We start from the raw sequence: 144,179 nt of genomic DNA, 5'->3' as shown, positions 1-144,179 counted from the left end.
AGGGAGAGGGTATCTGAGTAATGTGCAATGCTGGAATGGTGGGGAGTGGGGACATATCAGCCCTCACTATGATATGCCAACTAGAGCAGGAGGAGATGCCTATCCTATGTAGTAGAGAACAAATGATAGTGATTATAGTATGGAAGTAAAAGATCCGAATCAGCTCTGTACCAGTGAATTCAAGTGGGAAGATAAAGGAAAAGGGAAGGCAATTAGCCTGATCAGAATGGAGACCATACTAGAGATTATGTCTGTACCCACGCAGTGCAATATGAGTCGTAGGTTGGAATCGGAAGAGAAACCTGAGGACATAGTCACAGATGAGGAGATAGATTTTTGAGTGAGACAGAGGAAGAGAGTCAGTTGTCTTCACTATCGAAGGAACTGGATGCATATAGAGTTGATGATGTAGGGGAGCTGAAAATCATTACACTTATGAATGGAGGCTTGTCAGTTGCTATGGAGGAGGGTGTTGCTCAACCAGTTCTGTGTGAGGTGGCAGAGGAGAGCCCAAGAGAAGGGGTTGCTGCCATAGATGGCAGAAATGTTGAGAGCCCATTAAAGGCAGCTAAGGATAAGTCTATGTGTGTAGATGATGATCATGCTCCAGTGTTGTGTGGTGATGATGTGCATATGATGGTTGAATGCAATCAGTTCATGGTTGACACTATGATTGTGCATACCGATGAGGCTGAGATTTCAAGTTCAACAAGTGAGGAAGAGAGAGGTGAAATTAGCAGTGAAGATGAGAGCTCAATCATGTTTGACAGAGATGAAGCTGATGTGGCTATTACTACTAAAGTAAAAGACCTACAGTCAGCAAGTGTTGATTGTGTGCATGTGGACTATGATGTGTATGATGAGGTTAAGATTCAGTGTTTAAAAGATGATGATGATTCAGAAGATGAGCTGGATTGCTTGGGTGGTTGCCATAGGTTGGAGCTACTCGTTGGAGGAGAGGCAGCCGCTCGTGTTGAGAAGTTGGAAAGGTCATTGTAGATGGCTTTGTAGAGACGACTTCTCATGCATCACCCACACGGTTGGAGTTGCAGGAGCTTTGGCACTAGAGCATCTCGGCTGAGAGCTTGTAGAAGAGGAGCCGGAGATGGAGTCGTGCTTGTTAAGCATGGAGTCGTTGTTGGATGGTTTACCAAAGGTCTGAGATGAGAGCAGTCGTAGGAGGAGCGCTGGAGCTGTAGTTGGGCTAAGTTGTGGCTATGTGGAAGCATCTGGAGGCAGCTCGAAGATGCAGTTCGATGGAGTGTTGATAGTCGATGCCTTGTCGAAGCATGTTGAAGGTCACGTGAAGAGCTTGCCCAAACGGTTGGAGTTGCCTCATGAATGAAGAGGATCTGACTCGTTTTGGCAAGCTTGGTCGGTGAAGATGAAGCTTGTCGATGGAGTGCTAAAGTTTGTAGAGGCTTTCTCTTCTTCTCAAAGCCAAAGGAGCATAGTCTCCCTTAAGGAGACCCTCTCATCGCTAAGAGAGTTTCTACTATCTCTCTTCTTGCAGATCTCTTGAACTCATGAACCTCTCAAGTTCACTAAAGAAGAAAAAACTCTCTATCTCTTTGGGATTAAGAACACTCATAGACTCTCTTTCTCACAAGCTCTTTCTCTCACCATGAAAACATAAGCTCTCAATCAGAATTCTCTCAAGAAATGAAGGAGCATATATCTCTCTCTCACATTGGAAGTCTCACAAAATGAATTGAAATCCTCACAAGGAAATCTCAAGAAATGAACGGAAATCTCTTAAGGAATGACGGAAATTTTCTCTCAAATGGACGGATGAAGATCTCTCACCGGAAGTGGACTCTCACGGAGAACACTCAAGAGAACTCTCAATCTCACAATCTCTCTCACACTCTCAGGAATCGCAATGTCTCAGCGGAAGACAAGGGAGCTCTGATACCATGACAAAATATGAAGAGGGGAGAGGAGAAGAGTGGAGATGAGAAGAGAGGGCACAGCTAGAGAGCACACCACAAATGATTAACTGTACACTAGATTTAGTTGAAAAAATAGAATATATACAAACCCTTTAAGGGTTAGGGTTAGGGAATCTAACCCTTTCCTTTATAGCACTCTATAAGGTTAGTGCTATGCACATATGATCACGTGATGGTGCTATGCACACATGATCACATGATGTTGAGCGTGAACTCTCAACACTCCATGGCATCTGTGCACACGAACCTATCCAGGTGCAGTGGTGCCTCCCTCGACTCTCGTGAGTCCTCCCCCAACTCTTGTGAGGTCTCCCAGGACTCTTGTGAGCCCTCCCCCAACTCTCGTGAGCCCTCCTCCAAGTCCCGTGATCCCACTCCCCAGTCTCGTGAGCCTTCTCCTCCTCCCAAGTCCTGCGAGCCCACTCCCCAATCTCGTGAGCCCCCTCCCAAGCCACAAGAGCATGAGCCTTCCCCTCAACCTTCTCCCTGGCCTTCCCCTCATCCTCAGCCTCAGACCCTCAGCCTTCCCCTCAGCCTCAATCTCAGCCTACCCTCAATCTTACCCTTAGCCTTCCCCTTAGACTTCCCCTCCCCATGAGAGCCCTCCCCCGATCAAACAAAATGTGTTCAATAACCTCTCAGACATAGAGAAGCTTCCTGAGAGCCAACAAACTACTAGGAAGAGCACAATCTTCCCTCTCTCGGTGATACAGCCCATTGTAGAGATGATCCCTGTGTCCATGAAGAGGGTAAAGCAGACGCCGAGGAAGCCCCATCCCAAAGAAGGACAAAGCTCAAGACATCCGCGAGAGGAGGATTCGGAGGAGGATCAATGCAGACAAGAGCAGCCGAAGAAATTCAAGGTAGACAAGAGGCCATGGGATCGTGTTTGGGTACCTGTAAAGCCTCCACCAAGAGTCACAGGCTATCTTTCTTCTTGGCTAGTTCGAGTACATCAAGAATAGGGGTCTTTGAATCCCCTAGTGGATTCTTAGATATAAATCTAGCCGCAACAGCACTAACATCCTCCTCTCCTGCTGCCAAAGACATAGCCATTGTCGTCAATGCCCTGCCATGAATGTTCGATCCAAAGGCATTGATAGCAGCCAAGCGGTGTACCAAAATGACTTTGTCAGCATTCCAAGTGATGTGAGTATCCGATAGCATGCAATAATGCCTTGCACTTCAGCAGCTCCCAAGGACCTCGAGGAGAAAATTTGCTGTGAAAGACCACGATATGATCTGCGCCTTTGCCAAGGTAATGGGCCAAAGAATGATCTTGCCCAAATGTGCTATAAACATTACCCCGTCGAGATGAGAATTCATCAAGCTCAAATGCGTCCTGCAACAATTCACAACAAACATTAGAAGACCGACAAAACAAATTATACTGAAAGAACATCAATATAAAAAATATTGTTCGAACTTACCACTACAGTGTCATCGGCTTCTATCCCTTCCTCATTTGCAATGTTGATGGAACTAGGTGCTGTGTGATGTTCCACTTGGGAGGTGGACGCTTTCTCCTGACCTATGTTGGAGGTGGAAGCTTCTGCATGAGAGGGTTGTGCATCGTATACGAACGTTTGCATCCCTCATTGAAACCAACGTCATCAAGAGAAAGTCTTCCATTGTCTGGTCTTCGGTACCTAAAACCTCAGGATCTTTGACACTTGTGTCAACATCGATCCCGATAGGACTCCGAGTGCCTCATCCTCTCATAGTCCAAAAAGAATCTCTGTGTCATGGAGGAATACATACTCTTCTCCATCCATGATGAGGGGGGACAAGGACCATAATTATGAGTCTGGGTCAGTGGTCTCCAATGCAGATTCTTACTCTACTGGGGGCTCTTGAAGTAGGCTCAATGCTTGAGCTGCTTCCATCTCCTCTGTTGGATCATCAAGACTCTCTTCCATGTAGATGTTCGAGTCTAGTCTAGGGGCAACCAGATGAGCAGTTCTACTAGAGGGGGTGCTAGACGATGAGGCTTCTTCCTCTAAATTTCCTTCTTGGAGAAGGAAGATGAATGTCATCTCGTATGAAAGGAATTTGGTGCCTGTATTTCCTGTGATCCCCGCGTCTAGGATGTCTTGAACTTCGATTGTCCTAAACCCTTCGTCTGTAAGGTTGTCACAAAAGTGGGCCAAGCACTTTACAAACTTGGGTTCCTCTACGAATAGATACTTTATGTAATCTATGGGAACCCATCTCTTTGAAGAGTGGTCAAGTGTATAAGCAAAATTTGAGAAATTATCTTGCATGTAAAGGATGAGATCTGAGAATTCATCCTTGGCTCGCATATATGTGCTTAGGACATCTAAAGTCCTATCAGACACTAAAAATAGCTCTTCCTCACGATCTGCAAATGCAGTTTGTGAGATGAAGTCATGGAACGCAGTTCTAGCTGAATCCATGGCAAATAGCAGTTGATGGAGCGAGTAACTTGTAAGGATGGGAGTTTCTATGGCTCTCTAAATGTTAAAGTGAGAATGTGATGTAAAAAGGGCTCTTACCCCTTAATATATATCAAAATCCTAAAAATTAAAATTAATCATAAAATCCCCAAATATTTTGAAAAACATTTACCATGAACAGAAAGGAGAAAACATTAAAAGAAATAACATTTTAATTTAATTGTCCATCATCTTTTGAAGCACTAACTAGGATTTGACAGACAAAAAATTAAATGCTGCACTAGTCAAACACATTGTTAGCAATCTTCAAAGTTGCAGGAGGAATGAAATTGGCACTATGCATGCACTTCTCCACATGGCAGCTGATCTTACCACCATTTAAGGTAAAGTAGAAGGACTCTGACATGCCATCCTCCATGACCAATAGGTGTTCTCGCACATCCCTTAGAGTCCATTGCGATGTGACATTCACATTCTTGACATCTCCCTCTTCAACATCAATAGACAAACTTACCCCCATATGTCTTCATTATTAGAGTCTAGGGGAAGCCACCGGCCATTTGTTTTCTTCCAGCGCTTGTACTGAAAAGCTAAATACAACATTTGGCATGACAAATGGTATCTAATAACCACATTGTCTTTACATGTGTGACATTGAAACACATCACCCTTTTGGTCGCCCAACCCGGTTCCCCAATTCATCCCAAGTAAATCTTCAAGAGCATTGTCATCTACATGCTTGCAGGACCACATAGTTTTTGTTCTATGCATATGTATATTCTGAAATAAAGAAGCAAAAATGTGCAGAGGCATAAACTAACATAACCTTGCCCATTTGGATCCAAATGTAAACTTCATGGCCACGCACACATCCTTTGCAATCTTGTCCTTGTACGATTGCAATGTCCTCGAGTCCACATTGTTGCAATCCATGTCTTGAAGTTGTGGTGGTGCAATGATTTGCAGACGGCCATAGCTTGATGATGTCGTTGGAGTGATGTATGTTGCATTATACCAACACACATTCTTCATTCATCGCAAGGAGGCCAACTTCTCCTCGACATGCATTTGCTTACCTAAATTCTCATGAATTGCAGTGAACTTGCCTATCAATGATTCAACTAGTTCCCACTCCTCGAAGTCCGAAGGGAAAACATTTGCCACCATAAATAAGAGCTCTTAGAAACCAAACACAAAATTTCCAATGGACTCATTACACTTACAGGTGAAAAAGGTACATAGATAGAAAGGCTCATAGTGTGATGGTATCCTAGATTGATTAAATGATGGAGGAAGCCGCATATCTTTTTCCATGTAAACATGTTGCACTTTTGCGATCCATCCTTTCTTCCCAAACTTAAACTTCAAGGTGCGCCCCTTTCACTCATGGAAAATGTCACCTCTCTTGCTCTTGGGAAGCTTATGTGGACCTTTGGCCGATCCTTTCATCACTATCTAGTCATTTAAGCTGTAGGTGCAAGGGATCCAGTCATCCAATGCATCCAAGGCACAAAATAGGGAGAAGGAGAGGGACAAAGCAACAACAACAGAGGCACATGAGAGGGAGAAAGAGAGGGACAGAGTAGCTCCAACAGAGGCATAGGAGAGGGAGAGGGAAGAGAGAGAGAGAGAGAGAGAGAGAGAGAGAGGAGTTGTAGCAAGCAAGCCAGAGCAGGAGGGAGCAAAGAAAGAGGGGGAAGAGGAAAAATGCATGGGATTTGGTCCAAATGGAGTGATTTGGTAGGCTAGAATAGAACAGTGGGGGGCAGAGATCCTAGAAAGAGGGAGGAGAGAAGAAAAATTTGCCAAAAGGGCCCTACCATCCCATTGAAGGTAGTTTTGGGCTCATGTGGGGGAGGTGCACCTGGTAGGAGGGTCAAACATGGATTAAGAGGAGGAGGGATGGTTTGGGTGGTCCCTAGTGTAAGGGGAGCAACCAATAGGAGCTCTCTGTAGGCCTGTCCACCCTCCACCTCAACATACCATTGCCCCACACCTTCTAGCACTCTCATTGGTATACCTCAAATCACTCTCTAATCCCTTGAAATTAGGAAACACTAATTGGAGGCCCTTTTGAGACCCTAATTCTCCTCTAATGGGTGATTGTAGATTACATGTTGTTTTGATACATAGGCAAGTGAGCATAAGAATATATAAAACTAATATTATTTGCTTTTAAAAAAAAACATGCACATAAACACGATATTGTTCTTACCATGTAATGAGTGATATTACATGTTGTCAAAGCCTCTTTCATTGCCTTTCCAAAACTCTTTACCGCTTCTTCAAATGCTTGTTGATCATTTTTGCTAAAGGTAGCTTGGTCACAAAAAATGAAAAGCTTATCTAAGCATTTTCACACTTCTACCTTGACATCTCTTGCCAATCCGTCTGCTTGATGATTTTTTACAACATTGTGTACTTTTCTCCACAAGTTATACTTTATCCTTGATATGTATGCTGTTTTACTGCCATTTATTTTTATTTTCTCTGGATGAGACAAAAATCTTCTAATCTTTACTCCACCAATAGACGGCTTGATAGGAACATCTTTTCCATTTGTAGATTTTTAAAGATCCTTTGTAATATGTACACCTCCTCCATGGAAACAAATTTCTGATAGCACTGCTTCTAATGATTATAGTGCCTCTTTTCTTCTGCTCTTGGGGCGAAGTTTCCATGCAAATCCAATATATAGAAAAACTAGTTTCTCAATGATCCTACATAAAGCATGCAATGTACAAATGTGAACATTGCATAATGGGATCTCAAGAATTGCTTTGAAATCTTTAGCTACTTTATCTCTATTAGGTGCTCTTTTCCACCATTTAGAATCTAAGGCATGCGCTGATTCGTTGTAGTACAAGCAAGGAGACTTTGAGTTATTCCCTTTGCTTATATTGAGCATACACTTTAGTGTCTTCAGGTCACCTACCATATGCCATTCAATTTAAAAATCACCCTTCCTTGGAACATGAAGATGGCGTCCTTGGACTTGACTCTTTATAATTGATGGTATATCTGTTTGATGAAATACCCAATAAAGTATTGCATAGTCCTTAGTCTTCACCTGTAATTTAAAACCATTGGTTTGTAAGATATATGATATAAATTTATAACATTTCGAGCAAAGACTAATTTAGAAGGCGATACTTTACATACCTCAAATGAGCCCAACCACCATACATGCTTTTCCGACTAGACACTGAAGTACTTTGAGCTAGACTTTGTGATCGATTAATCAAGTGCTCGATTCATCAATGTGATAGAAACTCTCTCTAACTTTTTTTCCTTGACAATTTCACACTCATCGAGCTTCACAACAACCTTTAAAACTCCTTTACATTCTTCAAATGTGATACTATAGAACTCAACCGTTAGTCTCTGCAATTGTTCAAGATCTACAAAAATATTATTCCAAGCATTATATGTAGTGCTTTCCTTTTCACTTTCATATGCACTTTCGATATGAAAGTATGGTCTAATGAACTTATCAATTTCTCGGTTGAGATGACCTCATTCCTTTCACACTTGTGCTGGTGTTGGTAACAACACGTTTTATCGGTTGATCTTTTAATGTTGATGACACAACTCTAAATATTGAAGCATATCCCTTTCTACTCACTCCACTCACATCAAGAGCCTCTTGAATTTTTGTGACATCAGCTTTACTTTTCGATATGAAGTCTTCAAGAACTTCACGTTTTACCTTCTTAAACTTCTTTTCCTCCATCATGTTCTATACAACAACAGTGGAGACTAAACCCTTCATTTGTTTGATGGGAATTAAATTAGGATCAATGTTTTCATTCTGAGGTCTCAAAATTTCCCTGTAACAAGTACACTTTACAATATCACAAATTTTCTTGCAAGACAGACACACATATACAAATACAATGGCTAAACAAGATGTACTCTTACCTGATATGATGGCGCAACAAGCAAACAGATATGCTGCTGAAGACAGACACACATATCACAAATCATGCTGCGCTTCCTCCAGGGCCAGCTTTCAACTCCGCAATGTTTCGAATTCTCTTGCTTCATTGTATGTCTCCAAGAACCGTACTCTTCATTCTTGCTCTTCGTAGCTCATTCTTTATCGTTGAATGCTCTTTGATTTCCCTTTGCAGCTGCTCTTTCAAGTCTAAATTTATCAACATTTCTTACGTCTTCTCCATTCTTTCTCGGATATACAATGTCTTGCAATTAAATGTTGAGTCGAAATGTATACATACATTCTATTGTTCCCATCACCCACAAACCTCAATAGCGTTGTCGAATTAAAAAATGGAGGACTCGAATTTCTCAATGGACATTTTGGGTAAATCTTGTCCGTCGTACCATAGTCGATATGTTGGTGGGAGCCTACTCTTCTCATGTTTTCCTTTCGCTCAGCATTTACAAGCGAAACCTTTCCTCTATTCTATAGTGGTGCATATTGTTCTTCTAAATCAATTTGCAAATGGTGTAATCACTTTTTTGGAGGTTCTTCTTCAACAACATGATTACACACAACCATTTCGTGAGGGTTGGTTCTTCATCTTGTCTGCTTTTTATAAAACTCATCTAATCTTTCGCGGTAACCATTCAAATATTTTTTTAAAAAATAGATTAGTGATGGCATGATGGGTTCTTTATGAGAGGTCGCCGAAACGCTATCGAAAAAGATGCGGAATCTATATGGAGAGAGAATCTATATGGAGAGTTTAATGCAACGTCTTCTCAATTATTTGAAATGACTTTTTTATTCCTCCCTGGACTGACACACTTGTAGTCCTAAACTGACAGATATCCGTATTTTATTGCTTTCTCCACATTTTAGAAGAGAGATAAAAGAGAATAGTGAATTTCTTACAGGGCCCCAAAATGAGCTCCCTTTTATCCTAATGGGAGGTGCCCTCCTTTTTATATACCACTCGGATTGGCAGGAGGCTGCAGATGGACTCTTCGACTTAGATCCCTTTGAGGGAGAGGCATTGGGTAGCCCAGAGGGTGCCCCAAGAGTTCCAATTCCAATGGGCACGTCTATGGTCCAGAAGAAAGATCTCCTATTTCTTTTGGCTGGCCGCCCAAGGAGGGTTGCCCATAAGCCCGTTGGATGGGAAACCTCAGGATTATGACCCGCATGCAAAGCCTTCAGAGAGACTACACCTGGAGGGTGATGGCCTGGTTGACTGAGGGAGGTCACGCGTTCCAGATTAATGAGGTCTCTCCAACTTACCAAATACAGTGTCAGAGCATTCAAAGGATAGAGCTCCATGAGGCAATCCCTACCGATAGCCCGAATCCTCACTCTCCTCCTGAGGATAGTGTGTGGGAGGTAGTAGCCAATATCACGGTGTGGAACATTTGTGTTGCTCGTTGTAGTCTGGTGATGGGTGAGCATCTGGTTCCACCCTCAACTACCTTGGTCGCCATCTAGTACGCTCCACTTGGAAGCGTGGGACCTCGAGCTCTAGGACGACTATCGCAGGGTGCGCACATTTCTACAAGGCTTGGCCTGCAAAAGTTTTCTACATATTCACTCCGCAAGGGATTCATTGGTTGTCAATTAAACAGCCCACAGCTTGCTGATATAACCTCTGATCAAACGCATCACCAGTGTCCTCAAGGGTGAACCTCATTCCAGGCACCACAGGAGCAGCAATTGGCTTACAATCCTGAAAAGAGAACCTCTGAAGTGGCTTTTGAATGTACTTGGTTTGCATCAAGACAATACCATCTGACTGCTGCAAAAAATTGAATACCAAGATAGAAGTGCAATGGTCCCATATCACTCATCTCAAAATCTGTATGTAATTCAGCCTTAAAGGCTGCACTACTCTGCTCATGCAGTCCGCTAAGTAGCATGTCATCAACTTATAAAACAATGACCAGAAAATCATTTGTAGTCCTAATATAGAGAATACACTAAGTTGGGCTATTGCAAAAGCCCTGTGCAATAAGATAAGTGTGAATCTTTATCATACCAAGCACGAGGTGCCTACTTCAGGCCATATAGAGCATTCCTGATCCTACACACCTTATCTTCAAGACCGGCCTGAACAAAACCACGAGGTTGTGACACATAAACCTCTTCCTGCAAATCTCCATGTAGAAAGGCAGTCTTGATATCCAATCGATGAACAATCCAACCATGATGGACAGTCATAGCAATCATGCATCTGATAGTGGTCATGCGTGATGTGGGAGCAGAGGTCTTTTCAAAATCTATGCCTTTCTGAAGAGCATAGCCCTTTGCGCTTTGTAACAGTCTACTATACCATCAGCTTTCCGTTTAGGTTTATAGACCCGCTTTGGGCCTATGGCCCACTTACCTTTAGGCAAATCAGCCAAATAACAAGTATTGTTCTGCATGATGGAATCATATTCACTTTGCATTGCTGCCTGCCAACATGGAGCCTCCTCTGCATCCTCAAAGGAAGGAGACCTCACTGCATGTGCTTTCAAAAGCATAATCAATGAGCAAACCAAAGGCATTACAAGGATTTGCACAAGTCCGTGTAGGTAAAGGATTTTCTAGCTTGTTGTCCCATAGTGTATCTACCAGCCATTTAGGCATCCGTTTGGATGACTGCATCATGGATGGCTGTCATTTCCTCGTCCACTGCCTGATCAACACCTGCCTCATCCATGGGCATATGTGCTGGCAGTAAATCAGTCATAATAGGCTGATTACGAGCTGTACCAGACTGCATAACAGCAGGAGTAACATTATCGTAGTTATCGGGGAGTAAGGGGACTGCACTTTTCTGGGGTAGCATCATTTCAAAGACATTTCATGGGTAAACCTCAGGACAGGACAGCAAGGGCTGAGTCGAGTCCTCAACAAAGATAACATCCCTACTCATATTTATCCTCCTGCTGGAACGGGTGATACAACCTGTAGCTTTTGCTTTCAGCACTGTAACCCACAAAGATGCATTAAAAGCTTTGTCATCAAGGTTAGTACGATGTTGCTCGGGCACGAAGGCATATGCCAAGCAACCAGATAAGACACAGAGGGCTTCTTGGCGTACCAAGCTTCATACGGAGTGAGTACTTGGTGGGGCATCTATTAAGCACATGTGCTGCACACACGACTGCCTCCATCCAAAACCTATTTGGCAAACCTTTTCCCTTCAGCATGCATCTGCCCGTTTCCATGAGGGACCTATTCTTCTTCTCAGCCACACCATTTTGCTGAAGGTACTGTGCACTAATGCGTAATGCCCCTCTCTGCCAAAAAATTGTGAAACTCCATAGACATATACTTCCCCCCTCGATCTGTACGGGGAGTGTCCGCCTTCTCCAATGTATGATTCTCAGCTTGAGAAATGTAATATCTGAATTTTGTAAATACCTCCGACTTCTCTCTCCAGTGCATAAACCCACGTGAAACGAGAGTGGTCATCAATGAAGGTAAGAAAATAAAAAAATACTCCGAGGGATAAGGTCTTCATGGGACCGCACACATCACTGTGTATGAGCTGTAATTTGCCAGTAGCTCTAATTGATCCATCCTTGGGGAATGTGGCCCGTTGCATCTTACCCAAAATACACCCCCCGCAACCATGACAAGTAAGAGCACGTATTTGTGGCAACTTTGTGGTCATATCATGATTATGCAAACGCAGCAAACTTCTGAAATTCAAGTGGCCAAAGCAGGCATGCCATAGTTCCGCATCTGCCATGTCTGAAGTTGTGGTTATTGCCAATGCATCATGCACAACACTTGCATAATTATCCAGCCTGTAGAGCCCATGGTATAAGGTGCCTAAGGCAATAATATCATCCCCAACAGTGCATCTGTCATCAATAACCTTAGCTATGAGGCCTCCTTTGGCAATGGCTGAAAAACAAAGAGCAAGTTCTTAATGCCAGGCACCTACAATTCATCAGAAAGAATAAATGCTCACCATTTACACCAGTGAGCACAACCTTGCCAGGGATATGAGGAGTTGTTGGCACAAGTAACTGTACTTCCATGAGAACCCTCACTGAAGTAGCTAAACAAGTGTCTCTGCGAAGTAATATGCTTACTTGCACCACTATCAAAGTACCACACATTGGTCTCTTCCACAGAAAGGCATGCATCATAGATAGAAGGATTGTAACTACACATTGCTGTAAATACCCATTCCTCATCATAGGCATCAGGAGCATGTGTAAGGTTGGCTGACTCCTTGCTGCCCTAAACACAGCAGTGTCATTTACTGCCACAGCTGCATTTTTCTTCTTGTCCTTCTCAATCTACTTGCAGCATTCATTGATATAATGGCCTGGCTTCCTACAATAGATGCATTTTCCTTTTCTTTTGGGCTTGTTACCCTCCTGTGTATCTTTGCCAGATTGATGGCCTGCATCTTTTTAAGGCTTGTTTCCCCCTTGATATGCAGCCTTACCTTCGCCTTTCTGGCTTGCAATAAATGCCTTATCACCTACACCCATCACAGACCTGTTATGCCTTGACTGCTCCTCCTGCAGGAGGACAGATACAAGCTCATCAAAGGTAAAGGCATTCAGATTGCCTTTCATCAAGAGCCTGATAGTTGTGGCAACATTCTGATACGTGTCAGGTATGGCGTACCAATTGCTCCCTGAGACCCTTCACTTACATGAGATATTCATCCATGGGGTCACCCTCATGCATGGGTAAAGACTCCAGTTGCCTCTTCAAGTATGCCACAAGCACTTCATTCCGCACTTGATATAAACTTGCCAAGCTGTCCCAAGCATCTTTTGCTGTCTTGCATGACCTGATATGGGGCAGTATACCCCTCTTCACCGACAATGCAATCAAAGCATGAGCATTTGCATCCTGGCCATTCCAACGGGCCTGTTTTGCAGTGGGAACCCTAGAAACCTGAGTAACTTGTGAGGAATCCCCCTCTAAACCAGCAATAGGTGAAGTGGATGGTGAATCTGGACACAACTCTGTGCCATCCACAATACCCCACAGGCCCTTGGTCACCAGCACATGGCGCATCATATAGGACCAAAGAGGATAGTTGGTGCCATCCAACTTATCCTCAGCAGAAAGCATCCCAAAAACATCGTTATCTGCCATTGCTTCTGAATTTCTGCCCCAAATACAGCCTCAAAGCTATGCCTGCAAATAGTCACGACTCACTCCACAATGTGACCAAATCTGCCTCAAATCTTGGCTGTGTACCTGAAATAAAGATACCCTGAGGCACGAGGGCCCAATCCACCAGCAAATAGAGCAAAATCTTTTTGGTTAGCCTGTCTTCAAGACAAGAAAGCAGCATATGTTTAAGCGAAACAACAACTGCAAATTACTGTCTAAGCGAGAGGATTAGAATCCCCTTATATATAGCGGCGATTTGTATGTAGACGGGCAAAAGTCATCCTGTGCAGGAGTCAGGACTATTGCATTCCTGCAAGAATGGCGACTGTACACAGCAACAAACAGTGGCACATTCGAGGCAGATCTTCCAAGAAATGGCAGTGGCAAACAAGTAAGAACTCTTGATTTTAGGCATGACTGGCTGGCAGAAGAGAGATGGGCTTCTCCAAGATGGGCTGTTGAAGAAATCAGCGTAGCCAGAGAATGGCAACGATTCAACACACCAGCTCTCCCCGAATCAAAAATGGCATTGGGCAGAAAGAAGTCGATGGGCTGTTTGTGGTGGCTCTTGCGACGCAAATGTGAGATTCAAGGCAGTTTGAGCCCCTTGGATGTGAGACATAGCTTCCGTCGCTCGTCAGAATGCACACCTTGAATTGCGACGTAGGCACCAGAAATGGTGATTCTCCTTCCTGGGAGATTGCGACACCCAAAAAATGGACGAACCCTCCAAAAAAATGATATGACTCTACACAGCGACAAAGAGACAGTGGCCTGGAATCCCTCCAAGGATGTCTTCAGCAATCAATGTCAAAGAACTGAGCACACAAGCAAACTTCCTAAGAAGATGGCACGTGGATTCGAGCTAACTCAAGCATGGGCAGGGTGGAATCGAGTAAGCTCTGATACGACTTGTTGGAGCAGGAAGAGGAGACAAAAGTGCAGAACACACTAAGGAGAAGGAATACGAAGAGGATAGTGTGATGTGACAGAAAGTGTCAACATCAATAGATATGCAAGTACAAAGAGATAGAGCTGTGCTCACTAAGCACACCCTGTTGCCTGGGGGGGAAAACATCCACTAGCAGGAGTAAAAAGTGCCCCGGCCCTACACCTAGTCTATCACCCGAAACTCCCATAGCATATATGCTAACAGAGCTCTCGAAAATTGTGGGCACAACTGATCATTTAGTTACTAATAAATGATAGTTTTGATCAATTGATCACAGTGCACCCAAAATGATCCACAGGAATCTAGTCAATTGATCACAGTGCATCCAAAATGATGGAAAAAAGATTAATAATTTCTGTAAACTTTATCAAGTTCCCTATTTCACACTTATGAATTCCTTCAAAACCACTTTATTACCGTCAAAACTCTCCCAAAATCGCTGAAGCAATCAGCCAACATACATAACACTGCTATGTATTCACTAATCCTCTGCTGTAATCTATTTGGATTTTCATGACCCTAGATGACATGACAATGCCATATGGCAAGCCAAAAAAATATAGTGGGGCCACTGTACACATCAGCTGCTCTAGCTGAGCTTCATTTCTGTTAGAATGTAGAACTACCACTAGTTGTTCCAGAGATGGAAACAGTACTATGGAAAACTAAGCATTTACTTCTAGCAGGAATCAAGTACTCAGCACCTTTGGGGCTACTGTTTTGTATTAAGTCTTTCAAGCATTATATTAGAGATGCCTCTTTGACCTTTGTAAAGAGTGGTACAAAGCAATTATCTCAACTTTGTGATAACGCTAGCAACTGAAGCCTTCCCCTCTATTGCAATAGAGCCTTTTGCTTCATGATTGACCTCTTCCACTTCTAACAAATCCAGTAAAACAGTATTTGCTTATATTATTGCTAGAGTTCGTGCCATGCTTCCTCTCCTTAGACCCATAATGCCTTTAACTAATTAGCAGCAGCTAGGAAACTGCAGTTCAGTAAAAACATTTCCTGAAAACAATAACAAAAGCTACAGCTGTAAAACCCATTTATCTAAGTAAAGGCAGAGGCAGCAGAGGATCGTGTGAAAAGTAAAACTAGAGGTCAAGCGTACAAAACTGCATGCAGCATCCTAAGTGAGGACTTGTGATGCTGCCTGGCCGTGCACCTATAGAAATGACGACTTGAACATTTGTTCAGTATCACAAGTGACAGGCTTGTGATGCTGCCTGGGCATGCACCTACAGAAATGACAATTTGCACCCTTTTTTCAGCAAGTCACTCTCCCTCCATATTGATAGACTTTAACAAGCCTAGATATAAGTGATATGCAGGCTGGTGAGAAGTTCATATCAAAACCCTTCAAGTTAGCTCAACCATTCTTAAGTTCAACAAGTTCTTTAATACAAGTACAGCTGCATAGGCCCAAATGCGACATAAAATGGTTATAAATAATCAGCTTCAATCTGTTAAATCCTCGGAAAAAGATGCTCTTCAAAAATGAGGGCAGCTGCCCAAAATTGCACAGCAAAAAGTGCCTGCATAGATGAAAGAGCGAAGTGATGAAGCCCACCTGGTAAACAGGATAATTACATGTTCAAGCTAAAGCAACATTTCTTTTTTTCTCGTTCAAAAAAATTAACTCCCTTTGGGCAACCTTTTCAAAAGCCTGTCGCACTTCTTGTGCAGTCTACCACCAGTCCTCAGCTCCTAATAAAGATGCTTTCTACACTATCAAAAACAGGCCATGATTGCTCATAACCCAAATGGAATCCATGAGCTCTCAAACCTTTACGTGTGACATGAACCTTCTTGTTGACAGACGGGTCAAGGATTTGTCCTGATGCTCAAGAGCACAACTCAAGTTCTCACGTCCATAATCCTCCCAATGAGCAGCAAATCCTGTAAAAAATGCAGTCCTCTCTTTTGCCATCCCCTAAACTCTCAATACTTACGTCTGCTAATCTATTCAGGTAGGTTACCTGAGCTTGCCAGAGATGTCAAGGAAAACCTACACTGCTGTCTTCTTGCCCCAGAAATAGCCTTATCTGGACTCTGATTCCGCCGATGCGCTAGAATATGCAGACTTTCTCTTTCTGCTTTTCGTTGTCCTGTCGAGCTTTGCAATTTCAAGCTGCATGTTCGTGTAAATTTCAATTTTCGCGAGTTCAATCCTGGCATAGACATCTGAAAAGCCTATTATTGCCTCAGCCAAAGCTTGCATGGGCTGCGAACTCATTTGCCGTTTCTTCTTTGCAAGCCACTTGACCATTCTCTCAGACAGTTGCTCCACCTTTTTTGCACAACTGCCATCATCCATAGATTCCTGTGTATCTGGGACTCTCTTCTGACTAGTGCTTGGCGTGTCCGAGTCATCCTCAGAGGTTTCATCAGAATCCTTGAGTGATGTCTTGCCTTTTCTTTCAGAAGAACCCCCTTGTCCGCATTCTCTAGTTTCACTATCTGTCGGAGAGTCACCAGTGGAAGGCGACTCTTCTCCCTTCTCATTGTAACTATCAGGACGGTCCTGCTCACCTGGAGATACACTGCGCCCAACATCAAAACTGCCTACTACCCTTGCTTGCTTCTGTGGATAAGCTAATGCCTTGCATGTTTTTGGTACAGATGTCATGATCTCATCAAGTTTTGCAAAGAAAGGCCATGAGTTAGACGTTATCCCAACACTTACAATCCTCCTCTTCTCCACTTTGTAACGCTTCTTCAGACTGTCTACTTTATCCCTGCATTGCTTCATTGTTTTGGGGCGCCTCTGCCCCTCACGATGGGAATTCACAGTTCCGACCACCTCTTCCCAGTCTCTGTTTCTCAGATATCCCCTGCCTAGTGCATATTTCTCTCCGTACCGATTTAACAGACAGAAAACAGCACCCGGAGTCCATTCGCACGTGCTGGAAAATTTTCCCTTTCGGCCGCCGTCATTATCACTTCCCATGATGACGGAGGGGCAAAATTACAGATAGAACCTGCTATCTAAAGCAAATGCTTCAAATCTCTGTAATGCGGTCTAGAGGAATGATGTCATGCATTAGCTGTAGGTTAATAACGATATAACACAACGAAAATGCCCGGTGTTCTTATCCTTTAGGGACTCCATTAACCATAAGCTGAGGATCAATCTGACCGGTGACGACCAAGCTCCTTTCTCACACCACAAATCTCCATTGTAATGACACCCAAGCACTTATCAACGTGCATCCAGACGGAAATCGATTCATCGTTTTTATCTAAAGATCAGAAAACAAACCCGATAAGACGGAGGACGCCGATATCGCCGAACCTGATTGCTTATACCCAGCAAAAGAAGGACCAAGTTGCTTAAATATTCTTACCTAAATATGAAGACAGGCGACGCCATATAATTTTACGGCCTTTCCAAATTCCAAGGGTAGTGTTGTGATGATACAAAATGGGTTCTGGATGTGAATACATCTGAAAGAAGACAGAGAAGGCTAGATTTCAGTGAGACGATGCAGGGCCTTTGAAGACCGAACTAATTTCTTGCCCAGATGACCAACAAATCTGCTGCTCGACAGTGAAATTCAAACTGTTGATATCAGATTTCCATATGGGTGCTTCCATAAACTAAAGTTGATCATTGCCTGACTTTGGAGGGGCAAGTTCCACAGCCACAGCCACAGCCATAGCCATAGCCTTGAGCCACAATGAAGAATCGTTTGATGCCCCCCTCATGTCTTGCTTGTAGCTGCAAATTCTGTGCCTCTAACCTCGCAGTTATCGGCCCCTTTGACCTTCCTTACCTTTGCAAATTTCTAGCCCACAACATCACACAATTTGACCAGCTCTCAAAACAAAACAAAACAAGACAATTTGACCATCGGCTTGTTTCCACACCCGGTGCCCATTTCGCCTACGTGGCTCGCCATTCACGCGTCTCCCATTCAGTACGAGTGCTGATGAACCAGTGCTTTGCACTAGCACAGATACATGGCCATCCTCCACCAGAAATACATGGGCAGCATACGTGGCCTCTCCTCATCTCAAGGTGGATGTTCCCTTAGCTAGCAAGTAGAAATACATGGGCAGAGATACATGGCCACTCCTCAACCACTCCCTATCTCAAGGGGGATGTTCCCTCAGCTAGCCACTAGAAAGCATTTGCCTCAAGGAGTCACACTCCCATCGTTCGATCGGTTTCTTATGTGAATCGTCTCATAACTGGCTGTGGCTTAAGAGTAATGCAAGATTTGGCTTAGGAGTAATGCAAGATTCTGCAAGGGATCCACTTTGTGCATTTGAAGAGGACCATCATGTCAACATCAGGGGGAGCGCATTTCTATGCAAAAGCACGCATATGAACACTCCCCTCAGCTCCTTCTATAGTGCAACTCTATTCTTCTACATATTATACTATTAGTTTAGTGGGAAAGTTTCCAGTAATCTAGCAATGGTGGTTTATAAATTAAATGCCACAAGGTAGGCCTCATCCTCTCTTAGACCTTGAATGACTTTGTGCGAGCTTCTTTCGTCAACGCTAGATTCAAGAATCCAATTTGCTTCCTTTGTTTAGATCCAATGGAGCTCTCATTTGTCTGCTTTGCTAGAATCAAGGAAATGGATCAAGCAAAAATTAATTCAAAAATGATCAACACCGAAACAAATGCATATTTTAAACACTCAAGACTCCTTTTGGCACATGCATTGATCGGTATCCTCTTCAAGATTTTATTTCATCGTGATGCGTGCTGTCGATCGTCAGAAACTTGGATTGGCTTTTGAAATTCTGGCTAAGTCTTAACCTAAGGCTGTGAGACCTTCCATCTCCTCCCTTCATTCCCTCAACCTTCCATATCCTGCTTCCTCCCAAAGTTGCCGCTTGTCTTTCCACCTCCTCACCACTTAAAGCCTACCTTCTGCCTTTCCATCTCCTTACAACTCTCAAAGCCTCCATCTAGAAGCTCCTTCTTTGTGACACGTGGCAAGCTCTTGTTCTCTAAGTTGCCACGTGTCCCTTTTTTTTCCCCTCCTGCCTGTGGTTAATAGGTTAAAGATGGGTGCGAGTGCTTGTTTGACCTCTAGTGGTAGTTCGAATCCACGATTTTTGGTTACATTTGGGGTGCAAGATAATGGGATAGAGTAGCCATGGTCATAGCAGATACAACCAGGTGCCACTGGTTGAGGAAGATCAATAAACAATATCCTCTATAACTACATGTGGAGCTTAAGAGTCTCGAATGATGCCTTTTGGGTTATGGAAGAGAGACCCTTGACATTTTTGGGGAAAATTCTAGCCATCTTCTTTTATAATTTTTTTAGTTTATAAGACCAAAACATGTGTGCTCCAACAAGTCTTGTTGAATTGCAACAAATGTCAACTTGCAAGACCAAGGCATGTTAGCTTGTGTGCCCTTACAAGTCTAATTGAAAAAGAATTGACTTGTGCCTTGGTTATATTGAGTTGTTAAAAGAACCAAAACAAAAAAAATCAATGTTGTATAATTTTATCAAAAATGCCACGTTTGTTTCTGTCAAGTTTTGTTGACAGAAGATGAAATTTTGTCACTTAATCTTTTTGCCTCTTAAAAGGAATGAATCTAATTGTGTATGTTGCAGCAGGTCTGTAAGAGTGGGCTACAAGCAGCGTCCTAGCACTGTTTGAATCGTGATCAACCAAAGCCAATCAAAATCATCTATTGGAGCATGGACGCGGCCCACAATGACAGCGGCTGTTGGAGTGTAAATCAACAAAAGGGTGACTAAATCCAATCGAAACGAGGGTGTTGGAGCACAAACGACCAACAATGGAGGGGTATTGCAACCTAGAGCCAACTATTGGAGCATACACTAGCAATGCTTCATGTTGTAATGATCTAGTAGCTTCAACTATGCACCTTCGAGCTAAGCAACATACTTTTAGCTAGCAACATGTTGTTCGCTTCCTACATGCACCTTCGAGCTAATGCGTTGTTGTGGGGTTCTAGAATGAGTTACCATTGTGCACGATAGCTATGGTTCCTTCGAGCTAGGAGTTCCAGAGCAAGTTGCTATTGTGCGCAACGCTAGGGTTCAAGGTCAGCTAGGGTGTGTGACTCAGCTAGGAGCTCAACTCAGATCAAATAAGAGAGAGAGAGAGAGAGAGAGAGAGAGAGAGAGAGAGAGAAAGGGGGGGAGGGAGGGAGGGTATTGGTCTTGGAAGACCCTCACCAGGTGTTGCAAGAGGGCACTTTTGATCTGAGTTAATACCTTCCAAGTAAAACCGTATGCCCCTACACCCAAGTCAGGCATGGAAGGATCTCTAAAGATGGGGCCCGACTTCATGGATTGATTCAAGGGAGTCATCTAAGCAACTCAAATAAGTATCTCATTGTTACAATTGATCATGCCATGAAATGTGCCAACGCCAAAGCACTCCAAGACAATTTAGCTGGGACTACAAGTTAATTTTTGTTTGAGAATAGTACCTATCTCATCATGTTTATGAGTGACCAAAGTACTCCAAGGCAATGTAGCTCAACAGACTACAGCTTTGTTCTTGTTCTATCAATTTAAATGCCCCATCATGTTTGTGATTAGCCAAGGCACTCATTCATGAACACCTTGTAAGCTTTTGGATCATGCATACAATAGCTACTACGTGCTATACTTGATGCAATGGAAAGGGCAAGTCAATAAATAAGATCTTGAGCATTCAACACTTGGGATTTTAAACTTCATACCACATTGTGGGCCCACTGAATGCCTTCTAATCTAGAAATTACCTCACACCAATTTTGTTCTTGCAAGCAGTGGTGCGAATAGAATTCATGACATCAAGTTTAAGTGTGGCTACAAACTACAAACTTGGTGAAATAGAGGCAGTCTCTACAACTCAACTAACTCCAATGAGAGAAGCTACCCACTAAGCTAGTCAATCTAGCATATTCAAATATTGTATTCAAGTTGTGGCCACATTAATGCTCATTTCCAATTACACAACAATTATAGTTGATGATACAATTACAATGTGCATCCTCATACCTAGATAGCCCACAAAAGTGAGCACATAAAGTGCCCTTGTACTCTCAAGTCACTTGATGATTTATCATGAGGCAATAAATACTACCTATGCATGCAAGGCCCTTGATATGCATGTCATTAACCTTGTAAATACCCAATGCCTCTTTCATGTTAATATCCCACTTACTACTTCAGCAATAGTTTTGCTTTCGAAGAAGATAAGGCAAAGGTATGGCACCTAAGCATCATTTTGAAGCCCAAGCATAGCATGGAAAGCCATCACCAATCCCCATGCAAAGTGAAGCGTGCAAATAAGAGCAAAAGCATGAAACAGCTATTATGTCAAATGAGCATCAAGACAAATGTATTATATGACAAGATGTCTAAACCTCACAGCTTGTCGAAAAGAATTGACCTTAGCCTTGGTTATATTGAGTTGTTAAAAGAACCAAAACAAAAAAAATCAATGCTGTATAATTTCATAAAAAATGCCACGTTTGTTTCTATCAAGTTTTGTTGACAGCAGATGAAATTTTGTGACTTAATCTTTTTGCCTATTAAAAGGAATGAATCCAATTGTGTATGATGCAGCAGGTCCCTAAGAGTGGGCTGCAAGTAGTCTCCTAGCACTATTTGAATCGTGATCAACTAGAGCCAATCAAAATGAGCTATTGGAGCATGAACGGCCAACAATGGCGGTGGTTGTTGGAGTGTAAATCAACAAAAGGGTGACTAAATCCAATCAAAACGAGGCGGTTGCAGCACAAACGACCAACAATGGAGGGGTATTGCAACCTAGAGCCAGCTATTGGAGCATACACTAGCAATGCTTCATGTTGTAATGATCTAGTAGCTTCAACTATGCACCTTCGAGCTAAGCAACATACTTTTAGCGAGCAACCTGTTGTTCGCTTCCTACATGCACTTTCGAGCTAATGCGTTGTTGTGGGGTTCTAGAATGAGTTGCCATTGTGCACAATAGCTATGGTTCCTTCGAGCTAGGAGTTCCAGAGCAAGTTGCTATTGTGCGCAATGCTAGGGTTCAAGGTTAGCTAGGGTGTGTGGCTCAGCTAGGAGCTCCTCAGATCAGATGAGAGAGAGAGAGAGAGAGAGAGAGAGAGAGAGAGAGAGAGAGAGAGAGAGAGAGAGAGAGAGAGAGAGAGAGAGAGAGGGGGGGGGGGGGGGGAGGGAGGGAGGGTGTTGGTCTTGGAAGACCCTCACCAAGTCTGGCAAGAGGGCACTTTTGATTTGAGTTGATACCTTCCAAGTGAAAATGTATGCCCCTACACCCAAGTCAAGCATGGAAGGATCTCTAAAGATGGGGATTGATTCAAGGGAGTTATCTAAGCAACTCAAATAAGTATCTCATTGTTACAATTGATCATGCCATGAAATGTGCCAACTCCAAAGCACTCCAAGACAATTTAGCTTGGACTATAAGTTAATTTTTATTTGAGAATAGTACCTATCTCATCATGTTTATGAGTGACCAAAGTACTCCAAGGCAATGTAGCTCAACAGACTACATCTTTGTTCTTGTTCTATCAATTTAAATGCCCCATCATGTTTGTGATTAGCCAAGGCACTCATTCATGAACACCTTGTAAGCTTTTTGATCATGCATACAATAGCTACTACGTGCTATACTTGATGCAATGGAAAGGGCAAGTCAATAAATAAGATCTTGAGCATTCAACACTTGGGATTTTAAACTTCATACCACATTGTGGGCCCACTGAATGCCTTCTAATCTAGAAATTACCTCACACCAATTTTGTTCTTGCAAGCAGTGGTGCGAATAGAATTCATGACATCAAGTTTAAGTGTGGCTACAAACTACAAACTTGGTGAAATAGAGGCAGTCTCTACAACTCAACTAACTCCAATGAGAGAAGCTACCCACTAAGCTAGTCAATCTAGCATATTCAAATATTGTATTCAAGTTATGGCCACATTAATGCTCATTTCCAATCACACACCAATTATAGTTGATGATACAATTACAATGTGCATCCTCATACCTAGATAGCCCACAAAAGTGAGCACATAAAGTGCCCTTGTACTCTCAAGTCACTTGATGATTTATCATGAGGCAATAAATACTACCTATGCATGCAAGGCCCTTGATATGCATGTCATTAACCTTGTAAATACCCAATGCCTCTTTCATGTTAATATCCCACTTACTACTTCACCAATAGTTTTGCTTTCGAAGAAGATAAGGCAAAGGTATGGCACCGAAGCATCATTTTGAAGCCCAAGCATAGCATGGAAAGCCATTACCAATCCCCATGCAAAGTGAAGCGGACAAATAAGAGCAAAAGCATGAAAACAGCTATTGTGACAAATGAGCATCAAGACTTTCAAAGATATTTATTGGAATATTTTTTAAAAATGGGAGATTGAAGACCTACTTGGCCCCTAAGCTACAAGCTGAAATAGTATGGCATCAAAGGGAGAGAATTTGTGATTTACCCCTTAGTGGATTGGGAAAATTTTGAGATTCTGAGGGAATATAATAAGTCCACAGGAAACGCCTAGATGTATGCCACCATTTTCATCTATCTCATCTGTCATACAATTGTGACCTATTTTAGTTGCATTTGCTACAGCATTTGCTAGCAAACACAATCAAAACTTTCGATACCTACTAGAAAACTGCCCATACAGATCATGTTACTACCTGGAACTTGTATATAAATATTTGCACTCTTGTTTGTACACATGTACGGCGATTTATATAGTATATGTACGATTGTACAGACATAGTTTTCCAACATTTGTCACTTTGTATCGTTCAGCACCTACTCCAGTTCGTACACAGTTGGTCGTCCATATAGTTTTCAGACAAGTAATCTATACGTCATATATTTTGATAGCAGATTGCACACTCAATCCTATTGCAATTCTAGTTCAACTCCCATTTGCAATCTACATCTTACAAAATTTGGTGACTCAAAATTTGTAGGTTGAGTCCTATTGCAATTCTAGTTCACTTGCAGTTCAACTCCCATTTGCAATTTGCAACTTGCATTGGCATGTTTTAGACAACTCTAATAAATTTGGGACTGCTATATCTATCAACATTTGAGGATTTTAGGATATTTGCACATTCATGCATTATCCGTGACTCAAAATTTGGCACTTGTCTTGTCATTTGTTGCCCTAACTTCCCCTAAATTTTTTGGGACACATCAGAGGCTTGTGCTATTGTTGTTGTGCATTAGCCCTCTTGGATTAGGGACTTCATTTTTAAATACATTTGATCATGTATTTGCCCTTGAATTAGTAGTTGGATAGAGTTTTGAATGAGAGAGTTCTGTAGGACAAACCTTTACCGCTAGCCTTTTGTAGGCCAATCTTTTGCAAGTAGGCTTTATGGGCAAATTTGTGCATTTGGCTACATTAGGGGAAGTCACATTTGCAGACATTGCAATCATATTATTTAGGGAAGCATGCTCATTTTTATTGGTAGCCTTGAGGCTTTTGCAAACATTGCAGTCATATTTGCGTGGGTAGCACACTCATTTGTATCGATAGCCTTAGGCTTGCAGTTTTATTTGTGCAGAGCACATTTATTTATTTGGGGATATTGCAATGGCAAGAAATGATTTGGTTGCAATTATTTCAACTTAGAATAAGCTTTATATCGATAATTATCCCATGTGGTCATTCATTCTATGGAATCTTTTGGTTGCCACTGCCACTACACCTACTACCTTGAGTGGTGGTACCATTGCTACATTGATCATCTACCATGCTACCACAGTGCCTCCTACTCAGGTCAGATCCAATGGGATGGGAGATATGCATACACCGCATGCCTTGATTGCCTTGTCAATAAGAAGTTTACTATCCCCCATATTCATTCTTGCAAGATAGCAAAAGCTACATGGGATCCCTTTATTGGATCAAGAATGTGGGCAAAGTCACCTTTTTACACAAGAAGTTAGATGGTGTTAAGTTGAAATGGATGCCTACTTGACCAAAATCAAGGACTATAAAGAGCACCTCATAAACATTGATGACATTGTGCTAGATCCTGAGGTTGTTTCCACTACGTTGAGTGGCATTCTGATTCTTATCAGGGCTTCAATATGACATTGAGTGGCATTATAATTCTTATCAGGGCTTCACTATGACATTGAGGTTAATGGCCATGGGAAACCCCAACCACTACACCTTTGATCACCTTGTCACTTTGCTTTTGCAAGAGGAGAAGAGTTGTGCAAACAGGGCTACCTCCATCAATGTTGATCAAGCCTTTTCCCCCCGCAGATCACAAAGGCAAAGGAAAGCAGGGAAACTATTTCAGCACGCATAAGCCTAGTGCTAGTGCCTCATCTTCATCTAGCCAGGGTGATGGCAAAAAGAAAAAGAGATGCAACTCTTGCAGGGAGTTAAGATGTGAAATTTCAAAATGTCTAAAGGGAATTACTTTGGAGAAAAAGAAGCAATAGCAAGGAATTGTGGTTACAAATGCTCCTACCTACAAGTGAGCACAGCCATGAGGTAGCAAATATTGTTAATGAGGAGTGGGGATTTGTTGTCACATGCCACTACAATCATTCTAAGGTTGATGCATCTTTATGTGTGGCTGATTCAATGTTTGATTGGTACTTTGATAGTCGTGCTTCTAAGCAAACCACCTCCGCAAGAAGCTTTTTCAATCCTTTCATGATGCACCAAAGGTGGGTATAGTGATTGGTCAAGTGGAGGACACTTTCATTCTTGGGATATGCAGCCAAGATTTTGGAAGTTTGTATGTTCTACATATAAAGAAAAATATGCTTTCTATTTCAACTATATCTAGACATGGCTATTGAGTCGTTTTAATGGTTAGTGTTGTTCCATGTATGGCTTTTGATATGATAAAATCATATTACTTACTAGAACACTCACCAGAGGGCTGTATCATCTTTATTCCTATGCCCAAGGGGTTGTTATTGAGGCAATTATAGTAGCTAAATCTATTATCTCTAATACACACCTATGGTTGAGAAAGTTAGACATCTCAACTACGGAAGTACAAGACATGGTCGTAGACCTTCCAGAAATTCACTATCAAAGTACATCTATAAGGGCTTAATGCTGGGGAAGATGCATAGGTTTTCCTTGCCAAGGGTGGGACTATTGGTGCATCTTGGATGTTGCACTTGGTTCGTAGTGATGTATGTGCATTGATGTGAACCACAATTCTTGGAGGATGTTCTTACTTTCATTTTTGTGGATGACTTTACTAGGCACACTTGGGTTTTACACTTTGAAATCCAAGTCCAATGTCTTTGCTTGTTTCGAGAATTTTCTTACCACTAACAAGGGGGGGTGAGTACATGTCTAGTGAAGTTTTTTATTTTATTTATTTTTGGAAATGGAAAGGATATTATATTAACTTCAAAACATATGTACAATCAAAATCTTGTCATTCACAAACAAAATTCCCTCCAAGGAGGTGTATTAGGTTGAGAACAAAAGAAACCCCTAATAGGAGGTAGGGCTGAAAAGTTGCTATAGATGCCTGCTTGTGGCAGAAAACTCCACAGGTTCATTCTTGATAGAGCAAAGAGGATCTCATCACTCCATAGGTTCCTCTTTGATAGGGAAGAGAGAAGGCAGCACTTGTTTTATAGGTCCTGATGAGTGGCTTCACAGTGGACAAAAGTTGGTGGTGCTCTGAACATCAAAGTTGAGTTGACATATTTCTTCATTATAATTATGTATGTTTCGATCAAGTAATAAATTAGCCTGATGCAAAAGAAGTAGTAGCTAGACAACATAACTATAACACCAATGAGAGAAAAGCAGAGTTGCATTAGTGACTTCTTTGTTAAATTGATAAGCATTCCTAGAAATCCAAATGTGCCAGAGTGCATGTGCTCTAATCTAGGTCCAAGTGGCATAAGGAGTCTTCAAAGCATCACAAAAAAGAATGGCCTTCCAATTGATGGGTTCTCCTCGTTGCATTTGCACAAACTTCTAGACTCTTGTTGCAACAAGGCATGAGATGAACACATAAAAAATATCCTCTTGTTTGTCTGGGCACTTCTTGCAGGTACCATCACCCTTTCCTATCCTAGAACTTCTGCAGTTTGTCCACACACCTTTATGCATAATGATCCATAGGAGGGTGGACATCTTTTTAGGGATCTTCTTATCCCTCAGCAAACCAAATCTAGTGCCCCATTTGAAAGGGTTGTCAGACAACTTCCATCTATTTTTTAAGATTGGATAAAGCTTGTCTATGTTATCTGATGGTGTAGGGATAGGTAGGAGGTATGAGGCCCCTATCCAACTGAATTCTCTATCAAAGATTAAAACTCTGCCCCCTTTCTATACAATGTCACCCTCCTAGATTTCAAGTCTGTCCAAGATCAAAGATTATTCTTGGTTTGAAAGTCTGAACTCTCTTTTGATTGATTTCCAATCTTTCCTTCTAACATTTTTCTTGTCCCACAATTGGTCCCATGCGTGAAGTCCTTTCTTAAAGAGGTGCCAAGCCTTTTAGCTCATCATCATTTAAGGGACTATTTTGAAGATGGTAGAGACCCAAATAGACTCTAATCCCATGAAGGAGCCTTTCCCAGAAAATAAGAGACATCCTTTGATCTATTCAAAGGTAGCCCATAGCAATCTCCAGAGTTGAGTCCCTTTACTTGAGCAAGGTTCAAGGTTAAAGATGGCTAATAGCATTGGGTGATTCCTCCATTTGGGAGCTCTGACGGGTCTGACAAATTCAAAATTCTTGAGTAAGAGGTTGGCCTAGCCTCTATTAGGATTAATAACTACTTTAAGAATCCAAGAAGCTACCAAATTGTAGGAGGCTTGCTGGATGTTAATAACCCCTAGTCACTCTTAGGTCTTGTGCAAAATGCACATTTGACTTTGGAGATTCTTCTCTTGGTGTCATTGCCCCCCCACAAGAAGGATCTACAGAGTCTAATAAATTTCTCAAGTCCTAGGAGACAAGGGCACTAGTAGGAGATGTAAAAAATAGAGATAGGATAAATAAAGTGGTTCAAGACCACCCTTCTCCGAGCTCAATTAGCCTAAAAATTCCTCCATTTGTCAAGTTTCTCCTTGAATCTTTTCAAGAACTAGTCCCACCTAGCTTTCATAGTGACTTTAAAGCCCATGGGGATACCCAATAGTCTAAAAATTTGTCCCTGAGGAATTTGTTTACATCCTTTTTCAGAAGATGTCTACACATTTTAAAGCATTATCTATGAATTGAGGGGTCCCAGGTAGTCGGCAGCAATAGCATACAAATAGATGATCCAAAGGCATCCTTGTTTGTTAGGGCGCTTTAAAGGAAAAGGTTGAGACATTTCCCTATTAATGCAAAGCTTATCTAATGCATTAGTGAGAAGAAGCTTTGCATAAGAGGTAAATTTCGGACCAATACCCAAATCTTGAATAGTTTGTATTAGGAAGTCCCAGTTGAGTCTATCGTATGCTTTATCAAAATCAAGTTTAATGAAGCAAACATCTTGACCTGTTTCGTTAGTGTGTGTACAACCCTTCCATAAGCTTATGATAGCCTCCAATAAATGTGTGAGCCCTTAATGAAACCCTTTTGCTCTGGGAGACTCCATTTGTCCATCTTATGTTTGAGTCTGAGAGCCAAGGCTTTTGCAAAGATCTTATAGCTGCAATTCAACATAGTGAGTGGTCTCCAATTCTTTAGCTCTGATTTTTGTCCTTCCTTTGGAATAAGCTTTATCACGCCTCCATTTAAGTGGTCTAGTAGACTACCTAGTTTAATGCATTCTTGCCAAAGCTTAAGAAGACATGGTCCAATAGTGTCCCAAAAAAATTTATAGAATTCAACAGAGAGTCCCTCTTCACCTGGTGTCTTATCTTTTGCCATGGCAAAGACAGCTTCTTTTAGTTCTTGAAGAGAGGTCAATTTATAGCTGGGCTTGATCTAGTCTGGAAACCATTTTTTTCCTTGTGACTCTGCATAGTTGTCGTGCCTCTAGCACATCTACATCTACACTGTGTGTAGTGCTTAGCAATTCAGCAAATGTGGAAAATTTTTCACCATGTGGGAAGAAAGACTGTGGGGGTTAAAGGTCACTGTGCCTTAACCCCAGTTATGTACAATACTCAAACACATATATAAATGAATGAAAAAGAAGATTAGGGTGGTTCTGCACCCACCAAACTTGTGTGGCTCTCTGTCTCTCTCTCTCCTTCTTCCGTTCTTGCTTCCGTTGAGAGCACTCTCAACTGGTATCAGAGCTCGGGTGATCTAGCTGAGCGTGCGTGAATGCTTGGAAGCTCAGCAGCTCTGTGGGAGGAAGGAGAAGCTTTGTGGGAAGCTTTGTGGGTGACTTTACTTGCATCCGAGTGTGCAGAGACCTTGTAGGAACCTTTGGAAAAGTCACTTTGGCTTTACGAAGTGGTTTTGAGAGCCTATTAAGAGCTTTCAAAGAAAAAGTCGTTTTTTGAGCTTTTCCCTGTTCCGTTCGATGACAGAGACTCCGTATTGACTTGTGGAGGCAACTATTGCTTGCTTTTGGTGTCCACATTACTTCAAGAGCTTGGAAACACCTTCATTCTTGAATCTGAGATCATTTCAGTGGATTTCTGACTCACTGTGTCAATTCCTGCGTTTTTTGCCCGGGTGTTGGAACTCAAGTTTGGAGCAACCATTTGCAGATCTGTCAGTTCCGGTGGACTCAGGAGGTCCTAAAACTTCTATGTTGCTCATCATTCGCACTCCGGTGGCGTTTACAGATAGCTCTGTTTCCAAAAACGTTTTTCAGTCCGTGTGTTGGACCCAGTGATTGAGGCCACGGTTTCCAAAACCGTCTGTCCCATTGCGTTCCGGATGCCCAAAAACCCCTACCTATCAGTTCTTGCGTGATTCGGTGGAGGATTTTCAGAGTTATAAATCTCTGTGTATTCGATTTCGTCTCTCTGTTATGCATTTTTCATGCTAAGGTTTTGAAACCTTAGATTTATGCCACATGGCAGTGGATAAGTGTTGACTCCCATTTCTCATTCATCGGTTGGGATTTTGGAGTTCTGGCAGAAGAGAGATATTTGCAGATTTTCTTGCTGAGTCCGATTATGCAATGGCGCCCATGTTTTGAAGCATCTCAGGTTCTATTTTCAGTAGCGCTCATTACCGTGGGACTATGATTTCTTGAGCATACCTTATGCAGATCACTCTGGTTGCAGTTTGAGCAGTGTGCGCTCATTCGTGGTATGCATTGGGTTGCAGTGGATGATTTATAGGCCATTTGGATGCATTGCGGTCCTTGTTGGATGCACTGATAGGCCCAAATTGCCTTGTGGGATGCTATTTTTTATGGACGCTTTGCACATGGATGCTATTTTATGCTGAGAGACAGCTTTGACACATTGCAGGTGATGCACTGATAGTGCTATGCTCTCTTGGATGAGACATTATTGATGCATATGCCAGTGGACAGTGTTTATGCTTGAGTCATTTGGCACTTATTGGCATTTTCTTTTGGGCCAGATTTGCTCATATGGATGCATAGTATATGCACATGAGTCAGATGCAGCTTTTGATGCTTTTAGCTTTGAATTTTGGTGATATTTCACTCTATTGTGGCATACACATTTGGGTGCACCTGGTATTTGGTGTGATTCTCTCTTGCAGGCACTAGCATTTGGGATTTTGCTTTATTTGCATCATGGCATCCTCTTCCATGCCTGAAAAGGAGTTTTTCAGCATTAAAAAGTTTGATGGGACAAACTTTTCTTTGTGGAAAGAACAGATAAGGGATGTGCTTATTCAAAAGAAGCAGATTAAACCCTTGGCAGGGATTGAAGCTAAGCCTGCAAATATGTCTGAGGATGATTGGAATGAGTTGGATGCATTAGCAAAGTCTACTATTAGACTTCATCTTGCAGAGTCAGTTTATTTCACAGTAGTAAATGAGCAGACTACGGAAGATTTGTGGAAGAAACTGTGTGCCACTTATGAGAAGGAAACTACCTCTAATAAAGTTTACCTCATGAAGAGGTTGTTTGAGCTGCAGATGAAGGAAGGGGTCTCCATTGCTTCTCATTTGAATGAATTCAATATTATTTTCAGCCAGCTTCAGGCTCAGAAAATGAATTTTGATGCGGAGACTAAGGCAATATTTCTCTTATGTTCATTGCCATCCTCATGGGATACCTTTCGTACAGCTGTTAGTAACTCTGCACCTAGTGGAGTACTGAAATTTGATGATGTTGTGGGTAGCTTGTTGGCCGAGGAGATTAGACGGAAGTCTATGGATGGCAACAAGCAGGATGCAGCCTTAAATGTGCAAAGGGGCAGATCACAGTTCAGGGGGAAGTCCCAAGAAAGAGGGAAGTCTTGTAGCAAATCGAGGGCACGGAACATTGAGTGTTACCATTGTGGCAAGAAGGGCCATATGAAAAAGGATTGCTACAAGGCTGAAAAGAGAGCAAAAGAATAAGAAAAAGAATGCAAATTGGGGTGCAAATCAAAAGGAAGAGAGTCCAAGGGAGGACACAGAGTTGCTTACCACTTCAGATGATGCATATTCCCAGGATTGGATTTTGGATTCTGGTGCTTCATTCCATGTTACTCCCCATAGGGAATGGTTCTCCACTTATGATAGTGGAAAGACAGGTTGTGTGCATCTTGGAAATGACTATGCATGTGACATAGTGGGAGCAGGTGACATAAAGTTTTCTTTTGCAAATGGGTCTGCATTTGTTTTGAAACATGTGAGACATGTGCCTAAGCTGACCAAGAGTCTTATTTCAGTGGGTCAGCTAGATGATGCTGGTTTTCACACCACTTTTGGCTTTCAGAGTTGGAAAATTCAGAAGGGCTCTATGCTTTTGGCCAGGGGTGCCAAGTGTGGGACTTTGTATCCCTTACATGTATCAGGGGTATTTGATCATGTTGTTGCAATAACCGAGCAGCCAAGCACTTCTTTGTGGCATTGCAGGTTGGGGCACATGAGCCAGAATGGAATGAAACTCTTATGCCGTTTGGGTTATGTACCGCATTTGAGTTTCTCTGATTTTGAATTTTGTGAGCACTGTCTCTATGGGAAGCAGACTAAATCAGCCCATAAAAGAAGGGGAAAGAAAGAGTTTGAAATGCTTGATTTGGTGCATTCAGACGTATGTGGTCCCATGCCTACACGGTCATTAGGCGGGGCTGAATACTATGTGACATTCATTGATGATGCAACTAGGAAAGTGTGGGCTTATGCTATAGCTCGGAAGAGTGATGTGTTCCAGGTATTTCAGAAATGGCTGGCCTTGGTTGAGAATCAGTCAGGTAGAATGCTTAAATGCCTACGGACTGACAATGGTGGAGAGTATCTCTCTCATGACTTTCAGCATTTCTGTGATACACGTGGGATTAAGAGGGAGCTCACATCCCCTCGTACTCCAGAGCAAAATCCAGTTGCAGAAAAGATGAATTGTACCATTCAAGAAAGGTTGCAATGCATGCTTTCCAATGCAAGTCTTTCTAGTGGTTTTTGGGCTGAGGCAATGAAGACTGCACAGTGCATGTGATCAATAGATCACCTAGTAAGAGTTTGGATGGTGGTATTCCTGAAGAGGCATGGAGTGGCAAGAAGCCCTCTTACTCTCATTTGCGTATATTTGGGTGTGAGGCATATGCACATGTGCCAAAAGAGCTTCGAAAGAAGCTAGATCCTAAGTCTAGGAAATGCATTTTTCTGGGTTATGGTGAAAGTGGAGAGATGGGCTATCGTCTCTGGGATCCAGAAGCAAAGAAGATCATACGCAGCCATGATGTGGTCTTCAATGAGAAGAAGATGCATAAGGCACCCATGAGGGATGTGGAAATGAGGAGAATTACTTTCCAGGATGTGAATCCACCTGCATATGTTGATAGGCAGCAAGCTGTCCATGCACCAAATGTGCAAGAAATGGTACAACCAAGTACTCCCACAGGTATACAATCAAGGGTAGATGATGGATCATCTATTGGTGGAAATGATGAGCCAAATGTGGCTGATATGCAAGTGGGACAGCAAGCTAAAATGCCATTGAGAAGATCATCTAGAGTGTCTAGACCGCCTGATAGGTTTGTTCCAGGGGTAGACTATGTGATGCTTACTGATTGCGGGGAGCCTTCTTGCTACAGAGAGGCTATGATGCGTGAGAATCAACGCAAGTGGGAGTATGCTATGCAATCAGAGATGAGTTCACTTATGAAGAATAAGACTTGGGACTTGGTTTCTTTGCCACATGGAAAGAAAGCATTGCCATGTAAATGGGTCTACAAAATGAAGGTCACAGGTGATGATGTGCCTAGGTACAAGGCCCGTTTGGTTGCTAAAGGGTTCAAGCAAGAGAAGGGTGTGGACTTTGATGAGATATTCTCTCTGGTTGTGAAGATGACCACACTTAGATGCATGCTTGGACTAGTGGCATCAGAGGATATGGAGCTTATGCAAATGGATGTCAAGACAGCTTTCTTGCATGGGGATTTGCATGAGGACATCTACATGGTGCAGCCGGAAGGCTTTGAAGAAAAGGGCAAAGAGCATTTAGTTTGCAAGCTGAAGAAGAGTCTCTATGGTCTTAAGCAAGCACCTAGAGAATGGTATCAGAAGTTTGATGCTTTCATTCGGTCCCAGGGTTTTAGAAGGAGTGAAATTGATAACTGCCTCTACACTAAAAGGGCTAAGGATAGTAGCCTGATAATCCTGGCACTATATGTGGATGATATGCTATTGGCTAGCAAGAATACTTATGAGCTAGATGCATTAAAGGCCAAGTTGCATGAGGCCTTTGATATGAAGGATTTGGGATTTGCAGGTCATATTCTTGGTATGCGCATCACGCGTGATCGGAGTAGGAAACTCCTTTGGCTTTCACAAAAAGAGTATGTTACAAAAGTATTGCAGCGTTTCAATATGGAGGGGGGGAAGGCAGTGAGTACTCCATTGCCTCCATATGTGAAACTGAGTCATACAGATAGTCCCAAATCAGATGAGGAAAGGGCCATGATGGCCAAGGTTCCTTATGCATCAGCAATTGGGAGTCTTATGTATGCTATGATAGCTACTAGACCAGACATTGCATTTGCAGTGGGAGTTGTTAGCCGGTATATGTCTAATCCAGGAAAGAGGCATTGGGAGGCAGTTAAGTGCATCATGAGGTACATGAAGGGTACCAAGGAGATGTGCATTTGCTTTGGTAAAGGAGACATGCGTGTACTTGGGTACACAGATTCAGACTATGCAGGGCATGTGGATAGTAGGAGATCCACTTCTGGTTATGTGTTCACCTTTGCAGGTGGTGCAGTGTCGTGGATGTCTCGTGCACAGAAGTGCGTTGCTTTGTCTACCACAGAGGCTGAGTATGTTGCAGCCACAGAGGGTTTCAAGGAGGCTATATGGCTTGATCGGCTAGTGGGAGATTTGAGGATTCATACAGGTGTACCGACATTGCATAGTGATTCCATGAGTGCTATTCAGCTAGCACGGAATCCGGTCTTTCATGCAAAGACCAAACACATTGAGGTCAGGTACCATTTCATCAGGGAGGTACTTGAGGACAAGCGCATAGAGCTTGTCAAGGTTCATACAGATGATAACCCTGCAGATATGCTGACGAAGAGTCTACCTAGTCAGCGGTTTGAGTATTGTCGTGTATTGATGGGCATTGGATAGTATGCTCACTGGTTGTTCTCCCTTAAAGGCACATTGTCCTTTAAGTGGGAGGTTGTGGGGGTTAAAGGTCACTGTGCCTTAACCCCAGTTATGTACAATACTCAAACACATATATAAATGAATGAAAAAGAAGATTAGGGTGGTTCTGCACCCACCAAACTTGTGTGGCTCTCTGTCTCTCTCTCTCCTTCTTCCGTTCTTGCTTCCGTTGAGAGCACTCTCAAAGACCACATAGATACTTTAGTCATTGTCATTAGAAATTGGCTCTTCCCCTAAAATACCCCCATTTCTAGTGACAATGACTAAAATATCAAGAAAATCTTCATCCACATCCGGTTTCAAACACACCTACGGATGACCCCTGGGGTTTATGACCTGCTCCTTTTCTATCCCAATGACTTAACTCAGGCTTCAGGTTGGCAACTTGATTTACCAAAGAAAAGGGAAGACTAGGGAGCTCTACCTAGACTGGGATGAACTTGTATTAGGATTGAAATCCTGAGACCAATTCAAGATATAAGGGTTGATTTCTAATGGTCCATAAACTATGGTGTAGGGCATTAAAAGCCATTTCTTCTTTCTCAAATAAAAAGAAATAGAAACCTTTCCTCAATAATCTCACACTAGTTACTACCAGTCCTCTTCTTATCCAATCGGTTCTGAACCAATTTTCTAAGAAGGTTGCAGGTGGTCTAGGGCCCAAAAGAAAACTAATAAGTGCATGCATGGACAACCTATGGATGGACTAATTTAGCCTATCCTTATCTAGAAAAGCACCTACCTTACCTTTTGCAAATGAGCCTTCTTCATCCTTAGAGTCTTCGCTTGGCTGTTGAAATGTTCATGCATTAGCTAGTGTGGTTGAGGGCGACCTAGTACATAGGAGGATCCTCTTGGGTTGGTTCTGTTGATGGAGTCACCTGCTCTATGGTCATTTGATGCTCTAGAGAACTGTTCCTTGTTTTTTGAAGATTTACTTCCTGCTTCAGGAGGGGTTTCTTCCGTTCTTGGCAGAGGAGCCATTGGCTTGCTCCACTTTCTCTTCCGTCGAGATGTTAACCTTTGTTCGGGTTTGATCACTCTTCTCAACACTTCTCTTGTATGCTCCTCCTTCTAAGAGCTTTGACTTGTCATTTCCTAGGCTTCGCTCTGAGGGTCCTTGGAGAAATGAAAGACTTTGCATCCTGGGATATCTCTTTCACCCCTTTGGCTTCCACCGATAAAGCTAGAATGACTTCATTTGAAAGGTGGGGTAAATAGGCCCCCTTTAAATCCCTGCACCACACCTGAGTACAAGGGCAGGAGTCTGGACTATGGCTTTTACACCTTCTTCTCATCTATTTACGCTCCTTGTCCACTATGCTCAAAGAGTTGCTCTTCTCCATCGTCAAAATTTTGTTGTTCAGGGGGAGGTACAGCGTTCAAATGAGAGAAGAGTTCTCTATTCTTGGTAAATCTAGGAAAACAAAACTTGCTTTCTTTAGCTAGCGACTTAGGAACAAAGATGATGTGACTATGGCTTGCATCATGAAGATCCCCATGCAAGCAACTAGTCCCATCAGTATTTGGTGTCTAAGGCTAGGTTGGAGGGGAGCTCAGTCCCTCCCACTATCCACCTCCATCCCCTCCTCATATCATTTTTTATTTTTTGGTAGCCCAAGGCATAATACATAACCGCACAATGCCATATACTCGCAACAAAATGGAGTTGCAAGAAGAAGAATCAAATCTTAAATGGAAATGGCCAAGTGTATGCCTACAAAGAAGTCCTTTCCCAACATGTTTTTCTTGGATGCAATCATGTGTTCTAACTATGTGCTGAATAGAGCACCCACCCAGGCATTGATGGCAACTACTCCCTATGAAGCATGGACAAGCTGCAAGCCTATAATTTCACACATGTGGGGATTTGGATGTTCGGCATATGTGCATGTTCCCTCTCAGTTGAAGCACAAATTGGAGGACAATGCAATAAAGTGCATATTCATTGGCTATAGCTCATAAACTAAATTTAGGCCACAAATTGTACCAACCTAGCATGAGGAAAGTTATTATCAACAAAGATGTTTTTGCTGAAGATGCAACTTTGCCTTGGCTAGGCTGTCAAAATTGCCTTCTATGAATGCCTTTGATGTATTGATGCCCCTTTTTCACTCTGGTATAGATTAGATCAATAATTATACGGTTCAAATCACTCAATTGCAAGTTCAATTCCTCTTGATGCCCAGGTTTAGCCTAATTGACCTTCTCTTGATGATCATGCTATTGAACAGGAAGTTTGTTGTCTCGGTGCCAACATGGACTTAGGTAGTACAGAATGTGTGTAGAGTAGTGGTAAAGCTCCGCTTGTACTTATATAAGGTTAGGAATAATCTCCCTTAGGAATCCTCAACATGCAAGTTCTACTTGCAACTCCTACAAGCATGTTCTACATGCAAGTCCTACATGTGATTCCTACATGCATGTTCTATATACGAGTTCTACATGCAACATGCAACTCCTACATGCAACATGTGAGCTCTACATGCAACTCCTACATGTAACATGCAACTCCTACATGCAACTTGCAACTCCTACAAGCAACTTCTATATGCAAGTTCTACATGTAGAGAGAGAATGTCTTAAAATTCCTACATGCAGAGAGAGAAGCTCTCCAACTTGTATAAATGCCCCATAATGGAATGAAGCCCACACTCTTTGGGACATTGTGTTGAGTTCTACTTTGGTATTCTAAGCAATTATCTCAAGTGTCCATGATTCCTTGCACTCCACGTCCAAAAGCATGTCCTAACCTTGCAACTCCTCCTCCTCTATCCTCCAACCTTGCAACCCATCCTCTCCCTCTCCTCCTCCCCCTTCCTCCTCCTCCTCCTCCTCCTCCCTTCTCCTCCTCCTCCTCCTCCCTCCTCCTCCCTTCACCTCTCTCCTTTCCCCCCATGGACTTACATCTTCTTCCTCTCCCACTCCTATGTTCCCCCTAAACCCTTAGTTCCTCAACCCTTAACCTCCATGACCTACGAGGGAGACAAGTTTACCATGTACTCTACCCTAAACCTTGGATCCTCCTAACCCTTGCACCTCTTCTAAACTCTAGAACCTCTCTCTGGACCTTGGAACCTCTCTCTGAACCTTGGAACCTCTTTCTAAACCCTAAACCTCCCTCTAACCCTCAAACTCCTCCTAAACGCTTCAATCCCCAATGAAGGAAAAAGCTTTCATTATCCCAACCATGATGATGCACATTCTTTTCACACATGCATGCACTATGTTAGCTTACCACACGTAAGGCTTGTCTTTCACCAAAACGTTCAGTGTTGCTCATGCAGCAGCCATTGACATCGAGGATGGCATGACCAACTTTGACACCAACAGTGATGATGGAAGATCTAGTACATGAGATAAATGCTCTAAAAAGGGAAAATCCAAGTCCACTGCCAAAACATCTAATGAAGATCGCTTAGAGGCCATGACCATGAAGCTAAAAGAAGAAATGATGCAGGCCATGGAACAAAAGCTTCACATCTCAGCCGCCACCTCAGACTTAGAGAAAATGTATGGTGCCCACACTGCATGGCCAATCATACAACAAATGAATGCCTGGTCTTAAGAGCCGGGATCACTACACAAGCAAATCCACTGCCAAGGTTGTGGTGCCATATCTGCATAGTCAATGGCCATGATGAAAAGTCGCATCTTCAACATGCGCAACAACCCGCCTCGACCTCAACAATACCAATTGGCACCCATACCAGTGTACAAGCAACTGGCACTTGCACAAGCACCCCCAACTATGAGGGTGAATCCTATTCCCGTTCGGACACAAGTCTTGAAATTACTCAAGAATCCAAATCCATGACCATATCCAAGAGCACCAAATCCAACTCCTCAGGCAGTTCCAATACAACAACTGCAAGCCAAGGAAGTGGACTCGCCATTCAAGTATGAAGCCAAGTACCAACACATATCGAGCACCAATCAAGTGCAAGAAGGCATAGAAGGTTTAATACCAATCTATGCAAATCAAGTTCGACCCAACACATATCATATAGTTGTGGAGAAAATCACTGGATCGCAAAGTGCCCTCATCGTGGTAGCCCCGCTACTTTCCAACCACTCTGCAGAGATTGTGGCATAGTCCATGTCTATATGGATTGTCCCATGAAAAATAAGGTCCCACAACAAATTGAGGCTAAGCCTAACGTCCCAATTGGCATTATTGGGATGGACCATCAAAGTCTAGGGCCGGCAAGCGTAATATCACAATGTGTGAATGTAATTACATGCGAGCAAAAAGAGGCCACCAAGGACCCTAATATTCCAATCCAACCAAGATGACTTCTTCACAAGAAAGAACAAGTGCCTCTATCGCCACCAAGCAATGAGCATCCAAGCTCATCCACATTAGCTCCCGAGTCTGAAATAAAAGAAGCTCCATACCCAAATGCAGAAGTGGAGAAGGCTCGATTTCAGGCACTTCAACAATGGGTACAAAAGTAACAAGCTCAATTTGAGGCTGAGAAGCAAGCGCAAGATCCAATCCATGACTTGGCCCAACAAAGTATTGATACTGTACTCGTGCCTCTGTTCCAACAACACAATCTGCAACATAATGTACCACCACGCCAACTTGAAGGAGCCACACTCTCTAGCATTCTAAGTTGCCCTGTGTCAATTCCCATTGGAATCCTATTATGGAATTGTCCCAATCTCTGGGAGAGTTTCAAAGGCTGATTGAACTCGCAAATCCCCCTCCACCTATCGAAGACATAGAAGATATCCTTGTGCGGATGGGTGAGAGAGATGACATATGCAACATCATTGTGCCTTTGATCCACAAGGCATATAATGAAGTCCAAGCCATAGTGGATGGTGGAGCAAGTATAAATGTCCTATCCAAGGAGCTCTATGATAAATGGGGTCTCCCACCAATGCAAAAATCTAATTTCAACATATGCCTTGCCGATGATTCACGAGAAAAATCATTGGGAATAGTGAATGGCATGTCAACAAAAGTCATAGGAGTACGCTTTTCCCTTCAATTCACAATTTTGGATCTCCCTAAGAAATCCTATAATATCTTTCTGGGACATCCTTGGTTACACGAAGCATCAGTCCTCCATGATTGGGAACAGATAGACTGACAAAATCCAAAATCGTGACACCATGCAATCAGGGTGAATATGGGGATAGGAGCAATAAAACCAATTGTGCCCAGAGCATTGGATGAAACCTCTTCAACAATGATGTCAAGAAAATCAACTCCCCTACAACAACATGGGATAGCGGGTGATACACAAAGCAATGTCAATAATTGGATATAAACATTGAAAACCATTGACAACTGCCATTCGTTAGACCCCATCTTCTCGCAGATAGATGCTAGGGTCATGTGGGTAGATCCTCCACTCACACATGAAGAACCAATCGATCTAGAGATGCCATTCTTTATGGCTGACCTCGAGTGGAATAATGAACCTGAAGAAGGTGCCCATACCAATAATGACTCAGATTTTCGTTAGGACCTCGAAACTAAGGCTAAGAATGCTCAAATTGAAGATCAAATCTTTGACAATGACACAGCCATTCTACATGCCCTAATGGCTTTCAAGCTTCCAAAAGTTGAATAACAGCAGAAGATCCCGCAAGAAAGCTGGAGGAAATCGCCGTCGAAAAGCCAAGGGCAAACACTTCAATGAATTTGAACAAGTCCAAACAAGGATCGTTGAATTGTATCTTTCCAAGCCAACTCCCTCAACATCTGAGCCACCTCCTCTTGAATGGTCCCCTGATGGATTGGAAGGAGTATGCACAGCAAATGAACCCTTACTTGGGAACACCTTACCAGTGGAAAAGATACCCCACAGTTCCCAATGTAAGAAGTTTTGAAAGTATAAGCCACATGTGCGGATGAAAAGCAATCAAGAGACTTCTAAAAAAGAAAGTCACCAAGAGCCTAACAAATTGGTTAATGATACTATGCCACCCAGTACCCGTAGCCCATTTTAGGCTAGTTCAGCACCATCAGAGAATGATCTTCGAGAAGTGCCAGAGTACTTTAAGAATCACACAAGTGGCACTGTCTGCACAGCAATGCCAAGACAACTAAGAGAATATGAAGTTCAAGAAACCGATAGCGTTAGAGAAACTCCAATCTATGAGTGACCGGAAAAAACTCGAACAACAAACCTTGCCCTTGAAGGGGAGGAAGAAAATTTGGTTTTCATTGGGAAACAGCTTCAACAAGAAGATGAAACCAAGCTCAAAGCACTCCTAATGGAATATGATGATTGCCTAGCATGATCATACAAGAAGATGAAAGGAATTCCACCAAATGTGGCAGTACACACGATACCTATAAGGGAAGGTGCCCACTCTAAGGCATGTGGACCTTATCAAACAAATCCTATGTATGGCACCATGGTTTATGATGACGAGCTAGAAAAACTCTTAGATGCCGGATTCATCTATGAGATAGAGAACACTGATTGGGATAAAATGCAACAAGAAGCTAAGAATATGTGTAAGCTTAAAGAATGTGAATGCCGCCACAATTAGGAATCACTATCCCCTACCCTTAACAGAAACAATATTGGAAAAGGTGGCAGGTTCCGAGATATATAGCTTCCTGGATGGCTTCAGTGGCTATAATGAAGTGCAAATTACTCCTAAAGACCAATTAAAAATAACATTTGCTACAGAATGGGGTATTTTTGCCTATAGAGTCATGCCATTTGGCCTTTGTAATGCCCCGGCCACATTCCCGTGAATCGTCATGTTGACAACCTTCAAGTCATTTCAAAATAAGTTTTTACAGGTGTTCTTGGATGATTTGTGCATCCTCTCGAGAAAAAAGACCACTTCAAATGTCTTGAAGCAGTTTTAATCAAATGCAGGGAGTATGGCATCTCCCTAAATCCAACAAAATGCCAGTTCATGGTCACCCATGGAGTTGTTTTGGAACACATTGTTTCTCAACATGGAATTGCAAACTAACATGGAAAAAATTAAAATCATCATGGAATTGCCTCCTCCTACAAATTCCAAAGGTGTACAAGTCTTTATGGTACATGCCAGGTATTATCAAAGATTTATCTTGCAGTATGCCATAATAGCTAGACGACTTGACAAATTATTAGGGAAATTTTTATGGACAGAAGAGTGCAACCAAGCCTTTGAGCTTTTAAAGTGGCGCGCCTAATCACAACACCCATCCTTATATCTCCCAATTGGGATATTGATTTTCATGTTCATACTGATGGGTCCAAGTATGCAATTGGGAGTGTGCTTTGTCAACCTGGTGAACAGAAGAAAGACTACCCATTCTACTTCGCCAGTCGACAACTCAATGATACAGAGATCAACTATACCACCACCAAAAGAGAAGCCCTAGCAATGGTGTATAGTATAAAGAAATTTCGGCACTATCTATTGGCAAATGATTTTGTCTTCTATACCGACCATCAAGCATTGCTTTACTTGTGAACCGTTCGTGTACAACAAGAAGAATAAATAGATGGCTCCTCTTGCTTCAAGAATTCAACTTCAAAATAGTGGCCCGCAAAGGTTCCCAACACTGCATTGCTAATCACATGTCTCATGTCAAGTCAAGAGAAGAAGCAATTGGAGTAGAAGATGACTTGCCAGATGCCACACTATTTTAGATAGATGCTGTTTCAGATTGGTGTGCAGATATCATTGGGTACTTAATGGCAGGACAACCACCCGCTGAAATGAAAGTTGTAGATGCCGGAAAACTAATTTTAAAAGTTGCACTCTATTAACTCATTGCCGAACAAATATACAAGATGGGCAAGGACTATGTTTTAAGAAGATGTGTAATGCCTCATGAGATCATGCCAATCCTGAGTGAAGTTCATGAGGGCATTGTAGGAGGACACTTCCAAGGGGAAGCCACAGGAAGAAAAGTCCTCCTCGTAGGCTATTGTGGCCAACACTTTGGGCAGATGCCTATGAATATGTCAAAGGTTCTGATGTATGCCAACAGACCACTAAACCCCAACACAAAGACTTCAATCCCCTAACAACAGTTGTTGCACAAAAACCATTTGAAAAATGGGGAATTGACTATGTGGGTCCCATCCTTCCAGCAGCAAAGGGAACACAAACACGCTACATCATTGTGGCCATTGATTACTTTACCAAATGGGCTAAAGCTAAAGCACTCAGAAAGGCAGATGCTAGAAGCATAACAAGATTCTTATATGAGAATGTAATCACCCGTTTTGGATGCCACATTGAAATTGTGTCGGATAGAGAAACACATTTTGTCAATGAGGTAATCCAAGAACTCTTGTCGGGCTTTATGGTAATCCATAGAAAACGTACACCCTACTACCCCCAAGGGAATGGACAGGCCGAATCCACCAACAAAATATTATGCATTATCCTCACCAAGTTAGTAGAACCACAGCATTTTGATTGGGCAGAGAAACTAAATGCAGCCTTGTATGCATACCAAACCACACTCAAGGTCAGTAAAGGGAATACACCTTTTCAATTGGTGTACGACCTTAAAGCTGTGGTCCCACTAGAATTTGTAATACCAAGCCTACGCATAGAAGTATAGGAATGTATGGGAGATCATGCATCCTTGAAAGAAAGATTCTATCAATTGGAGAAGCATACAGAGACCAGATTAGTTGCCTACCATGCCATGACAACAGAAAAACGCGGAAGAAAGGCATGGTTTGATAGAAATTTTAAAGCCAAAGACATCAAGGAAGGTGACCAAGTCTTGGTATACAATGCCAAAGTATACATGGGAAAACTCAAGTATCTAGGTTAAGGACCCTATCGAGTCAGAAAGATGAATCCCATCGGAGCTGTGCTACTAGAAACATTGGATGGAGTCCAATTCAACACAACCATGAACGAGAGCCGACTGAAGCGCTATTACTTCAACACGCAAGCCATCCCCGACAAAATTAAAGATTTGGGAAACCCAATTCTTCCTTAGTTAGGATTAGATTGTATTGCGAGCACTCACTTGCATGTGTACATCTTCGCACATATAGGTAGCATCAACCAATTTCAACCTAGGGCTTAGAAGTGATTTCTGAGTCCTAGCTACCCTATGAAATCCCAACAACAACAAAAAAAGCATATAGCTAGTCCCTACTTAGTTACTAGGTCACGTGCACTCACACACTTTTGCTTAGACACATAGTCGATTGCATAAATAATTGTGCCACATACTGTCATTCCACACTCTCAAAGCATGTATGAAATTAAGATCTCTCATAAACACACACAAATGTCATACATGCACGCCAACTAATCTAATAATCAATGGTACACCATATAAACGTGGATGCAGGTTCAGAAACAATGCCGCCACTAAAGAGGATGCGCAGAAAGAGCCCATTGCTTCAACTACAAGACCCCCTCCAAAGTTCACAGCCATCTACCTCCTCTCAACCACGGTGACCACAGGCATTTGTGGTTCAAAGAAATAGCTCTGAGGAGGATTCTGTGCATGACATGGAAACACAAGAAGAACGAATGCCACCCCAGTCACCACCGGCCTACACAACCATTGACAGGGCCCAGTCATTAGAACTTGTGTGGCCACCTACATCGACTTATGCTCTCTCCAACTCAACATCTTTCTTAGAGCAAAGGGGTTTGGGCAGTTTGTATGAGAGCCTAAAATCCTTGGAGGACAGTCCTACAATGACTGCATACATTAGGGACTTTCTCCATTCTTACCACTCCAGCAATGCACAGCTTAGCAACTACGGCACCATCACTGTACATCAGAGCCCACTCAACATTATCCTCGATAGTACAGTCATTTAAAGGGCCTTCTCACTCCTAACACAAGGTGCAAAATACCCTACAAGGCCTGCCGATGCTAAATTTCTCGAAGTACAACCTCTCCTCACCAAGGGCGCAATGTTCCATAGGGTTGGCATATTACTTCACACCATCATTAATCTCAAGGAAGCAGCACAATTCCTATCCACAATCCTGGGGGTTAAGTGCGGCAAGAATTGATCCCTTCCACTCTGTACATTTATTTTGCTGAGTAGGAAACTAAAGCAAGACTGGATCCGGTACTTAGTCATCTTCTTCACAAAAAAACTAGATGGTTCATCAAGCCAAAAATGTAAAATTCCACACTTATTGGCTGTAATCATCAATAAAGAGCTACATGAGTGAGAAATGACTCTACCCCAGTTATCGAAACCTATTGAGTTGGCCATTCCCTTCTCACCAGCATGGGAGCCGCCACCAACTTCTCCTACTATCACATTAGCAAATGCGGATACCTCAGAAGAAATGCCTATTCTGGAAGTCAGAATTGAGGAATTGCCCCACGAGATGCTACAGCTCAATGCACAACTTCAACCAATATATCTCCAACAACAACAACAGCCAGAGCTTGAGGCAAGATCGACACCAAAGCCTAAGGCTACATTGCTACTAGCACCACCCATCGACACCATGCCAGTCCATGAGCCATAAGGGGAGCTAGTGCCAGATCAACAATATGACTACTGTACCTAAGGGACTAAAATACGATTGGAACAACACCCAACAAGTACTATAGAATCATCAGGATGGCTACATGGGCACCAATTGTATCAGCAGTATCGCCAGTCCTCATCAATGTCTGTCATTCTCCATCATTAAGCTAGCCATATGCTCCAAATGTCAAAACTATTCACTAGCTTGGCCAAGGAGGAACATGCACGAGAATTGGAAAGACAGACTGCAGCAACAATCGAAGACCGATTCCAGGGAATCGCCAAAGAGGTTAGGGCACTTCGGGTGCATATAGATGAAAAGGAGGTTGAAGAAGTGCGCATGAACCAAGATTTTAAATCTCAAGAGAAGGCAGTGAGGGATGTCACCTCCAACCTCCACCAAAGCCAAATACAGCTGACAGCAGCAGTACAAGCTATGGCAATCCTACAAACCTCTTATAACTCCTTAACCTCCGCACATGCTCGACTCCCTCTAATCCACAAAGAAGAAGAGCTCCAGGATTGCCAAGACAAGCTTAAAGACATGCAACAGGCTTTGACAATATGCACATTCAGCATTGAAGAGCTTATAAGGGACTGCAGAATCTTAAAGGACCAACTTGCTACCGCTAAAGAGGCCAACACTTCACAAGCACAAGTCTTGGACCAATGGTCCAATACCACTGAAGTCATTCCTCAACAAGCGCAAGTCATGTAAATGAGAAAGCTTAAGAAGGCCTATACATCCATCTACCATAAATGTAAAGAGAAAATGGATGAGACACGATCAAGATAATCATCTCCAAGCTTGAACTCCAATTGCTACTGCACAACAATGAGGCAATGGAAGACAACACCAATGAAGTTCCACTACAATGCACAATGTTGGTGTACCAAGAGCTTGTGGTTTCTCCCTCTCATTTTATTGTATCTCAAATGAGTCCTAAGCAACATTGAGTTCTATAGTTACTTTCACCGAAGTAGCAGCCTGTGTTGACTCATATAGGTTTAAGGGAATAAAGGTTAGGGAACTCCACCAGCAGCCATCATTGATTGAGACAAACGTCTCTTAGTGAGACGTCGTTGGCTAGCACTCCACATCCCATGGAGAGGACGAGAGGATGACTAGGATCCTAAGAGAGGGCACTTGTTACATAAGGACCATTGAGTTTGTTAAGCTCATATGTGTCAATCACCTCAACATACAGGATGAAAGAGAATCTTGCGTCATTTGCGAGCATTGTGTTGACAAGGACATACCAACCTCTTTATCATAGACACACTCCATGAGAGCTCCCTATGCCATAGCACTTGGAATTTGATGGAAACTAGATGCTAGATCACATGTGAGCAAAGATGAACCATCCAAACTTGAGATCCCACACGCAATGAGATTAGGATTAGGATTAGCCCAAGAAAAGGATGACCACAAAAAATACTAAGAAATGGAGCTAGCAGTGACGAACAACATAGGCTTGACAACAACAAATTGGACTTTCTCACCAACTTCACAACTACTTTTCCGATCGACAATTCTTATTGTTGCAAATTGTTGTGGTTGGCCCTGTGCCAACCAAGGACGAGTATTAACTAGGCTTATCAACTGCCACAAAGCAAACGGGTCAAACACACACAAGAAAACATAAGCGATTTACAAACAACTGCCACAAAGCAAAGGGGTCAAATACACACAAGAAAACATAAGCAATTTACAAATATAGTTATAAAATATTTTTTGAAGGAAAAAAATAGTGTGTGTGTGTGTGTGTGTGTGTGCATGTGTGTGTCCATATGCCAACCAAGGACGAGTATTAACTAGGCTTATCAACTACCACAAAGCAAATGGGTCAAATACACACAAGAAAACATAAATAATTTACTAATATAGTTATGAAATATTTTTTAAAGAAAAAGAATTGTGTGTGTGTGTGTGTGTGTGTGTGTGAGAGAGAGAGAGAGAGAGAGAGTGAGAGAGAGAGAATTCCATTGCGATAATTGAATCAATGAATTTACTTTTTGCATGTGTGCATGCGTGTATGTGTTCACTATAAAAAAAATTTGTTAGCAGGCACGTGTGTGTGTGTGTGTGTGTGTGTGTGTGTGTGTGTGTGTGTGTGTGTGTGTGTGTGAGAGAGAGAGAGAGAGAGAGAGAGATCATTGCACCAAATGCGAGAGTAGTATATCCATTATGTAGATGAAATACATATCTCAAGTCTCACTTCTCCTACCAGGGCAAATCCACATTGTCTCTCACCAATTTAGGAACATAGAGAAAGTCATATAGAACGCACAATGAGACACAAGATTACAACAATTTTTATACTTTATTCCTATAAGAGCATCTACATTACATTAACAATGATAGGGAATGCAAAATACAAGACCAAAAAGAAAATGTGCACATTGAATAGACCTTCAAGTATATGGCATTGCAACATTCATATTAAAAGCCAAGGCAATACACAAAAACATGCTTCCAATATATATGGAAGCATAGGTAACCCCTAGAGTATATGGAAGGCAAATTCCAAAGTGATAAAACATCTATGCATGCTCGAAGCTATGCTTTGTAAATTTAACATACTTGCACGCATTGACATCATTCAACTTAACTAATGCATGCTACCATACTAAATGTGCTCCCATGGTAATCATAAGCACATTTATTGGCTTACTTTACATCTAAGTAATTCTGATTTACTATTTGACCTTACACACCTTCATGTTCTAAATGGGCTCTATAATTACCACATTAAATAGCAATTCAAATCCAAGAAACAAATTAATTCCCTTATACAAATTGTGTACAGGAAGGGTTCCCAAGTCGCCCTAACTTAAAAACAGAGAGTAAAGCTATTAGGCTCTCACAATCACCCTGCATGAGATTGCGTGACACACAAAGAGGGAAGGTAATATACAGAAAAACCTATCTGCAATGTTTTTCCGAGTTTACAATTCAAAGATAGAACTTAGGCTTGCGTACATGGAGAGGCAGCACATTCTCTGCAATTTAGAATTCCCCCCCCCTCCCCTTTCTTTTTTTTAATGGGGGGACAAAAAGAGAAAGGTGCCTTTGAAACTTATCAAGTAAAGAACATGTGTAAGACCTGACAATCTGCAAGTAAAACGTGACAGTTTCATGATAAACAGTGCATTCTCAGTGCTAATAAGATAGCCAATCTATTACAATCTTCTCAAAAATCCAGTCTGTATTTATGTCTTTCAGTTACAATTCAAGAAAGGTTGCCCATTAAAACAAGGAACACACAGAGCTCAGCAATGCTGAGGCTCCTAAAGTCATCCTAAGACAAGCAAATCTCTGCATGGCCCCGAACAGTGCAGAGAGTGTCACCAAAGATGACAGTACTTTAAAAGAGTGCTCATCCAAAATACAAATCATCTCTACTATGCCATCCAAAACCTGAGCCACTCAAGCGCAAATATCACCTGCTAGAAACCAAAATGTATGAAGCGCTTGGGACTCCAGAAATTGTAACACATCTTCAAAACTACTTTTTCCCAAGAGGAAAAGGTAATGCTTCATAAGAGACTGCTTCATAAGAGACTAGCTGGCAGTATACTTTGCCAATGCCCATCACATCTCAGACGGTACCTGTGAAGGCATCATATCATTACACTGAGTATAAGCCACAGGGATATCATGAGTGAGGGGGGAAAAAAACCAATTAAAAAATGCATACATATCTAGACGAATCCAACATGCACAACCTCATCCTGTGAGAACACAACTACTACTACTGTTATAAAATGCATCACCAAAATAAGAAGAGTGTCAGAATAGGCCTCCAAAACTAGCTACAAACATAAGCAGACTTCTGCACTCCGAAAAGTCAATCCAACAGGATACTGCTCTAACACAATATCTTTGTCTGTTTTGCCTAAAGGGCAGCTGTCTCTTTTTCTGTTACACTGTACACTTCGATATTTTTCACCTTACAAGTTATCAAAGCTGTACACTTCGATATTTTTCACCTTACAAGTTATCAAGCCATTGGTGCCAGTATTTTGTGGTGAAAGATTCCTTTAGCAGTCTACTCTGAAATCAGATCACTTCCGCATTGCTAAGAAGGTGAAAAATGTTCTTGCAGAAATGTCATGGGAGCATTTTTTGGTGATTGTTGGAAAGCACATAGCTAGTGTGCAAAAAAATCCAAAGGTCCTTTTGTGATGTGTAGCAAGTAGACACCCCCCCCTGCAATTTATAACTAAAAATACCAAACATGAGCTCCAATACAGTGTGACTGAAAAGGTGTTTCAGAGAAATGTCTCTAGACGAAAAGTTTCTATGAAGCTCCAAAAACACAGACCTATGCATGCAACGGCACAATTCTGTCCTGAAGTCTGAAACTGCTAAAAATTGGAGAGAGAGAGAGAGAGAGAGAGAGAGAGAGAGAGAGAGAGAGAAGAAGAAGAAGAAGAAGAAGAAGAAGAATATATTATCGTCCTCTGAAGACCAAAAATCGGCCTATTGGAGAGAGAGAGAGAGAGAGAGAGAGAGAGAGAGAGAGAGAGAGAGTCTATAAAGTCTTTGAAAAACCAAAAAGAGTCTATGAAACTAAAAAAGCTGATACAATGGACTGATGGGTGGAGCCACTAAACGGCATCAACACCCAAGATGCATACAAAATCAAAAATCCATAATCCTGCCCATAACAGCGTTGGTACATAAAAGGAAAAAACTCTCCTAGTGGAAGCCAGTGAGAGTGTCAACCCTAGCAGGGGCGTCGGTGTGTGAGGATGCTACAGGGGCGAAAATCATATGATAGGGCGCTGGCAAGCTGTCGGCATGTACAGCCCGCTGAAGTCTCTTGGCTGTAGCCCTGCAGCGGCGAACAAGTGCCATAGTCACTCCTGTGGGTAGGTCCTCTAGCGTGACCGGTGCCTCAGTGTGCTGGCGAGTCTGGATCCCCATGGCCGCCGCCACTGCCTTTGTGAGTCCTGCTGATCAGTACTGTCTGGCCAGAAAGACTCGATGATGATGCTCTGAGTGGTGTCTAGATGTGTGTCATGATCTCCCCTACGTGCTTTGAGCAACCACTCTATGTGCTGTACGGTCTCATGAATGAAAGCTGTCAAGCATCTATGGTTTGGGTAGGATAGGAAGCTAGGTAGGGAGCCGAAGCCATCTCTAAAAAGGCTGTTGTACCGACCTCTGATCTCATAGTACAATGAGCACCTGCAAGTGAAATGCTCCTCTAACTCGATCTCCCGAGAATCGTACAGGGTACAGATGCGGCCCTCTAGGTATGCCCTCCGCTCGACCACTCATGATGAGACTCAAAACTGCCCAATTGAGATCCTCATCTTGTGGGGGATGTGGATACGCATGTATCCTAGTGGGTCGATGAAGCCCTCTTCCGAAATCCATAGGCAATGGTCTCTATAGAAGCTGAGCTTCATAGGGAGCTCACGGCGTGCCAACCAAGTCCTGAATGTGTGTAATTGTAGGAGATTCTCTCGGATAACCTGGTTCACCTCGTGATATCTGAGTAGGATAGAGGGGGCCTCAACGCCATACTAGAAAGGGGTAGCCTGTCTATATTGAGCCCAAGGCTATCAAACCATCTGCAAGTATATGCATACCAACACCTCTTATTACCCTCCATTGCCAGTGTCATGGAGGAGCATAAAGCCAGTCAAGGGAGCCTACGTCGCCCTTTGGTGAAAGATCCATACTGTCGCATGCGGAAGAGATACGCGATGACATGGAATGCTACATCGCGTTGTAGTGGGGATGCCCGAAGTCTCAGCCAAAACTATCTGATGTGGGACAAAAGGATTATTGCGGATCATTCGTGAAAGCATAAGAACCGAAAGTCTCTCAACTCGAGCCCACTCCGACTCTGATAGATCACGCCTCCAACAAGGGCTGCCATACATACCTTCCGATCGAACCAGAGAGTCCAACAGGAGAGACTTGGTCTGAGGGTCCTTGAAGTGAGAAAGCACTATCGCTCGAGTCTGGCCGGTGCAGTGTAGCCTCTACTCGATCGAGCCTGTAGTATTGGTCGCATCGTAAACATTGGTCGGAGAACGGCAACCCAAGTAGGTATAGGATTCAACTACCTTCACTGGCAACCCGTCCAAAGTAAAACACACTCTGTGCATGGCTGCCCAAGACGTGTTCAAGATCATGACCTTGGTTTTACCAAGGTTGACCTTCAAGTCATGTGTCTCAAAGAAGTACTACGTCTAGATGTCGTTGAAGCCTCTCTGCGAAGGAGGATAGTAGGACAACATCATATGCATATAGAAGTATCTGAAGAAATAGAGAGCAACTAGTGCCTCTTAGGGTCTTGATAAAGGTCTCAAGCTCACTATGTAGAGACCGAACAAGATCGATGATAACGAACAACCTTGTTTGACCCCAATAGTGCTCATGATCTCCTCTATCCACCCTACACCAGTTCGAATCCTACTCGAGACTCTCTCATAAAGTGCCATGACTGCCCAGATGATCTCTTGATCGTATTCCAACTCCCATAGGCATCTGATGAGTCGAGATCTCGACATCATGTTAAAAGCCTTGTGGAAATTCACAAGGCAACAATACACCCTCTATCTCCGTGCCCTGGTCTCCTCGATGATCCCCCCGAGTGTGAGTACATGGTCCATGGTTCCGTGGTCTACCCAAAGCCTGCCTACCACATGACTCTGAAACCCCGAAGCTCTGTGACCAAGCTAAACTCTACGGCAAGTATTGATGCATAGATCTTGGACATGACATGTCCAATCATATTGGTCTTGTAGTTTTCACGCATGGAATCTCCTGCCTTGTGTATGGATGTGATGGTGTTAAGGATCTAGAAGCCTGTGAAACGGCTTCATTAAAGAGCTTTCCTAGGATCGGGGCTAGGGTATCTATCCCATATGCAATGAACTCAATGGGTAGGCCCTCATGATCTTTTGCTCGACCATTGTGAAGCTTTCGAGCTACGTGTTTGACAACACCGGCTGTGAAAAGTGGGAATGAAATGGCACAAGGTACATGTGAGAGATCGAGTGTTGGTTGATTAGGGATATCGTACAACGTGTGTGCCTAGGAGAGCCAAGTTTTGGTGTCTGTGAGAGAGGATGGGGCTCTCTATTCGAGGAGCCTCCGTTATAAGTCTTTGGAATTGTTATTGAATAAAATGTTTAGTAACTCCTCTTCGTTCCGACAAACAAAGGCATGCTTCTTCCGGCAAACCAAGTGACAATACTCACATATCATCTATACACACGTGGATATGATATGATGTGATATGATAACACATCATACCATATCGTATCTATGTAAGTGTGCGCACGTGCATGCGCGTGCGCGCGCGCGCGCGTGTGTGTGTGTGTGTGTGTGTGTGTGAGAGAGAGAGAGAGAGAGAGAGAGAGAGAGAAAGAAAGAGAGAAAGTGTATTAACGTCCACTAGAGACCAAAAGGTCTATGGGACAGCAAGAAACCTCTAGGCCCTATTAGAATGTGAAGTCGAGCCTTTACTTCTGCCAGTTCCAATCCTAGCTCTCTCACTGCCTGCTGCAAATAAAAAACCTGATCTTGTTACCCAAGGATGGGTCATTTTGAGCCTTCTTGTTGCTAATTCCATGCATATGGAGAGGGTGTCATGGCTGCAACTGTAGAGTACCGAGTCCTAATGGAGGTTGAAGAAGTTGAGGGGAACTTGGAGGAGAGGGTAGGCCAATCCAGAATTGGCTGTCTATTGAACCCCCTAGCTTAACCTATGTTGGGGTAAAGGCACATTGCCACCCTTTTATTAAAGATATGACACCTATGACTATCTTAAGACAGTCATACGGTGAAAAACCTAATCCTAATAAAACCTATGAGTTTGTGGTGTGGCTCAACACTTCACACCCACATCTTTTGTGTCTCCCCTCTCTCTCGCTCTCTCCCCGTTGTTCCACTCCCTCACTCTTTCCCTCTCAACTGGTATCAGAGCCTTCACCTCTCCCTCTCCCTCTCCACTCCCCTCTACCTCTCCCTATCCCCTCGGGCCTTGTGCCCTCAGCAGCGGCAGCAGCGAGCTCAACAGCGGGGCAGCGCGCAGGCAGCGCGCGGGTAGAGCTGGGCATCGCGCAGGCAGCGCGGACAGAGCAAGGCGGCGCGCAGGCAACGCGGGGCAGCCTTAGCCGCAGCAGCAGCTAGCTGCTGCTAGCTGCGTGTGCGCAGCAAATTCGCGCACCGTACAGCCGTCGTACGGTCAGGTATGGATGTCCGTACCGCCGTACGGACACCGTACAGGCGGCCGTACTGTACGGACGCCGCCGTACGGTCGTTGCGTCAGAGAGGGGACAAAGGTACAGTTCGGATTCTTTGCTGGTATTTGTACCCTGCAGCAGGTACACCAGGTACAGCAGCCATTTTTTTTTGGGGGAAGAAGAAAAAGAGAGAGCACTCTGCTCTTCACATTCCCGGTTGTTCAGTTCTCAAAACTGTGTGTTGAAGGTACAGCAAGTTCCCTCGTGTCCCTCGTGCTTGAGGTGACTAGTACCACAGTGTGTGGTGGTTGCACAGTTATCTTGTTTCGGGAAGGTCAAATGCCTTGATTTTGCAGAGGGCTTTTATGCTTTTGCTGAGTGCAAATCTCAGCTTTTGGGTGACATTTTCAAAGGGCTTTTGCCTGGAAGTTTATGCAGTGTATGCCTTGAGGCAGTGTGGAGCCAGGGTGCCCACATTGGCCTTGTTTCCGCAGTGTATTCAGTGACATTTCTGCAGGTCACATTCTGTGTACGACACCTTGAAAAATCTCAGTTGAGCCACGCTTGGCCAGGGCGCATCGAGTTTACTCGGTCCCTAACTGTCCATCGTTGACAGTGCTCAAAAGATTTCCTCTTCAGTGTTTGTACGTTGGGATCTGTGTTGTTATTGTGTACACAGGGCCGTGTATGCATCACATTGTCAGGTGAAAGTACCAGGAGAGCGCTGTATTTTGTATGCTACCTCAGTGTTGAGGTGTTTTTCACTTGGTACAGGTGTCAAATCAAGGGGCTTTTGCCCAGATTTTGCTTGTGAGCACTTGAGTTACTGTTTGAGACCTTCAGATGCCTTTTATCCCCTTGGCAGAAGGGTGATTGCTTGGGATTTGTCCCATTCTCTGTTGCAGGTTTGTGACTGGCTGAAGTGTCTAGAGCCTCTTTTCAGTGAACAAAACTGTGTATGACAAGTGGTTTATGCTTATAAAATCAGTGCAATACCTCATCTGAGGTGGGAGAAGTGTCCAGGACAGCAGTGTTTTGTGCTTCGTCAGCTGATGATGCACTGATAAAGCACTTGTGGAACAGCTGCAGCATTCTGAAGTTACTGTTTTATGCCTATTTGAGCACGGTACAGTGTATCAGAAGGTACAGTAACTGGAGGGAAAATTTTATGTTTTGCTGCAGATTTTTTGACAGTAAAAACAGCACTATTGTGAGTGCTCCTGGCTCTTGATAGAGCAGGTTTTTCTGAGAAATCAGAATTTTATTTAGTCCTTTTTTGACTTACAGGGAGTCATGTACTTTCCTTATCTGATATGGCATCAGGGGGAAGTGAATCATCAATTCTGAACATAAAGAAATTGGAAGGGGCACACAATTATGCATTATGGGCAGAACAGTGTTTGAATGTACTTCTGCTAAAGAAGATTTCTAAGCCCATAAGGGTAAAGGGTGTCAAGCCATCTGAGATGTCAGATGATGAGTGGGAGGAGCTAGATTTGTCCGCTAGGGCTGCGATCATGCTTACTCTCAGTGATTCTCTTGTGTTCAATGTTCAGGCTGAAAAGACCTCTTATGGCCTATGGCAGAGGCTAGAAGAGTTGTATGCCCAAAAGAGTTCAGCCAGTAAGGTTTATTGGTTGAAAAAGCTTGTAGACCTTCGCATGAAGGAAGGTACAGCTATGACCTCACACTTGAGTGAGTTCAATACCATCTTTACACAGCTGATTGCACAAGGGTTGAACCTTGATGAGGAGTTCAAGGCTACTTTCTTGTTGTGTACCCTCCCTGAGAGTTGGGACACTTTCAAGACCACCCTGTCTAATTCAAATGTCACTCTTATGTATGCTGATGTGGAGAGCTCTCTCCTTATGGAGGAGATGAGCAGGAAGAATAATGCGGGCAGCAAGTCTTCAAATGCTTTGCAGGTACAGGAAAGAGGCAGGACTCAGCAGAAGGGGAGATCTGCTGGCAAGTCCAAATCCCGCAGTCAGTCCCGTGGCAAAAAGGATATTGAATGCTTTTACTGTGGCAAGAAGGGACATGTGAAGTCTAAGTGCTTCAAGTTTATACGGGATCAGAAAGCCAAGAAGGCTGAGACAAAGGATGCAGGCAGTGGAAGCAAAGGCAAAGGCAAGGCCAAGGCAGATGACTTGGATGCAGTGAATATTGCAGCAGAAAACAGTGAAAGTGACAGGCATGATGTTTTATGCTCTTCTGCTGTAATTGCACATACATTGGTTATTGATGGCCATGACATGCACACCTGGCTCTTGGATTCAGGTGCTTCTTTTCATGTTACTCCTCATAGGGAGTGGTTTACTTCCTGCACAGGTACTCATGGAGTTGTTCACCTTGGGAACAACTATGCATGTCAGATTGCAGGGATTGGCAGTATACAGATAGTATTCCCTGATGGACGCACATTTATGCTTGATGGTGTTCGCCATGTGCCGCAAATCAAGAAGAATCTGATTAGCACTGGCTTGTTGGATGACAGTGGTTACCACACCACATTTAGGGATTCCAAATGGGTGATTACTGATGGCCCGGTTGTAGTGGCTGAGGGTTATAAGAGTGATACCTTGTACCCTCTTTATGTTTCCAGTGTAGGTAATCATGTTGTTGCCATAACCGAGCTGCCAAAGGTTTCATTGTGGCATAGCCGGCTGGGACACATGTCCGTTAAAGGAATGCAAGAACTGTCACGTTTGGGTTATCTGCCGTCTCTTTCATTTTTCAGATTTGCCTACTTGTGATCATTGCATATTTGGCAAGCATTCTATGACTCCTCATAAGAGGAGAACTCCCCAAAATAGAGCACCGCTTGATCTAGTGCACACTGATTTGTGTGAGATGCCACAGCTATCACTAGGGGGTGCAAAGTATTTCATTACTTTTATTGATGATGCCACACGCAAAGTGTGGGTCTATTTCTTGAAGCATAAAAGCGATGCCTTAGATGCTTTCAAGAAGTTTGTCGCTCAGGTTGAGAATCGGACAGGTCGCAGGCTGAAATGCCTCAGATCCGATAATGGGGGTGAGTATGTGTCACATGCCTTTGTACAGTTTTGCGAAGCTAAGGGCATTAAACAGGAACTCACAGCCCCTCATAATGCATCTCAAAATGGTGTGAGTGAGCGGATGAATCGAACTATTCAGGAGAAGGTTCGATGTATGTTGTCTTATGCTGCATTGCCCCATGGCTTTTGGGCAGAAGCCGTGCAAACAGCAGTTCACATAATTAACAGGTCGCCGAACAAGGCTTTGGAGTTGAAAGTGCCAGAGGAGGTGTGGTCTGGCAAGCCACCTTCATATAAGCACTTACGTGTGTTTGGCTGTGAGTGCTTTGCTCATATACGCAAAGAACTGCGCACCAAACTGGAGCCAAAGTCTTCCAGATGCATCTTTATGGGTTATGGTGACGAAGGTGAAATGGGGTACAGGTTATGGGATCCCGTCAAACGGAAGATTATACGCAGCAATGATGTCATCTTTAAAGAGGATAGTGTACACAAAGAACCCGTGCAACCTGTGGAATACAAGAGGGTTGTTTATGATGATGTCGGACAGCAAAGAATGCCCATTAATATGCAGCAGCAGGCTGCTGTAGATAACCCTGTTCAGGAGGGTATACAGGCTGAAAATCAGCCAGACAATTTTGCCAATAATGCACCATTGGATATGCCAGCAAATGGGGCTGTAGAACAGCCAAATATGGTGGTACAGCCACCCGTCATGCATGACGAACAGGCTAGACAGCAGCCTAATCCAGAACATTTTGTTAGGAGGAGCACCCGTGTACAACGGCCTCCTGACAGGTTTGTTCCAGGAGCCAATAATGTGGCTGATTTTATCATGCTGATAGATTGTGGTGAGCCTTCCAGCTTCAAGGAAGCTATGAAAAGAACAGAGAAAAGGAAGTGGGAGAAAGCCATGCAGTCAGAAATGGACTCCCTACTTCAAAATGATACATGGGACTTGGTGCACCTACCTGCAGGCAGAAAGGTTTTGCCATGCAAGTGGGTTTACAAAGTCAGAGTGGATTCAAATGCTTTACCGAGGTATAAGGCCAGATTGGTTGCCAAGGGATTTAAGCAGGAGAAGGGCATTGACTTTGATGAGATCTTTAACCCTGTAGTCAAGATGACTACTTTGAGAGCAGTGTTAGCTCTTGTTGCTCATGAGGACATGGATTTATGTCAGATGGATGTGAAGACTGCTTTTCTTCACGGAGATCTCCATGATGAGATCTATATGAGTCAGCCAGAGGGATATGCTGTTAAAGGGAAAGAGCAGCTTGTGTGTAAGCTCAAGAGGAGCTTGTATGGACTCAAACAGGCGCCAAGAGAATGGTACAAGAAGTTTGATGCCTTCATGCAGTCCCAAGGGTATCATAGGTGTGAGACGGATGACATGCTGATTGCCAGCAAATCTCAGCAGGAGATTAGTGCTTTGAAGAAGCAACTGCATAAGTCTTTTGACATGAAAGACTTGGGTGATGCAAACCATATTCTTGGCATGCGGATTACTCGTGACAGATCCAAGGGACTTTTGTTTCTGTCACAGAAGGAGTACATTGACAAAGTACTGCAGAGGTTTAAAATGGAGGGGTGGAAGTCTATTAGTACCCCGTTGCCTCCACATTTAAAACTCAGCAGTAAGGACAGTCCCAGATCAGATGATGATAAGGCTGAAATGGCCAAGGTTCCGTATGCATCTGCAGTTGGTTCTTTGATGTATGCCATGGTTGCCACTCGTCCGGATATTGCTTTTGCGGTGGGAGTCATCAGCAGGTATATGGCAAATCCAGGCAAGCGGCACTGGGAAGCAGTGAAAGGTGTCTTGAGGTATCTCAAGGGTACCAAAGACTTGTGCATATGCTATGGTAGGCAGGATGCATTGGTGCATGGTTTTACAGATTCAGACTATGCAGGGAATGCAGATAACCGGAAATCTACTACCGGTTATATTTTCACATTTGCAGGAGGTGCTATCTCATGGGTGTCTCGGTTGCAGAAATGCGTTGCACTGTCAACCACTGAAGCTGAATATGTTGCAGCCACTGAGGCTTGCAAGGAAGCAATATGGCTTACTCGGCTGGTGGGAGATTTGGGCATTACAGGAGATATGCCAGTTTTGCATTGTGATAGTCAGAGTGCTATCATGTTGGCAAAGAATCCGGTCTTTCATCAAAAGACCAAGCACATAGATGTGAAATATCATTTCATCAGGGAGGTACTGGAAGACAAGCGACTTGAGCTTGTGAAGATGCATACTGATGATAATCCTGCAGATTTGCTCACTAAGAGCTTGCCTACAGAGCGGTTTGCACATTGCCGCCACATCATGGGATTAGGATGAGACCATTCTTATTTTATGGTCTTGTATACAGTAACTGTATATTGCTGTAATTTTTATTCTTTTCTTCCCTTTAGGCACATTGGCCTTTAGGTGGGAGGTTGTTGGGGTAAAGGCACATTGCCACCCTTTTATTAAAGATATGACACCTATGACTGTCTTTAGACAGTCATAGGGTGAAAAACCTAATCCTAATAAAACCTATGAGTTTGTGGTGTGGCTCAACACTTCACACCCACATCTTTTGTGTCTCCCCTCTCTCTCACTCTCTCCCCGTTGTTCCACTCCCTCACTCTTTCCCTCTCAACCTAACCCTTGGGTTGGGTTGGGGGTTTAGCCCAACTCGGGGTTAGGGTTAGTGTGTTTGTTGCTAGCCAAGGTAATTGCTGGCTGAGGCAAAGGTCTAACAAATGGAGGGCTGCTAACGGGCTGCTGCTGACTGGCTGTACGGAATGGTACGGACGGAGAGGTACGGGCAACTGAAGGAGAGGTACAGACAGCTGACGGAGAGGCACTTTCAGGCCCATCGACGAAGAGCTGGCTTTTTGACACATTAGTGAGACCGATTGCTATGTACGCAGTTCCTTTATGAGAGATCGGCAATAGAGTAGAAGAGATTTGAGCGGCTGTACGTCATTATGGTTCCAAGATGATTCGGAGTAAGCCCTCACCCCACATCAGATAGTACAAGTAGAGTTCGCCATGACACCTCTCCAAGTCGACGACATCTTTCAAACGCAACTTTCCTCCACACAGTATGGGCCTTACCTCACGGGAGACCCTACCGAGGCGGGCACTAGAGTCTTCCATACGACTAGCAGAGAGCGAGGCTGAGACATGGTATGCACGCATATCCACATAGTTTTATCAGTCATGGTATCTAGATAGATTGATTGTTCCCCTTCCAATACTGCATGGACGCATAACTCGAGTCGATCTCTCAACATGAGATTAACTGTATCATACATGATACGGTTAGACCTCCTCCAGCTCTACACATCTCGGACTTGATTCTATCACGATCATTTTTTTAGAGTATTGGAGGATGGACTCATCATCAGATCCCAATACCTTGAGGATAGAGGAGTTAGGACTGCCCCCTCGCTCCCTTCCTCTTCTTGTTTGTGGAGGAGGCTTTGGGCTATCACTTGAACGGACTGGTGTTCCCTTGAGGAGGAGAATGCAGCGAGGCAGCACACAGCTCGGTTTTTTCCGTGTAGGACTTGGAGGCTGAAACATTACGAACTGATTTCTGCCTTCCTTTCGTGGAATCACCGGCACCGGCACTTGGTTTCTCCTCCCAGCCAACCTCGTTGGTAGCAAGCTCACGGATAGATCTAATTACGTAAAAGCTCATGCTTGCTTTTTTTTCAACGAGCCCCAAAACTCCCTAGATGAATCTCGTATGCCACATATCATAATTGTAGGGTCCTTTCTTAATGCATTATTTACCTCTCTTGGGATATCTTTAAAACATTTGCCCCTAGGCACATTTAATGCATTAAAGTCCCTTAGCCTTAGATTCACCTAGTCTAGTGCCATGCCACCCTCACCAAGGACCTTGACCTTTATTCCTTTTTTATCATTTACATGAAACCCAAACAATTATAATACAAACATTGATCCTTTAAAGGAAAATGCCAACTGACCCTTCCGAGGTCATGTTACCTCGACTTGAGCGTAACATTCCTTCCCTCTTCAGCATCAGCGTCCTCGATGATAAAGTCTAGGAACACTCTCCGTAGCTGGTATACGGATTCCCATGTAGCTTCTGATAGAGGTGGACCATGCCATGCAACCAATACCGTGGGTATCTTCCGATTGCGCACTTGCATTGTTTCTCGGTCTAGGATTCCTGCTGGTTTGCGTCTTGCATTATCCTCTATCTCCAGAAACAAAACAACACCCTCGATTAGTGAGTCACCTGTATGCAAAAATTTCTTTAAACGAGAAACATGAAACACTGGGTACACCTTACAACCCTGTGGCAATTCTAATTTATAGGCTACCTTGCCTATTCTTTTTAGAATTAACCATGGCCCACAATATCGAGGTGATAACTTAGCACACTCTCCTACAGTCAAAGACTTAGAGTGCAAAGGAACTCTAAGGAAAACTTTTTCTCTTTCCTTAAATTCTCTAGCGGATCGATTTTCATCCGCATACGCCTTAGCTCTATCCATAGCTTGGCGGATGTTAGCTCTCGCAAGTGCTAGCATCTCCCGCATCTGAACCACAAAGTTAGCGGCACTAGGCACTTTTTGAGGTATTCTAACTAAAGTTAGATTCGCTGGTCTATAACCATAGTTCAGCTCAAACGGATTGAACCCTGTAGAGAAATGTTTTCTATCATTGTAGGCAAACTCTAACAATGGCAACCACTTGTCCCATGTATGTTGCCTCAATGACACCTCTGACCATCCGTTTCTAGATGATCCCCACTACTCATTCCCAACTCAGTCCTTAGTGTCTCAAATACCGCAGTCCAAAAATGACCGGTAAATTTGACATCCTGTCTGACACTATGGATTTAGGTAATCCATGCAAACGAGATATATGTCTAATAAACAAATCCGCCACTTGCAGGACACTAACAGACTCTCTAGTTGGAATGAAGTGAGCCATCTTGGTAAGACGATCAACCACCACAAGGATAGAATCATATCCACCTTGTGTCGTAGGCAAACCTACAATAAAGTCCATGGAAATGCTCTCCCACTTACTTAGTGGTATCTCCAGGGGCTGTAAAAGTCCGGGTGGCTCCACTCGTTCTGCCTTACTTACCTGACACGAAAAACAACGTGTCACATATTCATGAATATGCTTTTTCATCTTTGGCCAAAAGAAATCTTGCTTCACAAGATCATATGTCTTCTCGACTCCTGGATGTCCCGCACATGGGCTATCATGGCATTGTCGAATGACTCTCTACCTGAGATCATTCTGATTAGGTACTACTACCTTGCCATTTCTTTTCAGCATACCATCCCTTATGGCATATCTTGCGTAAGTTTGGCCTTTTCTGGATGTCAGGTCATCATCTTTCTCGGGTTTTAATACATGAGCCTTCAGCCAAAGGCTCTAGACGAACTCGTCCACCTTTTGAGTTTCTCTAATCTCCGTTATTAGAGCACTCTCTAACACCGTGAAACTCATGTTATGCATAATGCGTGACAACACATCAGCAACTTTATTATCCTTCCCTCTACGGTACCGGATCGTCAAATTAAACTCCTGCATGAGTTCTGCTCACCTAGCTTGGCGGCCTCTCAAGTCAGGTTGTTTACAAAAATGTTTCAGAGTATCATGATCAACATCCACATAAAACTCTGATCCATACAAATAATGTCTCCATGTTTTCAAAGCATGGACAACAGCATACAACTCTAATTCATGAGTTGGCCAATTTCGTTGAGAGGGAGAAAGCTTCTTGCTTTCAAAGGCTACTGGCCTTCCCTCTTGGAAAAGAACTGCTCCTACTGCAATGCCACTTGCATCGGTTTCAAGAAAAACCGGTTTTTGGGGATCAACTATTTTTAACACCGGTCCAGAGACCACAGCTTGTTTTATGGTGTTAAAACTTTCCTGTTGATTCTGTCCCCATATAAAAGATACTTTATCTGAGGTCAGATGGGTCAATGGCGATACTATTTCGGAATATCCTTTGATATGCCTTCGATAGAATTGAACAAATCCCAAGAATGATCGCAAAGCGGTCAAACTCTGAGGGATTGGCCAAGTCAGTATCGCAGCCACTTTCTTTGGATCCATTTCTACCCCCTCAAGAGTAATTATGAATCCTAAATATTCAAGTCTTACCATACACAGTATCGTTTTCTTTTTTATTTACATAAAGACTGGCTTTCCTCAAAGTACTGAACACTATTCTTAAGTGTTCGTGATGCTCAGTAATACTTTTACTAAATACCAGAATATCGTCAATAAAATGTACTACAAACTTTCCGATATACGGACGTAGTAAATCATTCATAAGCATGACGAATGTAGCTGGAGCATTGGTAAGTCCAAAGGGCATTACCAGAAACTCATAATGTCTAAACCTGCTTCTAAAAGCGGTTTTATGCACATCCTCGGCTCTAATACGGATCTGATGGTAGCCACACTTAAGATCTATCTTATTGAAAATTACGGCCCTATGTAATGCATCTAGCAAATCATTGATCCGAGCCATCAGATACATGTGCTTAATAGTGATATTATTCAATGCTCTGTAATCTATACAGAGGCGAAAAGTATCATCTTTCTTCTTCTTTAATATCACTGGGGAAGCAAAAGGTGAGAAACTTAGTTAAATCTGCCCCAACTTGAGGTATTCTTCCAGTTGTCTTCGCACCTCTGCCTCTTCAGTAAAACTCAACCTATAGGGAGATCTATTTACAAGTTCTGCCCCCGGGATTAGTTCAATCTTATGCTGAACATTTTGCTCTAGAGGTAACCCATAAGCTCGCTCATCCCTAAAACAATCAGAGAACTCCTCTGTTATTTGATCAACCAGCTTGGCCATCTCCCCATTTTGAGCAACATCAGTGCTAGCCGAAGAATCATCAACCGGCTCTACCGATGCTGTACAAAGAAACAAAAACTCTTCTTGAGCTTTTCGAATTTCCATCACGGAACCAACGGTCCTTAAGGTATATCCCTTTCACCTCGTAAGACATACAGTACATCATTCATCTTGAATTGATAAATGTGCTTTTTCCAATCTATGGCTGGATTCTTCCTAGAATGCCAAGCCTTACCCAGGGCTATGTCTGCATGAGCAAGCTTAGTCATTTCAAAATCAAGCTTCTCAGCATAGTCCTGAATTCGAAGCTCCAATTGGGTAACTCTTTGGTCCCATACTTCAGTTGAACTTCCATCTGCCATCCTAACTGTATATGCATAGTCAGATGGGCTAGTCTTTAGTTTCAACCTCTTTACGAGCTTGGAGTTAATTACATTGTGCATTGATGCTGAGTCAAACAACACAATGACTTGATGATTAGCTACTTGCCCTTTCATCTTAATTAACTCCGTATCATTAAAGGTTGTATACCCCAATGCTGCGAGCTTTGACAGGATATTATCAGGTGCACTAGTTACTAACTTAGCAACAGACACACATAACAAAAAAGACACTGACCTTTGAGAAGATCCCGCTAGCTGAATCTGCATCTGCATCTGCTCTGCTCTAGGACTTTCCTCCATTTCCACGTCGCATTCTGAGACCATCATCTCAGCCATCCGACGATCTTTGTTCCGTGGACAATCTTTCCACTGATGAGACTGAAGGCAACCAAAACATAAGCCGTCTCTCCTCGCTTTTTCCCTTTGCTCTGGGTTTAAAGAGAACTTTGACCAAGCCCGGGCTACCATTGGTATTACTTTTCTTTTCATTCCAATGGTGGTACTTGATTTAGGAGTCTCAACTGGTTTCGCCTGCTTGGCTTGACCACTAGACTATGAGGCACCCCCTTTGCTAATCCACTTCTTAAACCCAGTTTTCTTCGAGTACCCATACTGAGTCCCAACCTGCACAAACCCACTTGGTCTGTTCCCTTTTGCATCCTCATAGTTCAGGGCTATGGCAATTGCTTCATCTAGCGTGTTCGCATACTTAGCCCGAACTTCCATCTTTATCCGATCATTCAATCCAAAGATAAAATCTTTTACTTGGATTAACTGAGGTAAGGGTTCATCAACCTTCATTACACTTTCTCTAAACTTATCAGTGTATTCTACCACTGATAAATTTCTCTGACGAAAGTTTCGATACTGATCCCAAGCTCGGGATGCTTCGTCAGGAGGTAGGAAGTGTTTTCTAAATTCCTTTTTAAGCCCCTCCCAAGTAGTGGATGCTACTCCATCTTTCTGCTGTTTTATCCACCACATGTCCGCTGCCTCATTAAACATATGGGTGGCCTCGCGGATTTTCTTCATATCATTCTTAATTTCACAAATGGCGAATGCCTCGTCCCATTTGTGTGATCAGGTTCGACCGTACGAACACTGGACTCCGGTTCCATCGGAGATTTACCTTTCTCCTCACGAGATGGTCTGGCAGACATACTATGCACCATTTTTCTGAGTTCAAACTGCCCCACATTTGTTTGTAACTGCTGCGCTAAAATCTGTTGCAAGGCATCCTCTAACATTGCAATTCTGCCAGACAGTGTATGGCCTGCTGGGCGTGACACCTGCGAGGTCGGCCGGACTCCCAACTCTACAAGATCCATCCTGGAAGCTTCTTCTTCTACTTCCATTCAGGTCAAGGGGTGTTTTTTTTAATAAATAAATAATAAATAAAACACTACTTAAAACTGTAATTACACTGAAACCAAACCCGCTTTTGCCTATACTAGGGAAACTCCTGCAATTCTAAGTTGACTCAAACCCTTGAATCCCAAAGCATAATTTCACCCCCAATCCAATTCACACACCTCGAAGCCTTAGAAATTTAACCAAATTAAAATAGAGGGAATAAAGAAAATCGAAAACCCCCTGGTCATTCACGCAAACGGAAGATGCGCTTAACTGCCTGCCAATGCATAGTTTTTGGGCTGTGCATGTACCTGCTCACCTGAGATACTGCAAACTGAATATCAGGTCTAGTGTTGCAGAGATATATGAGGCGTCCAACAGCCTAACTGTAAAGTGTGGCATCAACTAATTCTCCTGCATCATGCATTGTGAGTTTCAGCCCCGGCTCCATGGGAGTGGCTATGGGCTTACACTCATGCATGTTAAATCTGTCCAAGAGTTTCTGAAATACTTGGACTGAGACATAACAGTGCCACGTCTCTCATGAGAGAACTGGATCCCCAAATAAAAGTGAAGCAGCCCCAAATCTGACCTGTCAAAGTTGGTCTGCAAATCAGCTTTGAAATCTGCAATTTTGTCTTCATTGGACCTTGTGAGCAGTAAGTCATCGACATAAAGAAGGATGACTAAAATTTCCCCCCCATCCATCTTGATGTAGAGGGTGCTCTCAGTAGGACTATTGTGCAGCCCCTTGCTGGTCAAAAAGGCATGGATCTTGGCATACCATGCACGAGGGGCCTGTTTCAGCCCATATAAAGCTTTGTTGAGCTTGCATACTTGAAGTGCATTTGCTGTAATTTCAAAGCCCGGAGGTTGTTTGACATACACCTCTTCCAACAAGTCCCCATTTAAGAAGGCTGTTTTGATGTCCAACTGATGAACATTCCACTCAAAATGTGCAGCCATTGCAATAACTGATCGGATGGTGGTCATCCGGGATGTAGGAGCGAATGTCTCCTCATAATCTATGCCCTTTTTCTGAGCATAGCCTTTAGCAACCAGCCTTGCCTTAAATCTGTCAATGGAGCCATCTGGCTTCCGTTTGACCTTGAAAACCCATCGTGTGCCAATGGCATGTTTACCCTGTGGCAAGTCTACAACATCCCAAGTCTGATTTTTTGCAATGGACTGCAATTCATCATGCATGGCATTCATCCAATGCACATTATCCTTTGCCTCTTCAAATGTGGCAAGCTCCTCCTCATCAAGAAGAGTACCTGCATATGCTGATTCCACTGAATTAGCACCTTCCATGTGCCTTGCTGCACTGCGAGTCCTACCAGGTAACAGAGCATCAATTTTACTCTCCCTGAGAGTCTGTAACAGCCAGTTTGGGACTGTTTTTGCTGCATGTATGTCTGCAATTTCTTGTTGCACCACCTGTTCCGCTGCCTGTGGAGGAGGCAAGACATCCTGTGACGGAACTAAAGCATTTGGAGGTTGCTGTAAATTCTGATTTGCATTAGAAAAATCAGCAGGGGAACCCAAGGCAATGGGTAGCAACCCCTCAAAGACATCCTCTGAAGAAGAAGGCATTTGAAATTCAGCCTGAGTGTAAGCTGAATTTTCAGAAAATATCACATCTCTACTTACTATGATCTTGTGTGTAGCAGGATTGTAGAGACGGTACCCCTTGCTTTCTGCACTGTACCCAACAAATATGCACTTAATGGCTTTATCAGACAATTTGTGCCTAAATTCAACTGGCACATGAGCATAAGCAAGGCATCCAAAGACTCGGAAGTGATCCACTGAAGGCTTCCTGTCATTCCAGACCTCATAAGGAGTTTTTGTTTTTTAAAGCCTTAGTGGGAGCCCGATTCAAAATGTAATTGGCACACATCAAACCCTCAAGCCAGAATTTGTGAGGCATGTGTTTGCTTTTCAGCATACATCTGTCCATCTCCATGACGGTTCTATTTTTCCTCTCAGCTTTGCCATTTTGCTGAGGGGTCAGCCTGACTGTGAGCTGATGCACAATACCCTTGCCTTTCAGAAAAGCATCAAATTCTGCAGACAAGTATTCCCCACCTCTATCTATGCGCAATGTCTGTATCTTGAGTCCGGTTTCATTTTCAACCATGGCTGAAAAGTGTTCAAACACCGTGAACACTTCATATTTGTGTTTCAGCCCATAAACCCAAGTAAAATTGGAGTAATCATCAATAAATGTAACGAAGTAGAGATGACCACCCAACGATGGAGTCCTCATGGGACCACAGACATCACTGTGTATAAGCTGTAATTTGCGGACAGCTTTAACTGAACCATCCTTCTTGAAGGGGAATCTATGCATCTTGCCTAAAATGCACCCTTCACAGGCATGTGGAGGAGGTATCTCAAGAGGTGGCAATGCATCAACCATGGAATACTTCTGAAGTGTCATCAAGCTGTTGTAATGCATGTGGCCATATCGGGCATGCCATAATTCTGCATTCTGCATTGCAGCTGTAGGGGTAGAAACTGCAAGAGCATGGGCTGCTCTTTTCTCAAAAATATCGAGCTGAAAAAGCCCACACAGCAGAGTACCAGATAACCTTTAGGCATAGTCATCTTCCTTGTCTCGGACAGCACATTTGTCATCCTCAAAGATGACCTGAAATCAACCTCTCTTAAGAGTGGACACTAAAAGAAGATTTTTGGTTATGCCAGGCACATATAAGACATCTGAAAGTCTGAAAATTGAGCCATCAATGGTAGTGAGCTCAACATCTCCTGTGCCACGTACTGAATATGATGAGTTGTTGGCACAAGTGACTTTCTTACCAACGGGAGGTGGATGCAAGGAAGTAAAAAGACACTTCCTAGAAGTGATGTGCTTGGATGCACCGCTGTCAAAATACCAAGTGTTCAGTGTTTCATTGACACTGAAAGCAGATGCATTCGTAGAAGAGTCATAACTGCAAGTCAAAAATGCATATGTATCATCACTGCAAGTGGCTGTACTATCCCGAGCATCTGGAACAGCCAGCCTAGAATCTGAAATGCAAGATAAAAAGGCATAATCCTGTTCAACAAAGTTGACTGCAGCATCCCCACTGTCAGATGCATGAGGAGCTGAATCTGAAACAGCCATACCGGAGCTGTTTTTCTTCTCTTTTGCAAGCCTTTTCCTGCATTCTGCTATGTGATGACCTGGCTTTTTGCAGTAGTGACAAAAACCCTTCTTCTTGGGCTTACTTGCATCATTTTTAGCCTTTTGTGAGGCTGTCCTGACCCACTAGAAGGCTGATTTATTGATGTCTTTGCCTGTCCCATTGTTTTTTATTTAAACTTTGAGAGCATGGCTTGTTCACCTGCACGTGAAGCTAAATTTTTCCTGGTCTGCTCTTCCTGAAGCAGAAGTCCTATCAACTCATGAAAAGTGAGAGGATTTGCGCCCCCCCTCAATGATAAGTTCAGCGAGGTATGAAAGCTGAGATAAGACTCAGGAAGAGAATTCAGAGTGGTTGTAATCATCTCTGAATCAGGAATAATTTCATCTATATTTAACAATTGCTCTCTGAGATCCTATAGCTTTGTGAGGTAGACTGACATGGAGTCACCCTCTTCCATATGTGTATGACTTAACTCTCTTTTCAAGAAAGATACCCTTGCATCATTCCGAGCTGCATACATACTTTCTAAAATATCCCACGCTGCCTTGGAGGTCTTACACGACCGGATATGCGGAATGATAAATCTTTTCATTGAAAGAGAGATGCATGACAAAGCTAAGGCATCCTCCTGTGAATCCCATCTCTTCTGCTCTGGAGTAGTGACTGTAGCTGCACCACCAACTTGTCCTACAGCTGCACCTTGTGCACGACCTCTTCCACCTCCTTGCTGGGGAGGGGTAGCAGGTGCAATATCTGCTGGTCGGATCTCATCCCCATTGACATAATCCCATAAATTGCGAGAAATCAGAATATTGCGTACCATGAAACTCCAGAGGGAGTAGTTGGTACCATCCAACTTGTCTTCCTGTGAAAGACCACCGAACTGGAAGTCATTCTGATTTTGATGGGCCATATCTCAGAAAGAGATTGAAGCAGATACAAAACTGAATTCCCTTACTCGGAATGAAATGCACAACTCCCAAAAAACACAGCCAAGCACCGGCTGTAAATGCAACTTAGATTTCTGTACTTGCACTCTTAGAAATCTGTCCAGGCATCAAAAACTCTCCAGAATCTGCCAAAAATGCTGCAAAACACTCCAAGAAAGGCAGTATGAACTGAAAACTCCGGAAATTGCTCTCCCAACACAAAAGCCCCAAAATAGGGCTGAAATTGCAACCGGAAAGGGGCAAATTGATCAAAAGCCCCAAATGTTGCAAGAATTGCACTCTGTCTGCAAAAGCCCCAAATTTTATTGCAAAATTGCAGTGTAATCACAAAATCCCCAAATTTCTTCAAGAAATTGTACTGCAAAACTGAAAGCCCCAAATTTCGAGCTTGAAATTGCAATCAGAAAGGGGCAAATTCACCAAAAGCCCCAAATTTGCAATTTCTGAACAAAAGCCCAAATTTTAGACCAAATTTGCAGATCTATCTGCAATATTTGCTTTGCAAGTAACTGTGAACCTGAAAATACCCCAAATTTGTGAAGTAGATCCTGCAATTTGATTGCAATGTCTACAACAAACAAAATGCCCCAAATGTACTCCCAAAAACTGAGCCAAACTATGGCATTCTGCAAGATGTGCCTGCCAAAGATCACCTGCAAATTCCTCCTGTATGGAATCAGAGATTGTACGGAGGACTACCTGCTGTACGGAAGCAGGACAGTACGGAAGTACTGTACGGCTGTCTCAGATTTATGGTGACGAGACTGCAAGTACAGTGCTGGTACAGTGGGTGCAGGTACGTACGGCCAAAGTACGGGAGCAGCAGGTCTGGTACGAACGGAGCGCCACACGTGCAGTACGGTGACAACGATTTATACGATGACAAACTGCAACGGCACAGGTAAGGCTGCAGGTGTGTGCGTGCAGTACTTGCTGTACGGTCAGGTGCAAGTACAAACAGCGATGGCGCAACGGAATGATGCAGGGTACGACAGGTACGGGCGAACTGCCATCAAAGGGTACAATGTCGAAGCGATGGTACATGCAGGTACAGATTCCGTACAATCGTACAGACTGTACAGACAGTCTTGGCTGTACTTCGAGTTGTACGTACGTTGATGCAGGTGAGCGGAAGCTACAGCAGGGACAAGAGCTGATGGGTTGGGTATGAGAGCTGAACTTGACTCTGATACCAAATGTGAGAGAATGGTGAGTGAGAGAGAGCAAGAGAGAGTGAGAGCTGGAAGCTTGGAAGCTGAAAGCTGAGTTGCAATAGAAGAGAGTGAAGAGTACAACTCAATGAGTGAGAGATAAGGTTTTGTCCTAGTGACAAAACCTTAGTAGTCACTAACCATAGTTAGTGAACTAACTGCGGTTAGGGGGGAAAACCTCTTAAAGAAGGAAAAGTGCCCCTAACTAGCTTATTATATTACATTGGTCACTGCTGAATTATATCTATAATTCTAACATCTCTTGGGATATCTTTAAAACATTTGCCCCTAGGCACATTTAATGCATTAAAGTCCCTTAGCCTTAGATTCACCTAGTCTAGTGCCATGTCACCCTCACCAAGGACCTTGACCTTTATTCCTTTTTTATCATTTACATGAAACCCAAACAATTATAATACAAACATTGATCCTTTAAAGGAAGATGCCGACTGACCCTTCCGAGGTCATGTTACCTCGACTTGAGCGTAACAAAGGCCTACTCCAGGCACTCACTGAGAGAGACCCGGAGATGGATGGGAGTCTAGATGGGATTCACTGGCAGATGATCAAAGTGGTCGGACATTTGGGGAAGGAGTGGCACATTGACCCTCCCAGTATCTAAGAGTAGGATGCCCCAAGATGACACCTCTGGCTTTGGGAGGGTAGGCCCTTGAGGGAGGTCCAGTGGGATCCGAGAGAGTGGTTTTGGCCCTCCAGGGGTGGCCTTGCCGAGCAAGTGGATGAGGTGCCCTTCTTTTCCTACACCACACAGATTGGCAAGAGGCTTTAAAAGGACTCTTCGATGTGGACCCCTTCAAGGGAGAGGCATTAGGTGGCCCAAAGAGTGCCCAGGGATGTCCGTTCCAGGTTTTGGAAAGGTTGTAGCCGAGGAAGATCTCCTACTACTTCTAGCTGGCTGTCCACGGAGGCTTGTCCATCGGCCTGTGGTTGGAGCAGATGCAGGTGGAGGGGCAGTGTCATCGATGCTCGCTGGTTTTCTAGAGACGATCCCGCATTGCCTTTGGAGCTGTCGTAGCGTAGCGAGGATTTGGATGGGAGCCCTCATAATTATGACCCGTATGCAGAGTCTTCAGAGGGACTACACTTGGGGGATGGTGGCCTAGTTGACTGAGGGAGGACACGCGTTCCAGATCAATGAGATCTCCCCAGCTTACCGAATACAGGGTCAGAGCATTCAGAGGATAGAGCTCCATGAGGCGGTCCCCCCTCATAGCCTCTCCCCCTCTCCTCCGGAGGAGAGAACGTATGGGAGGTAGTAGCCAGTATCACTGCGTGGAACATTTGGGTTGCTCACTGCAGTCTAGTGATGGGTGAGCATCCGGTTCCACTCTCTGCTACCTTGGTCGCCATCTGGCAAGATATCATCTACACCCTCCGCTCCATCTGGGAGCGTGGGACCCCAGACTCTAGGGCGACTATCGCGAGGTGTACTTAATTCTGCAAGGCTTGGCCTGTAGGAGTTTTGTACATTTTCACTCCACGAGGGATTCGCTGGTTGTATAGTCCCCCCACCTGGCTATTAGTCCCAGTACCAGAAATTCCCTAGGTAGTGAGCTGGGTTTCTCTTGAACAAACCGGTTGTTTTTTTCTTTCAGTCTTTTCTTGATTTTTTCCATACTCAGCAACTTCAGGGCTGCTGTTTTGTATGAATTCTTTCAAGCATTAATAGAAGGTTCTTTTCTTTGAGGGAAAAAAAAAACTTCTTTGATAAGTTATCCAGCGCACCGGTTGGCAATCAATTTCTTGTGCCAACGATTCTTCTTATCCTGTTTCTTCTTTCTGTCAAAGAGGTTACCAAGTCATCTTTGAGGATGACCAATGTATGGTCCGTGACAGGGAGAGAGACTATGCTTGGTTTTCCCAAGTACATTATGTCAAGGGTTACGTGAGCTTGATGCATATGAGAAAAGGGCATGTTCAGCTTTTGAAGCTTCTACCTCTACCATGTAGGATGAAGAGTTATAGCATGCCAAGTTTGGGCATGCAAATTAGACAGCCTTATATTATTGCAAAAGCGCTCTCCCCTCCGTCCATCCTTATGTCCACCCTCCCTTAGCCCCTCCGTCCATCCTTCCCGTAACCCCGTCCATCCTCCCGTAGAGCTCCTCCCTGCTCATCTCCCTCCAACAAATCATCACCCAGCTCCAGTAGCTTCGCTCCACCTCTCCTCCAACAGTCCCCGCTAATCTCCTCTCCAACAAGTCATCCCCCAGCTAAGCTCCAACAGGTTGTGCCTTGTACTGCAACACAACTGCTGCACCGTGGGCAGCTCCAGATTCGCCACGAGCTTGTCCACTAACAAAACCAAAAGCACACCAAATCTACGGACGCTTCACACGACGTAAGAGGCAGGTTTTTCTATCACACAAGATGGATCACGTAATCCGATCCTTTCAAGGAGGTGACTCCACCTTTGCTTGGGGGTTCATGTCACAGGGGTAGCCACCTATCCCCATCACGGATCCTGATGTTTGGCACACTTATGCGACATCCCTCTATGATGTCCCATCTCAGATACCACCACATGTCTTCCCAGCTTATACGAGTCAGTGAGAGGGAGAGTACGTGCTCTTGGAGTCTTGTTAGACTAGATTGAGAGCACCATCGGGGTGAAGCAGGGATGCCCTCTCTCATCGACATTATTTGGAGTTTACATTGATGAGATCACGACCTTCATTGACAACCTAGGAGGCGAGGGATCATTGCTGGCTGACATGATGATACAAATATTGCTTTATGCAAATGACATAGTCCTCACGTCTTCCTCAGCATTGGGCCTACAAAGACAAGTAGAGGTCCTCAGGGTGTTTTGCAAAGAAAGAGATCTGGCAGTCAACGTTGGGAAAACCGGGATTATGGTTTGCAACACCTCACGTGCAGTTCTTCACCAACGCACCTTCACTAGCCAAGGGGAGCCAGTAGAGATTGTACAGTCATACACTTACCTAGTAGTAGTCTTTGCAGGTCCAGTCTTCATGATGACTCACGCAGTTACTGTTAGAAATGACCCAACAGAGGGTACACACAGAGAAGACTGATATAATAGCCCACGAGCTCACACAGTGTGGTGTGGGGTGTGGAATCACAAACTTCTTAACTTATGTGCATAACATAAATGTGTAGACTCATCAATAGACAATGAACCAACTAGATAGAGAAACCACCAAAATAATATATTTCCGTCCAAAGCTATGGACACAATACAAAAGAGAGAGATCCAGAGTCCCACCAATGGTGTGGTCCTCTGATCTTACCACAAGGCTATCTCTAGACTCGAGCCCGCGTGCTCCACCTTGAGCGTAAGTAGACTTTCCGTCTAGATCCCTTCCACCTTGCTGTCTTTGCACCAGCCTAGGTGGGCAGCACTCTGAGCTAGGTCTGTAGCTCTACAGCCCACTTGTCTCCTTCTAGATAGAGGCCCACATGTGGCTGATCTGCTGCTCCTGCTGCTCCCTGAACTGCTTCTCCAAGTGATGATTAAATGAGGGCTGGAGGCCCTCCTTTTATAGGCCCCAAGTGGGCTGACAAAAACCAACCAGCCTGCAGCAAACTGGCCGACCAGTCTGTGGCTGGTCCAGCCCTATAAGGGCTCATAACCCAGGGCCTTTTAGGCCCACTCTTCTAGGACCTGTCCCTCCAATCAAGGCAAGGGCCCAGCCTATATAAAGGCAGGTCCCTGCCTCATGGCAGCCTCTTTTGCTGCTCCACTAGGCCTCATCCAGCCCCCGTACTTCTCCGTACAGCTGCGTGCCACTTGTCCCGGGTCTGCACACCCTCCATACTGCTCCATACAGTTGCGCCACCTGTCCCGGGTCTTCTCTAGGTGTGCTGCCTTCATGACAGCCATGATGCTGTCCATGTGGCAGCCCCTTCCTCTCTTTTTCTGTGGGGTACTGCCCTAGGTCTCCCTCCCCCATGCTCTCCTCATATGGGGGCTTACAAATGGGAAGGTGACCATTCCAACAGTTCCGCGAGGGTAGGGGGCTCTAGCTCAACTAGAGAGATTATGCTTTCAGGCACATTTTCAAAACCCCCGACGAAGGGATAGCTTTTCGACACACTGGTGAGACCGACGGCCATGTATGCAACACCCTTTTAGAGGGGTGACTTATCAACGACTAAGTGGCGACGTTTTGAGAGGTTGCAGGTGATGATGGGCTCCACGATGATTCGAAGCAAACCCTATGTCCCCCACCCAATCATACAGGCAGAGTTCGGCATGACACCGCTCCAGGTCAATTCCATCTTCCTGGCAATCACCTATCTCCACATGGTCTAGGCTCTAACTAGAGGAGACTATCTAGATTGGCTCTAGAGTCGTCTATACGCCTAGCTAAGGGGGAAATTAGCATTGCTTGGTACACACGCATATCCAAATGGTTTCGCAGTCAAGGCATCCAAATGGATCGTCTCCCCCCCTTTCAATATAGCTTAGATGCTCCGGACCACCTGATTCCACGAGATGAGATCCACCGCATCATACGGTGGACCTACTCTAGCTCCACACATCGGGGACTTGGGGGGGGAGGGGGGGACCAAGAGTTTCCCACCAAGATCCAATTCTACCGCGACCATTTCCTCAAAATATCAGTAAATGGAGTGAGTATCAAACCCCAGTACTTGGAGGATAGATGAGTCTAACATGCCTTGAGGATCACCATCAGACAGATGCTGATTTTTTAGGATTGAGACAAGGAGAGCCAAGAGAGCAATGGATCTGTAAACTATGCACCCAGGAGGAAGTGGAGACAGAGGAACACTTCCTGTGTACTTGCCCTGCATATTACGAGATCCGAGGACAATACCATTGCCTATTCCGGGAGCGACAATGGTTTGGGCCTCTCTCCTGGCTGATCCATTTCCAGGACTTGGTCTACATCGATCACTATTTGATGGAGATGCGATGACATATAGAGACCCTGATGAGCCGCATTAGAGAGCAAGATGAGACAACAGCCCTTGCAACCGAGCTGGATAGAGCCCAGAGATAGGTTACAAAATTTTACCCTTTTCCTAGACATAGCAAAGTTGAAAAGGAGATAGATGACATGAGGACTCAGTGAGCTTGTGGGACGAGACGGCAGCATGGAGAGGTGCAGCCGGAGGTGCTCTAATCCTGGGCCTAGGCTATATGTGTTGTATAGGCTCTACGGAGGGGCTACACGACTTGTAGGCGATAGGCTATGTGGGCTACACAGCTATACCGAGAGAGGCTACATAGTTTTTTTTTGGGGGGGGGGGGGGGGGAGAGAGAGAGAGAGAGAAAGAGAGATGTATTTATGTCTTCTGGAGGCTATGAGACATTACAATCACAAGACGTAACCCATACAAGCCACTGTGGGCTGAAACAAAGGGCTTGCTGGATAGATTTTGTCAACCGAAAGGAGGCACAAGCAAGAGGGCAAGACAACAAGGAACAAAGTCCTCAAACAAACCAACAAGCTGAGAGGTACTAGAATATGGATTTTAAAGGAGCTCACCCCAACAAAGCTCAAGGCAAGAAATGCGGAATTGACAAAAGTAAAACAAGCTCGAAAGGAAGGAAAATGGACTGTTTATCAAGATGGTATAGCACTAATCAAAGACTTTAAACCTAGACCCAAAGACTCTCAGTCTAAAAATGATGTAATGAAGGCCAGTTCACAATAGTATCAGACTTTAGTTGTGTGCTAAATAATTCAAGCCGAGATGCCTTGTGCACTCCTCGCCTCAAATGACACTCAGAGATGTAAGGGCTTCCCTTTTTTGGATGTGTACTTTTGAGACCCCTTTTTTGGATTTGTACTTTTGTCTCATAGCCCCATGAGGGCTTCTACATCTCTCTCTCTCTCTCTCTCTCTCTCTCTCTCTCTCACACACACACCATACACACACACACACAAATGCACAAAATAACAGCCATACCAGTTTGATGATGGTCATGTATAGAGCTTTATCACAGCGCAGCGGATTCTCTTGGAGCTTGGCAGCGAAAGCACTCCATGCGACTTGCAAAGTTATGTTCATTGCACCCAGACCTGCATTTGCAAAGGCCACAAACTTTCTAGTTAACAAGACAAATAAGACATGAATACTTACAAAAGGAAAAATATTACCAGCAACTCTCATCAGACCAAGACCGCACTCTATTCTCTAACTGTAATTTGCAGGAATCGCATGAGTTTCAAGGACATCTGTCTTTGTCACGATCTGTGACGTATTCCTTTCTCTATATCTTATTATGGATGGTTTGATGAATGGACACTTGTGGAAGGGTATGCCCTTTTGACGGGACACTTCCTATAAGGCACAACCCTTCACAAGAGACATTCTATGGAAGAGACACTCCTATTGTAATGTACCCTCTCATCAAGGGTCACACCTTTCACAAGGGGTACACACCTCTTCATGCACATACACTTTGGAGTACACACCTTTTCATGTGTGACTCTTCAGTCTCCTTTCTATTCCTTAGCACATTTCTAAATATAGTAAATCTAGGATTTCTTACAGTGGTATCAGAGCAAATTTCGCTCCTGCCTGTAGGAAATGCCCCCCACCTTCTAGCGCCTATCTGATACATCTCTTTCCAGCTAGAAGGATATCCGCGCACATTCTCCATGGAAGAGATGGAGAGAATGAGCGTAAAAATTTTTAGCGCCAACCCCACCTAAAGTCATCAATGGCCTCTCCATCTCCCCCACATCACGAGTTCATGTGAATGGGCACGACAAAAATCGTGTCTTTTCATGTGCTTGGGCTGTCCCAAAACCAAGGGACGCACCTTTTCCACCATCAGACACACCTTTTGACGAAGAGTTTTGACTCCTCACCCAAGGGACACACCCCATCGTGGAAAAAAGAACACCTCTTTTCGTGTGGGGACACCCCTTTTTAAAACAAGGTCACACCCCTTCATGAAAAGGTACACCTATTCCAAGGGTCACACCCCTTAGAATAGGCACACCTTTTGGCACCAAGCACCCTACAAAAGGGTATCTAAAAGGGCTAAAAAGGAAAACCAGCCCTATACCCTAGACTAGCCAAGGTTTCTCCAAACCCACGTTTTAATTTTTGGTAACCACCACCCAGCAATAGGCACACAAATCAAAACGTGAATTCCTGCAATACGTTTCGTTTTTTCTGCAATACGTGTTTGCGCCATATCCATGCAGCAAGTTGTGCCCCTCGTCAGGCCTCCATCTTGCATCATTCTCGATGGCCTGCATCAGCCGACTCTTTTACAAACCTGCCTACAAGACATAGTGATCGAACAGATCCCCTTTGCAGCCTCTATCGTCATCTTGCTGCCACGATTTTTGCAAACAACGTAGGTGCCAGAAATTCGCCATCTTCTACCCCAAATCAGCCCTGGAAGCAAGCAACCAGCAGCGCCAGATGCAAGCAGGCTGCGCCTTTTATCAGGTTTCCATCCTACAATCTACTGAATCGTTTTGGCAGCCGGCCCTTGCTAGAGCATCACCACCATCACTACCTGTGACCAGCAGCCCTTGCTGCCCCTCTATCGCGATTCAGACCAGCCTGGTTCTTGCTGGCTCATCTCGCCACTTTAGCCTGTGAAAAGCGGCCTTTTGCTGCCTTCAATTCCGACCAGCCAGGCCCAATCCTGCTCCTCGCACCCGACAGGTACTTGTGACCTCCGGACAGTGATCTGCAGGCCTTTTCTACGCAACCAATTGGCAGATCAAACCTATGCCAGGTGGATTCTTTCCATTCTATTTCGAAGGATTCTCTTTCATATTGTTATTTGATGCTCATTATCAAATTACAGCAAATGAAAGCCTCCTCCTTAAAGCATGGAAACCCCTGGTAATTCCCTAGTCCCTTCAAGGACACCTCAGGCATCATCTACCACACAATATCGTGTTCAAATTGCACAACCAGCCCATTTCGGAGCTTTTGCATCGTGGGTCTTCTGTGTCACGTGCCCTTCCAGTGACTTGGACCACATCCTATACCTTCTGCGTGAGGCACCTCAATTACATTACTTCCTCAGCACACTCCAGGTTGTGTTCCACGAGACACGTAGATACCCAGAACCCGATATTCCTCACGAGTTTGCTGTCCATCTTTGGAGAGACTTTTACCCCTCAGCTTTAGCATCTCTAGGGTACTCTCCACCTCCTTCAACTCCCAAATATCCTCCCATACAAGTTGTACCTTCCCCAAGACAATATTTACACTCTGAAGGCACTCCTCCTGGATATCCTCCACTCCCGACAGCAGCTCCTTATCCCTTCTCAGATCCGTGGACTCTGCAACCTACCCCTGTACTCTCACGAGCAGTAACACCTATTTCAGCATCACCAGTGTTACCTCAGACAGGACCTCCTTTACCAGATTTCCATGGCTGGTTCCATCCTGCCCCCTCCAACATGAGCAACCTCAGGGAGCAGCCCAGATCTTCTTCCAAGAATGGTACAAACTAGAGCGCAAGTTCGTGCTCTTCTCACAAGGACCTCAGATATGTCGCAACGCTCGCGTGCAGCCTCTTCGGAGATAAGCGACTCAAGTCCAAAAAAAGACCCCTGAAGTCAACTTACAAGGCGAAGTACTTCAACTTCAAATTTCTCAGCTTCAAGACAGCATCTCCGACTTGGTCCAGAAAGTCCAACTACTCCAAGATTCTCGCAATACCACATATGCAGAGGATGGCGTGACGCCACCGGACGACTATGTGAACTCGTTCCCACCTGAGGTAGAAAACACTGAACTCCGTGCCCTCTTCCACTTACTCCAAGCTTCCAAAACTAAAAGACTTGACATTAAACTTCCGGAGGCCTACACTAGTCAACGAAACCGCCGAACAGTTGACCAATGGCTCGCAAAACTGCGCATGTACTTTGATACTGTTGACCTCACTGAAGGCAAAATGATTGCCTTGGCAGCGTCCCTCCTCAAGGATACAGCTTTCCTATGGTGGCAACGACGCTTAAAGGACGACAAAAGTGTGTTAACTTGGGAACGTTTAGAACACGTGCTCCGTAAGCACTTCATACCTACCAATGCGAACTTCCAAGCACGTTCAAAACTCAGACAGTTGGAGCAAACAGGCTCCCTGTCTTCCTACATCTCTCAATTCACCACATTGGTGCTGGAGATTGATGGCTTAACTAATGATGATTGCCTTCATGCTTTCATCTCAGGCCTAAACCCCTCGTTACGCATTGATGTCCTCAAAGCAAACATCACCACCACAGCTAGCGCTATTGCTTACACAGAGCGCATTACAGATTTCCAAAACACAAGGAAGCAGACTGCTAATAGAACACAGAACTCTACTATTGCCAAAGGTGCTCGCCCTCAAGATACCCCCAAGTTTAGAAAAAACTCGAGTAATCAAGGTCAGCGACAGTCTCAAGATCCCCACAAGTCTCAGAGATCGTATGCTGGATTCCAACAGAAGCACTCCTCCAAGATCGCGCCTCTTCTTCTTCACAAAGTCATCACCGTCATCCCCAACAGAAAGGTGCGGCCAATGATAAGAAGAACAACTCCAGCACAAAAGGGCTTTGTATCATCTGTACTGACGACCATAGATGGTTCAATTGTCCCAAGCGACCAAAAAATTCAATATGGAACCTAGCACTTCCCAAACAGAAGATGCTACCCCAGCACAAGACAAGAAAGGCAAAGCTGTTCGAATGGCAAATACCATCCACATGAGCCTTGCCAGCAACCCCGAACCTTCCCTGGCCACTCAAGTAATTTGTGTTTAAGGATCGATTCGTGGAACAACGGTCACTATCCTCATCGACAGTGGCTGCTCTCATAACTTCCTAGCTAGTTCTATGGTCGACAAACTTCGATTGACCACCAGTCCTAGTCCCATGGACTATCAAATTAAACTCGCAAATGGAACTACCTTCTTGTGCAACACCAGGATAAAAAACTTGTCTTTTCGCATCCAACATTATACGAACAAGTTGAACTTCGACATCATGCCTCTTTCTCGGTACGATGTCATACTTCGACAACAGTGGCTCTACGGCTATGATCCCTCAATCAGTTTTCGCAGCCATACTATCCAGTTTGTCCACCAGGGAAAACTTATTGAGCTAACTAGTTCTAGGGACTCCTTCAACCCCAGTTGCAGTAGAGGAGACACCAACAAAGGATCCTCCTGAATACCTCAACCAACCTTTTTTCCAGCCCTACCTGGATATTTTTCCACAGGAATTGCCAAAGCAATTACCACCTCGACGACCAGTGGATCACCCAATCGAACTTATTCCCGGCAGTAATCCACCGTCGAAACCTCCTTATCGGGTTTCTTACACTCAAAATGAAGAAATCCAAAGACAGGTGACCGAACTACTCGACAAAGGTCACATTCGGCCCAGTCGCAGCCCTTTCAGATCTCCCGTACTACTTGTGGAAAAAGTTTCCCATGAGGGACAGCCATCAAAAATGACTCAGAAAGTGACTTCCAAGAGAGAGGAATCACCCAAAAGAGCACTGAGAAAGAGGTACAAAAAGTACAGCCAGTGCAACAATATGAGCAGCCAGCACAAGGCCTTGGTTTGGGTACTTCTACTCCTCAAAATAATAATGTGCAGTCCATAAATGTGGCTCAACCACCTCAGCCATATTTAAGGCAGCAACCTGAATATTTTGGTACAGATTCTATCTTTGATGCTATGTTGATTCCACCGCCAATTGGGCATAGAAAGCAAGCCATTTATGACAATGTGGGAATGCAGCCAGGCATGCAAGCCATAGCATATGTTCCCATGCCTAATGTTCAGCCAAGCATGGCTCTCCCTAGTAAAGGGAATGCTGCAAATATACAACCATCTTTGGGACAGCCAATATCAAATGTATAAGGATGGTGGTTCTCATGTCAAGTTTGAGACATATAATGGAGTACAGGACGGGTACAAAGCCCTCACATTCCTTCAACAGTTTGATGCTGCATTTCTTGGGGGTTTGTTTACAGAAGCATCCAAGATGAGGAAGGTCGCCACATTTTTGAAAGGCAATGCACTTACGTGGTACACCAACCTTATGCTTCATGGAGATGCACTTGCTACTTGGCTCAAATTTAAGCAAGTGTTCTCTTCTACTTGGCTTACTCCAACTTTTGAAGTTGAAGTACTTTCACACTGGCATGACTTGTCATACAAACTTTGCAAGAATCTTGATGATTACACCAAGAGGTTTTGGGATGTTTTGCTGCCATTGAGCTCTTACAAGCATGTTTCTTTGAAAGAGCAAATAGAGAGGTACTTCTGTGGATTGCCTAGTGAGCTACGTGATTATTGCATCAAAACCAAGGTGGGTTCTATGACTCAATTAATTGAGAATGCAAGGACAGCATATGCATGGATGCAAGAGAAGAATTTGGGCTTTATGGACAGCAAGAAAGAAGACAACAAACGGGCTGCCAAACACGAGGATAAGGACATCAAATCTGAAAATAAAAAGTATGGCAAACAACCGTTTCAAAAGGGAGGAAAAGCCCAATTCAAAGCTGGTCAAAGGCGTGGACAGCCTAATAAACAGCCCCGTACCAAGTTATCTGATGAAGAGAAAAAGTCACTCATGGAGCAAAACAAATGTTTTATATGCAAAGGAGAGGGACACCGCTCTTATGATTGCCCATCCAAGAAAAGAGACAGGTCAGATGATGATAAGAATGATGATAAACAAGCTGATCGGAAGGGCAAAAGGCCTAAACCTTCCGCAAGACTTCTTCCAGATGTGATTGGGAGTTTGCCACGTGCACATGATGAAGAGGAAACGAAAAAGACTGAGATGTTCAGAGCATGAGGAAAAATCAAAAATCAGAATTGTTTGTTTTTCTTTGATTCTGGGGCAAAGGCGAATTTCATAACTCTTGATATGGCAGGAAGGCTTGGCATCAAGCCTGAGGAAATGGGGCCATGCCAACCCTGAACTCAACACACCTATCACTCCTATCATTGGCAAGTTGAGGATGCATATCCAGGGATATAAGGATGCAGAGGACTTCTACATTATGCCTTTGCCAGAGTGTGATGCTTTGCTTGGGATGCCTTGGATGTACAGGGTGGGGGCTGATGTGCAGATGAGAAACAAGAAGATTTCTTTAACTCGTAGAGGCAAAAATCATGTACTTGATGTAAAGTTGAAAGGGAGTCCATCCCTGTGGTTTCAGCTTCTTGTATTTCCAATGTAATAAAGCGTCATATTTTAGCGTACTTAATTTTTGTCAAAGAGGACAGCCAACCAGTTCAGGAAGGCTCTACTCTTTCTGCTTTAGATCATAGTTAGGGGAAACGGGGAACGAAAACGGAAACGGAAACGTTTCGGGATTTTTGGGAGGGCTGAAACGGGGAAACGCCACGTCAGCAAGGGAGGGGAGTAGATGATGATGGAGGGCTGAAGCAGGCTGCAGGAGAGAAAGGAGAGGAAAGGAGTGAATGGGGCTGAAGGAGGGCTGGAAAACCTTGAGGATGGAGAGAGTATGAGGCTGAAGGAGTGGAAGGAGCCTGGAGACCAAAATCAAAAGCAAAAAGACAAAAAATGTGATTTTGGAGACCTAGCAGCCTGTGTTGTCTGAAACGGCACGTTTCAGGGTTCTGAAACGCGTTTCAGACTGGCTGAAACGTTTCAGACTGGCTGAAATGTTTCAGCCAGCCGTTTCAGGGTCCTGAAACGTTTCAGACCCTGAAACGCGTTTCAGGAAACGGGGCTTCTCTGAAACGGCGTTTCAGGCCTGGCTGGGCTCTGAAACGCGTTTCAGCGTAACTGTGCTTTAGATAGAGAAAGGGCTGCTTTTATTTCAGATTTTCAAAATTGTTTCTCAGATGCACTTCCTCAAGAATTACCTCCCAAGAGGCCCGAGGATCATCAAATTGATATCATTCCAAGACGCTGCCTAATATACCTCCCTATCGTGTTAATAAGACACAACAGGAAGAGATAATGTCACAGTGAAGGAACTCTTGGAAAAGGAATTAATACAGCCAAGTAATTCTCCCTACTGTTCCCCTGTGTTGCTTGTGCAAAAGAAGGATGGCAGTTGGAGAATGTATATTGATTATAGAGCTTTGAATAAAGTCACAATTAAGAACCATTTTCCAATTCCAAGCATAGTTGCACGAAACGTGCGTTTCGTGACAGGAAACGGAAACGGCGAAACGGAAACGCCGTTTCGTCAAGAAACGGCGTTTCGTTTCTGCCGTTTTTTCAGAAACCCTAAAAACGGGTTTTCTCTCTTTTCTTTCGGATTTCGCCGCGGCCTGCTCCGTTTTTCGCCGCCTCCTTCCAGAATCCAGCCTCCTTCCAGCATCCTTCAAGCTCTCTCCATCCCGATTCCCATCCTTTGCTCTTGGACCTGCCCTCACCTCCATCCGTCTCTGAGCTCTCTCCATCCTCTTCATCCTTTGCTCCATCTTCTCCATCCTTGGCAGCCTGCTCTCCTGACTCCATCCCTCCATCCTTCTTCTCTCCATCCTCTCTTTAATCTTACCTTCTACCTCTCCATCCTCCTCCTCTCCATTCTCCTTCACTTCTACCTCTCCATCCTCTCCATTTTCTTTTACCTCTATCTCTCCATCCTCCTTCTACAATCTACCTCCCATCCTTTCTCACGACTCACGAGTCACTTGTGACCTCTCCATCCTCCTTCTCACCTCTCCATCCTCCTCAATGCCGAGAGATGCTTATTGGGTCCATGTCTCCCTCCTGGATAGTTATAAAGGAGGCGGTGGCTCCAAGAAGTGGAGATGCAACTATTGCGGCGTAAGCAAGACGGGGTCTGTCACACGGGTGAAAGACCATCTAGCAGGTGTTCCCTGCAAGGATGTAGGACCTTGTGAGTTCGTGCCTACTGCAGTGAAAGGTGGCCTAGCAGAATGGAAGCGTGCGCGTATGGCAGCCTTGGCTGCAAAAAGTGGAGGACAAGGGCTGCAAGATGAAGAAGAGGCTGCTGACACTGAGCCATTGGATGATGCCAGCACATTGGGTTCTGCAAAGAGAAGTAGAGGGGCATCAACTACATCGAGCGCAGGTCCTAGTGCCACAAGAACACCCTTGCCACATGGATCAATTAGTGTGGATGCTAGTGCGGGGAAAAGAGGATCACTGCAAAGGTCTAGCATTCAAGCACGCTTGCAAAAGCAAGCAGTGAAGGAGGCCACTAGTGAGCTCACAAAGCTCTTCATACAATGTGCAATACCCTTTCATGTGGCGAAGACTACACGATGGAGGAAGGCCATGAGAGCCGTAAGCCGCATTGGGTATGAATGGGAAGGGCCTACATATGAGGCCTTGCGGACAAGAGAGCTAAAAAGAGAGAGGGAATGTGTGGAAGACCAAATGAAGCCCTTGAAAGAGACTTGGAAAAAATATGGATGCACACTCTTATGCGATGGATGGTCAGATGCACGCAAGAGGAATGTGTACAATATTTTAGTATCTTCTTGCAAGGGAACCATGTTCTTGAGAGCCATAGATGCTTCCACTGCAGGTACAGTGATTACAGGGCTGTATATTTGGGAGCATTTACGGGCAGCCATTATGGAGATAGGTGTTGAGTATGTGGTGCAGGTGGTGACAGATAATGGCAGCAATTGTGTGTCAATGGGTGCCATGTTAGAAGATGAGTTCCCTAAGATTGTGTGGACACCCTGTGCCTCACATTGCCTTGATCTTTTGATCGAGGACCTAGGGAAGATACCTTGGATTGATGCCATCTTCTCCACAGCCCGCAGTATCGTGAAGTTTGTCACGAAGAGACCCAAAGTCCTCAGCATCTATCGGGCTTACAGTGACCTTGAGCTATTGAAACCTCCAACCACAAGGTTTGCTTACATGTTCATAGTGGTGGAGAGGCTTGTGCGAGTGCGCCAGGGCTTGTTGCGCACGGTTGTGTCTCGGGAGTGGGGAGATTGGGATGATAGAGGCCAAGCAAAGTCTATCAAATTTTTTCGCATGATCATGGATGAGTCTTGGTGGAATGAGGCAGAGGCATTAATCAAATCGATTAATCCTATCTACACGGTGCTTCGCATCACAGACATGGAGGGAAGCACATTAGGGCTCTTGTACGAGTTTATGGACAAGATTGGAGAGGCCCTCAACAGAAACACTTTCCTATCGCCTGATAAGTAAGACTTTTTACTTTTGTAATATGTATAATTATTGCAGTTACTAAATGGCAATTTGTTATCATGAAGCCTGGAATTTTCAGATATATATTATGTATGTACTTACTACTATTATCTATAGTCTATGAATTTTGCATGCATAATGCATTCTAATTTCTTGTGGCATTATTTAGGGTTGAGTCCATCCGTGCTATATGGAATAAGCGGTGGAATTGGTTCCACCGCCCAATCCATGCGGTGGCACATGTATTGCATCCGCTCTGGCGCAGTCAAGAGCAATATGAGAATGACGAGTTGGAGGAGGGGATGCAACAGTATCTACAAAATTGGACGGGTGGTGACTTGGAGATGCAACGAAGACTGGAGGATGAACTTCTATTGTTCCGCAATCATAGCCTCTCCTTTGGTCGACCTACAGCTAGGCTCCGAGAGACACAGTTGCAACCTGTCTCCTGGTGGGAGAAATATGGCAACTGTACTCCTACTTTGGTAAGAGTCTAAGAGACAAGTTCCAACGCCACTAGTTGGAGCTTAGTCGTTAAGTAATTTGAAGTTTTATCTACTACAAATATGTTTAAAGTTATCAAGTTCCTGATACTTATCTCGGCTTAATTGGCTTATGGCAGAAACGCCTTGCTATACGTGTTCTCTCACAGGACTGCAGTTCCGGTCCTTGTGAGAGGAACTGGAGCACTTGGGCCCTCTTTCACACAAAGAAGAGGAACAGATTGAGCACGGCTCAATTGGAGCGGTTGGTGTTTTGTCATTGCAACCTCCGTCTCCTTGAGTTCACCGCCGGCTGCCCCGAACCTCGCCAAGTAAATGTAGACAAGGTGGACGTGGAGAAGATGGAGGTCATCCCAGATATCCCACGGGAGGAGCTGGACATATACACCATGTTGTATGAGGAGCTGTCAGCACCAGCACACCACACACGATCATACACTCAACCATCTGGAGATGGTGCTAGTACTTCAGTTGCACCCGATGGTCCTGATCCTGATGTTGATGATTCTTCTTCAGACAGTGACACAGATGCCTCGAACTTATCTGAGGACGCAGAGGATGACGATGACGAGGAGGCCATGGATGATGCAGATGATCAATAGTCCTGCTGTTTTTTTATATCATCCATGAGTGCTTTTATTTTGAGTCTTGCATGACTCATGAGTCATGAGTCATGAATCATGATCATGAAATTTGTGGACCATGAATCATGATCGTCTATGGAGTCTGGACATTGAATACTTTCAAGTTTCAAGTTTCAAGTTTCAAGTTTCAAGTTTCAACTTGTGTGCTAAGTTTAAACTTTAAGTACTTCAAACTTCTAAATTTCAGATTCTTGTAATGCCAAACTTGTTAGTCATGACTCATGATACATGTTGATTTCAGATTATTGAAGCATCATTCAAGAATTTAGAATCATAGAGGCATGAACCATGAATGATGCATTGATGCTTGAAGGCTGAAGCCTGAAGCTTCAGCCTTCAAGTATAGATAATTGTAATTTGTATTATGTATGATTTGCACTCTATTGATAATTATATTATGTATAAAAAATAAATTTTTATACATAAATTGTATCATATTGCCGTTTCTTCCGTTTCCGTTTCGGCGGAGCCCGGAAACTCCGTTTCTTCCGTTTCTTCCGTTTCCGTTTCTTCCGTTTCCGTTTCGGCTGGTAACTATGATTCCAAGCATTGATGATATATTGGATCGGTTGGAAGGTTCCTCAATGTTCAATCGTATTGACCTTAAAAGTGGATACCATCAGATAAGGATACGGCCTGAAGATGTCTACAAGACTGCCTTCCGTACTTCATTTGGCTTATATGAGTTCCTTGTGATGCCTTTTGGTTTGACTAATGCACCTACCACTTTCAATAGAATGATGGACAGAATTTTAGAGCGCACAGAATGTTTGTGGGCACTTTCTTCGATGACATCATTGTGTTCTCTAAAAATGAGCAGGAGCACAGGAAACACCGCACTACTGTGTTTCAAGAGTTGAAAAGACACAAGCTATTAATAAACACCAAGAAAAGTGAGTTCTTTATGCATGAGATTCATTTTCTCGGTCATATAGTGTCAAAGGATGGAGTCAAGATGGATCCTGCAAAAGTTGAGGCCATAAGGAGTTGGACAATTTTGAAAAATCTGCATGAAGTCAGAAGCTTTCTTGGGTTGTGTTCATACTATCGGAGGTTTATAAAGTACTTTGCAGAAATTGCTTCTCCCTTGCATGCTTTACAAAAGAAAGCTATACTGTTTCGGTGGGGACCAAAGGAAAATGCAGCTTTTGAAGAGCTGAAGCAAAAGTTGTGTTCTGAACCCGTTATTATCTTGCCAGATCTTGCAAAACCCTTTGCTGTAACTTGTGATGCATGTGGGAACAGCATAGGAGGCACATTGATACAGGATGGCAGAGTGGTTGCATATGAGAGTAGAGTTCTCAAAGATGCTGAATTGTACTTGCAAACATACGAGAAGGAAATGTTAGCAGTGATACATGCTTTGACCACATGGAAACATTACCTTCTTGGAGCTGATTTTTATGTGCAGACACATCATCAGTCACTTAGATATTTTCTCACGCAGAGAAAATTATCCGAAAAGCACATGAGATGGGCTAACTTCCTCTCAATGTTTCATTTTCAAATTGTACATGTGCCAAGTAACAAAAATGTCGTGGCTGATGCACTTTCCAGGAAACCATAGCCTGAAGCAGTCTCCAAGAAACCCAGTGTTTCAGCAGTGAGCATTGCTTACAACAATGTGTTAGATGTGATGAAAGATCAATATGTTAATGATGCTGATTTTTCAACTATTTATGATCAGCTTTCTAATGGTCAAAGGCATGATCACTATATGTTGAAAGAGGGTTTCATTTTGATGCATGGACGACACTGTGTCACTGATAAGATGCGACAGAAAGTCATAATGGAAAGTCATGCTCCTCCATATGCAGGACATAGGGGAATTACAGCAACAATTACAGTAGTGGAGCAATACTTTTATTGGCCATCTTTGAGGAAAGATGTGGAAGAATATGTGAGAACATGCATGGTTTGTCAGAAAGTAAAGTTTGACAGGCAGAAGGCACCTGGGTTGTTACACCCTTTGCCAATTCCAGATAGACCATGGCAAAGCATAGCTATGGATTTTGTGTTTGATCTTCCACGTACTCCTACTCGACATGATGGATTGTGGACAATAATTTACAGGTTTAGCAAACAAGCCCACTTTGTGCCAGTAAGAAAGAAAATTACAGCAGATCAAATGGCCAAATTGTTTCTGCAACATGTCTTCAAGTATCATGGGATGCCTGACTCCATAATCAGTGATAGAGATCCGAGGATGACCAGTCTCTTTTGGAGAGGGCTGTTTGAAAATATGGGCACTACGCTGAATTTTTCGTCATCTTTTCACCCTCAGTCTGATGGACAATCGGAGCAGGAAAACTCTACCATCTTGGATATGTTTAAATGCTATGTCTCAGACCACAAAAGCAAATGGGAGCATTATTTGCCTTTGCTGGAATATGCTTACAATAATACGGTGCACACATCCACAAGTAAAGCACCTTTTGAAATAGTGGAAGGTGCCAGGAAGATACCTCCCATTTTCCATACAAAAGAGAAAATCTTCGAAGCTGATCGTTTTGTGGAAAGCCTTGAAGAGGCTTACAAGAAGATCAAATATGCCTTGCAAAGAAGTCAAGACAAGCAGAAAAGAGCAGCAAATAAGCACCGCAGGGAATTGGTATTCACAGAAGGTGATTGGGTTTTGCTGCGTTTTCAGAAGGCAAGGCTGAAAAATAAGAAAGGCAAGGAAAGGTTGTACACAAAGCTGGACATGCATTACTATGGTCCTTTCCATGTTTCTGAAAAGATAAACGAGGTAGCTTACAGACTGAAGTTGCCTCTGCATTAGAAGATACATAATGCCTTTCATGTGAGCTTGTTAAAGCAATATCATGGAGATATTCATGAGGATTTACCTGATGAGGTGCAACCTGAAGTGGAAGAACAGGTTCAACTTCTGGTCCCAGAGCAGATTCTGACACACAGAGATAGAAAGCTCAAGGGTAAAGTTATCATTCGCTACTTGGTAAAATTTCAAAATTACCCATCACTTGAAGCGAAATGGATGGAGGAAGGTGAACTGGTAGATTCACCTGGGATATTGCAGCTTTACCTTAATGCTTTCCAAGCAGAGCCGGCTGCGGTCCGGGCTCCTACAGGTAGTTCAGCAGAGCGAGCGTCTGGAGCATTACCTGGTGTTCGAGAGAGGGGTAGCACCTCCACTCCCTCAGTACAGACGGGCTCACAGTCATTTCATGAGGTCGCTTGATGACACTGTATGTTTCATCCGAGATACTGAGCTGACAGTATTTCTGCTGTGAGACTTCATGATATTGATGCATCTTGACTATTAATCGTCGAGGATCACATAGATTTTGAGCAGTGTATATGGATGGATGCATGCCTCTCCTAGCCATATTTTCACTGTCTCTGTATACTATAGCTGCGGCTTTCTTGTATACTCTTTTATGCTATATTTCATGCTCACTCCTATGTTTTGGTGCAGCAAACTGTGGTTTGCTGTTTCAAGAGGAGTATGTCATGGGGGCGTGAAATTCTAAGTACTTTAATGTACTACAAGACCGTGACAACTTTGGTTTTAAAAGTCCAAGCATGGGCTTAATAATGTGTAATTAAACGCAGCATGGTGCCTAGCACATAAGCGTAATTAATCCCTAGGCCCAAAGGCGAATCCAAGGAATTAAAAGAGTGGTTGTTGGAAGAATTCCACTGAAAAATGCGAAAAGAAGCACTTCTGTTGCGAAGAAATGGGAGTTCTTGGGCTCAAAAGAAGCGTGCTTCAGAGAGGAATGCATTGAGAAGGTTTTGGAGAAGTTTCATCGCCGGAAAGTCCTCCAAAACTGAGAAAAATCAGTCAACCAGCGCGTGGGACCACTCGAAATTCAACAGAAAGCTGTAGCTTTGCAAGAGGAGAGACCCAGGAGGCGGTAGAAGCAAAAAGGTCCAGAAAAAGCCACTTTTGCATATTCGACCAGCAAAAGAAGTGCTCAGCTCTGCCCATGTGATGGTGTTCTATGCTTGAAAGCCTTGCGAAGGCTTAGTGAATTAGGGCTGCGTGCTCAGTTACAGGGAAGGTCTCCCAGATGCAACTTGTAATCGTTTCACTATGAAATATAAAGAAATACCGAAATAGGCGCCACAGTCTTTGAGGCGAATCGGGTGCAGAATGCCCCTGCTCAACAAACATAGACAAGTAGCCTCCTCCCTTTTTCAGTGGTTTTATTTGTGAACAAATTGGTAAATGCCAAATGGTGATCATGCAATGGTTAATGATTGTGATATATGCTTTGTGAGCTGTAAATAAGTGCTGAAGTAATTAAAGGTTTAGTTCCACTGCCCTCTGAGTGATTAGAAGCCGGTTTCAGTGGGTCTCAAACCAAACTCAGCTAACCTAAGTGGCATACTAACGAAGCCACTAACTAGAGTACATAAAGATAGCTGTCATCCAGCTATTATTCATGGACGGTCTACCAATTTCATCTGCAACTAACATGTTGGTGACATAAATGCACAACGGTCACCTTGGCATATCACGAGTGGAGCTCGATATCTCAACACTCCCCCTCGAGCTCAATCTCAATTCCTGCACACCAAGCAGGTCTCTGAACTTACGCAACTTCTCTGCACCCAATGCCTTCGTGAATGTCAGCTACCTGATCCTCTGTGCTGACATAATTTACATCAATAAAAACTACTAAAACATTCTCTCGTACATAGTGATAATGCACCTGAATGTGCTTAGTTATAACATGATAGACTGGGTTATTTGCCAAGCGTATACTGCTAATGTTGTCACAATAAATGACAATTGACCCATCTATAGACTGATGCATATCATAAAGTAGCTTATGCAACCAAGCTACCTCACATGCAACCATTACTGCACCCCTGTATTCAGCCTCTGTGCTCGACAAGGCAACTGTAGGCTGTTTCTTGTTGCTCTAAGTAAATGCAGCACTTTAAAAAAACACATCCACTGGTAGATCGTCTATCAGAAATACTACCAACCCAATCAACATCAGTGTATCCATGCAACTGTATCTGAACCCCAGTCTCATAAAATAGTCCATACTGCAATATGGGCTTCACATACCTCAGTATGCATCTAACCGCATCCAAATGCAATTTCTTTGGAGCCTTCATAAACTGACTTACCAACCTAACAACATAGCTCAAATCTGACCTGATAATAGTTATATATATCAAACTTCCTACTATGCGTATGTACATAGTAGGATCTTCCAAAAGCTCACATGCATCTGCGCTCAACTTCACATTCTACTCCAAAGGAATTGAAATAGGCTTACAACCTGTCATCCCATATTTGGACAGCATGTCCAATCCATACTACCTCTGCAAGAGCCATATCCCACTTGTGGATCTAATCACCTCAAAGCCCAAGAAGTAACTCAGCTCTCCCAAATCCTTCATCTCAAACTTCTGCTTCAATAGTATTTTCACATAAAGGATATCTTCATCACTATCACCTCTAATGATCAAATCAACATAAATGACAAGCAGCACAATACCTTTCTCTGATTTTCTCACATAAAGTGAGAAATTTGCCTTAAAAACCTAAAAGTCAATAGTGATAAGATATTGTCCTATCTTGTCAAACCATGCTCTGGGTGCTTGCTTCAAGCCATACAAGACTTTCTTCAATCTACAAACAAACTCAGGATGAACAGCATGTACATAACCTGGTGGCTGTTCCATATAGACCTCTTCTTGTAAATCACCATGTAAGAAAGCATTCTTTACATCCATCTGATGTAAAGACCATTCCTTTCATGCAGCCATAGCAATGACCGCTCTTACAGTTGCCATCCTTGCAACCAGACTGAATGTTTATTCATTATCGATGTCATATGTCTGTGCATACCCTTGACAATTAATCTTACCTTGTATCTGCTCACAGAACCATTTGCATTGTGTTTCACCTTATAAACCCACTTGCAGTCAATTGCATTCTTGTCTTTAAGCAAAGGCACCAATTCCCATGTAGCATTTACTTCCAAAGCATCCATTTCTTCATCCATGGCTCTCTCTCATTTTTCTTTTCCCATCGCTTGCTCAAAAGAAATGGATTCAGGTTCATGTATCATTTTGACCATAAAGGCATAGTGAATGGCTGTAAATCCATCATATTAGCCTATCCACAGGATACTTAACTCTAGTAGACCTAGGCAAAATAGGCTCACTACCATGTGCTCTCAAAACATCCCTTGTCTTCCTTACTCCAGGTGTAACAACAAAAGGAATACCCAACTCATCATCAAGACTATGTTCCAAGCCATTAGATTCACCATCCATATAAGAGTGACCTGCATTCACATCAACCATGGACTGATCTACTTTCTTTTTTTCCTTTCGTGATACTTCCATATCACTATCTGCATTACTTTGAGGAGATTCTCATGATCTCAATCTGCCTGTCCATGACGAAGTATGTGAATCATTGCTAGAGGACACAAGTCCACTAATATTTTGTGATTGCTGCTGTGAATTCAGTGCAACATTACCATTTTATGCATCTACATCATCAATCATATTTACTGATTTATATCAACTGCTCATCTCATCAAAAATATTTTTACTCACTTTAAACTTACGAGTAGATGAGTTATAGCATCTATACCCTTCCTGCTACAGAGAATAACCAATAAAGATGCACTTCTGAGCTTTTGGATCCAACTTGAATCTTAACTCATCTGACACATGAACATAGACAATGCAACCAAAAACTTTCAAATGAGAAATATCTGATTTCCTATCAGTATACCTCTCCTCTGATGTCATGTCATGTCATGTATTGCTACAGTGGGAGTCATGTTCATTATGTAGACTGCTGTAGTAACTGCTTTAACCCAATAATAATCTGACAAGTCTTTTTCGTTGAGCATGGCACGAGATACCTCTTCAGTATGCATGTTTTTCCTTTCTACAAGTTCATTTTACTGTGGGGTATGATTGCATGAATATTGTTGCTTTATGCCATGCTCCTACAGAAACCTTGCAAACTCATTTAAGAGATACTCTCCCATTTTATCTGACCTTAAGCATTTTATTTGCAAGTCTGTTTCTTTTTCAACCATAGCTTTAAAAGCCTTGAAATACCCAAACACTTCACTTTTCTTTTTCATAAAATACACCCAAACTTTTTTGCTGTAGTCATCAATAAAAGTGACAAAATAATGACAACCTCCAATAGATGCAACTTTAGTAGTCCACACATCAGAGTGGATTAATTCCAATGGCCTCTTACTCTCTTGAACATGTCTAAGAAATGACAGGCTTCACATACCTTATGCATCTCTGCAACCTTGAACTTAGGCAATCCTGCAACAATATTTTGAACCTATATTAATTTAAGTCATTGTACATTAACATGATCAATGCGTTTATGCCAGATATCAATATCTGCAACTACACCAATCCTATGTGCAAACATTGTTGCACTCAATTTAAGCATGTCCGCATCCAACGTAAACATCCTGCCCTTCTTCTTCCCTTTTGCTATCAAGCGACCTTTATTTTTCATATCCTCAACAAAGCATCCATGAGGATTAAATTTGACCTGCTTGACCATTTGACCAACAGAAACCAGGTTCTTAATGATATTCGCGACGTGAAATACATCAAAAAGGTTTTTTTTTTCCATCCGACATAGACAAAGAAATTTTACCAATCTGCACAATAGGATGTGCACTATCATCACCAGCATCCACAAATCTTGATCTTTTCATTTTTCTTGCATCCTGCATCCATTCTACATGACCTGTCATGATTTGACGCACTTGAGTCAACATATCACATATCATTGCTTTCTTCTGCACTTGTCACAGAATTGATCATGTGCTGCACCATAAACAAATGCTCATTTCTGTCATCACCCTATCTATTAGAGGATGCATAATTACCTGTGTAATTTTTCATTCATAATGTCATTCTATTTTTTGTAGCAGTCTTTAACCATATGACCCATTTTACCACAATAGTAACATTCAACATTACTGTTTACATTTTGACCTCTCCGTCATCCACCACCTCTTTGGCTCCCCCTGCCTCTAAGGTTACCACGTCCTCCTCCATAGGACTGATTTTCTTAAATTTACTGCATATTCTGATTTCTGCCACGGCCTCCGGATCGGCCTGCTTTATCTCTACCTATACCTCTTCCAATATTGGAGTAAAAAACAGCTTCTTTTGAAGTTCCTTCTGAAGAATATGCACTACCATTTCTCTGCTCTTTAGAAATTAGAAGAGCAATCAACTCCCCAAAATTAAAAAAATTCTCACGAATGGTAATAGATGTCTGAAACGGTAATGGATGTCCAAAATTGTGCATAATCTTTTCCGAAACCATTCAAGGTCACAGAAACTAAATCATCATCTTCCACTGGCGACCCAATGAAAGTAAGTGCATCTGCAATCTTCTTCACCTTTGTGTGGTAGTCATTGATGCTCATATTTTCTTTGCACATTATGCAACTCTTGCTTGAGCTGCATTTTTTTATTTGTGCTGTATATTTTTGTCAAAGTATTCCACGCCTCCTTCGACGTGCTTGCATCCTGAATATGCACAATCATAAAATCTGAAATACTGATAAACAACCAGTATATAACTTTTCTGGCTCTCTTATGCCATCCTTTAAATGCCTGCAACTCCTATTGGTTGAAAATATTAAGAATAACTGGTTCTTATTCAGCTCCAGTAATGAACTCCCAATAATATTTTCCCTTAAGAAAATTCATCATTCTAAACTTCTATGCTTGAAAGTTGTTCTTGTCAAGCTTTTCAGTGACTATCTGTGAAAGAGCATCAAACGCCATTACAGAACACTGCAAAAATATTCTGTCACTGCAAAAAACACAACTTCTGCCTCACAAGGACAAATCTGCAAAACTCATGAAAGTGGTGCTTAACCACACAATCACTTTCTAGTGACGATTTTGCATCAACATGCAATAAGAATGATTCTGTCACTTCCAATATCTATGCGCATAGGCATACGATGCAATTTCTGCGGTAACTTTTCACCGACCTGCAGAATAATAGTCACACAACAAAAACAAGATACCTTTTGGAATGCCTACAAAAAACTTCCGCCATCAAAACTTCCTAGTGACGATTTTACATCAACATGCAATAAGAATGATTCTGTCACTTCCAATATCTCTGTACATAGATATATATGGCTCATCAAAGGTCATTGCATTTAATAATATACGCCATCAAACCCGATAGCATGCCCAAAATAATGATCAAAACAGGACACCTTTTTGAGTGCCTGCAAAAAACTTCCGCCACCAAAACGGATCTCGAAATGACCTCGAATCAAAAAAATAATATCCCAATCTGAGACAATGCACTCTTACAGACAATGCACTCTTGCACTTTTCAGCTGTACTACCTGCAAAGATTTGATCCCAAACTCCAAAAAGAAAAGCAACACTGATCCTCTTACCAAGACACCGCGAACTTAGTTTGCTTTCTTGAGCTCCTTACCATGAACCAAGCTCTGATACCATGTGAAAAGAGTGAGAGAGAAGTAAGGAGTCTCACTTGCAGCTTTCTCACATACACAATGAGAGAATACACACAAAGGTGGAAGCTGAAAACAGTTTTCCTTTTCTTAGTTGTGAAAACCAAAAGAACTCTCTTAGTACAAAAGGAATAGATGAACCCTATATGTGGATCTCAAACCAAACTCAGCTAACCTAGGTGACATACTAATTGAGCCACTAACTAGAGTACATAAAGATAACTGTCGTCCAGCTATTATTCATGGACGGTGTACCAACCACATCTGCAACTAACAAGTCGGTGACATAAATGCACAATGATCACCCTGATATATCACGAGTGGAGCTCCATATCTCAACAGCCTCCTATGCAAACTTGTCCCTGTGTTACTTGCCTTCCACGCAAGCTCTGCAAACACGATCATTGCCTGCAATCGATGGAAGATCATCTTTATCTTTTTCATCTTGACGAGAGTGCCATAGTTAACGTGACCGAACCGCTCATGCCACAATTTGGATCTGCCATGATCCTCGTGCATCAACAGAGTGTTGAGAATATATAGCCCATGCACCACCTATCCATTTGCCTTAGATGTAATAATGACTTTGCCGTTGTCGAATAAGACCAACATATTGTGCTTATCCATCTGACTCATAGACAATAGGTTCTTACACAAATTCGGTATATACAATACATCGAAAATCAACTCGTTTTCTGGAGTCGTGATGAATGGAATTCTACCGACACCCTTCACTTCCATTCTACCGACACCCTTCACAAGACATGACCGGTTATCCCCCACAGTGACCTTAGAATCGAGATGCATACCTTCCATGGTTTTGAACCACTCCTTGTTGGACGTGTGTTTTGAAGCTCCACTGTCCACATACCAACCTTCCTCTCCTTCACTGACTGCATAAGCGTATGATGAAGAGAGCGCCGATCGTAACATTTGTTGATTCGATCTTTGGCTCCTCCTTGGACTTAGACGATGACTTCTTGAGATCCGCTTTCTTCTTGCGACACTCTTTAGCAAAATGACCAAGCTTCTCACAGTAGAAGCACTTCATCTGCCTCTTTTTCTATGCATCCTCGGTCTTGCTTTTGTTCTTGGAATCTTTGAACTTACCCTTGTCAGGCTTGTCCCTTGCCACGAGAGCCTCCTCATCCGATTGAGTAAATAATTTTTTCTGAGTCTCTTCCTATAATAGTAAAGGACCAAGCTCCTCGAAGGTGAGAGGCTTGGTCCTCTGTCCTACAATGACCGTAGTCACGACACTCTCAGTGTGGTAGCTTGTGTAAAGTCAACAATGCCAGATGACTTGAGTCTACCTTCTGACCAACTGCCGCGAGCTGGTCCCTTACCACCTTGACTTTTGTCAGTAGATCCTTCAGGTTAGCCCACATCTCTACAGACATCTCATCCATCTGGATGTGCGGAAGAACAGAGTCCGCCGTGGTCCCAATGATTAATGCCAGGAAGTGAACATCTCTCTCTTTCCAATTCTCAAGCTCTTAACCATCTACTGGAATGACAATCTTCCCCTTGCAGTCCAGCAAATCTTCCGGCTTTGCCTCCACCCCCGTTATCAACTTTCACAACTTCCGAGCCACTAAATGGCTCCGAATTTTCACCTTCCAGATCTGGTACTTCAACCCGTCTAGCTTCCCTAGGATGGTGAATGAGAGGAATCAAGAGGAAGAAGGAAGAGCTGAAGAGACAACAGTAGAATCTTTGTCCTCCATCCTTGCTGTAATTAAGAACAGCAAACTGTAAACTGAATTTGCAGCGGAGAACTTAACCACAGAGCAAACCTGAGTGTTGATTGGAGTCGCCTACTTGCTAAGGTACTCCGATCTAGAGCTGTAAACCTTGCTCTGATACTATGTTGGAAATAGAGGATAGAATCACCCACACCTCACTCCAAACTAGCTCATACAATACTCAGAGAGACGGAGAGAGAGATAGCAGAAACTCAGATATATTCTTCCACAATTGTGGGCAGACAAAAGCTCAAAGGATGAGCATGTACAAACACGCCAAGTGAAGCTGTCAAGATGCTGAGTCTACTCTCCCTCTACACGCTTGCCTGTGCAAGGCTTTCTGTGCAGGTGATGAGAAATAAGGGGGAGAGAGGGGGCTTTTTATAGGCCCTTGCTGGGCTGAAGAAAACCGACCAGCAGGGGGTCGGCCCCCTGCTTGCAGCACTGACCTCAAGGGCGCCTCCACCAACCAGGTTGGCTGGCTTGGGCCAGCCCTATAAATAGGCCCATGTGCCCAGCACATGGGCTGCTGATGCAGTCCGTAGGCCCTGCCCAAAACTGCTCCATGAGGTGCCTAGAAGACCGCGCCGCTCTTCCCTTTGCTGCACCAGTTCCAGCCAGGTAGGTTCTCTGCTCCCCTACCCCCCTATTATCTCCTGCCCCCCCGTCCCCTCAAAACGGGGGCTCATAGGTGGGGCGGTGACTTTTCTAACACCAGGTACCTTCCTTCTTCTGCTTGGGTATCTTGAATGTTATTTTTAGCCAATTGCAGAAGAGCCGCCATCCTTTCCAAGTCATCTCGTGTGCTCCAATGTCTGAAATTGTGGAAGGCATCCTTACTTTGCATTCATATGCTTTTATGTTCTCATCAGTACCCAAGCTGTAACTTGCTTTTGTTGTCTGGGTTGCATTTATCCTAAAGTACGGTGCATGCTACATTTCAGATACAAATACTAGATTGGATGCACTTCACACATCCCACAAACTCGGCAGCAAATAGCAGAACATTTTTGTCTACTAAACAGTTTTGTATGCTCAGCCCAGACATTCGTGCCTCTGTTCCCACCTGTTCTGCCCAGCAATCTGCTCCAATCAGACACCGACATAATCTCTATGCAGCCCACATGGCAGCCTGAATGCTGTCCATGTGGCAGCCTTTTTCTTCTTGCCGTGCATCCTGTCCTTTCTGCCCATATGACATCCTATGTGCTGCCCATGTTACATTCTCTATCAGATCTGCCTATGTGGCAGACTTTCGTACTGCGCACATGGCACCAAACCCTTGGTGGTCCACCACCCCCCCATGCTCTCCTCATTGGGGGCTCACAGATAGAGAGGTGACCACCAACAAAAACCATATCCACTCTCTTTCCATAAACCTACAAAGCTACTAGCCAACCCTCAATGAGCTACAAGAAAGAATGTTGTTTTCAACCCTCAGTGTTATGTGCACGGATCGGTATCTGACGTGTACTAGGTACACAGAACTAGCTCAGGTTAGCCTGGGGAGGCTTAGAGCTAGGCAGGCTTGATTCTCGGGTTGAGTGGCAAGGGTACGAACTATTTATAGGTCTTCGCTATTTTTGGCGCCGGGGCCCGAGTCTATAAAAGAGGCCCAGGGGGTTCAGTTCTCAGTGTGCAGTTGGGAGCAAGTCTCGTTCCCAGGTGCTAGGTCTGATCCTGGATTGTGTCGCGGACGCGCGCCTGCATCTTAGCATAGCCCAAGGCCCAGTGGCAGATCCAGGGCTTCACAGCGCCACCTGGTGGTATGGGACACCAGGCTGGTTTGGATCTGGTTGGGAGTTCGTGCTGGTAGCTCAGCTCGTGGCTCGGGGGGACATCTTCTGATTCGGGATCACATCCCGTAGATGTCACGGTTGGGTGGTGAGCAGCCTGCTCAGTTCTGATGTTGTGTGTGGTTATTTTGCAGATCAGGGGTTTCAGGAGTGCTGGGATGTGTCAGTTGGTATCAGAGCCAACTCCTGAGGTAGGAACTTCTGATGCGAGAAATTTGACGGATTTCTCTTCCAGGTATGCCCTAAAATTCGAGATTACCTGCTGCGTTTTTGCTGTCTACCTGGGGTAGAAGGGGTGAAGAAATATCTGGGAAAGGAAGAAGAAGAGGAGTGAAATAGAATCGAAATTTCTGAAGGCTACAGAGAGAAGTCTGAGGGAGGAGAAGGAGAGCAGAAAGGGAGGAGAGTAGGGCAGGAAATAAGCAGCCAGGGAGTAGAGGATGCGGGGTTTAGGAAGGGACGCAGTAGGCGAGGCAGTAGCGGCAGGACAGCCTGCGCAATAGGCTGTCCACAGCCTGCGCAACAGGCTGCGAACAGCCTGCGCCTAGGGCTGCGTGCAGCCTGCGCAGGAGGAAGGGCAGGAGGAAGGTGCTTTTTTGCGAAAAAAGCACCCCTCCAAAGTTGGAGGGGCTCAGGTGCTTTTTTCGCAAAAGCACCCCTCCAAAGCTGGAGGGGCTCAGCCTTCTTTGGAAGCCTAGCTTCCAAATCGGGCAGCCCTGCACCCTATATAGATGGGGGGCTGGGTGCTAGACAACCCACCAGCAGCCCAAGATTCGAGACGTCACCTCGAGATCTGTGCCAGCCCGCCTCGCCCTTCAGCAGCGCCTTGTTCGAGCAGTTTCCCTGCATCCGCCTTGCTTGCGTCAGCCCTGCACAGCTCCCAAAGTTCCGTACCAGTCCGTACAGTTACAGCACCAGCCGTACAGCCTGTACGGACTGTTTCGCCTGCTCTTGTACCTGCTGCTGCTCCGTACAGCGACTGCGCCAACTTCTGCAGCCACCGTACGGACTGCGTCAGCAGCCGTACAGGCCACGTCAGCAGTCCGTACAGCCTCTCTTGTCGACTGCGCATCCGGTTTGCAGATTCGGGGAGGCACCAGGACTCGTAGTCTTCCAGATTCCAGCATTCTTTCTGACAGATTTATCTGGGACGGTTTTCTCCTACTCCATCTCCCTCCGTGTTCCGTTTCAGTTATTTATTTCTCTCCGTTTGTAATCAAATCAGTATTCAGCCATGTCTAATGCTCCGAATCCCGAGTTCACTATGGGGGAGCAGGAATTAGACTACACTCCAGTGGGAGAGGATGATCAGGGTCTCTATGACGACCTGATCACTAAGAAAGCCTTCAGTGAGTTCACGACTGCTCTGGATGGTAAATTTGAGCAGGTCAACGCTAATCAATCGGGGTTGACACAGCAACTCCAAGGGATACAAGCCACTTTGACTCTTCTGGCTAGCACGGTTCAGGCACTCACGCATGTGGATGCCATGGCCTCCGTGCTAGGCCCGAATATCACTCCGGATCCCTTTCCAGGTGACCAGAAATCAAGAACAAAGGAGGTGGTTGACACTTGGTTGCACAAGTGGCAAGTTCACTTCCAATTTCACCCCTATCCAGATGAGAAAAAGATTCACCTAGCAGCAGGGTTTATGTCAGGTAAAGCCTTGCTTTGGTGGAAAGAACTCCAGCCTAAGCCTGACACTTGGACAGAATTTGAGGGTATCTTCAGGAAGGAGTTCCTGAAGAAGGAAGATGACTACGATATCGCGGCAAGCTCAAGGCCCTCGATATGTCAAAATTAAATTTAACTTTTGAAGTTTATCTTCAAAGATTTAGGGATCTGCAAACCAGGGCCACTAAAATGGATCCTGTAACCTTGTTAGGTTTTTTCGTGGATGGTTTGCCAGACTCCTATAAGTTACAGATTAAAAATAACAAGTGCACAACATTGCAGGAGGCCATGACATATGCGCGCATATATGATGATACCATGGCCGGTACCAAGGCAACCACAGTTACCGAGACGAGCGGAAAGAACAAACGCAAGTTCTTTCAGCATGCGACTGGTATTGGGGAGACGAAGTCTACGGATAACGCCTCCAGGAAAAGCTTAACTCCTGCGAAGAATGGTAAGGCCCGTTTCCTTCGCACTCTCAGGCTCAAGAAAGAGGGTCGGTGTTTTTATTGCGAGGAGCGGGGCCACACGAAGAATGAGTGTCCTAAGCGGAAGAACCAAAAATTGGTGCTAGGACCCAAGCTCCAGGCAGGTCCACGAACCGCAGCCAAGGGAGCCAACCAAGTTACGATGACAGGTATTTCAGTAAATGTCATTACCTACCCCCTTTCTTGTAATTGTACCTTTAATACTTCGTTGTTTGGTTCCCATGATCTTTTCCGAGTTTATGGAGAAGTTAGGGACCAACAGGTTCACATTCTCTTTGATCCGGGCAGCTCTCACAATTTTGTTAATTACAAATTTGTGCAGAAGATGGGGCTGTCCACAGTACCTAGCAACCACACCTACGAGGTGCAGCTTCCAGCCGGGAAGCAGTTTTGGGATCGCAAGGTTGAAGCGCTTCCCATCCGGATTCAAGCCTACACGGGAGCTCTCACATGTTATGTTATGCATTTAGAGCATGTAGACTTGCTGATCGGGATAGAGTGGTTTAAAACCCACAATATTCAGATCAGATGGACGGAGCATACGCTTTCTTTTGTAGACAAAGACACCCAATTTTGTATTCAGTGTGATAAGATTATCCCTTCTCAGGGGCCTATTGTATCTGCGATGCAGCTTCGGAATATATTGAACACTTCTCATTATGATGTCTATCAGTGTGTTTTGATTCCACTTTCTTCATTTATTGTTTCGGTAATTAACAAAAATGAATTAAGTGTGTTTGAACACCGAGAATTGAGAATGTTGTTAGATAATTTTAAGGACGTATTCCCAGCTCAACTGCCGGAAGGTTTACCTCCAGAAAGGGCAGTAGATCATCGCATAGACTTAGTCCCAGGGGCTCAACCTATCAGTGTACCACCGTATAGGATGAGCCAGGTAGAGGAGGATGAGTTAGCTACCCAGCTTCAGGATTACCTGAATATGGGCTATATCCGCCCAAGTAAATCTCCTTGGGGTGCACCTGTCCTCTTAAGAAAGAAGAAGGATTCTTCCTGGAGGATGTGTATAGATTATAAACGACTAAATAAAGTTACAATTAAGAACCGCTATCCTTTACCTCGTTCTGATGATTTGATAGACCGTTTGGCCGGAGCGAAGTATTTCACTAAGATTGACTTGCGTACGGGTTATCATCAAATCCGTATCTATGCTAAACACATAGATAGGACCGCATTCCGGACTAGGTATGGTCATTACGAGTTCCTCGTATTACCTTTTGGTTTGACCAATGCTCCTGCTACTTTTCAGCAGATGATGAACGATTTGTTCAGAGATTATCTGGGCAAATTTGTTGTCGTGTTCTTAGATGATATCTTGGTATATAGTAAAACGCTTGAGGATCATATAGGACACCTTCGGGTTGTCTTACTTGTTCTAAGACAGCATAAGCTTTATGCCAAGATGAGTAAATGTGACTTCTTTATGAAGGAGATCATTTACTTAGGACACAAGATTTCTTCTAAAGGTATTAGCATTGATCTGGATCGTATCCAGAAGGTTTTAGATTGGCCTATACCTCAGACTGTGAAACAACTTCGCTCTTTCCTAGGATTTACGGTATTTCTTCGAAAGTCAGTCCGTGATTATTCACAAATCACGGTACCCTTGACCAACATATTGAAAGGTCGTGGACGCAGGTCTACTCAACCGATCCCTTGGAATGATGCAATGAACAAGGCTTTTGAAACCTTGAAGTTATCTATCAAGGAAGCACCCGTTCTTGCATTACCCGATCCTACCCGGCCTTATGTTTTAGAGGCCGATGCGAGTGATTATGCGATTGGGGCAGCTCTATTCCAAGAAGGCAGACCTGTAGCTTTTGAGAGTAAGAAGCTAGACGACACTCAGTATCGTTGGCCCACACTTGAGAAGGAACTTTATGCAGTAGTGTATGCTCTCAAGGTATGGAGACACTACTTGTATGGTTCAAAGTTCCTTGTTTTGACTGATCACCAGTCAATTAAGTATGTGTGTGATGGATCAGACTTGAGAGGAAGGAAAGCCAGATGGGCAGAGTTAATGCAGGATTTTGATTTCGAAATACGTTATCGTAAGGGTTCGTTGAATAGTGTGGCGGATGCCTTAAGTCGAGTTAAGTTTGTAAATGCTTTGTCATTTACGGAAATATCCTCAGACCTATTTCAATCCTTGAGAGGGCTATACGCAACTGATAGTCATTTCAGTTCTTATTGGCAGAGAGTCCAGGATGGGAATTCCATGGTTGACCAGGACTCAGGAATTGTGCCACCTAGGATACAGGCGGCGGGAGGTCAGTGGATGATTAGGAACGGCTTGCTGTTCCGGAATGAAAAGATTTGTGTGCCTGATGTTCGGGACCTAAAATCCAAGATTCTCTGGGAGTGTCATGATGCTCCTAGTGCGGGACATCCAGGTATACATAGGACTCTGTCTCTTGTGAAGCATACCTTTTATTGGCCTAAGATGCGTGCATTTATAGAGAACTATGTGGTAGGTTGCCGAGTTTGTCAAGTTACTAAGGCTGAACGCCTTAGGAGCGCGGGCTTATTACAGCCATTACAGATTCCAGGTAATAAATGGGAAAGTATTTCCATGGATTTTATTACTGGTTTGCCTCGTACGCGCAAGGGTCATGACTCTATTTGGGTCATAGTCGACCGTTAGACAAAAATGGCTAGATTCTTACCTACAAGAACAACTATTTCAGCTGTTCAGTTGGCTCACGAGTTTGTGGACCACTTGTTCAAGCTGTATGGTTTGCCATCTGACATAGTCAGTGACAGGGACTCAAAGTTTACAAGTAACTTCTGGACACTTGTATTTGAGAAGTTGGAAACTACTCTAAGTATGAGTTCCTCGGATCATGCACAATCCGATGGCAGTACAGAAAAGGTCAACCAGTTGGTTGAAGACATGCTTCGGGCATATGTATCTAAGAGACAGTCTTCATGGGAAGATTATCTACCCATGATTGAATTTGCTTACAACAGTGCAAAGCATTCTAGTACAGGTTATAGTCCTTTTATGCTTATGTACGGGTTTCAACCTAAGTCACCAGTTATGGTAGGATTAAAAGGGATTCAAAATGATGCTGCTAAGAACTTCTTGCAAGACATGCAGGAAATGTTGCAGTTTGCCAAGGAGTCTATTAGAAGTGCCCAAGATCGGGACAGATTTTATGCTAATAGACATCGTTCACCTAGAGAGTTCTCTGAAGGAACGATGGTATATTTGAGAATTCCTAAGGAATCCAAGAGCCTAAGTACTGGTTTGGTTCCGAAATTATCCCCCAGATACTGTGGCCCATTCAAGGTCATTAAAAGAATTGGACCAGTTGCATATCGACTAGAATTGCCTCCTGATGTTAAAGTACATCCAGTCTTTCATGTCAGTAGACTGAAAGAAGTATTGGGTACAAATGATCAACTTGTTTCTCCTCATGAGATTATAGAAGTTACAGATTTGACTTTTATTCCTCACGAACCTGAATCTATTCTTGAATTTCGTGAAAGACAGATTCGAAATCGTACTATCACGGAATACAAGATTAAGTGGAAGGACCGTGTTGAGGAGGATGCAACATGGGAGACATTACAAAACCTCCAAAGAACATTTCCGGATTTCTTAGCGAACTCAGGAGTGAGTTCTTAGAGGAGGGGGAGTATGTCATGTGCACGGATCGGTATCTGACGTGTACTAGGTACACAGAACTAGCTCAGGTTAGCCTGGGGAGGCTTAGAGCTAGGCAGGCTTGATTCTCGGGTTGAGTGGCAAGGGTACGAACTATTTATAGGTCTTCGCTATTTTTGGCGCCGGGGCCCGAGTCTATAAAAGAGGCCCAGGGGGTTCAGTTCTCAGTGTGCAGTTGGGAGCAAGTCTCGTTCCCAGGTGCTAGGTCTGATCCTGGATTGTGTCGCGGACACGCGCCTGCATCTTAGCGTAGCCCAAGGCCCAGTGGCAGATCCAGGGCTTCACAGCGCCACCTGGTGGTATGGGACACCAGGCTGGTTTGGATCTGGTTGGGAGTTCGTGCTGGTAGCTCAGCTCGTGGCTCGGGGGGACATCTTCTGATTCGGGATCACATCCCGTAGATGTCACGGTTGGGTGGTGAGCAGCCTGCTCAGTTCTGATGTTGTGTGTGGTTATTTTGCAGATCAGGGGTTTCAGGAGTGCTGGGATGTGTCACTCAGCCTAGGGGTGTACGGTAGCATCCAGAAAATGATGGCGTCTATACTCAAGAACAAGAGAACAATCCATTATGCTGCTACATTAAAAGCCATAAAGGCCTTCAACTGCATCATCTAATAGTACCTACATACAATATGCACCAGGATTTCAATTCGCCCCCAACTTTGTGCATGGTGTCACAAAATACACAAAAACTGGGAAAGGAACAAAAGGAAGCAGGAGTTGAAGCCAAGCCTACAGCTCAGGCCAAGACACCCATGGCTATATAAGTGTGAGCCTTGGCATTTTGGGAGTAGGGCCTCTTCCCCATAGCATTAGGAGTAGTTTCTCCTCATTCAGCATACATTCACTTCAATTCAGCACTCCTATAACTTGCTTTTGTTATCTGGGTTGCATCAATCCTGAACTACAGTGCATGCTGCATTTCAGATACGTATACCAGATTGGATGTACTTCACACATCCCACAAAACTCAGCAGCAAATAAGCAGAGCATGTTTCATGACTCAACAGTTTTGTATGATTAGCAATTAATAGACTCAAAACACTCATACTAATTACGACTGCTCGCCTATGGACAACTGAATAAAATTTCCTTGATCCCCGAAAGGATAGGAGTTCAACCCTGGCCATCCTTAACCCTTCAACATCTTAAAACCGTATCCACTCTGTTTCCACTAGCCAACCCTCAGCGAGCTACGAGGAAGAAATTGTTGTTTTCAACCTCAGTGATCTAGGGATGTAAGATAGAACTCCAGAAAAGGATGGCGTCCATGCTCAAGAGTAAGAGAACACAGATCTAAAGCCATGAAATCTTTCCAACTGCAACATCCAATAGCATCTCTTGACCCTACAACATGTATATTCTAGCATTCATTTATGAGATATACATTAATCTGTCTCAGAATGGGCCAATAACCTACACATGAACAACGACCTTGAGTAAGGGACTAAGTTGCTCTATACATTAGCGTCTCATGGTGTCTTATTGATGAACTCTACATTTTTTTTCAGAGACTTGTGTTTTGCGAGCTTTCAATCTCGAGATTCAAGTTCCAGTTTGAAAGCTAGATTGTGCCGTAAGTGAAATAAGAACTAAAGTTGACATATCTCCAGTTTGAAAGCTAGATTGTGCCGTGAGTGTAAGAAGAACTAAAGTTGACATATCAATAAAATTGTCGTGAGCAAAACCACAAATACCCAGGAGACCAAATTGCAACCGGCTCAGCAATTCTGCAAAGAATAAGAACTTCAAGCCAAAACCAAAGCGTTGGATTTCTTGGAATATGCATAGAAACAAAGCCAAAGATTGAAATACAAATAGGCACAGCGCAGATTACAGCATACCACAAAAATTTCCTACGATGATCTGTCCAGCGTCAATATGTGAAACAAAGTGCAGAAGACTACAAATCTGACGACGATAGAGAAATAGATTTTTTCCTTTTTTCCAATTCTTCCGTTAGGAAGAGAGACTTGTTTCAGCGAAGCTGTGTGAATTGCAGAAACTAGCTTAGCTGCTTAAGTCTGTTTTTCCATTGCGCAGAGATTTATTCTCGCAATTTAACCATACCTGCCACAAATCCAATCTCCTGACTTCCATCCCGAACGCCCACCTCCACCTCCCCCTCCAGAGTTATAGGAGGATCCAAAACCAAAGCTTCCTCTTGAACCTCTGCTTCCTGAGTCATAGCCGCCACCCCTTCCTGAATCGTAGCTACCAATCCTACCATCTACGCCTTCATCCTTAGCTGCTCCACACTTGAAGCAGCTGCTCCTGCTTGCAAAGTTGTGAGCACCACAGCTGCTCTCATGACAATACCAATCGCCAGGCCTGACTTCAGACCCTCCAAACCCAAAACTTCCACCGTAGTTCCTCCCATAATCACCACCACCTCCATAACTTCCCCTGTAATCACTGTCGCCTCGATAGCTTCCCCCGTAATCACCCCCTGAGCGACCCCCTCCACTTTTGTAACCAGATCCAAAACCGAAGGATGCCCCCCTTTTGCTAAAACTTCCATATTCACCTATGTCATCCAATCTACCGCCAAATCCACCTGCTGGTCTTGGGTCACCACACCGCTGGCAAGAATCCCGCCAGCTGAAATTTAAATGATCGCAGGATGAGCAATCCCAGTCCCCCGGTTTCCGGTTCATCTTGATCCGAGAGGGCGCTTGTATTTGAGAATTACTGCTTTGGGAACCTGTAAAATCGACTACCCCTTGTGAGAAATGAACGACGAGTTCGATGCAGAAAAGAAAGGAAACATGCAGACCAAGAAGTGGTTACGAACGTGAAGAACCCTCGCATGCATTCCGTTCTGGGCATGAGTCTTTCAGTCCATGCACTGTGAACAACGCTAGCCCCCGGCCTCCCCCCCCTCCCCCCCCCCCCCTCTCTCTCTCTCTCTCTCTCTCTCTCTGTGTAATGCCTTGCTCCTCACTTGCTTCCCACAAACAGATACGCCCGCAGAGCCCCTTCCGTCTCTACTACCCGCATGCTTCTTTACAAGTACCGTAGCTTCCTAGCTCTCCCCGCCCCCTCCCCGCACATCCTAGCTGCGATCTACATGGTGCCGTGATGAAACCCAACCTGCTGGCTTCACTAAACCCTGCCAGATCGTGACAAAGATCCAACAACAAGACAATCGAAGGAGAAGAATGCTCAAGCACAGCATACCGGGCAGGCAAAGACACGATGGAGCTTTCAGTTCAAGAGCACGCCAAGTCCAAGTTCAAGAACATGAACTGCAACGATAAGCCTTCTTATCAATATCTTCATTATACAATAATGTTGTGATTTGCCGGGAAAGATTAACTTAATCCCCACACCTTCATCTCATTATCACTGGTGGACTTTGACTTAAGCTAGTGGACTTTGACTTAACCTGTGCATGTCTAGTCCCATCCGAGAACTACTAGCTTTGAGCACCTTTGCGGAGCACTGCGGTTGCGCATTTGCTCCCCCTATGCTAGACGCCTGCATTCAAATCAGGATGCCCGACAGTGTAGGCCACAGGCAGATGTGCCCGGGGTGTGTGTGTGTGCATGTGTGCGTGTGCGCGTGTGTGTGTGGAGAAGCTTCTATCTATTCTATTAAGGAGGGAGGAAGGAGGGAGGATAGCCACGTGGCGACGAGTGGGAGCGCCACGTGGCGGCGAGTTGGGAGGCTTGGGAGCGCCACGTGGCGACGAGTTGGGAGGCGTCGAGCTGGGAGGCGCGCCTTCAATGGATTCAATGCAGTCGTCGCCGTCGCCGCCGCCGCGCCGCTCCTTCGTCAACCTGCGTTTCTTCGTCAACGCCTTCGTTTCCTTCGACGTCCTGCGCGAGCCTTCGTTTCCTTCGTGTCCTCCGTCTCCTGCGTCTCCAGCTACCTCCAGCTCCTTGTAGCTCCTCCACGTCGTGCGACCTCCAGCCACGTCGAGCTCCATCGCCACCTGCGTCTTCTACAGCTTCCACCGCCAGCTTCCTTCGCCGCCTGCAGCTCCTCCAGCTCCTCCACGACGTGCGACCTCCAGCCACCTCCAGCTCCATCGCCTTCCACCGCCAGCTCCTCCACGTAGTGCGAGTGCTTGGCTATCCTCCAGCCACCTCCAGCTCCAGCGTCCACCAGCAGCAGCGGTTCGATCGAGCTCCACCTCCTGCGGCTGGCTCCATCTCCTTAGGTTCGATCCAACCTCGATCCTCCTCCTCCTGTTGTTTCAAATTTAATGCATGCACATTTCCTTTGGGTGAAAGAGGGACAGATTATATGTGTGTGTGAGAGAGAGATTATAGTGTGTGAGAGAGAGAGATTATATGTGTGAGAGAGAGAGAGTGTGTGTTTGTGTGTGTGTGTGTGTGTGTGTGTGTGTGTGTGTGTGTGTGTGCGCTTTTGTGTTTTTGTGAGAGGGAGAGAGAGAGAGAGGGGGGGGGGAGGTTTATAGAATTTTTGTATGTGGTTTTGAGAGAGAGCACGAATGCTACTAGGAGTAGTTTCTTTGGTGAGACAAGAGTGAGCTTTACAAAAAATAAATAGATAAAAATAAAAATGTCGGATAGGTCCTTTTTGGCAAGAAGACTTTACCACGCCCTTCTTTGAAAAGACATTCTTTAAATGAAAAGATTCTAATACAATATTTCAAACATTACAAGATAAAGGCGGAAAACATAAATCTGAATCTCCATTGAAACATTGTAAACAAGGTGGTGCTAAAAGTAATCTTCTTGAGGAAGATACAATAAGACTTTACCACGCCCTTCTTTGAAGAGGCGGAAAACATAAATCTGAATCTCCATTGAAACATTGTAAACAAGGTGGTGCTAAAACTAATCTTCTTGAGGAAGCCGCGGCAGCCCAGTGGAAGGGCTGCTAGCCTACCTAGGCGATGGCCCTCATTCGAATTCCTAAGGGAGTAGAGGCAGGGCGGCATCTCCTCAAAAGCCTCAACCGGGTGGGTGAGTTGGGTGGGTGAGTCAGAAAAGAAAGAAAGTAATATTATTATTTCACAAGCTTACTTCTATAAATGGATATTTTAAAGGATGTAAAGGGCATTAAATTAAAAATATGCCCTTAAATGCTTCAAATTTAATGCATGCACGTTTCCTTTGGGTGAAAGAGGGACAGATTATATGTGTGTGTGAGAGAGAGATTATAGTGTGTGAGACAAAGGGTGAAAGAGGGACAGATTATATGTGTGTGTGAAAGAGAGATTATAGTGTGTGAGAGAGAGAGATTATATGTGTGTGAGAGAGAGAGAGAGAGAGTGTGTGTGTGTGTGTGTGTGTGTGTGTGTGTGTGTGTGTGCGCGCTTTTGTGTTTTTGTGAGAGAGGGAGAGAGAGAGAGAGGGGGGGGGAGGTTTATAGAATTTTTGTATGTGGTTTTGAGAGAGAGCACGAATGCTACTAGGAGTAGTTTTTTTGGTGAGATAAGAGTGAGCTTTACAAAAAATAAATAGATAAAAATAAAAATGTCGGATAGGTCCTTTTTGGTAGGGCTGACCACCCCCCTAAGATAAGAGTAAGTTTTTGAAGATACAAGAAGACTTTACCACGCCCTTCTTTGAAAAGACATTCTTTAAATGAAAAGATTCTAATACAATATTTCAAACATTACAAGATAAAGGCGGAAAACATAAATCTGAATCTCCATTGAAACATTGTAAACAAGGTGGTGCTAAAAGTAATCTTCTTGAGGAAGCCGCGGCAACCCAGTGGAAGGGCTGCTAGCCTACCTAGGCGATGGCCCTCATTCGAATTCCTAGGGGAGTAGAGGCAGGGCGGCATCTCCTCAAAAGCCTCAACCGGGTGGGTGAGTTGGGTGGGTGAGTCAAAAAAGAAAGAAAGTAATATTATTATTTCACAAGGTTACTTCTATAAATGGATATATTAAAGGATGTGAAGGGCATTAAATTAAAAATGTGCCCTTAAATGCTTCAAATTTAATGCATGCACGTTTCGTTTGGGTGAAAGAGGGACAGATTATATGTGTGTGAGAGAGAGAGAGATTATAGTGTGTGAGAGAGAGAGATTATATGTGTGTGAGAGAGAGTGTGTGTGTGTTTGTGTGTGTGTGTGTGTGTGTGTGTGTGTGTGTGCTTTTGTGTTTTTGTGAGAGAGGGAGAGAGAGAGAGAGGGGGGGGGAGGTTTATAGAATTTTTGTATGTGGTTTTGAGAGAGAGCACGAATGCTACTAGGAGTAGTTTTTTTGGTGAGATAAGAGTGAGCTTTACAAAAAATAAATAGATAAAAATAAAAATGTCGGATAGGTCCTTTTTGGCAGGGCTGACCACCCCCCTAAGATAAGAGTAAGTTTTTGAAAATACAACAAGACTTTACCACGCCCTTCTTTGAAAAGACATTCTTTAAATGAAAAGATTCTAATACAATATTTCAAACATTACAAGATAAAGGCGGAAAACATAAATCTGAATCTCCATTGAAACATTGTAAACAAGGTGGTGCTAAAAGTAATCTTCTTGAGGAAGCCGCGGCAGCCCAGTGGAAGGGCTGCTAGCCTACCTAGGTGATGGCCCTCATTCGAATTCCTAGGGGAGTAGAGGCAGGGCGGCGTCTCCTCAAAAGCCTCAAGCGGGTGGGTGAGTTGGGTGGGTGAGTCAAAAAAGAAAGAAAGTAATATTATTATTTCACAAGCTTACTTCTATAAATGGATATATTAAAGGATGTAAAGGGCATTAAATTAAAAATGTGCACTTAAATGCTTCAAATTTAATGCATGCACGTTTCCTTTGGGTGAAAGAGGGACAGATTATATGTGTGTGTGAGAGAGAGATTATAGTGTGTGAGAGAGAGAGATTATATGTGTGTGAGAGAGAGAGAGAGTGTGTGTTTGTGTGTGTGTGTGTGTGTGTGTGTGTGTGTGTGTGTGTGTGCGCTTTTGTGTTTTTGTGAGAGAGGGAGAGAGAGAGAGGGGGGGGGGGAGGTTTATAGAATTTTTGTATGTGGTTTTGAGAGAGAGAGAGAGAGAGAAAGAGAGGTGTAGGGGTTTATTGATGCTAGGGGAAGGTGAAAGGGCATGAATATCTAAGGAAAGGAGATGAAAGAAAATAAAAACCATCTTGAGGGATGATCCAATGCAAGAGAAAGATAAGTGGAAGAGGGGGGAGAATTGCACATGCTTAAAAACCATCTTGAGGGATGATCCAATGCAAGAGAAAGATAAGTGGAAGAGGGGGGAGAGAGAGAGAGAGAGAGAGAGAGAGAGAGAGAGAGAGTATATGTGTGTGTCAGAGAGAGTGTGTGTGTTTGTGTGTGTGGGGGGGGGGGTGTATGTCATTACGTATTTCTATGAGAGAGAGAGAGAGAGAGAGAGAGAGAGAGAGAGAGAGATTATATGTGTGTGTGAGAGAGAGTGTGTGTGTTTGTGTGTGTGGGGGGGGGGTGTATGTCATTACGTATTTCTATGAGAGAGAGAGAGAGAGAGAGAGAGAGAGATGTACAGTTCGCTTAGCTTTACTTTTTTTTTGGGAGGTGCTTCATTTTATTGTTGGACTAGCACTAGCTTCTCTCCACAACTTTTGTTTATCCAGGTAAGTGATCACTTTTTTCCCAATTGACATTGTGTGTGTGTGTGTGTGTGTGTGCATCTTAAACATTTTCAAAATCATTGAAACCATTCTGATCTGATAATTCATGAATTCTATGTTACATTCATGAAACCATTCTGATCGTAATTCGTGGACGCTTAGATTCTTGGGAGGGGAAAACTGAAGTAAGAACCATCTTTTTTCAAAAAGATAATGGAGGTGAGAGAGAGAGACAGAGACAGAGAGAGAGATTTAGAAGCTACATTTTTAAAATCGTCCAAAGCATTATGATCTTATAGTTTCTAGATGATTATATTATTGAGACGGAAGAACTAACAGATAATGGAGGCGAGAGAGAGAGAGAGAGAGAGAGAGGGAGAGAGAGAGAGAGAGGGAAAATATAATGGTGGACAAAAGTGAATTAAGTTAGTGTATTAGTTAGAGACAAGGCGATGATGGGGTTGGAGCAGTAATCATTAAATGTAATTGTATCTTTCATAGGGGCATCTTGATGACCTGGCAATATGTCTAGAGATAAGCTTGCACTGTGTACCCTAAGTGATCTAATCTAACCTTCATTTTGAGAAGCTAGCCTTGCTTTTCAATTGACTTTGCTTTCTATTTGGAATTCTTTGCTTCCTTAGGACACGTTGTGTGTGTGTGTGTGAGTTTGCATCGTTTGAGACAAGCTACATTTTCAAAATCATTGAAACCATTCCGATCTGATAATTCATGACTTCTTTGCTTCCTTAGGACACATTGTGTGTGTGTGTGTGAGTTTGCATCGTTTGAGACAAGCTACAAATTTCATTGAAACCATTCTGATCTTATAATTCGTGGATGCTTAGATTCTTGGGAGGGGAAAACTGGACTAAGAACCATGTTTTTTCAAAAACATGGTACATCTCTCTCTTTATTTTCTTTCATCTCCTTTCCTTAGATATTCATGCCCTTTCACCTTCCCCCTAGCATCGATCAACCCCTCTCTCTCTCTCTCTCTCTCTCTCTCTCTCTCTCTCTCCCAACCTACAGTAGCTCAACCTACAACACAGTTGCATGCTAAACTAGCAGCCTTTTCTACAATCCTTTTCTATTGGCTCAGCATGATCTCTTCTATTGTGGACCTTGCTGTGCTGCTCTGTGTGTAGAGTCTCATACCTCAATGCCTGCTTTGTCTGTGCATATCCCTTAGGAGAGGCGAGAGAGAGAGAGAGAGAGAGAGAGAGAGAGAGAGAGGGAGAGAGAGAGAGAGAGAGGGAAAATATAATGGTGGACAGAAAGGAATTAAGTTTGTAGATGATTATATTATTGAGATGGAAGAACTAAAAGATAATGGAGGCGATGATGTGATTGGACCAGTAATCATTAAATGTAAGCTACATTTTTAAATGTAAGCTCTCTCTCTCTCTCTCTCTCTCCCAACCTACAGTAGCTCAACCTACAACACAGTTGCATGCTAAACTAGCAGCCTTTTCTACAATCCTTTTCTATTGGCTCAGCATGATCTCTTCTATTGTGGACCTTGCTGTGCTGCTCTGTGTGTAGAGTCTCATACCTCAATGCCTGCTTTGTCTGTGCATATCCCTTAGGAGAGGCGAGAGAGAGAGAGAGAGAGAGAGAGAGAGAGAGAGAGAGAGAGGGGGGGGGAGAGAGAGAGAGAGAGAGAGGGAAAATATAATGGTGGACAGAAAGGAATTAAGTTTGTAGATGATTATATTATTGAGATGGAAGAACTAAAAGATAATGGAGGCGATGATGTGATTGGACCAGTAATCATTAAATGTAAGCTACATTTTTAAAATCATGCAAACCATTATGATCTTATAGTTTCTAGATGATTATATTATTGAGACGGAAGAACTAAAAGATAATAGAGGTGAGAGAGAAAGAGAGAGGGAGAGAGAGAGAGAGGGAAAATATATTGATGGACAGAAGTGAATTAAGTTAGTGTATTAGTTAGAGACAAGGCGATGATGTGGTTGGAGCCTAAGTGATCTAATCAACCTCTCAAGGAGAGTAAAGGATTATGTATATATGTTTCATGTCATGTGCATTATGGCTATGAGAAGTAACCTCCAGAGGTGAGGCGATTGGATATTAGTAATCATTAAATGTAATTGTATCTTTCCTAGGAGCATCTTGATGACTTGGCAATATGTCTAGAGATAAGCTTGCACCCTCTAGCCTAAGTGATCTAATCTAACCTTTGTTTTGAGAAGCTAGCCTTGCTTCTCAATGAGAGTAAAGTGTCAAATATGTTTCATGTCATGTGGACTATAGGCATGAGAACTAAGCGAGACGTGAGGCAATTGATGATAGGTGGGGCTACACACACAGAGAGACAGAGAGAGAGAGAGAGAGAGAGAGAGAGAGAGAGGGAGAGAGAGAGAGAGGACGAAAGGATATAATGGTAGGGCAGAAATGAAATAAGACAAGGCCATGATGTGGTTGGACCAGTAATCATTAAATGTGATTGTATCTTTCGTAGGAGCATCTTGATGACCTCGCAATATGAAAAGATTCTAATACAATATTTCAAACATTACAATATGTCTATAGATAAGCTTGCACCCTCTACCCTAAGTGATCTAATCTAACCTTTGTTTTGAGAAGCTAGCCTTGCTTCTCAATGAGAGTAAAGCATCAAATATGTTTCATGCCATGTGGACTATAGCCATGAGAACTAAGCTTGAGACGTGAGGCGATTGGATGATAGGTGGGGCTACATTGAGAGAGAGAGAGAGAGAGAGAGAGAGAGAGAGAGAGAGGGGACGAGAAATATAATGGTAGGCAGAAGTGAAATAAGACAAGGCCATGATGTGTTTGGATCAGTAATCATTAAAGGTATTTGTATTTTCTTAGGAGCATCGAGCTGGCAGGATGTCTAGAGATAAGGTAGCATCCTCTTCCCTAAGTGATCTAATCTAACCTCTTTCAGAAGTTAGCCTTGCGTCTCAAGGAGAGTAAAGGATTAAGTGTGTTTCACGTCATGTGCTTTATAGCCATGAGAACTAAGCTCGAGAGATGAGGCGATTGGATGATAGATGGGGCTACACACACACACACACAGAGCAAAATATAATGGTGGATAGAAGTGAAATAAGTCCATGATGTGGTTGGATATGAAAGGTCCAAAGTTAATTGTATCTTTCCCAGGAGCACCTTCATGAGCAGACAGTAAGATTGCAGTAAGATTGCTTGGTGATGATCATAGGACTAAGGTCTTAGATTTAGGGTTTGGTAGAGGAGGCTAATGCATGGCAAGGGGAGGTTAGGGGGATTTGATTTTTGAAATAGACGCTAGGGCCATGTGCCTTCCATGTCGATTTCTCCTTTTAACATGTCCTATGATTTCTACTTCCTACCACCATATCCTTGGTCACTCTAAGCAACTTACCGCCTTTGAATCGGAAAATATTTGCACGAGTGCTTGGCACGAGCTCATTCACAAATATCTCAATCCATCCAACTTGATTCCAAATTCTTTGCTGAGAGGAGATGGCCTACAATCTTTGGGTATCTACCTCCTATGCCAATTCATTTCTGCTCATGTTTGTTCTATGGAATGTGTGTGATCCAATTATACAATTGAGCCAATACATACCTGAAAAGGTTTTTGTATTTTGTTATGGATGCAGCTCCAGAAATGGCTTCTACCGTTGTTCCAAATCTTGGGGAGTCGGGTTTCCATGGGCGACAAAGCCTTCGGGCAATGAAGCGAGCTGCTAGGTTGGAGGGCTCTGCAATTTCTGACATTGTGTTGTCATCTTTTCCTAAGCCAGATAGCCTTCATGTGATAAATCAAGTTTTAGCAAGGGCCGAGACTTCAACCCATGGAGCAAATCACGGTCCCAAGTTGCCTTCAAAGCGTTTTGAGTCTAGCCGCAAACGTCGCACTGCTAATATAATGAAACGACTTATAAGGGGGAGAGCTTCAACCCATGCAACTGAGCATTCAAGTCATTACAATCTTTTAAAGTCCATTCAAGCCATGTGCGAGAATAATAAGGATGCATGTGCCATGAATACACGATATTTGGGCTCTTTGTGGGGAGAAATCCATTCAGATGGTGCTGCAGTAATAGCGCAGGGCATGGCAGAATTCCCTGGAACTCTCATTGCAAGGATTTCTCAAATTGAGAATAGCGTTAAGGAATCTAATCAATGGATGCAGCAGATTTTGGGGAGAGGTGGAGAAGGGGCAGTTGTATGTGAGAATGGGTGTAGACTACAAGTTGATAAGCTGAAAGAACAAGTTCAGCTACTGTCCACTGAGGTGTCAATGTTCAAAGTTGGTTTAAATAGGCTAACTGCTTTGATGACCAGGATGAGCCGTAAACTAGAGCAGGTTGCAACCCGTGACAATTAAGAGACTCCTAAGAACTTTTATGTCACTTTTTGTACTGGAATCCCAAATGCTTCTATGGGATTCATGTACTTGGGTTGCCCTTATGTTATTTGGCAAGACAAGTTTGACTCCTGAGACTTTTATGTCACTTTTTGTACTGGAATCCCAAATGTTTCTATGGGATTCATGTAGTTGGGTTGCCCTTATATTATTTGGCAAGACAAGTTTTTTGCAAATGATTATATTTACTTTCATTTGACATATATATGGCAATGGAAGCTAATTTAATTCAATATTTGAATTGCCTATTGTTCCTTCCCATTTTCGTTTTATTTAAGATATACTCAAATATTTGTAATTTCTTTGCATCATGTATTCGCATAAATGCTGATGCAATGGTTATACTTTTTTTGAGATGGTCAACTTTGAGTTTTTTTTAGATATGTTAGCTTTGGTTTTTATGTTTCAAATGATGGTTGCACATATGGTATTGTATTTTGCTCACATGTTGAAAAAATATGAGCATTACTCTTACGAAAGATAATGAGTTCAATGCATAGATGGTCCGCTCTCAATTTTAGATAGATGGGAAAGGGATGGCTTTGTCATGGTTAGGGATGATGCATAAGTTATTTGATTAATCTATTTTTCCCTTTGAGGAATAGATATTTATGTAGTTGGTTGAGTGGATATAGAAGATGGCAAGACAAATAGAACAGAGGCTACATTCAATACGTTCTCATAGGAGAAGATTGTTGGATTCAATGCGGGCAGCCCGTCGTGCTTATGCTATACAAAGAACAAGGTCTAAAACACAAGGTGCTAGAAGCATGAGGGTGGCTATGGAATCTATGGGTGTAGAAGTAGGAGTTTGCAGTCAACACAATCAGATACATGGATGCAGTAATGTAGCGTGCATTGTGGCTGAAAATACAATGGACCTCAATACTTCAGTAACAGTAGGTAGAGTGCATCAACATGCTTCAGTGATAGGTACACCTACTCAAATGGATTCAACACGGGCGGCCCGTCGTAGTTATGCTATACAAAGAACAAGGTCGAAAACACAAGGAGTTAGAAGCGTGAGGGTGGCTGTGGAATCTATGGACGTAGAAGATGGCCTTCGCAGACAACAGGACCAAATGTATGGGCACAGTAATGTACCGTGCATTGCTGAAAATACAATGGACGTCAATACTTTACCAACTATAGAAAATGAGCATGAACATGCTCCAGTAATAGGTACAAGTACTCAAATGGATTCAACGCGGGCGGCCCGTCGCATTTATGCTATACAAAGAACAAGGTCGAGAACACAAGTTGCTAGAAGTGTGAGGGGGGCAATGGAATCTATGGATGTAGAAGTTGGCCTACGCAGAGAACAGAATCAAATGCATGGGCACAGTAATGTAGCATGCACTGCTGAAAATAGAATGGACCTCCATACTGCACCAATAGTACGTAATGAGCATGAACATGCTCCAGTAGTATGTACAACTACTCAAATGGATGCAACCAGGGATGCTACTCATTTAAGAGCCCGAAGGCGTGTTGTTCACAATAGGGCTGTGATTTTGGGTGCAGGGGGGAGCCTCTCTATCTTGCGTACTTTTCCGTTAAGGGAAAATGTAGAGCATCCATCTTTGTATCCACTGGTCTTCGATGCTCCTTCTGTTCATGCACTCGGATCCATGGATCATACATGTAGCTTTTGCCAGGCTCAACTGTGGAAACAAGAGACGCGAATGCATATGCATCAAGTTGTGGGCAAGCACTGTTGCAAAGTTGGTCGTGTCATTGTTGCCGTTAGAAGAACCACCAGAGATTTTGAGAGTTCTACTGCACGGACATGATGCTAGAAGCAGACTATTTAAGAAAAACATTAGGGCTTATAATAGTGCCATGGCATTTGTTTCATTGGGAGCCCATGTTGATCAAATGTTCCGTGGGAATGGGGGTATACAAAACTTTCGAGTCCATGGTAGTGTGTATCATCAGGTTGGAAATTTGTTGCCGGATGAGGCTAGGCAAGAGATGCCATGTTTTGCACAGTTGTACGTGTATGATACTGATCATGAACTAGAACACCGTTTAGATGGGATGCCTGGTTTGGATCCAGGCATTTTGGAGTTGTTGCAGAGGATGATGCACGAGTGCAATCCATATGCCAGTGCATTGATGGCTATTGGGCAAGTGCTAAGAACAAATCCACATACAAATCTGAGGATGGTTATTTGTGAGAGCCGCTCCACCTCAAGGCAGTACTTGGCTCCTATGGCTAGCGAGGTTGCTGCAATCATGCCAGGACAAGGGGATGACTTTGATATTGGAAATCGGGACATTCAAATTTTTAGCCGCAATGGGTTTGTGCGTAGAATATCTAATTTGCACCGATCATACATGCCTCTCATGTATGTTCTTTTGTTCCCTCGGGGAGAAGATGGTTGGCATCCATATATCCCATATAGTGATGTTCCTAATCACACACCATTGCACGAGATACGTGGACAGAGTTGTGTCACCCAGAGACAATACTACGCATATCTTTTGCAAGTGAGATATGATACAAATGCATGTCTTTTGCGTGGGGGTAGATTGCTGCAGCAATACATGGTTGATGCCTATAGTAGCATGGAAGAGTCTAGGTTGGTGTGGATACGAAACAACCAAGCTTCCCTACGCGCTGAAGTCTATCAAGGGTTGATGGACATGGTGAATACAGCTGATGGGACACGTACTGTGCTTGGCAATGCTGCAGGGCGTAGGGTGGTGTTGCCTTCTTCTTTTACGGGAGGGCCTCGGTATATGTGCCAGCTATACCAAGATACTATAGTATTGTTGCCAGGGCAAACTGCACAAGACCGTCCAGATTTGACAGCCCGTGTGTTTTTCCAAAAGCATAAGGACATGATGCAGTCAATTACAAAACATAATTTGTTTGGGAAGGTGGCTGGATATGTGAGTGTCATAGAGTTTCAAAAGAGAGGCCTGCCACACTCACACATATTGTTGATATTAGAAAGTGGTTTCAAACCCGTGGAGATCGGTCACTATGACCGATTAGTGTGTGCGGAGTTGCCAGATAAGGCTATGTTCCTAGAGTTGCATGATATTATTGGGCAATGTAATGTCCATGGTCCGTGTGGTGCACTAAATCCATCTGCAGCTTGCATGGTTGATGGAAAATGCATTCGTCATTATCCACGTGGATTCTCACAGACGACTATTGTTGGTAATGATGGCTATCGAGTTTACATGCGTCGTGATGATGGTAGAAAGATACAAGTGAAAGGGGGTGTGATTGATAATCGTTGGATTGTGCCATTTAATCCTTTCCTCTCCATGAAGTACAAGGCACACATCAATGTTGAAATATGCTCCACAATCACTGCAGTTAAGTATTTGTATAAATATGTGTACAAAGGTCATGACAGAGCCATTATCAAGATGCAGCTAAATAATGCAGGATAGCAAGGGCATTTGCACAACAGAGTTGATGGTGCCATTGATGAGATTAGTAGTTACTTAGATGCACGTTACGTGTCAGCATCAGAAGCATGTTGGCGGATTTATGAGTATGCCACGCACGATGAAAAACCCGATGTGCAAAGATTGCAAGTTCATCTTTCGATGTGCAATAACATCATCTTTCGAGATGATGATGATTTGCAAAATGTTGTAGGCAGGGAACAAAATCAAAAGACCACCCTCACAGAATGGTTCACTTATAATCAGTTGCAATCTGACGCAAGCAACTTGCTGTATGGTGACTTGCCAGAGAAGTTGGTTTGGAACAAAACCAGTAAGCGGTGGACTAGAAGACAAAAGGGGAATACCATAGGTCGGATGTACAATATTTCCCCCTCAGCTAGTGAGCTCTACTTCATGCGTATGCTTCTTAATGTGTGCACGGGATGCAAGTCCTTTGATGACCTACGTACTTTTGACAGCCAAGTGTACCCTACTTTCAAGGCAGCATGCATAGCACGGGGATTGTTGGAGAGTGATGATGAATGGTTTGTGTGTATGCAAGAGGCTGTGTTTTATCAAAATAGTGCACAATTGAGACACCTATTTGTCACAATATTGGTTTTTTGTGAGCCAACGTCTCCTCAAATTTTGTGGGAAAAATTTTCCCTTGAGCTTTCGGATGATTTTTTTAATATATTGGAATCAAGTATGGGGAATTTAATTGGTCGTCGTGAACTAGCAATAAAGAAGGCTATATTGCACTTAGAGCACATTCTTCAACAACATGGTCGAAGGTTGGCTGAGTTTGACGGAATGCCTGTTGTAGATAGAACATCTTTGTCAGAAGCTGGAAATGGTTTATTGCAAGAAGAAAGAATGTTTGATTGTGTGAAAGAAGCACAGACTGCCCAGCAAATGGAAATGTCCTTGAATCACTGTCAACGTGCTGCATTCGATCGGATTTTGGCAAGGGTTTATGGAGATGGTGGTGAGGTCTTTTTTCTCGATGGTATAGGAGGGTCTGGAAAGACCTTTCTCTACAATTGCTTGCTCTCTCGATTGCGGGGGGAGGGGCTCATCGCTTTGGCATGTGCATCTTCTGGGATTGCTGCATTGCTACTAGCCAATGGACGCACGGCACACTCACGATTCAAGATACCGTTGGAGCTGGATGGTACTAGCAGTTGCAATATTAAGGTTAATAGTCAACTCGCAGATGTTTTGAAGATGGCTAGGCTGATAATATGGGATGAGGCACCCATGACTCACCGGTTTGCTTTCGAGGCACTAGACAGAACTTTGCGAGATATCATGTCCAATGAGCAACTTTTTGGTGGGAAGGTGGTATTGTTGGGGGGGGATTTTAGGCAAGTCTTGCCAGTTCTTCCAAAGGCAGGACGAGAGGACATTGTCAATGCTACCTTATGCCACTCAAGGATTTGGGGTCGCACTACAGTATTGAAGTTAACGCAGAATATGCGGGTCCTTCGGAATGGTGATAATTGTGCTGAGCAAGAGTTCATGCAATGGGTTTTGGACATTGGCAATGGGATAAATAGATGTACAAAAGAAGATACTGTTGTGATTCCATCGCATATGCTTTTAGAGGCAAAGTCCATGGAAGGCCTCATTAGATGGGTATATCGAGGGCTTGCAACTATTTTGGACTATGCACCATACTTTCGAGAGCGTGCTATTCTTGCACCTCGAAACATCGAGGTTGATGCAATTAATACTACGGCATTGAAGGCAATGCCCGGTGAGGAAAGGGAGTACCTAAGTGCAGACTCAGTGGACAACTTAGGGGGAGATTCCTTTTTGTTTGCAGTCGAGTATTTGAACAGTCTTGATCTTGGTGGTGGATATCCCCCACATCGGTTGGTTTTGAAAAGGAATGCTCCTATAATTTTGTTGCGTAATTTGAATCCTCGCCAGGGTTTGTGCAATGGGACACGGTTGATATGCAAAGAGTTTCACACAAAAGTGTTAGAACCTGAAATCATTACGGGTAACAATGCTGGTGATAGAACGTTTATTCCAAGGATAACATTCATTCCGACCAACGTTAAACTTCCATTCAACATGAGGAGACGGCAATTTCCTATCCGATTGGCATTTGGCATGACAATCAATAAGTCACAGGGCCAAACATTGTCAGTTTTGGGGCTGTACTTGGCGACACCGGTATTCAGTCATGGCTAATTATATGTGGCATTTTCATGTATCCGATCATCAAACGCTGTTAAGGTTTTTATTTCGCAGAGTGCATCTGATGCCAGGGGCGAGGAGATGGATAATACTTCTACCACAAATGTTGTGTACAAGGAAGTTTTGCAATTGGCAACAGCAAGAGCCTAGGAGTATGACATTGCTCTTTCAAGCCCTCCTCAGACTTTCTTGGGTGGAAAATCTTCATTTCGGTAATCTTTGTATAGCTTTTTTTAAGTTCTTTCAGTATTCCAACTATCATAGGACTTTGGGAATGTTGGCTATTTATACAAAGATGAAGTGAGACGTAATATTTCATGACTTTGTCCTTGATAATGTTTGGATTTCATTTTTAATTTGAGTTATGGGTTTGCAATACACTACAGGCTATTTTCTTTTCAAAGCCTATTGTTTTTTTCCAGTATATGTAGATTGACACGTGCATTCTTTTTTTGCAATGTGATAGGATGTCTAGGCAGTTCACATTTGTCACCGAAACAAGAGCACAGGTGCAAGGTACATAGTTGCTTGACAACCACGTTTTATGTTGACACGTTTAATAGTATAGTCACTCACTTTTAGAAAATTGTAGATCCTGCAGGCTGGGGATCTCTGGAGAGCGCACAACTGTTGTTGGATTTGCTTGAGCTGGAGAGCTACCTTGGGTAAGAACTGTGTGGATTGTTTAATGCTTTATTTTTTGTTAAAACAAAAGTCTTTTTGGATTATATTTGAGTGGGAAAACATGCTATTGTTTGTCTTTTAGGACTGTTCCTGATTCAGGGTTTCTAATGAATCTCCACGTCCACAATCCTTTGGATGGACGAGTCCATTTGGGATATTACGCTGTCCTGGGTTGCCGGCTTCATAGGGATGATGGACCACAAACCATCACTGTTCGTTGCCTGGGATACTATGAATGTGTGTGGACACGAATTTTCTATCGAGGGCAAAATGGGGACTACATGTACACCTTTGCCAGCATTGTTGACAACCCTTTGCGTCTGAGTAAGTACTCTAAAGAATGAGTTGGGTTTTACCAACATACATGTATAAAAGTTTTATGGCTCAATAATTATAGTTTCTAAATTGTCTTTCTATATGATGCTGGTCCAGATACGATTGTTGGTACTCCATTGTATGTTCGTAGCCGTGGTGGACGCGGCGGACGTGGTGGACGTAGACTGAATGGCCGTCGCAGGCTTTTCCCTGCAGTACATGGCCGCAGACTTTTCCCTTAGGGATGTTTGTGTGTGTGTTGTAGATTTTGTATGTTCAGTTATGACTTTATTTTGCGACTGTGTATTTGGATATATCAGTCAGTTCTTTGATGTAGCTATTGCATGTTCAGACATGTGACTGCACTTTTGGATGTGATATTTTTTGAAGTACTCTGTCATAGAGAAATTTTTTATTGGACATGGCAAATGTGGAGTACATGGCCGGCACAGGCTTTTCCCTATAGTACATGGCCACAGACTTTTCCCTTTAGGGATGTTTGTGTGTCTATTGTACATTTTGTATATTCAGTTATGACTTTGTATGCGGATGTGTATTTGGACATATCAATGAGTTCTCTGGTTTCACTTTCAGATGCAATATTTTGAAGTACTATGTCGTAGACATTTTTTTTTGGTTAGAATATGTTGCTAGTTTCAGACATTTTAGCATCTTGAGACCTGGCAGAGCGGGTCGCTAGCCCATCGTAGACGGGTCAGGTTACTCGAAAAAGTTTCACACGAAAGTGTTAGAAGCTAAAATCGTTATTGGTACCAATGCTGGTGATAGAACGTTTATTCGAAGGATAACATTCATTCTGACCAACCTTAAACTTCCATTCGACATGAGGAGATGACAAGAGCGCAGGTGCAAGGTACATAGTTGCTTGACAACCACGTTTTATGTTGACATGTTTAATAGTATAGTCACTCACTTTTAGAAAATTGCAGATCGTATGGGCTGGGGATCTCTGGAGAGCGCGCAACTGTTGTTGGATTTGCTTGAGCTGGAGAGCTACCTTGGGTAAGAATCGTGTACATTGTTTGTTGCTTTATTTTTTTGTTAAAATAAAAGGTTTTTTTTCGATTATATGTGAGTGGGAAAACATGCTATTGTTTATCTTTTAGGACTGTTCCTGATTTAGGGTTTCTAATGAATCTCCACATCCACAATCCATATGGGATATTACGCTGTCCTAGATTGCCGGCTCAATAATTATAGTTCCCAATTTATCTTTCTGTGTGATGCTGGCCCATATACGAATGTTGGTACCCCGTTGTATTTTCATAACTGCGGTGGATGTGGCGAACGTCGCAGGCCTTTCCGTGTAACACATGGTCGTAGACTTTTCCCTTAGGGATGTTTGTGTGTCTGTTGTAGATTTTGTATGTTCAGTTATGACTTTATTTGCGGCTGTGTATTTGGATATATCAATCAGTTGTTTGATGTAGCTATTGCATGTTCATACATGTGATTGCACTTTTGGATGTGATATTTTTGAAGTACTCTGTCATAGATAAATTTTTTTTTGGACATCGCGGATGTGGAGCACATGGTCGGCGCAGGCTTTTTCCCTATAGTACATGGCCGCAGACTTTTTCCCTTTTAGGGATGTTTGTGTGTCTATTTTAGATTTTATATGTTCAATTATGATTGTGTTTGCGGATGTGTATTTGGAAAGAGTTTCACAGGAAAGTGTTAGAAGCTGAAAAACGGGTACCAATGCTGGTGATAGAACGTTTATTGGAAGGATAACATTCATTTCGACCAACCTTAAACTCCCATTCGACATGAGGAGATGGCAATTTCCTATCCGATTTGGCATTTTGCATGACAATCAATAAGCCACAGGGCCAAACATTGTTTGTTTTTGGGGCTGTACTTGGTGACACCGGTATTCAATCATGGCCAACTATACGTGGCATTTTCACATATCCGAGCATCAAACACTGTTACTTAAGGTTTTCATTTTGCAGAGTGCATCTAATGCTAGGGGCGAGGAGATGGATAATACTTCTACCACAAATGTTGTGTACAAGGAAGTTTTGCAATTGGCAACAGCAAGAGCCTAGGAGTATGACATTGCTCTTTCAAACCCTCTTGAGGCTTTCTTGGGTGGGAAATCTTCATTTCAGTAATCTTTGTATTGTTTTTTTTAAATATTTTGAAGTACTATGTCGTAGACTTTTTTTTTGGTTAGAATATGTTGCTGGTTTCAGACATTTTAGCATCTTGAGACCCGGCGGAGCGGGTCGCTAGCCCGTCGTAGACGGGTCAGGTTACTCGTCGTTAGTAATAGACAAAATGTTTACCCGAAGTGCATGAGAGAAGTTAGATAAATACTTTCAAAGGCCAAGCTTAGGCTCACGCTTGATTTGAAAATTTTGTGGGTGTCGTACGCTTGCTACCACAGCTGATTTTATGTTCCTAAATTACACTCTCTACTATAATGCTCATGAATTGTGTTTCTTGTTCAGACTTTTTGACTTTTCCCCTTTCTTCGTCATGGGGGAATTAGTTTGTCATGGAGAATACCACTCGATCTATTCAATCATTGGTTATCCTAACTCTACCCTTCCATAGTCTTCTCTTACCATTGCGTGTGCTCTTTATTTTTCTTCAGGATGCTCGCAAGTTATTGTGATCCCTTGAAGTCTTCTCTCAGTCATCTTTTCAAAGCTCTTGTGTCCCTAGCAAACCTGCTTCTCTAATCACGGTCGGGTCAACAAGGGTTCTTGGGGCGTTGCATTGCCTTCTAGTTTCTTTTCTTGGGGCCTTCTCTTCTTATGAGATCTAAATTGTGCCCGCCCTTATTCGTCATCCAGCTCTAGAACGACCTCCTCCTAAGGAGGGTCTTGTGATGCTACTACTTGATTTAATTTCAATGATAGCTCTGCCATGATCCAACAACTCAACATGTTGATATCAATGTAATATGACATCGTAAAGAAAGAGATCGCGAAAAGACATCAATTGAATGTTCAAGATTAGGTGGCTACGAGCTCAGAGCTGAGGTTCCCCTTGTGAATGTGCGTTGCCTTGTCAGGGAAAGTTCATGCTCGGGTTGAGACACCATTGAAGAGACGTCGTTGTGATATGCCTAAGGGTTCTGAAGAGGTGCAGATGAATGACAAGACTGCTAAACCAAGCCAGTTGCTGCCTAACGGAGGGGACTCAAATGAGAAATCTGAGTCCAACCCCAAGATCTCCTGCCCCAATGAGCCGCATGCGAAACCTAAGGAGGCTCGCTCCTATGCCAAGGCCCTTTTTGGCATTCCCCAAGGAGGGTTTTCTCCGTTGTCGGATGCGGAGGTGGAAGCCTTGCTTAAGCAGGAACTGAATGGAGAGCCATGGAAGCTTAGAGGAAGGGTCTATTGGACAATGGCAAAGTGCATGGGGTGGTGTGCGAGGTCCCGTTTGAGCTGGTCAAGCCTGAGTTTGAAAGACTTGCGAGGGGAGGAGTATACCTGTTTTTTACAGGTAGGGTGCTAATGCTGGGTGAGCTTAACCAGTTTCTGCTTTCTGAGTGTGATATCCTGGCTTCTCAGTTCTCTACCTGCTTCGTGGGGAAGGGCTTCGTTTTGGTCAGATGCTTCTTTGAGGCAGTGCGAAATGCACTGGTCTCTAGTGTGCTGGTGTTTGAAGGTGCTATGGTGCTGGTGATTCCCTAGAGCCCCTCATTTAGTGTGGAGGAGTTCTTGTTCCACGAGTGCCTGGTTTGGGTCAAATTCCCAGGGCTTCCTTCTTGGTTGGGAGAAGTTGTTCAGTGGATTGCATCTTCCTTGGGAAGGGTTCTGCTCATGCCGCCCCCTCCGAGGAGAGATACGGGTCTGCGAAAAGCGTGGGTTATGTGGGATAGAAGTCAAGAGCCCCCTGACGTTGTTCATGTCGCCTTCCCTAGAGGTGGAGTCTTCCATCAATGAGTTCGCTTTGGGCCCTATCCAGACGCATCCTACATTTGCAAGGAGACGGGGCATTTTGCAAGAGAGTGCCCCAGGAAGGAAGATAATACGAAACTGGCCGAAGGCCCAGTGGATGGGGAAGCAAGAGAGGCTGCTGGATCCCAACAGGTTAAGAGTGGAAAGCCATCCTCTAAGTTTTCGATGGAAAAGTCGGTGGGAGTGGAGGAGAGTGCCGCTGAGCCTATCACGCAACTGGCGACTTCAGAGGTGACGCAGACTTTAACCACGCAGAGATTACCTCTGGCGAGCTTGGCCTTTCCTTGGAAGTTGGTCACCAAGAGAGGTAAGTCGATTGAGGTTGGTTCTCCCAAGGGGGTCCTCCGATTGATAAGGGAAAGACGATGGACCCTCTGTCGGCGGATGGTGCGGTTGAACTTGGGAAGTTTCAAGAGGACGGTGAGCAAAATTTTGTTCGGATGCCAATCGCTGGCACTTTTGACCATCAAAGGAGCTCGATGGGGGAGCAGGTCGCCAACCTTCAGATGGTCCAAGACCTCAATGCTCAGCAATGGTATGCTCAGGAAAGAGGTTCCTTTGTGGAGGGACATGATACTGAGAGCCAAGACGAGCTTCTCTCAGATGCGAGCCATCGTAAACATTTGCTGAAAATTCAGAATAAGAACTCTGCAGTTGAGTCTAAGCAGAAAGGATCGACAAGAGCACTCCCAAAATGGCTTAAGGAAGTGGCAAGAAGCCAAGTATCGGGCAAAGAAAATCGCTTCCTTTACCTCCGAGATGCTATCAAAGCCTTCACCCAGTGAAAGGAGTGATCAGTTGGGGGAAATCAAGGTAATCTCATGGAATTTAAGAGGTTGTAGTAGACTGAAGCAAAAGTGCTGTGTGTATTTGATAATCTGAAGGAGACCGGATGTGATTCTCTTACAAGAATGCAAATGTGGTGAGGATGACCTCCTCTGGTTCTCGTTTAGGCAGGCCAACTTTACTGTTTTGGTTAATTGCCCGTTCAGAGGCAAGGATGGTACAGCGATTGGGGTCCGTAATTCTCTCTCAATGCAAGAATTTGCTTGGGTAGTTCACTGTTGCTAGGATCTCTTTGAAAGGGGTTTCATTTTGTGTGGTGAGCATGTATGCTCCCAATTCAGCTCGACTGTGCGCTAGTGGCTGGAATGCCCTCACAGATGAGTTTGTTGATGCCTACTGGTTACTCGGTGGGGACTGGAATATGACTGTGGGTGCTCGTGATCAGTCACATGCCAAAGCAAATGTTGTGGGGAAGGAACGGGATGCCTAGGACTCTCTATGCCTGACATGGGGCTTGTCGGACTGCTTTGAGATTGATCCAGAGGGGTTGTCAGGGTTTACATGGAACAATCGAAGAAGGGGGGAGGAATTTAGAGCTGGCCGCTTGGACAGATTCTACGGGTGGATGAAACCCTCGATGAGGGGAGGTCTCATTACGGGTTCAGGGATTTCTGATCATGCCCCGTTATGGTGGTCGTTCTCCATCCCTTTAGCAGTCGGAAGGTCTCTTGATATACCCTTTAAATTTGATAACAGCAACCTGCTGCTGAGTAAGGAGTTTTGCAAACAGATTAGGACCAAATGGAGGGATTGCACACAAGTGGTAGTGGATCCCTGTGCCCGGTGGGATGCTAGTATTCGAGGTATCCACAGTTTGGCCAAGAGCTGGGCTGAGAAGGAAAGGGATAGATTTTGCAAGAATGCCTCTATGCTACCCATGATTCGTGACAGTCTCAATCTAGCTGTAATGGCGGATCCTAAGGACACTTACATTACTACATTGCTGGTTGAAAGTGAATTAGCGCTCAAGGAGTTGGAACTGGCAAAGGCCGAAAGGGCTAGAATTAACAGTTGACAGACTTGGCTAAAGGTAGGGGACTGTCCCTCAAAAATGTTCTTTCAGGTTGCCAAAAGAAATCAAGTCAGGGATTCGATTGACTGAGTTAAAGATGAAAATGGGAAGGTTGTAACAGGCTTCTGGCAAATTGCAGAGGTATTTAAAAAAGAATTAGCTACAATTGTAGGCTCTTAGCCAGCTAGGAACAGAGAATGGCATGAGAATGTAGATTTAGGGTATCTGAGGAGCAGAGAGAGAGACTAGCTCGTCCATTCATAGAGCAAGAATTTGAAGAAGCACTCCGAGTCATGAAGAGGGACAAGTCTCCTGGACCTGATGGATTCTCAGTGGAGTTTTTAAGGCATTTTTGGGAGTTGCTAAAAACATACTTTGTTAAGATGGCCAATGAGTTAGTGAGTCGGGGCACTCTATCTGAGGACATGAATGCCGGGTTGATGAAGTTATTCCCCAAGCGGCCGGATAGGATTCGAGTTGGTGACTAGCGGCCAATCACTATGCTTAATGTGTCTTACAAGCTAATAGCCAAGGCTCTAGCGCTCAGAATCCAGACTGTTTGTATGCAAATTGTTGATAAAGAACAGAATGGTTTTATTAAAGGATGGGACATTTTAGAAAATATTATAAATGTATCTATAGCTTTGGACTATGCAGTGGCCTCAGGGTAGAAATGCTTGGCCTTGGGTATTGATTTTGATAAGGCGTATGACCGAATCTCTTGGGAGTTCATTAGGGTGGTTCTTAAGCACTTGGGTGTTGGCACTGAACTGGTTAGAAAAGTCTCTATGCTTTTTGGTAATGCATCCGCCATCTTGTGTATCAACGGTGGGGTGGTTGGCAGATTTGATCTTTACAGATCAATTAGGCAAGGTTGCCCGAAATAGTTTTTTTTGCAAATGTTTGCTAATGATCTGCTAGCTTTCGTGGAGGAATCAAATCAGAGTGTAGACTATTTATTTCATATTATACAATGCTACTGTAGAGCTTTGCAGTTTGAACAAGATTTATGCCCTATGGGTGTGGCTGGATGCCTCGTCGGAATGGGCTGCCCCTCTGCCGGTTAATTAGATCCCAAGAGGTCAAGTGGTCAGGTACTTGGGGGCCCCTCTTAGCATTGGTCTTACCCTCCATCAGAGGCTTAATTGGGTAAAGGAAAAGATCAAACAGAAGCTGCATCGGTGGAGTGAAATCCAGTTGGGTTGGAATGCCAGGTCCATTGTGGTTAAGCATGTTTTGGCTGCCTCTATGGTGTATGTCACTCCAGTTTGGAGGTTTAGATCCTTGCACTAGCTCGAAGTTGAGAAAATGCTTAGAGCCTTTTTGTGGAGGGAAGAGACAGGCGTTTGAAGGTTGCACTATATCCCATGGAATGTCATTAAATCACCAAAGAGTTCGAGTGGCCTGACGATGCCAGATATTTCCCAGAGGAATCTGTCCCTCCTGCTCAAATGGTTACCTAAGTTTCTGAAAAGTATCGATCCATGGTCTGATATGCTCCAAGACTCGGTGGAGAAAGCCGAAGGTAGCAAAATTGGTACGTGGAGAAATTTCTCATGGGTGGATAAGATTCTATCCTGGTTCCCGATAAAAATCAGAGGCTCTGAGCTTTTGGCGAGTATGGTTGGGGCCTGGAAGTCTTGTATGCCTTTCTTGAAGTGGAAAGGTAGAGCTGGGCTGAGAGGAGACCCCAGCTTCACATGGTGGGGACTTGCTACATCGATGGAAGGACAACCCCTTGGCTTTTTGGATATTCAGAAAGCCAGGGCACTCTATAATAAAGGGGTGAGGCGCTGGCTGGATATTTGGGACGTAAGACAAGCCTTTTGGAAGCCGCTGCAGTGTGTAGCAGGAGTCTCACATCCCTAGAAGCTTGTTTTCTCTCTAGAGTGGTAGCAGCCTTGCCTCAGCCTTGGCCGTCTAATTCGTGCCCTTCTCTCCATTGGAGGGAAAACCACTGAATGATTGGTCGTACGGTGCTGTCCAAAATGTTAGCCAAAGTGTGCTATAGCGAGCTCTTGTTCAGTTAGATGGAGTCCCATAATCTCAATGCAATTTGGAAGTTGCGCAGGTCACAAGCTTGGTGGAGAGCACGGTTTGACGAGCTCTGGAAAAGCGCACTCCCAGGGAAGTCTAAATTTCTGTTATGGAAGCTTTTACACGGTTGGTTATCGGTCAGAAGTACATTGGCCAAATGGATGCACCTGAACCCCTTTATGGCCGGGTTCAGGAGAGCATCCGACATCTGTTTTAAGAGTGCCGCGTAGCCTGTGAATTGCGGAGGAGGATGGGAAGTGCTATCCGTTTGGCTCATCTCATGGCGAGTTTCTCCTTGGGAGCTAAGTGGCACCTAGCTTTGTTGGGGGAAACAGCACAACTCCCGTCAACTCTAGCTGCTTGCTGGCCCTTTTTGCATTGACCCTTTTTGCATGCGGCCCTAGTCATGGCCATTTGGTCTGTCAAAAATCAATTGATCTTTCAAGAATCATACCGTGGGCGTGCAGATTGCCGTTGCTGGTTTATGATTGTAAGGAGAACTTACGGGATCTAGGAGTGGTGTTAGCTAAGACGGACCAATTAGTTGGAAGTGCCCTTCAAGACATAGGCAGCATTTTATAGGCTGGTTTCTTACTGCAGTAGCAAGGTAGGCCACAGGCATTAGCCTCTTGAGTTGGCCAATTTTTGTATCTTTCTCTTGGGATGACCACCCCCTTTTCTGTTAATACAAGTCGGCACAGTTAATTAATTTTTTTATTAAAAAAAAAAAACTCAACACGTTTGTCTAGCTCGCTCTCATAGCTCATGGGTATTGCCATGTGTTATTAGTTCTTTTCCCCACCAAGGAGAGGATTTCTTCACCAAGAAGCCAGATATCATTACTTGAGTCATTCTTGAGGAAAGGGTGGAAGATGACCTTGTTAACCTTATACTTCTTGCCTATTTATGAGCTCGACGTGCCTTCTTAGTCATGTCTAATTTGTTAATCAAAAGCTAGCTTACACAAGTTATACCTTTGCATTCCTACACAGTTAGTGTCCAATTTAAGTGTAACTCATGCTTAGTATTCATTATAAAGACCCTAAAAGCATGGTTACTTGTTAGAATATTTGTTTTACCATAATCTTGTTCCATACCCCCCTAATGGTTCCATCTCATTTCTCCATTAGTTGCTCATCTATGCAATTATCTGCATATTTTGCTATAATGGCCAACTAACCGTAATTGTAAGTGACCTAAATCTCGAAACTTGAAAATAAGAGAAAATTAAGTGAGCATTTTGTTGTCATTGTGTCGACGAGATTAGCACCTCTAGCAAATGTGTGTCATGCATAATCTTGCATGCTTTGGGATAAAACCTTCATCGGTAAATTACTCAAGGAAAGAAGAGTAAAAATGCCTTCAAACTTTAGCCATACTTACTTGAATCCTAACATGAACTCTTGTTAGAAACTTTGTTTTGCCATGTCTAGGTCCATACCCCCCTAAAGGCTCCCACCTTATTCCCCCATTAGTTTACCTATTCTAAAGGCCTTTCATCTCAACAAACTATTCCATGGACATAACTAGACCTAGGAGAAAGGTACTTAAAAAGGCCTTTATTAGGAGTGGCTCTCCTAGAGACACTCCTTAAGGATTCCCCGTTTTTAGGTGAGTGAACTCCTCGCTTTCTAAGAAGCCCGTTCGTGGGAGAGCTTGGGCATACCAATAGCCTACTTAGTGCCGATGAAGCCATAGGAGGTGTTCTCTAGGATGATCACCTCTCTCTGCTTGAAGACAATCTGCTTATTCCAGTCTCGCATTCATTTGGTGGATTTTTTATTCTCCCTATATTCCGAGTGGAGCTGCAGCAATCGGTGTCCACAATGAGGATCGTAGCTCAAGCGCACGATGCCACTATGTGCATGAAGGTGATCTGGGCCTTCCTGCAGTTCGGTTCATGCTGAACAATGGCACCGAGCTTTGATTGCTTGATGATGGTGATTGAGATGACGATTTTAATTTGTGTTTCTATCGATGAACGGATATCTTTTTTGGATCTTTGGTCGTAGCTGAAAATCATCAAACGATCTGGGTTTTTTCTGTGTCAACAAGAATTTGAGAGTTGTTGTATGAGATTCTTATATGCTACCGATTGTTTGTGGAGAATTGTACAGTTTCGGGCGTTTTGATCATCATCATCATGTTCTTCTTCTCGTTGTCGAGCAAAAGCTGCACCCACATGTAAAATCGATCTGTCGTTTAAAAGTAAAGCTAGACTTTGCAAATCGACAGTTTCATCCTTTTCTCCTTCTTTTGACGCCTCTCTCAGCCATCCCTTCCGCATAAGGCAGTCTCTTAATCGCTAAGGCCGAGCCACTGCTCTGAATGTCACATTGTCGCTTTGCCCTGGTTGTTCAATGCGGGATGTGTTGCCCGCGATGCTATTTGAGGGAGGAAGGACCTGGTGATGAAAACTTCAAATGAACGCACGAAGAAATGTATCGTAGCTCCTATCCTCATCTGCATCAGCTTCTCTCGGGCTCCATTAGAATTGGGTACGATGCGCGCTTATCCATCATAGGAATTCCTATCTCGATCGTATAACCGATTGCTCTTTCTAAGCATTTTTTAAGACTTCATTAGTGTACCTTTGTTCGTCTTGCATTACAGCGCTCAGATTCCTATTCGTTTAGAATTGGTTGCCTCATGTCACGTAAATCTTCGGAGAAGTTTGACTATGTGGCACTATGCCCATTGAGTGCTATCATGATGGGAAATTTGTAACTTTTCATCACAACTCAATGTTTTTTAGACATGAGCATAGCGGCATGAGAATGTGCAACAATTAGTAATTTTGAGAGCCTTACTTTTTGGCAAGAGGACATTTTGAGCCAATTCACATTACTCTGAAGGAAAAAGAGACTCCAATGTAAATAAACTGAGCATTTAACGTATGCATTGCATTTTACTTAGCATTGGACAGAAAAGTAGTGCCCTCTTAAACTTGTGTGAGATATAAATGCATTGGGCCAAATGGTCTTGTATTTGTTGGTGTGTGAGCAACGTATTGTCTGCGTCATGCATGAAGGGAGAACTGTGTGTTCACTCACTTCTTGAGGGTATGTCTCATGGTCAAGTGCATGTCTATATATAATGGTGACTCATTCAAGGTGAATAGTGTGAGAGCTAGAGCACCAAGTTGTAATTAACCCTTGTAGGCAACGGAGTGTTGCAATCTCTAGTCTCCCAATTCACAAGGTTGTGCATTTAATTGCACCAACAAAATTCACTGCTCGACAAGCAAATGCTTGGCCAAAGTCTGCACAATCTAGCTGAAATCTAACTAGCATTATGCGGCATAACACGGACCTTTACGTTCAAATTTTGGCAACCTTGAAGTAGTATGGCATTAGGGAAGTTCCACGCCCAGCCTCCAGCACTAGCTCCAACTCCGAAACAATTCCACAAAGAAGGAAATTCAGATCCGGAATATAGTAGCTAGTAGAACAACAATTTAACTCATGCATACACAAGATTGGCACCTACTGGGGATCGTCTTTGGCAATCTGTGCCTGGGTGAAAGAGCTAATTTTGAACACTCGTAGAGGTGAGTGCGGTTGATGCTTCATGATCGATATGAAAATAGGTTGTGATTTTTACTTTTGGATCGTCTTGAAGGCAATTGTAGAGGTGAGTGGGATGGTGATCTGTTGTTTCATGATCGATCAATGGATGGATCACACATGTCGTGAGTTTTGGAAATGCATTTTGATGATTGTAGGAATGAGATTCTTGGCATATCGCCAATCTATGGTCGCTCTTGCTAGAAATGATCATCAGTAGAGGCTTATAATTTTTGGACATAATCAACAATTTCGGACATAGATGGATAGTTTTCAGTAAGTTAGATGAGTATTGAAGAGATGTAGCTTACAGGTGCGTGATACCCAAGCCTCACATACTTTGTAAGTCTAGTTTAACACATGCCAACTACCTCATACTTTGTATTGCATTGCTTTTGTGGAGACAAAGAGTCTCTTTAGTAGGTGAAAGTGTATGCTTGCTACAAAAACACCATAAGGAAAGTACATGCTTCCTTTCCCCAAGACCCTGTAATTGTTGATTTGAAACCCATATTGCGTGCATATTATTTGCACGATGATGCAAGGGGTGGGATTGCTTATTTGGGACACATTTAACTTTTAAGTTACTCTTTGTAGGTTTCTATGGATGGTTCATTGAATCTTGTTTGAAGCATCACTCATGTAGTTGCCTTCTAACTAGACCACCATTTCATAACATCAAACCAAGAACCTCTATGTGCGATCGCGCCTCTAACTACATAGATGAAGTAGAGAAGGTGCATTGTGGGATTCCCATAGAGCATTCTGTTCCTGCATATCTATATGCACAGCTTTTGCATGATCATTTTTGTTGACGTTCCTGATCCCATTCTTGCTCTAGCAGTTGGAACTCAACATCACTTGCACCATTTTGAAGGTTTCTCCTTTCCCAAACTGCTCTGTTATTTGTAGCCTTACGAGTTTGATTGGACCAATTCAAGCTTACCTTTGTTGTGAGAAGTAAATCTATGCAATCGATTTCACTTGACTCCCAAGTGCATGTTTGTAAGTTAGTTTGTTTAGTTTAAAGTTTGTCTTTAGATGAATGACAAAGATGGTACCACTAGGCAAGTAGAGAAGATGTTCAACTGCCCCAATTCAGAAGGACATGATTTAACATTGACCTCCCATGAGGCCATATCATGCAAATGTATTGGCGTGGCTATCGGTGGTGAGTTATCATGTTTGCTAGAGTGGTATTCTTTTTCAAGGCCTACAAATGACAACACAAAGGTGATCATGAGGAACATCGTATTGCTTTTGAGTCAAGACTTGAACATTGAATCTCGTGAAGAGTCTACTTTGGATTTATTTACATGCAATGATGTTTTATAGATGGGGCTTTTAAATGTTGAAGGTTACTATAGCTCCTTGCTCGCTCTGTTCTGCCAATTGCCAAAAATATTGTTAATATTTGGATAGAAAGGAAAAAAAAGAAAGCAAGTTGCCACCCGAAAGGATGGACTGATACAAAAAAGGTTGTTGCCTCCCAAAAAGACTGATACAAAAAAGGCCATTTTGCAAATCTATATATTGCCAAAAAAGATGCTCTACCAAAAAAAGTTGTTCTGCCAAAAAAGCTATTTTGCAAAATTCTATACCACCAAAAATGCTATTCTACTAGTTATCTTGCAAACTTGCATATCGATAATGTGTTGCCTCCCAAAAAGACTGATACAAAAAAGGCTATTTTGCAAATCTATATATTGCCAAAAAAGATGCTTACCAAAAAAAGTTATTCTGCCATAAGAGTTGTTTTGCCAAAAAAGCTATTTTGCAAAACTATATATTACCAAAAAAGCTATTCTACTAATTATCTTGCAAGCTTGCATATCGATAATGTGTGGCGGCCATCTCGTCTAATCCACACTTCCTCATTCTTTGTGTATTTTCCTTCATTCTTTTATAAAGCTTCTTCTACCTTCATCCAAATAGTGGATTTTTTACATTCTATTTTGAATGTGCTCTTTTATGCTTGCAAAAAGTCAAAGAAACTTATATGATTGGTGTGTGCAAGAAATCAACTTCTCAAATTACAATATGAATATGACTACTGATATTTAGGTAATATGATAGTATCCTATCTGTTGATATTCAGGTACTATGACTATTGATATATAGGTAATATGCTAGTGTCCTATCTATTCGCAATATTGGACTCTATTATTATCAATGTTTTTTCAGTTTGTATTCTTACAATCTCTCTCTCTTTTGATGCATTTTCTTGACACGAGGTAAGACTCGGAATTAGTAATAGAGATAGCCAAGTTGGCCCAAAAGGTGCAAATCTTTGCACATTACCAAGGAATAATAAAACACTACCCCTAATATTTGGAGGGAGGATTGGGTCCTGATGGATCCAGTGTCATGTCTCATGTTCATATTTTTTTCGTTCTTTTTTTCCCTTTAGGAAAATTGTACTAAACGGTAGGATCCAAGTTATATTTTACAATAGTACTTATGTGCTCCATGACAAAAAAAGGAGCTCTAAAGTATAGGGATTGAGAATGAATAAATTATAATGTGCGGCAGCCATATTGTCCAATCCGTAGTTCCTCATTCTTTGCATATTTTCTATCGTACTTTTTACTGAGAAATCTTATTCTTCTACCTTCATCCAAATAGTGGATTTTTCACCTTCTATTTTGAATGTGTTTTTTCATTCTTGCAAAAAGTAGAAGAAACTTATATGATTGGCGTGTGCAAGATATTGATTTCTCAAATCGCAATACAAATATGGCTATTGATATTCAGGTAATATGCTAGTGTCCTCTCTATTCACAAGACTTCTTTACTCTAATATTATCAATGTTGCTTCAATATGAATTCTTACAACATCTCTCTCTTTTGATGCATGTTCTCGATGTGAGATAAGATCCATAATCAACAATAGAGATAGCCAAGTTTGATGCAAGATCAAAGGATGACATTTCATATGGTTATAGTCCATGACACAATATTTTTTAGGTTACAACCAAGGATGACTTATGAGCTCTTGTGAGCATAGTCTTATTCATGTATTCATTGGTATTCAATTCCCAAAACATGCAAATATTTGCACATTACCAAGGCAATAATAAAACACTACCCCTGATATTTGTATGGAGGATTGGGTCCTAATGGACCCTGTGTCATGTCTCATGTTCATATTTTTTTGCGTTCTTTTTTTCCTTTATGAAAATTTTATTAAACAGTATGATCTAAGTTCTATTTTACGGTAGTAGTTATGTGCACCATGACAAAAAAAGGAACTCTAAAGTATAGGGATTGAGCAATGAATAAATTAACAAAGACATACCAAGGACTCTAAAATATAGAGAGCTCTTAGCGAACAATAAGCGGGTCTCTTAGGGTTAAGTAAAGGCTATCTGCTCTGAAGTAATCTTGAGTTTATTCAACTACATGAATGTGAAAATCATCCTTAAATTTCTTCTGGATAAAGTCTTAATTGATAGAGCCTCATAAGCCGAAGGCAGTGCTTTTGTGCATAAATGCACTCTTGTTTGGACAAATTCAATTGATGGCTTAGTTGACAAGGTGGAGTTTCCCAAGTAAGATAACGTTAAAGGTATAGCGTCAAAACTTCATGCAAAGGTGGGGGGCTTGAACTCAAGATATCCTCTTTGAATTCTCAAGGTCTTTGTTGTCTATGTGCCAACATGGACTTAGGTAGCACATAATTTGTGTGTACGGTAGTGGTAAAGCTCCACTTGTACTTGCATAAGGCTAGGAATAAATCTCTCTTAGGAATCCTCAACATGCATCTCCAACATGGAAGTCAACTCCAACATGCATGTTCTACATGCAAGTCCTACATGCAACTCCAACATGCATGTTTTACATGCAAGTTTGACATATGATTCCTACATGCAATTTGTACATGCAAGTCCTCATGCAACTCCTACATACATGTTCTACATGCAAGTCCTACATGCAACTTATACATGTAGAGAGAGAATGTCTTACAATTCCTACATGTAGAGAGAGAATATCTTACAATTCTTACATGCAGAGAGAGAAGCTCTCCAACTTGTATAGATACCCCATAATGGAATGAAGCTCGGACTCATTTTGGGCATTGTGTTGAGTTCTACTTTGGTATTCCAAGAAATTGTCTCCAAGTGTCCATGCTTCCTTGCACTCCACATCTAGAAGCATGTCCTAACCTTGCAACTCCTCCTCCCCTCTCCTTCAACCTTGCAACCCCTCTCCTCCCTCCTCCTCCCTTCTCCTCCCTTTCCCTCCTTCTCCTCCCTCCTCCTCCTCCTCCTCCTCCTCCCTTTTCCACCGTCTCCTCCTTGCTCATGCTCTTACACCTTCTTCCTCTCCCACTCCTATGCTCCCCCTAAACCCTTAGTCCCTCAACCCTTGACCTCCATGATCTACGATGGAGACGAGTTCTTCGTCATTTACTCTACCCTGAACCTTGGATCCTCCTTCTAACCCTCAAATCCTTTATGAACAGTGGAACCCCTTCTAAACCCTGGAACCTTCTTCTAAACATTAGAAACTCCTTCTAAATCCTGAACCTCCCTCTAACCCTTAAAACTCTTCCTAAACCCTTCAACCCCCAATGAAGGCGAAAGCCTTCATTACCCCAATCATGATGATGTATGTTTCTTTCACACATGCATGAACTATATTTGCTTACCATACTTAAGCCTATGTCTCTCACCAGAATACGACCCGAGGTCCTAAGCTACACTTATACTACAAACGATGACATTGATATATCTATAGGTGACAAAAAGCCTCAGAACCTTGCATATTGAGAATACCTTGCTCTTCCTACGGAAGTTGTGGGAAGATCCAACATTTGGCGCCATTGTTGGGGAGACTAGCATCTTAAGTAAAGAGTAAACATACGCAAGTATGTGTAAAAAAAAAACTACCATGAACTTTCACAAACATAGTACTCAAGGGCAAGGAGAGTTTTTTTTTTTTCTCCACCTCAAGCCAAAAATATCAACCCCAAGCATCAACCTTCGGTTACTACGTTAAGAAAACATTTATTTCTTAAAAAGAAGCCACTTGAAGAACAAATCAAGCTATCTAATGGACACCAATGTGTAGAGCTCTCAATTTCAAACATTTAATCTTTTTACAGAAGAGGGATCCGAAGTAACCATGAAAAGTTATGGCATGGGAAGAGTTTAGGGTTTTACCCTAACCCTAAACCCATTCCTATAAAAACCCTCTCCACCCCCTCATTCTTCTTCTTCCACATCTAGTCTCCATCCTCTTCCCCATTCTGAGTCCGATGCAAGACCCTCATCCTCATCGATAAGTTATTTCGAGCCCTTCTTGCAGTGATAACCTAGCCATCCACCCACCGTCCATTCGCTCTCAATAGTCCTATTACATCGAGAAAAAATTCAGAGAGTGTTGAAGGTGATCACCTCCTTCCACCTTTGAATTTTTGTCAAGATTTTTGTTCGTCAAGTTTCCACCACCCCCTCCTCCACCACCACGACCCCCTCCACCCCCCCTCCACCTCTCCCCTCCATCCCCCTCTCCAACCACCCCTCCTCCACCACCACCACCACCTCCCCTCCCCCCTCCACCCCCCCCACCCAACCCCTCTCCCCCCCCCCTCCACCTCCACCTCCACCCCCTCTCCACAACCCTCCCACCACCCCCCTCTCCACCACCCTCCCCCTCCCCCTTCTCCCTCTACTCCAAGGCCAAGGCACCACCCGCGGTAGAGGCAACACAAAGCTGCCCACCCGTGGCACTGCATCGGTGCAGCCTTGTCTATCTGTGTCGCCATTTTGTCAGTGCGTTATTGTCTCTGCCGCCTCCTCCAACATCGCCGCCTCCTCAACCCAACACTCCTCTCATGCTTGCCTCCTTCGTGACCTCCAATGCCTTCGCCCCCAAAACTTCCCCCATTTGTTCTCCAGTCCTCCCAACCCCCCTCTCCATAGCCCTCCTCTCCCTCTCGACTCCAGCCCCACACCCCCGTCTGCTCCCCCTCCTCTCAGCTGCCTAGTCGCTGACGACTACTGCACACCCCCTCTTTGATTTTTTTAAATATTTAAATATTTTTTATTATAAAAAATAACCTAACCCTAACCCTAACCCAAGTTAGGTTAGGGTTGCTTAGTTAAGTTAGACTACCTAGAGTTAGTTAGGTTGGGTTAGTTTAACTAGAATTAGGTTAAATTTTCTGTTAGGCTAGGCTAACTCAGGAAAGGTTAATTAGTCTAGGGTTGGATTAACTAGTTAGGTTAGTGCCTTACTAACAGCTAGACAAACTGACTTACTTAGGGTCAACTAGATTGGTCCAGTTAGATACTGAGATGGGTAAATTAGTCTCTTCCCTAGTTAGACTTTAAGTCCATTCACACTTGGACCTATTGACTAAAGGCACACCCCCCCCCAAAAACAAACCACAACAAAATGCTCACATTTCATGCCAATTTAACCCTTCGTAACTCGCCCATTTGGCAGCCAAATTGAACCCATTTTGAACCACCGTTTCACACACAAAAACACCACACTACAGGGCATTTTTTTAGCCCATTGCACACCATTTTGGCATCCCTAGAACTTGCTAATTTGTGCCCTCGTGTGGGCCCCTTTTTGCACTAATTCACTCATAAATTTCCACCGTGTCCTCTGATTGATGATTTGTCTACACCAACACATTTCCTTACTCACGTGGGACAATCCTAGGCACATTACTAACACGATGGTCCCTACTACACTAACGCATCTCTAAACCCCCTCACACACCTACATCAATACCTGCACTTGCGGAAGAGGGACCTGTTCCAAGCTACAACCAGGGGGTGTGCAGGTGTTGCAGTTTTGCAGATGTGTAGGCGCGGTCAACCAGAAGACGTGTGACGCTGCATAGGAATGCAGAAGATGCACAGGAGCCGCAGGCTGAAGGCATAGGAACCCAAAAGATGCGCAAGAATCACAGGCTAAAGGCACAAAAACTGAGATCTGCAATCGTAGAGATGGAGAACTACGAGCAGAAGATACATGGATTGGAGGCGCAGAAGCAAAGAACCCCACATGGAAGGTGCTACAGAACTACATCCAGCCGTAGGAGTAATGAATTTTACACCACTAGCCATGGAGATTTCGATCCCACCAGCCACACCAATTCTATTAACTAGAAAAGAATTTGAGGCATGATGCTAGACACGAGGCATGGCAACACTTGAGGGCCATAGAGGAAAACGGAACATGAGGGAAGAAGCATTAACATATGTGGGGATAAAGGACAAAGAGGGGTGGGAATGAAGAGAGGGACTATGCCACAAGGGGGAAGGGAGAGGGGGAAGAGAAGCATGTATATGATCGGAGGTGGAATTCTCTTAATGAGTACTCCTAGAATGCTTATATTTGTATAAGTATAATATCAGGGAAACAAATTAGCCTCTTTGTAACAAATGTGTCTTTAGAATGTAATCATGGCGCCATTGCTCTATTATATTTTTAGATGCAATGGGGTATGAAAAGCATCGTGATTGCATCTCTAAACATTTTTTAATCAACAATTTAAAATTGCAACAAATCTTTCCAAAGTGTCATCCGAGACTTCCATAATGGTGTGGCTGCTCTTTCCAACCAACTTGGTTGTGTGGGGCAGGAAAGCATCATTGTGCTAGTCCCTTCAAATTTTGTGGTGTGCGTGTCTTTAGAATGTAATCATGGCACCATTGCTCTTTCGGATATTCAGATGCGGTGGGGTATGAAAAGCAACATGATTGCATCTCTAAACATTTTTTAATCAACAATTTAAAATGGCAACAAATCTTACCTTAGTGTCGTCTGAGGCTTCCATAATGGTGGCTTCTTTTTCCAACCAAGGTGGTTGGATGGGGTAGGAAAGCATTGTTGTGGTAGTCTCTCCAAATTTGATGTGGTGTGTCTTTACAATGTAATCATGGCACTCTTTCCATTCGATGCATGTAACTTTGGATTTTTTTAAATCATGTTTTTTTTGTTATGAATCATACTCTTTTTATTATAATCATGAGTGAAGCATGTCTTTATTGATTGCATGTTGATTGAAAAATGTTCATTTTGTTATAGAAGAGTATCTATTTAAATGGATCATAAAAGTGACCTTGTTGGTCAGAAGAAAGAAGAGACCAAGCTCATGAGCAGATTAGAAGTCCAAGGTAAAGCATTGCTCAATAGGGTCATTAGGGAATGTATGTTAGTGTCCATATGTGCATTATCTCAAAAGAAAATGGACATAATTACACAAAGTGGCCTCACAGTATTCCAAATTAAGTTAGACATTGCCATAGAGGTTGAAAAGAAGTTAAATGATATGCAAAGATAAGAGATTTTGGTTGCTTCAAATTGGGAGAAAGAGGGACCGAAGAGATTGATCGCATACATTGGTGGGCTTCTAGATGCTTATGACAAACATCTT

The 144,179-nt window shown here is 43.5% G+C and overlaps 3 protein-coding genes across 5 annotated transcripts; 1 reads left to right on the top strand and 2 right to left on the bottom strand.

Annotated features, from left to right (window-relative positions):
• Window positions 1-15,760: 15,760 nt before the first annotated feature.
• LOC147897073 (uncharacterized) lies at window positions 15,761-18,361 on the bottom strand. Its single transcript, XM_087382088.1, has 2 exons — window positions 17,745-18,361; window positions 15,761-17,639 (listed from the first exon to the last, which is right to left on the bottom strand). Exon 2 carries the CDS (start codon window positions 17,345-17,347, stop codon window positions 16,439-16,441), a length of 909 nt encoding a protein of 302 aa, XP_087238214.1. The 5' UTR covers window positions 17,348-17,639; window positions 17,745-18,361; the 3' UTR covers window positions 15,761-16,438.
• A 30,197-nt stretch (window positions 18,362-48,558) lies between these two features.
• On the bottom strand, window positions 48,559-109,128 carry LOC147897071 (uncharacterized). Of its 3 annotated transcripts, none has more exons than XM_087381725.1 (4): window positions 108,921-109,001; window positions 107,898-108,531; window positions 76,592-76,704; window positions 48,559-49,127 (listed from the first exon to the last, which is right to left on the bottom strand). In XM_087381725.1, the coding sequence occupies exons 2-3, from the start codon at window positions 108,482-108,484 to the stop codon at window positions 76,623-76,625; spliced, it is 669 nt and encodes a 222-aa protein (XP_087237851.1). In that variant the 5' UTR covers window positions 108,485-108,531; window positions 108,921-109,001; the 3' UTR covers window positions 48,559-49,127; window positions 76,592-76,622. The 3 variants fall into 3 exon arrangements, with proteins under 3 accessions (XP_087237851.1, XP_087237852.1, XP_087237850.1); XM_087381726.1 differs by lacking the exon at window positions 108,921-109,001 and adding an exon at window positions 108,622-108,694 and having other exon boundaries at window positions 48,560-49,127; XM_087381724.1 differs by lacking the exon at window positions 108,921-109,001 and adding an exon at window positions 109,008-109,128 and having other exon boundaries at window positions 48,564-49,127.
• Window positions 85,974-86,891, top strand: LOC147897072 (uncharacterized). Its single transcript, XM_087381874.1, has 2 exons — window positions 85,974-86,271; window positions 86,409-86,891. The coding sequence occupies exons 1-2, from the start codon at window positions 86,089-86,091 to the stop codon at window positions 86,889-86,891; spliced, it is 666 nt and encodes a 221-aa protein (XP_087238000.1). The 5' UTR covers window positions 85,974-86,088.
• Window positions 109,129-144,179: the final 35,051 nt, after the last annotated feature.

The sequence above is a fragment of the Dipteris shenzhenensis genome, chromosome 11 (genome assembly GCF_047967505.1).
Source record: "Dipteris shenzhenensis isolate YYH24624 ecotype China chromosome 11, Dip_SZ_1.0, whole genome shotgun sequence".
Lineage (NCBI taxonomy): Eukaryota > Viridiplantae > Streptophyta > Polypodiopsida > Gleicheniales > Dipteridaceae > Dipteris > Dipteris shenzhenensis.
Note: the sequence above shows the minus strand (reverse complement) of the source record. Positions and strands in the feature narration are given on the sequence as shown.

Bases quoted from the DNA above. Each gene is read 5' to 3' on its own strand.
- LOC147897073 (XM_087382088.1), bottom strand. From the start codon at position 17,347: ATGGGAAGTGATAATGACGGCGGCCGAAAGGGAAAATTTTCCAGCACG.
- LOC147897072 (XM_087381874.1), top strand. From the start codon at position 86,089: ATGCAACAGTATCTACAAAATTGGACGGGTGGTGACTTGGAGATGCAA. The intron at 86,272-86,408 runs GTAAGAGTCTAA...GGCTTATGGCAG, and splicing joins GCAACTGTACTCCTACTTTG to AAACGCCTTGCTATACGTGT.
- LOC147897071 (XM_087381724.1), bottom strand. From the start codon at position 108,484: ATGAACCGGAAACCGGGGGACTGGGATTGCTCATCCTGCGATCATTTA. The intron at 76,705-107,897 runs GTATGGTTAAAT...TTGCAAATGCAG, and splicing joins GGAGATTGGATTTGTGGCAG to GTCTGGGTGCAATGAACATA.